We start from the raw sequence: 144179 nt of genomic DNA on the forward strand, positions 1-144179 counted from the left end.
TTTATAATGAAATGGAAAATTTCATGAAGTGTAACTGCAGTGAGATAACATATGCATGACTCTAATTTTGATACCTAGTTTGAATTGAAATTTACTCTGCAATAAGATACATTAAAGTCCTAACACCCATGCATGTGATCCTAGGTAGAAGGAGGATCTTTGCAGATATCATGAGGCCTAGCTGGAGTGGGTGGGCAATATAGCTGGCATCCTTAAAAGGAAATCAAATTTGGACAAAGAAAGAGAAAGGAGAACAAACTGCACACTGGAAACAGACATGACATTGTGTAATGAATTGTCACTGCCAGAATCTGAGAGACCTCAGAAAATGCATGGCTCTGCCAACTCCTTGATATGGATTTCTGGTGTCTGAAACTTTGTATTAAGTCACCCAATAAATTTCTGGAATATAAGCAAGTTTGTGGTATCTTCTTAGGCTAGCCCCAGGTAACTAAGGAAACACCTACAGCTAGATGAACAAAATTTTATATGAATTAATCTTTCATTGACCAATATATGAGAATATTCATTACCCTCCTTGAATAATTAACATTTTCCAGTAGCTTAAATTTGAAGTATGTTTCAATTTGCACTTTATCAATGATGATAAACTTCTTAAATGTATAATTCCAAATTTAAAAATTGCATTTTGAACTTTGCTACTCTTTATGAGTGTGAATGTATTAGACACATAAAATTTTTAACTTTTTGTTTGCTATTACAAAGATTATATTTATTATTTGTGGCTACATAAAAAAAAATTGACTAAAGTACCAGGATAGATTTTAATAAGGTGTGCAGGATATGGTTTCATGGTTTATCTTCAAATATGGACAGTAGATAATAAAAGTAGTTTTTCATCCAGAGGAAAGATATTTGAGATCAAAAGAGCATGTGGTTATTCTCTCTGTATAATATTTAACTATAAGGGAATGGAGAAAATAGTTAAGTCCAATGTGAGATGTGCTGATTTTTGTCTTTTACAGTTAATCTGCTAAGTGAACACAGAAGAATATATATATCCTTAAGCAGGGGTGTATATGTATATATAGCTACAAATGTTTACTAATATTAAATTGTACTATTGTTTAATCACATGCCTGAAAAATTTCAGGCAAGATAACATATCTGAAATATTTCTTCAATTTAGTATCTATCTCCCTGAAAACTATTTTGTTCCATTTAGATTCTAGAATCTTATTGCTAATTCATCATTCTTCCTCCTAAATTTAATATTGATGCATCTGCTTTCTTTATTGTTTATTTTTGTGGAATTAAAGGCTATCAATTAAGCTACATTAGGGTAGTGTCCCATTTATTTTTACTATTGTTTTCAATTAATTACCTATTTATTATTATGCAACCATACTATTAAATGCTAGTATTCTTTTTAGAGAATTTATAAAAAGATTTAAAATAATTTTATATGATGACATTTTGATTCATTAAAATGCTATTCAGAAGGAAAATTTTGTCTTCATTCTGCCTATTTGCTTAGTTTGTTACATTATAGAAAAAGACTGTTAAAATAACGTGTTGAGGATCATCTGGTGCTGATGAAAATCAATTTTGTGAATATTTCTGAGATGTTGGGATATAAAATACATTTCTCAAACTTACAGTTTCTTCATCCAGTTTGTTCACCCAGCAGGTGAGCACCTTTGAAATTATCTTTCCAATCTCTAAAACAACAAAAATGGTGAACAATCAGAAAAACAAGTCTTATATCTATGACAGAATTGAAGTCACAGGGAAAACCACTGCCCTGTGACAGAATAGAGGAAGCTAATGTGAATGACAGCGACCAGGAGAAGGATGGAAACAGAAGACCTCTGCTGGGGCCGGTACAAGTGGGAATGCTTGAAACTCATTAACAAATCTGTGGATGCACAGTCTGGACAGTCTTGAGAGTCATAGACTCCAGGAGACCAGACAAACTGGAGAGGGCACAGGTTTTACTGAGATTTATTTACAAATAGCCATACTATTTTCCTACTGTGAACTCAGGAAAATTACCCCTTTCCAGTAGAAAGAGGGAAAAATAAGCATGTTGAAATATGCATACACTGATATGTTATCTTAAAAAGGAATGCTTAACTATTTTATAAAGCATAACAAACTTTGGTTTTCTCAGCATGTAAATAATATAGGAGAAAAGAAATACTGAATGGCAACCACTTTTACACTTCCATGTTGTGGAAGGAAAATACAGAAATCAGACCCCATCTAGCTTTAGAGGTATGGGAAGGAAAATATACCAAAGCAGCCTGTTTCACATTTCTTTTCTCATATGGATCAGGGAAACTTTACAATGCTGAGAAACATCGAAGCTCACAGTCCAGGGACATGCTAACTAAAATGTAGGGAGCCAATCATAAGAAAATAGAAAGCTTTCCCTTCTCCCATACCTCAAAGGACATTGATAAAGCTCCTATGTAATAAAAGTGGATTACAACAGAAATAATTTTAAGCCTTGGGCCTTATTTAAGAAGTCTTTAGGAAAACCTAAGAATATAGGGAAGAAAAAACAAGGAAATTAGTGGAAATACTAGCCCCTAATAACTTACAGCTTCAGCAAACTGGAAACATAACCTAATTCCTAGCTATGCACACAAAACCTCACACATGTGGTGGGTTTAATTTTTTATCTTCCAGGGTGGTGGTTGTTAATTTTATTCCATTACTGTGTATGTGACCTATGATAAATACATTCTTTTGAAGATGTAATTTTTTTATTAAAGAGGGACCCAACTTAATGAGGTTGGACATTAATCTTATTTCCAGACACTTTATGAAGAAAAAGATATGTAGCAGAGCCAGAAACAGGAAGATAACAGAACCCAGAAGAGAAAAGATAGTACATCACAATATGGAAAGAAAGCTAAGTAGCCCATCGATTTCCAGACAAACAGAACACTGCTGACCTATTAGGAAGTTAACATTCTAGAGTTCATGATGCAATAAATTCCTGTTGTTAAGAAAACCCATAGCATATCTGTGTTGTACATAGAAGCTGGGACTCTAAGACTGCTTTTGGTATTGGGCAGTTGGATGAAGCTGATAGAAAATCATGGAAGTGTGGAAGTTGCCTTGGAGTTGGGGAATGGGTAAAAACTGGAAGAATATGAGGCACTTGAAAGCAAAAGTCTACACTGAATTGCAGCGACCTTTCATCAAATTATGGGCATAAAATTTACCTTTGATGAGACTGAAGAGGGAAGTGATGAATGTGTTATTGTAAACTGAGGGGGGAGATTATCCTTGTTATAAGGTAGCTGGCAACTTGGTGAAATTGTGTCTGAATGTTGGATTGAACCTGGAACTTGTAAGCAATGAACTTGGATATTTAGCTGAAGAAATTTCCAACTTAAATGTGGAAGGTGTGACCTAGTTACTCATTGCAGCATATACATATATAACTATATATATGATTGTACATGACTACAGGAAATTATAAAGCTAAAAATTAAACTATTAAGCACTAATAAAGCAAAACAATTTTTTAAAAAATACTCAGCCTATGCAGATAAGCACTCTGAGAGTAAGGACAGAAAGATCTCTGTCAAGGACATCACTGAGCTTTCAGGAAGCAGCTTCCCAGAGAATTGTGTTACATGTCAAGGTTTAAGTTAAAACCTCTTTGTTAAAGGAGGCAAGACTGAATATGGATCTAGAAATGCATTTCAGTTCAAAACAGGTTTCAAAATGAAGTTATGCAGGAAGGAGTTGTGGAAAGTCTTTTCATCTGACCTTTTGACAACCTTGAACTGCACAAAAGTCAACAAGGCTTTTGCAAGATTTTTATGAACAGAAGTAATACCTACCTGGATTGAAAGGGACAGAGAAGGACAACTTGAAGGCAAATGGACATCAAGCACAGAAATATTGATACAGAGGTCTGAACCCAAATTAGTCTCTGCTGCCAAGAGGCTCACTCATGTGTGTGAAAGTAGCTTGTCCATTCTTATTCTTGATGGGACACCCAACCTACCCCAACACTAAGATGTCAGGTGTTTTGAATCCCAATTTTTAGGGAGAATGTCATCACCCCAGTTCTCTGACTATTCCATTGCATGCAGGCAGAGTATGGGTCCCATTGTAATGATCAGAAAGTTTGCAGCCTGTGCTCTTGTGTTCTGGGCTTTATGGACACTGCACAAGCATTTTCAATCATGAATTTTCTGTCCCATGAGATGCAGAGGAGAAAGCATTTCTGCAGACAACTCTCAGACCTTGAAATCTAATAGATCCTGCTATATTTCAGACTTGTTTAGGAAAGGTTGTTTTCTTCCCAATTCCTCCTCTTCTAAAATGGGGATGTTTATCTTATGTCTGCCTCCCAATTGTATTTTTGAAGTAAATAACTTGTTTTCTAGGTTCTAGAGGTCCATCAGATGAAGAAGAATTTTTTCCATTACAATGCATGCCCCTAACTGATTTTCATTAGACTTTGGATTGAAAGCATTTTGTATGTGGGAAAAATATGTGCTTCTGGAGTCCAAAATATGGACCATGATACTACTAATTGGGTACCCCAGAGGGACCAAAAAAAAGTAAACTAAAGTAAAATATTAAATTGAGTGCATACAAAGAACCATTTTGAGATATTATTTTTAGCTATGTTGTGGTCTACTGGAATGAGACTTCATACAGAGAAAACCATTTAGAGGAGTGATTCTGGCACAATGAGAAGCAGAAACAGAATCAACATGAGAGATATTTTAACACTGTTGGATCAGGAATTTAAATACCTAAGATTAGTGTGCTAAGAGTTCTGATGAAAATTGGACACTATAAAGGAACTGATGAGTATTGTAAAAAGAGTGCCAAATACTCTAAACATATATCTCATTACTTTATGGAAACTGTTTTCTAATTTATTTTGTGTATTACTTAAACCAGGTTTATAAATTTGAGTATTGTATTATTTTCCACGTTGTCTTCATTTTCATTCAGTAAAAATTTTGGATAACTCATTGTGTATTAGTTTTTTTTTTTCAAATATGGAACGCTTTACGAATTTGCGTGTCATCCTTGCGCAGGGGCCATGCTAATCTTCCCTGTATCGTTCCAATTTTAGTATATGTGCTGCGGAAGCGAGCACTCATTGTGTACTAGATTTAATAAAGGGTTTTTGTTTAAGCATTTTAGATATTTCGTTATTTACTATTAAGTAAAAATTTCTATTCATGTAATATTCTAAGTGGATAAAAGTAGAATACCCAATATCCATCAATCCACATAAAAATGATATGCTTTTTAACAAGTCTCAAATTTTTCATCATTCTTTCTTGATCAAAATCCTCCTCTTCCCCATAGATGTGATGTCATCTGAATTTTTGTCATTTTAATTTTATTTCTTTTCTCAACCATGCTATTTTCTTTTACTTTTATTAATTATATTTATTTACACTCATATACAAAAAATGAATATACTATCTTCCCCTCAGCCCGTAAACCATGGCAACCTCTAAACTACTTCCTGTATATGTGAATTTGTTATTTCTGGGTTTTTCATATATTGATATCATACAAATTTTGTCCTTATTTATCTCATTCATTTATCTGACCATAACATTTTTCAAATTTCTCTCAAGACGGATCATGGCTCAGTCCTTCATTCTTAATGCTGAATAATATTACATTTTGTATATGTATTACAATTTGTTTTAGATTCATTTAATGGTGAACGTGGGTCTTTTTGCATTTTTTTCTCACTGTGCTTACTCATTGTTTTTGTCCATTTTGCACTTGCATTGTTTTTCTTTCTTTTATCACATTGTAATCATTTTTGTGTATTTTGGATTTTGAGCCTTTCTGTTATAAAATGTGCAACTGCTTTCTACCATTCTACAGTTCCTTTACTTTCTTGATAATGACTTTGATGTACAAAAATGTTTAAATTTGATGAAGGTGAATTATTCTGTTGTTTCTTTTGTTGATTGTGTTTTTGGTGTCATATGTAACAATCCATTTACCTAATTTCTGTTCAAGAATATTTTGCCCTTTGTTATTTTCTATATATTTAGCTCTTACTTGGATTATGGGCTATTTTGTTTCAATTTTTATATGAGATGTGAGGTAAGGATTTCACTTAATTCATTTTCAGGTGAATGTCCAGTTGTCTAACACCATTTCTTGAGGAGAGTATTCTATTTCTATTGAATGTACAATGCTCTGTAGTCAAAATCAACTGGGTCTATTTATGGATTTTTAATTTTATTATATTGGTCTATGTGGATCTTTGTGCCAGTACCATAGTATATTTATTTTAGATATGCAGTGCAGGCATAATTGGGAAATGTGAATCCTCTATTTTTTAAAAATTGTTTTTAACTTTTCTGTGCCCTTATGCATTTCTATACTATCCTGGGGATGTGTAGTTTCTTTATTGCACAATAAGTTCCTGTAATTCCTTAGGGTTTGTTTAGGATTTTAGACCACATTGATAATACTGACATCTTAATATCATTAGGTTTTCCAACCCATGATATGATAGGTCATGATGCTTATTTGGGTCTTTAATTACTTATGAAAGTATTTTGCAGTTTCCAGTGCACATTTTTTTCATACTCAGTTAAAATGTTGTGGTAAAGACTGATTTCTTAATATGCCTGTGATAAGTTTGCCCATTGTTAGTATTTAGAATTGCAGTTGGCCTTTGAGTGCTAATCTTGTACCCAGCCACTTTGCTAATATCCGTATAAGCTCTAGTGGTTTTCTTGTTCATCTTTGGATTTTCTATATATAGCATCAAGTCATCTATGAATACAGATAGCTTAAATTTCCTTTCTGATTTTTACATATTTTCCTTAAATATTCTTCCTAATTTATTTTTCTAGAACTTCTAGGACATTATTGAATAGCAGTACTGACAGTGGATAAAATTCACTTGTTTGTGATGAAAGGGAAAGACTTTTAGCTTTTTACCATAGAGCATGATGTTATCTGACTGTGTTTCCTAAAAGTTTTATATCATGTTGGATAATTTCCCTCATACTCCTAATGTACATGGATTATTCTTTAGGAGAGAGCCTTTGTTAGGACACAAAAGAAGTCTTGATTAATTAAAGAATATTAAAATTATTTAAAATAACCCTTTCAACCACAATGGAAGAAAGATATAAATAACAGAAAGAAAGAAAGATATAAATAACAGAAAGAAAGAAAGATATAAATAACAGAAAGTAATATGGAAAATTATGAATATTTGGAAATTAAGTGACACATTGTGAAATATCAATTTTTTAACAAAGAAATCACAAGAGAAATTAGAAAGTCCATAGGCAGGGACTAATGAAATAAAAGAAACAGAAGTACCAAATTTAAGAAATGTAGCAAAGGCAGTGTCAAAGGGAAATTCATAGCTATGAATGCCTATACTAAAAAGGAGAAATGTCTCCAATTAATTTCCTAAATCATATATTGGTAAACAGAGAAAACAACAACAGAGTAAACTCAAAGATAGCAGAAGGAAGGAAATATGATTAGAGTGGAGATAAATGAAATAGAGAAGGGAAAACAATTCAGGGAATTGATGAAATAAGAACACGCTTCCTTGAAAAATGTCAATAAAATTGACAAATCCTTAGGTAGACTGATAAAGAAAATAAGAATAAATATAAAAATAAAAACATTAAAAATGTGTATGGTGATATTACTACCACCTTAGATGAATAAAAAGGTATACAATAGAATATTAAGAACAAGTGTATCCAGCAAATTAAAATAACTAGATAAAATTGAAAACCTATAAAACAAATAAACCACTTAATTGACTCAAGTAGAAATAGAAAACCTCAAAAACCCTTTAACAAGTACAAAGATAGAAACTGTGTAAAAAAGAACTTGCACAAGCAAAAGTCCATGGCAAGATTATTTCACTGGTGAATTAACACCAACCAGTTTTAAGCAGGCTTGTTCACAATTTCCAAAAGGTAGAAGTAACCCACATGTCAAAAACAGTTTGATTGGGTAGGCCACGGTGGCTCAGTGGCAAGAACGCTTGCCTGCCTTACCAGAGGACCCAGGTTCGATTCCTGGTGCCTGCCCATGTAAAAGAAAAAAAAAGGCGTTTAATGAACAGATAAATAAAATGTGGTATGCATGCATAATGGACTATCATTAATCCATAAAAGGGAATTGAGCCCTGATACATGTAACACATGGATGAACCTTGAAGACAACATGTTGAGTGAAATAAATCAAACACAAAAGAAATATTGTATGATCCCACTGATTTGAAATAACTACAAAAAGCAAACTCATAGATAGGTTCTTGTATTCTCATTTTACCTTTTCCAGCACAGAACAAACAACCTAGAAGCAATCATATTTTAAAAAGATCCGGAATCGTGATCTCCTCTGCCTTGGATAGATCATTTACCTTATTGTATAAGAATGTACACCTTGGTTTCTTTATTAGAGATGTTGTGGGTTCACAGAACAAGCATGCAATACAAGATTCCTATATACCAAGTGTTATTAAACCCTGTTTTAGCTAGTGACAGATAGGGCACATTTGTTACAATAGATGATAGCATGTTTTTTATAAATTGTACTCTTAACTATGGTGCATGGTTTAACTTAGAAAAGTAAAGTCCAACTGTGTATTAAATTAGTTGTATTAAATATCTTGTAAATGAGTTGTGGCTTTTTCTTGTTTATCCTGGGTTAATAATGAGGTTTTGTCAATATTCAAGCTTTAACTATTTGTATATGATTTCAGTATTCTCATTAAATTATTTCATTTGTACTTTTTATTTTGAATGAATTCAGTGTTTACTCATTGATTTTTAGAAGTTCTTTATGGAGTCTGTATACCCATCCTATTATAGTTGCAAATGTGACAAAATATTTCTCCCTCTCTGGGCTGGATTGTCATCCTCTTAAATTTGATATTTATGAAGATTTATCATTAGCAACAATGTGGTCATAGATGCAGAATCTCAATTCCAGGGCAGGACCAACAAGAATCCAACTGAAAATCAATGACTTTACTTGGATTCACAAGAGAATTTTGGCTTTGGGGCAAAGTGCCACCCCAATTTAAAGAGGAACATAAAAATAAAGAGGATCATACCTAATATTTGTTATCTAGAACAGGAGCTAAGAAGCCAAAAGCTTCTTGGAATACTTACATGGTAATTTTATAAAACTGCTGAAGCTGAATGTGGGATAGCTAGTTACAGATAGGGGATGACATCTTTAGGGTTTTCATCACTACTCTGGGTATTAGATCCAAGAACCTGAACATGATACCACAGTGAATATTTGAGAACCATTGTGAAATATACCCATCTCTTTTACCATAATGAAGTTCTATTCTTGAGAAAAACAAAATAAAGCAAAACAAATTATTAACTTCACTAGAAAATATTCCACATAGTGAAGTAGGCTTTGTTCAATTCCAATAACCTTCTTGTCTTACTTAAGTCATGATAAACTCTAAACACCAGTGAAAATTGAGATTTAAAGATGAAATTGTGGGATGCTTCCCTCCCTTTTCTATTCCTAAAAACTAATCAGCAGCACTTCAGTACAGTATGGTAGATTATTATGGTAATATCTGCAAGAAACAGATTCTTTCTCACATGTTCTTAGGAACCCCAACAGCAACCTGGAGATGATAACAAGAGAATTATAGTAATTTGCATCCTGTTGAATAAATGCAGCCAATTTCCTAAGGAGATCACCATAAAATTTCACAGTAGAGGTCTACTATAGTAGTTATTACCCAGTACATCATGATTAGATCTTTTTTTTAAACTTTCCAGAGCTGCTGTGACAATACTACAAAATGAGTTGGTTTGAAAACAAGAATTTATTGGCTCACAATTTTAGGTGCCAGAAGTATAAAACCAAGGGGTTCATCATGGCTATGCTTCCTCTCAGAGACCACAGTATTCTGGTGCTAGTTCACTGCAATTCCTGTTATTTTTGGCTTACCTCTCCCCATCCTGACCCATGGCTCTCTATCATTATATCTTTGTGTCTGTTCTTCTGTTTTCTGCTGAATACCACATTTTTTAAAGGAATCTAGTAGTACGGATAAAGACCCACACTCATTCATTCAGGCATAACCAAACAGGAGGATGGAAGATATTATTCAAAAAGACTCCAGACCATTCCTCAATTTAACCTATTAAAATTACTATTTACAAATGGATTTATAAGGACAGAAACAGAGATTAAGATACCTATTTTGTTGGCATGTATGACTCAATCTACCACAGTTTGACCCCTGGATTCCCTCCAAAATGCTTTTTTTTCCAACATACAAAATACTTTCACCACCTCTGCAATAGCAAATTCTTAAAGCACTTGAGTAACAACTCTGAGTCAAAGACTTAACAAAATCAAATATGGGTGTGATGTGTCCTGGGGCAAAATATCTCTCCATGTGTGAATCTCTGAAACCATAAAACTTAGTAAAAAAATTACCTTTGCTCAGAAATGTAATAGTGGGGCAGGCATAGAATTGGTTTTTTCTTCACAGATAGATGATAGTGGAAGGAAATTAGGGGTCATTGGTCCCACACAACTCTGAAATCCAGAAGCAAAATTCTGTAATATTCTAACGTCTGAAAGTTATCTGTAAATTAGTGGGTTTGTCCCCTTGGCCTGGAAGGCTCAGCATTACCAAGAATGGCATATGGACAAGCTCTTCCTGAAACTCAGAGCACAGGCTATGCTTTCTCTCAGAACCAGGTTGGCAGTGAAGGCCTCTTAAAAACTGGGATCATGAGCCCCACTGTTTCTGGTTCCCAAACAAATTGAAATTTTTTTTTCAATTTTATAGAGATATATTCACAAACCACAAAAACAATAAAAAATATAAAATCAGTGGCTCATAGTATTATCACATACATCCCCATGATGGATTTTCAAATATTTTTATTACTTTAGAATCAAAATAAGAATAAAAAAATAAAATCCAAATCCTCCCATAGCCCTTTTCCCTCCATTGTTGACACAGAGTATTGGTGTAATAAATTTGTTACTGTTGATTAAAAATACTAAACTATTACTGTTAACTACAGACCAGTTTGCAATAGCTATGCTTTACCCATATACCTCTACATTTTATTTTTCATTCATAATGGTTCATGCAGAAGCTTATTTAGATACTTTAAGCAACCACGTTCAATCAAATTCACCTACTGTACATTACTATTATTTATAATCATAATAATGAGCTACCATCACTCTACCCATTCCAAAACGTTTATGATCAACCTCATTAACAATTTTTTAAATCTACTCATCCATTAATGGGCACTTGGATTGTTTCCATCTTTTAGCAATTGTGAGTAAAACTGCTATGAACATCAATTTGCAAACATCTGCTCATATCCTTGCTTTCAAATTATACTGAGTAGTGGAATTGCCAGTTCATAGTAAAGGCCCTCATTTTGCACAAAGGAATCCCCTCCTGATCTGACCTCTGCTTCCTTTGTTCTGCACTGGCAGTCATTTTTCCTTCACTTGTCCCATTCAGTTCAGGTTGGCAATACTTAATCTCATTAAAATTCTCAAAATCCTCATGGTTTGGGGGCAATATAAATGAGCCTAAGTCATCACACAAAAGTATCTTCCACAGATCCTGGATAAATGTATTTCCAAACCTTCCTTCCTCTGAATAGGCTGTCAGGATGCATGAGTCAAACACATAATATTCCTAGAAAATGGCTATGATTAAACCTCACTTTATGTCCCATTCTTTGTTAGCTCTCTTGCACAGGAGCTCAAGGAAAGCACGAGTCATTTCTGGCCCTTATCTCACAGCATGATACGTGGATAAGGTGAAAATTTTCAAGGTCATCGGTTGCTAGTTCATTTTGCCTTATTATCTCAGTTCTATTTATCCCTTTCATCTCTCATTTTGCTACAAGCAGAAAGAAATAACCAGGCCATGTCTTCCACTTATAATTTAGAATTCTCCTCTGCTAAATATCTAAGAACATTGCTTGCATATTTTGCTCTCTAGCTGACATCATAAAATTCTGCCAAGTTTCCTACAATTTTATAACTAGGATCACCTTTCACCTATTTTTTTTTTCATGGGCAGGCACCGGGAATCGAACCCAGGTCTCTAGCATGGCAGGTGAGAATTCTAAAACTGAGCCACTGTCTCACCACCCCATCTAGTTTTGAAATAGTACATTCATCATTTCCTTTTATTACCTTCACCAGAAGAACCTAGATGTCTATATTTCTACAAAATTTCTCACCATAAATATGTATTCCCTAAGACGACAAAGTTTTCTGTACATCTCAAAATTATTTCTCTGCCATCACAGGAAATGACCTTAAGATCCATATCTCCGTGGATATCTGCTTCACTGAAGTCTAGGCTTTTCTTATAGAGGACCTCAAAATTCATCCAGCTTCTACCCATTACCAATTCTATAGCTACTTTCAGGTATTAGGTCTTTAATAGCAGCACTCCACTTCTGGTACCAAAATCTGTCTTGGATTTCCAAAGATTCCATGGAAAACAGTGCACAATTGGTTAATATCATCAAGTTTTTATTCACACATGGATTGAAAGGCCAGAAATTCTTAACCAAGATTTGGCAAATTTACAATTTCTTTTGCTGTCTAAAATTCTGATGCTGGCCTGCCACCATCCTTGGGAGTCCTTAGTTTGCCTCTGTGCATCTGGTTGCATGGTGACCATTCTAATTGTGTCTGCTTTTTTTGTTTCTACTGCATTCTCCTTCTAGGTCTCCAGAAGTATTAATTAAGACCCTCCCTTATTTATTTGGCCACACCTGAATAAGATCTTCAAAGATCCTATTCACAAATGAATCCAAATCATACATGTTTTAACATAATAAGAGAATGATTTTTTACAAATAGGTTATAGAAGGAAACAGCACTAACATGAAATATTATTTTAGAACCATGAAATTGTCAATATTAACAAGATTTACTACAATATATGAATGAGAGGGAAGAGGTATGTTCCAAATTGGGAATGTAATAAGCCCTGTCAAATTAGTAATGTATGTAACTGAAGTTTAAGGCCCCATACTATACAGTTTGATGAAACATAAACTCTGAAAAGTCACCAGGAAGGAGGTGGAACAAAGGGGTTTAAGCAAAGGCTTTATTTCAGGGGAAAACAGAGCCACCCAGACAGCATTTCAAGAGAAAGAGAAAGATAGTTGCACCACGATAGTGGATAGGGATAGGTTTTTAAGGTTTAAGGTTTAAAAGTTGGGGACAATGGTTAGGCAAGTCCCTTTCAGCTAGTTTTCAGACATAGGGGGCTAAGTTTGGAGGTGGGAGCTTTCCATTGGTAAAGTTTAAAATTCCAACGCTGCATTAAGCATGCAGGGTTATAAATGCTGGAAGACAAATAATAAATGAGGGGAGTTCACACAAGAATTCATTTTCTGGAGAGTGGAGGCTGAATAATGAGAAATAACTGAAAGAAAGCAGATGATTGAGGTTGAAGGAGATGCTGGGCTGAGGCCATTTTGGGTAAGAGAGGCTTTCTAAAATATTTACCAGGGGTAGCTCACATCCTGGTGGAAGGGATCCTATCTTCCAGGCCTTACATTTGATGCTTGGCAAATAATATATTGCAGAGACTTAACAAATCAATTTTAATTGGGTGGGATAAACAAATACTAGTATCCAGATCCAGTAGGGGGTTGTTACAGTCAAGCCTCTCATTGCCCATCCTGGAATGATGTATGATGGATGTATTAGTTAGGGTTCTCTAGAGAAACAGAATCAACAGGGAACACTTGCAAATATAAAATTTATGAAAGTGTCTCACGTGACCACAGGACCGCAGAGTCCAAAATCCACAGGGCAGGCTGTGAAGCCGACGACTCCGATGGATGGTCTGGATGAACTCCACAGGAGAGGCTCACCAGAAGAAGAAGGAATGGGACCTGTCTCCTCTGAGTCCTCCTTAAAAGGCATCCCGTGATGAGATTTAGCATCACTCATTGTAGAAGACACTCCCCTTTGGCTCATTACAAATGGAATCAGCTGTGGATGCAGCTGACGTGATCATGACCTAATCCTAAGAAATGTCCTCATTGCAACAGACAGGCCAGCACTTGCCCAATGAGATAAACAGGTACCACAACTTGGCCAAGTTGACACATGTTCCTAACCATGACAGTCTACCCCTTGCCAACTTGTCACCTATATATATATCAACTTAAACCATACTTAATTTCCAAATGAAAACAAATAAGCACACATTTTTTTTCTTTTACCTGACAATACTCAACTGTCCTGCATATAACTGGAAACATATTAAATCTCTCCAGAATAGGGTGCAAATGCTTGGGCAACATTCATTCTTAAACTTGACATTTTACAACTTAAATAGTATAACATGAACAAAGCAGCATTACAGTCCTCATTTCTGTAATTGATCACGTGGTCGAAGTTCATATTTATCACTTCCTTCTTCCACTACCCATTCCATGTTGCCTTTACCCTCAGCAAGCACTTCAGCTGGTTGTGGTTCTTTGCCTGATGGGGTGACCCAAACCTTCATTCCTGAAGTTTCAGAGCCATTAGTAGTCCTGCCTGGATTGAGTTGTTGCAGTTTTCCATTGATTTTAATCACAGGGCATGGTAGTACTAATAGACGCCCTAGGGGATCTCCTATATTCCAAGAAAACTCTTCTTTACCTCCATTATGCAGTTGCAGTCCTACTTCCTACTGATAGCCAGGGTCAATTACCCCAGAAAATAATGTAAACCCCTGCTTGGCTTGTTGATCCAGAGGCATAAGTAGCCCAAAGTGACCAGGTGGCAATCTTAACTTTCAGTTCAGTGGTATCATTGTTGTTTCTCCTGGAGGAAGCACACCCCGTTTTGGAACTAAAACCCATAGACCAGAAGAATTCAGGGTAGAAGAGACAGGAAGCAAAAATTTTCCTAGTGGATCACTAGGGGTAATAGTGAGTGGTACCACACCCATTTCCACTCCTTTGTTCCTGGTCCCATGGATCCTGCCTATGGGAGAAACAGCACCATACAGTGGACGCTGATTCAGAGCATACACAGCTTCCTGGAGAACATTACCCCAGCCTTTCAAGTTTTTGCCACCTACTTGGCACCGTAATTGAGTTTTCAAAAGGCCATTCCACCGTTCTATCAATCCAGCTGCTTCTGGATGATGGGGAACATGGCAAGACCAGAGAATTCCATGAGCATGTGCCCATTCCCGCACTTCATTTGCTGTGAAGTGTGTTCCTTGATCCAAAGCAATGCTATGTGGAATGCCATGATGATGGATAAGATATTCTGTAAGCCCACGGATGGTAGTTTTGGCAGAAGCATTGCATGCAGGGAAAGCAAACCCATATCCAGAGTATGTGTCTATTCCAGTTAGAACAAATCGCTGCCCCTTCCATGAAGGGAGGGGCCCAATGTAATCAACCTGCTACCATGTAGCTGGCTCGTCACGTCAGGGAATGGTGCCATATCGGGGGCTGAGTGTGGGTCTCTGCTGCTGGAAAATTGGGCACTCAGCAGTGGCTGTAGCCACGCAAGCCTTGGTGAGTGGAAGTCCATGTTGCTGAGGCCGTGGGTAACCTCCATCCCTACCACCATGACCACTTTGTTCACGAGCCCATTGGGCAATGACAGGAGCTGCTGGGGAAGGAGGCTGGCTGGTATCCACAGAAGGGGTCATCTTATCCACTTGATTATTAAAATCTTCCTCTACTGAAGTCACCCTCTGGCGTGCATTCACATGGGACACAAATATCTTCATGTTTTTAGCCCATGCAAAAAGGTCTATCCACATACTTCTTCCCCAGACCTCTTTGTCACCAATTTTCCAATTATGGTCTTTCCAAGTCCCTGACCATCCAGCCAAACCATTAGCAACAGCCCATGAGCCAGTATACAAATGCACCTCTGGCCAGTTTTTCTTCCAAGGAAAATGAACAAACAGGTGCACTGCTCGAAGTTCTGCCCACTGGGAGGATTTCCCCACACCACTGTCATTCAAGGACAGCCCAGAAAGGGGTTGTAATGCTGCAGCTGTCCACTTTTGGGTTGTACCTGCATATCGTGCTGAACCATCTGTAAATCAGGGCCGAGTTTTCTCTTCCTCAGTCAATTCACTGTAAGGAACTCCTCAAGAGGCCATAGCTCTGGTCTGGGAAAGAGAAGGTAATGTAGCAGGAGTGGAAACCATGAGCATTTGTTCCACTTCTTCATGTAACCTACTTGTGCCTTCAGGACCTCCTCTGGCTCTATCTCATATATATCATTTCCATTTTACAATAGAGTGCTGTTGTGCATGCCCAGCTTTATGGCTTGGTGGATCATACAGCACCCAACTCATGATAGGCAACTCAGGTCTCATGGTAACTTGGTGGCACATGGTTAAGCGTTCAGTCTCTACTAAGGCCCAGTAGCAGGCCAAAAGCTGTTTCTCAAATGGAGAGTAGTTATCTGCAACAGATGGTAAGGCTTTGCTCAAAAATCCTAAGGGTCTGCATTGTGATTCTCCTATAGAGGCCTGCCAAAGGCTCCAGACAGCAACTCTATTTGTCACTGACACTTCCAGCACCATTGGATCTGCTGGATCATATCGTCCAAGTGGCAGAGCAGCATGTACAGCAGCCTAGACCTGTTGCAGAGCCTCCTCTTGCTCAGGTCCCCACTCAAAATTAGCAGCTTTTCTGGTCACTTGATAAATGGTCCGGAGTAGCACACCCAAATGAGGAATATGTTGTTGCCCAAATCCAAAAAGACCAACCAGGCATTGTGCCTCTTTTTTTGGTTGTGGGAGGGGCCAGATGCAGCAACTTATCCTTCACCTTAGAAGGGATATCTCGACATGTCCCACACCACTGGACACCTAGAAATTTTACAGAGGTGGAAGTCCCCTGTATTTTTGTTGGATTTATCTCCCATCCTCTGACATGCAAATGCCTTACCCATAAATATAGAGTAGTTGCTACTTCTTGCTCACTAGGTCCAATCAATATAATGGACCAGTGTGATGTCTTGTGGGAGGCAGAAATGATCAAGTTCTCTGCAAACAAGATTATGACCTAGGACTGAAGAGTTGATATACCCCAGAGGTAAGACAGTGAAAGTATATTGCTGACCTTGCCAGCTGAAAGCAAATTGTTTCTGGTGGTCCTTAGTAATAGCTATTGAGAAAAAAGCATTTGCCAGATCAATAGCTGCATACCAGGTACCAGGGGATGTATTGATTTGCTCAAGCAATGATACTATATCTGGAAGGGCAGCTGTAATTGGAGTTATGACCTGGTTGAGTTTACAATAATCCACTGTTATTGTCCAAGACTCATCTGTTTTCTGCACAGGCCAAATAGGAGAGTTGAATGGGCATGTGGCGGGAATCACCACCATTGCATCCTTCAAGTCCTTAAGAGTGGCAGTAATCTCTGCAATCCCTCCAGGAATATGGTATTGCTTTTGATTTACTATTTTGCTTGGTAGGGGCAGTTCTAGTGGCTTCGACTTGGCATTTCCCACCATAATAGTCCTCACTGCATGAGTTAGAGAGCCAGCGTGGGGATTCTGCCAGTTGCTCAGTATGTCTATGCAAACTATACGTTGGAGAAATAACTACAGGATGGGTCCAGGGTCCCACTGGACCCGCTGTGAGAAGGACCTGAGCTAAAACTCCATTGAACACCTGGGCTCCATAAGCCCCCATTCTGACTGGTGGTCCAGAGTGACATGTTGGGTCCCCTGGAATTAATGTCACTTCTGAAGCAGTGTCTAATAATCCCCAAAATATCTGATCATTTCCTTTTCCCCAATGCACAGTTACCCTGGTAAAAGGCCATCGGTCTCCTTGGGGAAGACTTGGAGGAAGATTAACAGTATAAATTTGTGGCAGTGTAACAGGTTTCTCCCCCAAAGTGGCCTGGCCTCCCCTTCATTCAAGGGGTTCTGGGTCTGTAAACTGTTTCAAGTATGGAAATTGATTAAGGGACCGTGACTCTGTGTTTTTGTAATTCAGGCTAGACTTCTGATCACTTGACCTGGAACTCTTTTGTTTATACATCTTGAACAAGAATTTAGTAGACTGCTCTTCTATTGTATCTCTTGGTACCCCATGATTTACTAGCCAATGCCACAAATCTCTACATGTCATATAATTTTGATGCCTCCTTTGAGTTTGCTGTCTATTATAATAGCCACGTCTACCCTGTCTTTGTTGATTAAGTGCTGCCACCTGGCTTCTGCCAACTTGGAATCTTGTCATCCCCATTGTGTTTAAGGATTCCAGCTCAGTGACAGCAGTTCCTACAGTAATATCTGACCTACAGAGAAGTGCAACCACAGAGCCCTTTAGGGATGATGGTGCTAATCTCACAAATTTATTTCTCACTGTTCTGGTAAAAGGTGCATCCTCTGGACATTCCTGGGGTGTAACAGCAGGCTTTGCATGATAAATACACTCTAACATTCCAATCTCCCTAAGCTTCTGGATTCCCTCATCTACATTATACCAGGGCAGTTCTCGCATTCCAACCTCAGGTAATGTTGGCCACCTTTTGATCCATGTTTCAACCAACCACCCAAACAAGCTGTTAACACCTTTTTGAACCACTCGAGCTATAACGTTGAATGCAGAATCTCTGCTTAGTGGGCCCATATCAATAAATTCAGCCTGATCCAGCCTTATATTCTTCCCACCATTATCCCACACTCTTAAAATCCATTGCCACTCATAATCCCCTGATTTATGTCTATATAAATTGGAAAACTCACACAGTTCTTTTGGAATATAATGTACCTCCTCATGTGTGATACTTTGTACCTCACCTTTAGGGGTCTGTTGGGACTTTAGTATAGTTATAGGTCTGGAAGAAATGAGGGGTGGTGTGGGTGGGTCATGAAAAGAATTAGAAATATCTCCCAAGCCATTTGCTTCAGGGCCTTCATTTGCAGTTTCATGTGGTGAAACAGGATTAATCACTCTAGGGCTAATCCCTTCAAGAGGAGGTTGGGTGGCCAATTCCTCAAGGCAGCCTGGAGGTGGCGCGGCTATGACCTCAGGGCAGACTATTACAGGGTTATCTAGAGAAGACTCAGCATGGCCTAGGGTTTCAACCCCGCCCCCAACATCATTATCAATCCGTATATCACCATCCTATTTTTCATGGTCCCACTCTTTTCCAATCAATGCCCTCACTTTAATGGCAGATACCATGCAAGACTGAGATTTCAGTTTATGTTGTAAAGTTGCTATTCTAACAATAAGATTGAGTCTGATTTTCAGAGATCTCAAGTCTACAGCTATAGGAAATAAGATTTTCCTTCAAGATACTCACAGAAACGTCTACATCTTTCAGTTGTCACTTGAGCTTCTCGTTTGAAGCCTTAAGCCCATCCCTTTCACCTCTTAATGTAGCCAGTGTATCTAACAAGAATCAATCAACATCTCTATAACTCTTATTTCTACAAAACTCTGTAAAGGTGTCAAAAAATTATCCCCCAGAGTCTGGCTTTGTGCAAGTGAAGCATTAGGAGAATTGAATGATGATATTTTTACTATCTCCTTTGCCAACTCACTCCATGGATTTTGAGTGCCATTTTGATTATGGGAATCAGAGTCCTTAGTGTCTCCGAGTTCAGTCAGAGTAGAAAACCATTCATAAAACTCATTTTAAGATTCTGTTTCTTAATAACCACTCCTGGTACCAAGATGCATTTGTTAGGGTTCTCTAGAGAAGCAGAATCAACAGGGAACACTTGCAAATATAAAATTTATGAAAGTGTCTCACAGGAACACAGAGTCCACAATCCACAGGGCAGACTGTGAAGTTGACGACTCTGATGGATGGTCTGGATGAACTCCTCAGGAGATGTTCACCAGCCGAAGCAGGAATGAGACCTGTCTCCTCTGAGTCCACCTTAAAAGGTTTCCCGTGATTAGATTTAGCATCACTAATTGCAGAAGATGCTCCCCTTTGGCTGATTACAAATGGAATCAGCTATGGATGCATGTGACATGATCATGACCTAATCCTATGAAATGTCCTCATTGCAACAAACAGGTCAGCTCTTGCCCAATCAGATAAACAGGTACCACAACTTGGTCAAGTTGACACATGTCCCTAACAGTGACAATGGACTACCCAATTTCAAGGATGAAATGTGAACATGGAATTAATTTCACAGACCTAAAGGCAGTGTAACCTCATGATAACCATCAAGGAAGCAAAAAAACATCTAGCAGGGGGTGCAACAGAAATGCAATAATAGTTCACAGAATATATGGAATGGGGCAAATCTCACTGAAAAACATCCTCTAGAAGGTTCAGGATACAAGTTCTTTCCCTATTCAATAACTCCCTCTCCAATTAACTCTTCAATAGTGCCTAAGGACTCAGCTAAAAATTAGTTTCCCAAATACAGAATAATCCCAAAATTGTCATGGCAGAAAGAACAGAAAACTCGGAGCAAACCATAAGTTTAGGGATAGGGTGCAAAAATGCAAATGCCTGGGTGGAATGGATCCTATATCCAGTCCTGAGTCTAAACAAAAGCAACTGTTATGTGTGTGCAACAGGCCATCCCACTGTTCTTGTTGTGACCTTTCCAAAGGGTATGGAGGAACCCAAAAGGAGTCCAAGTGCATGATAATTTTTCAGAATAATACTCCTGTCAAAAATTGAAGTATATTGTCTTCCCCTGTCCCTCTAATCAGAGAAGGAAAAGTCAATGTCATACTGGCTTCTTGCCTCAGTTAAGGAAATCACTCTGCCTGTCTCTCTAGATGGGAAGAGGGGCTCCAGGTCCTTGGGACCATGGTCTCATGTATCCAAGCATGGGATGTGACTGAGGACAATAATAAAATTTTCTCCAGGTTAACTACACCACAAACAGGCCTTTGGTGGTATTGTGAAAAAGGCATCACCCAACCTGTGTTTCCAAAGAAGGTGAGAAGGACCTGTGCTCTGATCCAACTGGCCATCCCATTCACCATGGCATTTAAAATGGAGGAGGATTGAGTTCATTTACAAAGTATAGGAGTTCCAAGGGAAATCTCAAATGAGTTTAAGATTAGAAATTAAGTAGCTGCAGAATTTAAAAAATCCTTATTCTGGTGCTCACCATCAACAAAAATGTAGATTAATCAAATTAATTACACCAGGTATGCAATTGAAGGAAGAGCAGAAGTGTTGTATGTTACTAGCCAAATGACATGGGAAAAATAAAATGGCCCTAAACGTAATATGAGCTGAGAAGGAAGGCATTAGCTTTATGGCCAGAGGTGGTTAAACATTTATCCCCAATAATTCAGCCCCCAAATAGAACTCTTAGCAAAGCTCTACAAGTCTGAGGGTCTTATCCAAATAATTGGCAAAAAAAATCAGGCATAGAACACCCTCTCATGGGATGTTTAGAAAAAAACAAGTCAAGGAAATGGAAAGGGGTGGCACTATCCATGTTAACTTCTTTTCATCCTAGCTGAGGTACACATAGCACTTGAATGCTGCATTATCCCATGGACCTGAGGATTAGTTCAGAGACTCTTTGAGCTGCCTTAACCAAACAAATGCCTGTTCAGCACAATTTCCTTAAAAAAGAAAATCCCTATAATGAAAAGCATAAAAATATTCCTATCAAATTTGAAGAAAAAATAAAATGTACAAACTAAAAATGTTCTAAAAGAAAGAGGGGAGATTTGTAAGAAAATTAAGTTTAGCTTTCACACAAGGTGGTGCAAGAAGGGGCTGCAGAACAACTCAGGGAGCAGGGAAGGAGAGCACCTCTGATGTAAGCCTAGAATTGTCACCAAAAAAGTAGATAGAAGTTCAAATAAATAATAGCCAGGATCATTGAAATGTAAAGAGTAATTAAAAGCAAGAACCTTCTGTAGGAAATTTGGTTAGACTATCTGCATAGACTGTAACTTCTGGATTATCTAATCAATGGAGAAATAGGAGAGGGGCCTGTGTACTAAGCTTAGGATATAAATACATGTGGCATTCTATTGTTTGGAGCACCTACCACCATTTTTTGGTGGGCATCCATTCTTGCAAGATTGTGAATAAATTGTTTTTTTTCACGATCAGGTGAGTGCTTATTCTCTTTCAAGTATCATGTACTTTCTAACACATGAGTCAGGCTCTGAGGAGTAAGCTGTGGAGAAGGGACTTCAGTCACCCCTCCTTATGACTTAAGCAGCCACCTGCTAAACTTTTTTGACCCATGTAACTCTGTGTACCCTGAGCTGGGAACATAGGATTGGGCCTGCCATGCTTCCCGGTGTCAATGAGATAATGGACTGGTCACCTAACTCGATGTCCAATAACTTCATCAACAAAACTGTGGCTATCTCTTAACTGGACAGGGAGGAAAGTTGGTGAAATGGAGGTAGGAAGGACTCTGGCTAAGTTGGGCCAGTGCAGAGAGTCCCATGGGATGTCACAGATACCTTTTGTGATGTACCAGGAGTTTTGTCCTGGACTTGTGCAGACAAGTGGGGGGTGGGGGGCAAAGGTGTGATGTGAACAGTGGTCAGGTCATAGAGGGGACTCCAGAGCTCTTGCTCTTTCTTCAGGTCCTTCTTTCTGAACCTTCAATATTGACTGTGCTGAGGAGTTCACTTCACTCAGGCTCAGTCTCTGGGCATTGAGCAGTCTGAATACAGCCTCGGTTATTTAATCATTCAGGGAGTAGGCACATTTTCACAATGAAGCAGAGCCCAAAACTTCCTGCTCTGTGGACCACCGGCCAGCAGAGGGAGGGCAAAAACACTTTTTCTGATCAAACCATGCCGGAAACACCTCCTGGCCCATTTCCCACAGTAGGCGTCACAACCACAGGAAGGACAAACAATTTCTTCCTGTGGGACCCACGGAGGAGGCGCCCATAGCTCGTGGAGTACTTGGGCCACGTGCATGTGAGTAAATAGCTTCTTGTTCATGCCTGAGACTGAGGTAGGGACTTTGTTGCAGTTCTCTGAGGTTTATTTTTAAATAACAAGCACAGAATCTTCATTTTATGCGCTCTTTTCATATAGTTCATGCTCTACTTTCTTAGCAAGAGGTATATTAGCAAAGCGTATGCTCATCGGGGGTTTTGCCCGGTCAGAAACTGGGAATATTTTATGAGATCTATACTTTGTAGTGACAATTCTAATAAAGATACACAGAGAGGGGAAATCATTCTAAAATACTGAAATTGATATGTAAAATATTTCAACCATCCAGTGGATCAGTTGAGGGACCAGCCAGTCTGGCTGAGCCACATCTCAGAGTCCGAAGTGAAAGGGGAAATGGTATATGCCTTTGTTATTTTCTTTTTTGTTTAATTTTTCCTGCAAAAATTATGTAGTTGAAAAAATGTTGAAGAGTTTACAAGTATGGGTAATACAACTCCCAATATTAATGTTACGTGTTATTTACCCCAAATTCCATCATTCATAATAATTTTATTTTCATGGCTTTAATAAAAGCAAAGTTTTGAGTAAAGATTTTAAAATATACTTTAAAAATTTTTCTGTTTTCAAGTGCGACATTTTACAATTACTTATAACTAAGTAATGATCTTAAGTTACTTTTAAGTTTAGGTTACTAAAATACTTTAGTGTGACTGATACTATATTATTTATAAAGGTAGATGGATAGAAGTGATAATTGCAAAGAATGAGAATGCCCTAAATGGCCCTGAATTGTACACTTTAAATTGCTTATTTGCCATGTGAATTTAACAAATATGCAAATTTCAAGTGTGGATATGCTTGCCTTGAGTAAAATTCATGCATGAACAGAAGTTAGTTTTTAGTACTCAAAACACTATTGTGATTTTCAATACCTAGTATTGCATACTGTTTAAATCTACTTAAGATGAAATTTGTGCAGCACTTAAATTATCAGTTTACTGAAGAGCCATGTCAGAGGCTGTTTTTTTGTTTGTTTGTTTTTGTTTTTTGCCATTCAGATGCATTCACTGAAACTAAATTTCTCCTGTAGAAAACTTATACTTACAAGAAATAGGCATATACAAAATGATGAGATTGTAGACTTACTGATTTCACCTCTCCAAGGAGATATACAAAACTAAACTAAATGCAGATTCAGTTTCACTATTTCAAAAGATTATGAATCATTTGCAATTTCTTTTCTCTTTCTCTAATTTGAAATTTGAAAATATACTTATGTCTAGTTAAGTTTTACTCTAATGATATCCACTGAAGGTGGAATAGGTCTAAGAACCATCCATCTATGTATATTGTTTGGATTTTTGTTCAAATTTATTAACTAATTTCTCTTGGTGTCATACACCATCTCAGACTAATAAGTCTCATAAATCTTTGTAATCACTTTTCAACAAGAATCAGTGCCCTAATTACATGTGTTGCCCTCCCAGCTTGGCACATAAAAGTAAACCTTCACATTTGATAGCCTGTGGCACTTCTCAACCTTGCAAATCCCTGATGTGATCAAGTCATGACCTCATTCCCCTAGTATCTACCAAAAGTCACTAATATCTATCCTGAAAGACTACTGAGGGGTGTGTGTGTGTGATGGTAGTTCAGTGGTAGAATTCTTGCCTGCTGTGTAGGAATCCTTGGTTTGATTCCTGGCAGTTGCACTTCCAAAATAAACAGACATGCAAGCAAACAAAAGGGAAACAAAACCAAACAAAAAAGTTCATCAAATGCTGCTGCTATAAAGGGATACTCACATGGGAAAAGAATGAAATGTGACCCCTGCCATACTGCATACAAGGAATTAAAAAAAGACTGCTGAAGTGGAAAGAGATAGATAATCCTGAGAAACACACAAACACAGACAGGCAAAAAAAAGCCAAGTGCAGAAATATGGCTAAAATCTGATCCACCTCCTGAAAGCAGAGTGAGCACAAAAAGTTCTGGAGTAACACATCCCTGGTTTAGAGAATGGATTTATATAATATATGGTTTTCTCCATGGCTTTCAACCTGGGTTAAAATGCAGTCAGTCTCCGAAGTATGCAGCAGGGGAAATGCGAACACCTCACTGTTTCCACAAAGAACCCAAATCATTCAGCACACAAATGACATACTTGATTATTATAATAATGACACACTTACTATGTAATAACATCTAAACTCTTAAAAGGCTGATTGCTTCAAAATTTTGGTTGAATTGCATTTAGGTAGATTTGAGTACTTTAGTGCCATGACAGTGAAATGAATATTTTATTTTCATTTCACAAAATTGCAGAATCTTTAATTTTCATATCTGCATTATATAGGAAGATAAATTACAGTTTTTTTGAAATGTTTTGCAACTCAGGCACTATGGAAAGAAATACAGTTACATATTTTGTAATAGAAAGTCCACTACTCAATATGAAGAAAGGAATAATAGCCCAGGCATCTGCTCTGGAGAAAAAATAAATGTAGGTAACTGATGACTTTTTAAAAAATAATCTTGAAATCTTCCAGTTAGAACACTTGATTTTGTAAACGATTTCTTTTTCTTTTTGCTACTAATGTCATTATTATTCAATATTGTATTGCTTCTGGTAAAGAAATGTATTAAGACTAAAAACTTTATACAATTAATATGTGTTGGTTGTATTTTGCCAATAATATATTTGTAGACATAGAAAGCACAAACTTCTAGAGCTTAAAAGGAAAATGAAAATTAATCAGACAATTGGATAAAATGGCTACATACAAAAATAATAATAGTATTTTTCCAAATTAGCAATAGACTGGAGAATGACTAGCAACAACTAGAAATGGAAGTTGAAGGAAATGGTCTATTCACAACAGCAACATAAACAATAAAATAAATTTAACAAGAAAAGTGCCATGCGAAGAAAACCATAAAATACTATTGAAAGACATAAATAGCATTCTGAATGAATGAAAATAGATACCATGTTCTCAACATTCATGTAACATTGATGCTCATTCCCCCCCAAAAGGAGTTTATAAAAGGAATGATTTCCAGTTAAGGCCCTAATAGGGTTTTGGGGGATGTTGGGAGATGGACACGGGTGTTTTTGAAGTAATTCATTTTGAAATAATATAAAAAATTACAAGAGTAGGTGCAAAGATTTCCTGATACCATTACTAAGTTTCTCCAGCTGTTACAATTTAACTATTTTTGATCATGAACAAACATTTCATAAAAATACTCCATTGTATTTATTGACAAAACAAAGGCATATTCCTAAAACACTTCAAATCAGAAATTAACTTTGATTCAGTGCTATAAACTCACTTACAGACCCCTTCAACTTTCATCCAGTGTTTTACCCTTCACAAACTGTCTAAAAATATCTATTTTTTCCAGTTAACTTCAATATGGAGCTCCTTATGAGGTTCTTTTATTTTTACATCTTCAACAAATTTGAGGAGCACATATGACCCAGCCTTAATCTGCTCAGTGTTCCCTTTTGAGATTTAGGCCCAACATTCTCAGTAGAAACCCAGCTTGAAGCTATGCTTTACTTACTGCATTCAATCAAGCATGATCTGAGATCCACTTCCTTACACATCAGTGATGTGAATTTTATAACCTGTTGAAATTTCTTAAAGTTCTTCCATATGCAAAAACATGCTTTCACCTTGTATTATGTCATTTTATGAAGATGTATTTCATAATATATCTACTACTATACTGTAGTCTCCATTCGTCCTCCACCCACAATCTTTTCAACCCAGTCAACCACCCTCTAATGGCTGCCATCCTGTCATATTTTCCATTTCCAACAGAGATCTATATTTTATTTGGCTTTCTGCCTTACAAAGGGTTTGCTTGCTCACTGGCTATGTTACAGTACTCAAACATTATGTATTCTATTTTATTCAATGTATTCTCATCTTTTCTTTTAATGCTCAATTGTACCGGATCGCACTAGTGGGATCTCCTGCAAGATGATTCAAGTGAGGCCTCAAGTAAGTCACCTCTCCTTAGTCTAAGTGGGATTCAAGAAGAGAGGATGAAATTATACTTGATTTCAATTTCCATATTCGATCCTATGATACAGATCTCATTTCTTTCATTAAGGTTTTTAGGCATCCATCTTTGGATATTTAAAATTCACCAGTGCCATTCTAAATTTTCTCTTAATATACCCCTTTAGTCCTAATGTCAATGTATCCTAAACCTAAAGGGCTTGCTTGGACACAGATATCTCATCATGCCATTTTTCTTTAAATTTGTCAGTGCATGCACTGTTCTTAGAACAAGGACTATAGGGCTTACTATTGTCCTCAGATCCTGAATTCTTCTCTCTTTCACTCTTTGCCATCCAGTCCACCCCAATTGCCTGCAGTTCATTCCACTCTCAATTTCTGCAAAGAACAGTCTACTGTTGCTGGGATTTTGTGCATTTCTCATTAAACTTGTTTGTATACCAGGCAAATTTTCTAGGACTTTGCCCAGCTCAATACTTTAAATTTCACCAAGCATATCTGTTCTTTCCAACAAGATTGTCCCATCTTAAAAATGACATCCTTTGATACTATATACATAGTTAATATTGTCATTTTTTAACTTTAAATTATCCTTTGTAAACTAAACTTAAACAGGGCAGACAATTGACTGTTTTGTTTGCCTGTATATTTGCATTGACTAACACAGCCTTGACTCAAAGAGATTATTAATTGCTTTAAAAATGTTGCATAATAACTAAGCAAGAAAGACAAAAGATAACATAAAATTATGAATAATATAAAAAGTAGAATATGTGATTACATAAAATACCTGCTTTTCAAAAATATGTACTTTTTTTAAAAAAGTGAATTTTTGAGAGTAAATATTATAAAGTGGACAAGGTGGGTTTCTAGGAACTGGCCATCTTGTCAAAGATAACTAATCTGTTGGGGCAGAAATGTTTGTAGTATTTTCTTAAAACCCATTTTATTTCTGAGGTTGTTAGAAATGTCACCACTTTTGTTATTAACTTTAATGAATTGTTTCTTCTCTCTTTTATTCTTTACCTAGCTATCAGATTTTCAAATTTGTTGATCTTTTCAAAGACCAACTTTTAGTTGTATTGATTCTATTGTTTTTCAGTTCTCTGATTTATCTGTGATCTAATCTTTATTTCCTTATACCAGATTTGGGTTTAGTTTGCTCTTCTTTTGCTATTTCCTTAAGTTGTAAATTCTGGTATTAATTTAAAATTGTTATTCTTTTTAAATACAGTTTTTTTTTTGCATAGGCAGGCACCAAGAATTGAACTGAGGGCTCCAGCATGACAGGTGAGAACTCTGCCACTATGTCATTATGCCCACCCTAAATACAGGTGTTTATGGCTAAATTTCTCTATTAGCAAGATTTTCAGTGCATCCTATAAGTTATGCTGTATATTCAATTTTGTATATCTTCTGAGTGTTTTTTCTAATATTCCTCATGATTTCATCTGTGACCCTTTGGTTGATTGGGCATATTGTTCAATTTCCACATATGTGTGGAACTTCCCACTTTCCTTTTTGTTATCAATATCTAATTTCATATCACTCAGTCAAAGAAGTTGCTTATGTGTTCAGTGTTTTTTTATGTAGGTTGTAGTGTAACATATGATCTATTCTGTGAATGTTCCACATGGACTCCAGAAGAACATATATTCTGCTGGAACTAGTTGGATGATAGTGTTGTTTAAGTCCTTTATTTCCTTATCAATCATTTGTTTAGTTTTTCTATTCATTTGTGAAATAGAAAATCGAACTGTCCAACTATTATAGTAGAACTATCTACCATAATAGAGAGTTATATGTCTATCCAAATAGACACATATTTATTTTTTCCTCCATATATTTTGGTGCTCTGCTGTTCCCTGTATATGTTTATAATTTTTACGTGTTCTTGAGAGGTTGACACTTTCATATATATATAAAATGTTCTTTTTTTAATAACTATGGTTGTTTTAATTTCTATCTTTTATTCTAGTGTGCCTATTTAATTTCTAGGTACTATTTGCTTGTAGTATCTCGGTACTGTTTTCCATTCCTTCATTTTCAACCTCTCTGGTCTTTGTATCTAAAGTGGTTCTCTTACAGGCAATAAATGGTTGCACCAAGCTCTGTTCTAATTAAGTAATTACTTTAAATGAAAATTTATTAAGATAAATGAGAACAGAGCTTGGCATAATGAATAAAATTACTTACAATGAAAGACATAAAATTTCCATTTAAATTGTTTTCTGTGTGTATTTTTTATTATTAAATCCTCCATTATTTTGTAGTGTGCCATTTCAATTCCCTTCTTGTTTCACTTTTTCCTTTAATGTTACTGAAATAATTTCTAAATTGCAGGGTTTTCTAGTTTGCTGGCTGCCAGAATGCAATATACCAGAAACATAATGGCATTTAGAAAGGGGAATTTAATAAGTTGCAATTTTACCATTCTAAGGCCATGAAAATGTTCCAATTAAAGCAAGTCTATAAAAATGTCCAAATGAAGGCACAAGAGGTTACTTTCACTTAAGAAACGTCTATGAAGTTCAAGGTTTCTCTGTCAACTGGAAAATCACATGGTGAACATGGCAATGCTGCTTGCTTTCTCTCCAGGCTTCTTATTTCATGAAGCTCTCTTGGGGGCACTTTCCTTTTTCATCTCCAAATGTCTCTGGCTTGTGGTTCTTCTGTGGTTCTGTGGCTCTTCCCTTGTTCTCCACTTTCCTCAAAATGCTTCCTCTTTTAAAGAATTCTAGTAAAATACTCAAGGCCACCTGGAATGGGTAGAGCCACATCTCTATGGAGATAATCTAACCAAGTTCCCAGCATACAGTGCTGAATAGGGCTTAAAGAAATAGCTTCCTCCACAAGATTGTGTTAGGATTGAAGCATGGCTTTTCTAGGGTACATAAATCCTTTAAAACTGGCACACAAGGCAAATGCAAAAAATAAAGAATATCAAAACCCTGCCCCTATGTCCTGATTTAGGATTTTTAAAATATTTTGCCACATTTGCTATTCCTTATTTCTTCTTTTATGTCTTTCTCCTTCCTAAACATTTGAGAGTATCCTGGACACACCATTTTCCTTGCACACAATACTTCTATGTAAATATCCTTAGACCTAGGATAATCACTAATGGTACTCCCTTATGTAGAGTTAACATGTTATACACATTAATATCATTACAAGGTATATGTCCAACAAGGTCTTTTCAAGTCTTTTCTCCAATATTAGATCCCATCTTGGGGTAAGAAAAGAGACAGTATAACATGTATGCTGTATATATGTTTCCAAAATTTAAAAAAAGAGCAACAAAAGAGACAAAGACAATTTTTAAATTCTGGAAACATATATACAGCATATATGTTACCATCTCAAACACTCCTAAGATTAACATTCACTGAGATTAGTTACATGGACAATGTTGTACTCTGCTCACCACCATTCATTTCCAGAACCTTTCCTTTACCCTAAACAGAAATTCTGTACCATTGTGCATCAATTCACTATTGCCTATCTATCCTGCACCAGATAAACTTTAATCTATTTTCTGTCTTTGAACTTGCTCATTTCAGGTATTCAAATGAGTGAAATCATACAATATGTCTGTATGTGCCTGACATTTCATTCAGTGTGATGTCTTCTAGTTCATCCATGGTAGCATGTGTCAGAACTTCATTATGCAGCTGAATAATATTCCATTGTATGTTTATATAGCACACTTTATCTCCTCTGTTTGATGCATACTTGGGTTACTTCCATCTTTTAGATATAATAAAAACATTTCTGTAAGTACTGCTCTATAATTTTATGTTTGAGTTTCCTGTTCTTTGGGGAATATATCTATAAGAAGAATCCCAGGTCAAATGATATTTTATGTTTAACTATTTGAGAAATCTCCAAATGTCCATTATCCCACTTCTTCATCATCTCAAACAGAACCTTTCTACTCATCAAACAATAACTCCTTTTCCTTCTGTACACCTCCAGACACTGGTAACAACATAATTTTGTAACACAGCAGCCATTGGTCACTATGAAATTTCCTTCTTTAGTTATTTTGTATAAACAAGTTCATACAATATTTGTCATTTTGTGTCTTGCTTATTTTATACAACATGGTCTTCATGATTCATGCATGTTATAGTATGTATCAGGTCTTCATTCACTTTTACAGCTGATTAATATTCCACTGTATGTATGTCACTTTTTTAAACAGTTTTTATTCACACAGTGTACAATTGATTCTGAGTGTACAATCAAAGGCTTTTTGTATAATCACATAGTTATGCATTCATCATCACTTTTTTTTTTAACATGGGCAGGCACTGGGAATCGAACCTGGATCCTCGGGCATGGCAGGCAAGCATTCTTACCTGCTGAGCCACTGTGGCCCGCCCTCATCATCACTTTTAATATGAGAACATTCTCACTTCTTCCAAAAGAAATACCATACCTTTTATATCCTCTTATTATTGACAGTTAGGTTTGGTTTGGTGACTTAGTTATAATTAATGAAGGAATATTACAGTGTTACTATTAACTATAGACCGTAGTTTGTAAGAGAATATTAATTTTATTTTGAATTAATTTTATACTTTTATTTTATAACATATATGCAAAGCAAAGAAAGACAAAAGCAATAGTTTTCAAAACATTTGTCAACAAGGTCTGTTACAGGACAGATCCCAGAGTTTGTCTTGGGCTACCATATCACCATTTCAGATTTTGTCTTCTAGCTGCTCCAAAACATTTGTACACCACTTTTTGTTTACTCATTCATCTATTAATGGACATGGGTTGCTTCCACTTTTTATCTCCTTTGAACAATGCTGCTGTAAACATTGGTATACCATATTATCTGTGTCCCTACCTTTTGAGTTTATACCAAGAAATTGGATTGTTAGGTTATATGGGAATTCCATTTTCAACTCTCTGTAAAACTGCTAAATTGCTCTCCATAATGATTGTACCATTTTACAATGCTACTAGCAATAATATCAGGATCCCTCTTTCCCTGTATCTTCATCAAAATTTATCATTCTTGACTTGGTTAGCAATTGCCATGTTGAGAGTGGAAAGTAGTATTTCATTTTTATTTTGATTTGCATTCCTCTGATAACCTATGATGTTGAATATTTTTTCAGGTACTATTGGCTATTTGTATTTTCTTTGGAGAATTCTACTTAAATCAGTAACGAAGCTATATTGTCCTAGATTTTGCTGCATTGGGAGGTTTTTGATAACTGATGTAATACTTAATTGTTCTTGGTCTTTTTGAGATTATATTTCTCATTGAGTCAGTTTAGTCAATTTGTGTGTCTCTGGGAATTTGTCCATTTAATGTATCTAATTTATTAGCATAAGTCATTCTTAATATCTTACAATCCCTTTTATTTCACTATATCCCCTTTCAGTTCAAATGATTTTTGTTATTTGTATCCTTTCTTTTTGTTTCTTTATCAATCATCTAATCTTTGTCACAAGTCTGGATATTTTCTATTTTCCTTTTCATTCATCTTAAGCTATTTCCAAATTTCCTGGTGATTTTTTCTTTGCTACTTTGGTTTCTTATGAGTGATTGTTTAATTTCCACATATTTGTAAATTCTTATGTTCTCTTGTTACTGGTAATTAGATTCATTTCATTTTGCTCAATTAGATTCATTTCAAATTAGATACATTAAATGGACAAATTCCCAGAGACACACAAATTGACTAAACTGACTCAATGAGAAATATAATCTCAAAAAGACCAAGAACAATTAAGTATTACATCAGTTATCAAAAACCTCCCAATGCAGCAAAATCTAGGACAATATAGCTTCGTTACTGATTTAAGTAGAATTTCTCCAAAGAAAATAAAACACTGTAATATTCCTTCATTAATTATAACTAAGTCACCAAACCAAACCTAGCTGTCAATAATAAGAGGATATAAAAGGTATGGTATTTCTTTTGGAAGAAGTGAGAATGTTCTCATATTAAAAGTGATGATGAGGGTGGGCCACAGTGGCTCAGCAGGTAAGAATGCTTGCCTGGCATGCCCAAGGACCCAGGTTCGATTCCCGGTGCCTGCCCATGTTAAAAAAAAAAGTGATGATGAATGCATAACTATGTGAGCTCCTTTATATGATTTCAATCTTCTAAAATTTGTTGACACTTGTATTCCAATATGTTTGTGATATAATATACAGTTTGTCCTAGGGAATGATCCTTCTTCACTTCAGAAAAATATTTACTCTATTGTTTTCAAACTATTTGTGTTGCCTATTTCTCACACTCTCCCTCTCTATGTATGTTATATGCAACTATATATGTCTGTTGCATCTACTTGATAGATATTATTCAAATCCCCTTTTTCTTTTGGTCTTCAGTGTGGATGTGCTAGCCATTATTTAAAATGATTTTTTGAAGTCCTCTACTATTAACATGGAATCATCTATTTCTCCCATCAATCTGTGAATGTTTGCTTCATATATTTCAGGCCTCATAATTTTTATTTACATGTGTTTTCATCCTCAAATTTTATTGTGATATATTGACATATCATATATGTATACAATGTCTCACAATAGCATCCCCTCATTGTGCAGTCATCATCACAATCAGTTACAGACCATTTTCATTGCTCCAGAAAGAAAAATGACACATATATGTATAAAACAGAAAAACCAAATCATCCCATATCCCTTATCTCCTCTATTGTTGACTTCTAGTATTGGTGTGGTATGCCTGTCACTGTTGATGAAATAATGAGGTATTACGGTTAACTCTAGTCCATACTGACAAAGGTATTTTCCCCATATATCACTTATATTAACTCTTTATACAAGCAGTATATGTTTGTACTAGTTCGTACAAGATATTTGTAGGGTTAATTGGTGACTTACTATTTCTCTATCAGTCCCTTTCAACCAAATTCACCTACAGTAGAAAACTGTTACTTATAATCCCAATAACAAGTTGCCCTCACCTCTATATTTCCAAACATTTAAGTTCAACCTTGTTGAAAATTCTCTGTGTAATAAGTAATAGTCCCCCTTTCTCTAACTTCTGGCTATTTCTATGCACCCTATATTCTATGATTTAAGACTAGTTTATATATTCTATTTATGTTTGTAATTGATACTTTTATCTATATATAGGGTCTTTCTTTGTTCCTCCTAAGATTATTTGACTTTTAGTCTGTTTTTTCTGCTGATTATTTAACCATCACTACTCTGTTTTGGTTACAATATTCATGGGATACTTTTTCATCCTTTCACTTTTGACTAATTTGTGTCTTTGAATTTAAGGTGTGTCACTTGTAAGTAGAATAGAGTACTCCCTTCTACATCACAGGGGTTAGGGAGCAAGTAGTGCCCCCACAATGAATAAAATCTGCCTCCCACAATATATAAAATCTGCATGCAATTTTTTGGTCCTCTACTCATACCAGAGAAGAAGCCTGAATTTTTTTTCTCTTTACAATAACTTATTGGCATTGAAAGATAACATGTATTGATATTATATAATACTATACATAAATTTTATGCATTTCTGAGTTCCTAGACAGTTTCTATGTTGTCTACTGGCCTTCATGTGTCAGCTGCAGCTTCTGCATAACTCCACTAAGGTCCCATTTAATTTGTTATGCTAACCTGTGATATATTGAATACATGATGGAGAAAGTCATGATGTATGTGGGATAACTTGAATATTTAAGACATTTACTTTTTTTAAAACATGGCCAGGCACTGGGAAATGAACTCAGAACCCTTGCATGGCAGGCAAGAATGCTGCCACTGAGCCTTTGCAGCCTGCCCTAAGACAGTTACTTTTTAAATAACTCCTGGTAATTCAACACTTCTGAAAATTTTGGTTTTTGGTTTTTGTAAGTCATAATTTTTTGTACATCAATTATTTCATTACTTCCTCCTTTTTAATTTAGTTGATCTTTTTTAATGAACCACTATAGAAATACTTCTCATTTCCTTTTTTGCATATTTTTCTGGTATTTTCTTTATGATTACCATGGAGTCTAATTTAACATCCTGTATCTAATAATATTTTTAGATTTTGATACCAGCTTAACTTCAAGATCATCCACAAACTTTGTCCCTGGATTTCTCCATTCACCCTTCTTTATAAAGTTCTTGTCCCAAATTATGTGTTTATTCATTTTGAATTTGAAGCCATGCATTTTTCATTACTTTAATGCATTTGGCTGCTATATTCTGCATGTGGAGTTGCATACCAAAAATACAATAAAATAGTACTGAAATTTAAAATTACCAACATAATTACTTTACTGGAGATCTTTTCATGCTTCTTTGATCATCTATCTTGTGTCCTTTCCTTTTAGTCTTAAGAACTCACTTTGGTTTTGCTGATAGGGCAGATCAAATGATGCATACTCAGCTTTTGTTTATCTGAGAATATCTTAGTCTTTCCCTCAGTTTTGAAAAATAGCTTCTCTAGATATAAACAGTGTTGCTTTATAATTTTTTTATGTACTTTATAAGTTTTTTTCCAGTGCCTAATGGTGTCCAAGGTTTATTTCTTTTGCTTTTAAAGAACTTTTATGGAGATATATTCACACACCATATTGGTGTATATTCACATACCATACAATCCATCCAAAGTATATAATCAATGGCTCTCACAGAATAATCAACAAGAATTGTGCATTCATCATCACAGGCAATTTTAAAATACTTTCATTCCTCCCAAAAGAAAATCTTATACACCTTATAGCCCTTTATTATTGAAACAGCATTGGTGTGATGTCTATTTTACAGTTGATAAAAGAATATTAAAATACTATTATTAACTGTAATCCATAGTTTGTTTTAGGTATAGTTCTTCCCAACTATCACCCTATTAGCTTCTTGTGAAAATGACATACATTTGTACTAGTTCATAAAAGAATATTCTTATATTTTTGCTACTAACCACCATCATCATCTATTTTATCTAGCTTTCCTCCTAGTGACACACATGACACTAAATTTCTCCTTTTAACCACAATCACATAATTCAGCAGTGCTAATTAGAGCCACAATAATATAGTACCATCATTACTGTTTATCCATTTCAAATTATTATGAATCAATGGAATAAAAAGTTCTACCAAAAATATGCATCAGCTCCCCATTTTCTACCCTCCTGTGTCCTGGTTCCTTATATTCTAGATTATGACTGTGATTTTGTTTATTGTTAGTTCATATTAGTGAGATCATCAAGTATTTGTCTTTTTGTGTCTGGCTTACTTCACTCAGCATAATGTACTCAAGGTTCATGTGTGTTGTTACAGGCATCAGGAATTCATTCCTTCTTACAGCTGAATGGTATTCAATCCTGTTTATTGTTTATCCCTCATCAGTTGATAAGCATGAGTTGTTTCCATCGTTTGGCAATTGTGACTAGTCCTGCTATTAGCATCAGTGTGCAAATGTCTGTTCATGTCCCTGTTTTCAGTTCTCCTGGGTATATACACAGTAATGGTATCACTGCATCACATGACAGTTCTATATTTAGCTTCCTTAGAAATGGCAAAACTGTCTTCCACAGTAGCTGCACCATTCTACATCCCCACCAGCAGTAAGTGAGTGTTCCTATTTCTTCATTTCCTCTCCAACATTTGTATTTTTCTTGTTTTATTTAAATATTGGCCATTCTAGTAGGTGTGAAATGATAGCTCATAATTTTGATTTACATTTCCCTAATAGGTAGTAATGCTGAACATGCCTTTGTGTGCATTTTAGCCATTAATATTTCCTCTTTTGAAAAATGTCCACTGAAGTCTTTTGCTCATTTTTTTAATTGGATTTGACATTTTATCATTGAGTTGTATGATTTCTTTGTATGATCTGGATCATAAATTCTTACTGGATTTGTGATTTCCAAATATTTTTTTCCATTGAGCAGGCTGACTTTTCACATTCTTGGCAAAGTCCCTGGAAGCACAAAAGTATTCAATTTTAAGGAGGTTCCATTTATGTATTCTTTCTTTCATTGCTTGTGGTTTTGGGTGTAAGGTCTAATAAACCTTTATCTACCACAAGTTCTGCTTACATTTTCTTCCAGGAACTTTATGGTCCTATCACTTTCATTTTGGTCTTTTATCTATTTTGAAGTAATTTTTGTATCAGTTGTGAGATAGTAGTCCTCTTTCTTTATTTGGATATAGATGTCTCCAAGTTTTTCCAACATTTGTTGAAGAGACTTTTCTGTCCTAGTAGAGTGGACTTGTCAGACTTGTCAGAAATCAATTGTTTAAAAATGTGCAGTCTAATTCTGAACTCTCGATTGTTTCCATTGATCAACATGTTTATCTTTATGTCAGGTCCAAGCTGTTTTCATCACTGAATTTTGTAATGAGCTTTAAAGTTAGGAAGTGTGGGTCCCCCAATTTCTTTCTTCTTTTTCAAGATGTTTTTGGCTATTCTGTGCCTCTTAATCTTCCAAATGAATTGGATAATTTCATTTTCTTCTTCAACATCAGCTGTTAATATTTTGATCAAGATTGCCTTGAATTTGTAAATCAATTTTAGTAGAAGTGACTTCTTAACAATATTTATTCTTCTAATACATGACCATGGAATGTCCCTGAATTTACTTAGTTCTTCTTTGATTCCTTTTAGCAATATTTTGTTGTTTTCCAAGTACAGGTCCTTTATATACTTAGTTAATTTATTCCATGATATTGATTCTTTTAGTTGCCATTGTAAATGGAATATTTTTAGTCTTGATTTTCCCTTCAGAATGCTCAGTACTAGTGTATAAATACACTACTGATATTTGCATGATGCTCTTGTATCTCATCACTTTGATGAACTCATTTATTAGCTCTGGTAGTTTTGTTGATTTTTTTAAAATTGATATAAATGGGATCATATTATCTGCAAAGAGTGAATGTTTTAATTCTCCCTTTACAATATGGATCTCTTTTATTTCCCAATATCTCTAGTAGAATTTTAAGCATGACGTTGAATAACAGTAGTGGATGTGGGCATCATTGCACTGTTAAAACATTAAAGAGAAACCTTTCAGTTTTTCACCATTATGTATGATGTTTATGTGGGTTTATCATATATGCCCTTTATCATGTTGAGGAGCTTTTTTATTCTTATTTTTGGAAGTATTGTACTGAAGCATGTTCGGTTTTGTCAAATGTTTTCTGTGCATCAACTGATATGGTCATGTGAATTTTTGCCTCCAAATTTTACATGTATTATATTGTTTTTCTTGTATTGAGCCAAACCCTGTATTTTTTTTCTTGGATTGAGCTGAACCTTGTATTTCTCAGATAAAACCCACTTGGTTGTGGTATCTAATTCTTTTAATATACAGTTGGATTTGACTAGAAAGTATTTTGTTGAGGATATTTGAATCTATATTCATTAGATAAATTGGTTTATAATTCTTTTTTTCTAGTAGCATCTTTACTTGGCTTTGGTCTTAGGATGATGCTCAAATAGTAGAATGAATTAGGCAGTGTTCTTCAGTTTTTTAAAGAGTTTGAACTCAATTGATACTAAATACTTCATGGAATGATTGGTTGCATCCACCTATGAAGCCATCTGGTCCTGGGCTTTACCTAGTGGGGAGGATTTTGATGATAGACTCAATCTCTTTTCTTGTAACTTGTTTGTTGAGGTATTCTGCTTCTTCTAGAGTCAGGGTAGGATTCATATAATTTTAGGAATTTGTCCATTTTATATAAGGTGACTAATTCTTTGGCATGCAGTTGTTCTAATATGCTCTTATGCTCCTTTTAATTTCTGTGGAGTCAGTAATAATGTCACCCCTCTCATTTCTGAGTTTATTTATTTGCATCTGCCCTGTTATTGATTTTTCAGTCTAATGAAGTTTGTTAATTTTAATGATCCTCTCAAAGAACCAACTTTTGCTTTCATTGAGTCTCTATTGTTTTTGGTTCTCTGTTTCATTTACTTCTGCCCTAATCTTTGTTTCTTTCCTTCTGCTTGCTTTGAGATTAATTTGCTATCATTTCTCTAGTTTATTCAAGGTATTTCATTAGGTGTTTATTTTAGTTCTTTCCTACTTTTATTGTGGGTGTTTAGAGCCACAATTTTCCTTCCTAGCACTGCCTTCACTACATTCCATAAGTTTTGATGTGTTTTGTTATCATTTTCATTTGTCTTGAAATATTTACTGATTTCTCTTGCAATTTCTTCTTTGGCCCACTTAGTTTTTATTGTTTCTAAAACAGAAGAAATTAATGTCACTAGTAAAGAAAAAGTGTACAGTGTGAAAAATAATTTTATGATTGAGCTATAGGGTTTTTTTTGTTTTTTTTTACTATTATTACTACTTTTATTTCTTTTGTCTATATTAACATTCCATATCTTTTTCTGTTGTGTTGCTAGTTCCTCTAAACCGATGCAAATGTACTAAGAAACGATGATCATGCATCTATGTGATGATGTTAAGAATTACTGATTGCATATGTAGAATGGTATGATTTCTAAATGTTGTGTTAATTTCTTTTTTTTCCATTAATCAATAAAAAAGAGATTTCATTTTAGAGTTTTGGAATGCTCACTCTAAGTGTGGATAAACAAATATAAATATAATATTTTTTAAATAAACTTCCTTCTCACTATTTATAATTTAAATACAAATATTTAGGGTTAGTACAAAAAAAGAAACAAGTCAAATAGTGGGAAAAGTTTCCCCAACTTGATGAAATACTGGAGAATGTCTACAAAACTGACAGGTAACCCAATCATGGCTCATAATATAAACACATACATTCTTTCAAAATATAACAGTAAAAGATGGACAGGAATTTTTGCATGTAGGAGCTAGCCATAGATGAATAAAAATGTAGACTGTGATGAAGACGTATATTAAGTGAAAGAAGTCAAAGTAAACACATTTCATAGTAGGCTACAGTATGGAGTCAATAGAAACTATGTGATGAGATGGAGATGAAATATATTACAAAGAACATACCTACCATCTTGACCTTGAGGAGATGTTACAAACTTTTTAATGCTTCCAAATCATTCAAGTGTCCATTCAAAAATATTTTCTACTGTTGCTTCCTGTAGAAACGGAGCTCGAAGGATATTAAGGAATGATGAGAAAGAAAGAAAGGAAGAAAGAAAGAAAGACACAGACGGGCTCAGAGGTTCTGAAGCTTGAGTTTACTTCAGACAGACTTCAGACAATTTTATTCTCAACCAGATCTTAGTTATATACCACAGGATGTCAATAGATATGCAGGCATTTCCTGAGGGAGCAAGATTTTTATCTCACAGTGTTCTTCATACTTAACATAACTGTTTGGGGTAAACATTCTCTTCCTCCCAGACTGCTCTACATAACAATCGCCACAGTCTACCGCTGCCATCCCGAGGCCAGCAGCTTGAAACGAATTCTGTAGGTCTTGCTTTAAACTCTTGGCTTCTACATTCTACAAAAAATATTATACAAATTATCAACAGAGCAAATGTAGTGATTTAAGTCCTTAGTGCCTTTAAGATGTGTGAGTGCTCTGCTCAGGCTTTCCATCTGAATCTCTTAAAGAGCCAACAAAAGTAGATGTTATACATCCTCAATGCCACTTTAATATATAAAAGCATTCATTGTCATGTGAAAGTAGGCTTGTCATTTCCCAGCTCTTCCTCTCTGTGGACAGATCTGCTTAGTGCTGCAGTTCAGTGTTAGGCATCTCTTTGTTTCTACACTAAAACATGTTACCTATAGCTCTGTTAGTAAAAAAATCAACTATAGACTCACCAGTCATTTGTCTTCCTTTTACTCAATAATGCAGTATTTTAAAGAGATGCTATTAAGTGGCTCCTCTTAAATCCCAGTAGCAGAAATGGGCTTGGTGTTGGCCCAGGTATTAAAGGGAAAAGAATGGACAATTGAACAAAAAATTCTTTCTTCCTTTCTGCTTACTTTCTAGCAAAGCATAGATAGAAAATCAAAGACAAATCCTGTAGAAAACAAAATCTCTTTAATATGAATGAAGTAATATCTCAAATTATAAATTACAAATCTACCCTCTCATATTGGATCATTGTGCCAGTTTGAAAAGATGTATGTACCCTAGAAAGGTCATGTTTTAATACTAATCTCATTTTGTAAAGGCAGCCATTTCTTCTAATCCTTATGTAGTACTTTGTGTTAGAAATTTTAATTAGATTATCTTCATAGAGATATGACTCACTCAAGAGTGGGTGTTAAACTGGATTAGGTGGAGACATGTCTCCATCCATTCCAGGTGGGTCTTGATTACTGGAACCCTATAAAAGAGGAAACATTTGGGAGAAACCTGGAAATTCAGAGAGAGAAAGAAGGATGACAGAAAGCCCCAGAACCATGAAGCAGTGTTCACTTGCCAGTGACTTTTGGAAATGAAGAAGAAAAATGCTTCCCATGGAGCTGGAGAGGAAGCTAGCAGATCATGCCATGTTCACCATGTGCCCTTCCAGACAAGAAAGAAATCCTGACTGTGTTCACCATCTGCCTTTCTGTTTGAGAAAAGAACTCTGAAGTTCATTGGCCTTCTTGAATCAAAGTATCTTTCCCAGGATGCTTTAGATTGGACATTTCTATAGACTTGTTTTAATTGGGACATTTTCTCAGCCTAAAAACTGTGAACATGCAACTTTTTATATTCTGCTTTTTAAAAGCCATTGATTTTCTGGTATATTGCTTTCTGGTAGCTAGAAAATTAGAACAATCATATATCAAAGCAAAACATTTATTGAAGTTCAACATCTGATATATCCAAAAATTCAGAAATATTAAAGATAGAATGGAATCCACAAGTATAGAAGAAATTTACACATGAAAGCAGTATATCTGAATGGTGAATAAAATTAAACCAATACTATAGGTTAATTTTTGCCTCATTTTGTGGAAAATACCAGTTAAACAATATGCATACTTACCTTATGAAGTTAAAACAAATACAATGAAAATATCATTTGAAAAAAGACATAGAAGTCAATTAAGAGAGAAGGAGAAAGTAAACTATTTTATATTTATAAAAAAAGAAAAGAAATACTAATATGCAGACAACTTGTCAAAATAGTGCTGTCTGCAGTATAGTATTCCATCCCTGCATATATCTCTGCACAATCCATTACAGAAACCGCTTCCCACATGTATATAATGAGATTTTAAAATTTGACTGGCACTATTGAGAAGCTTAAATTTTAGTTTTAATTCATTGTGTTAGCATCAATGTAAATTTAATAGCAAATTGAGACTAGTACTTATGGTACTGCACAGCACAGATCTAGACTCTTGGAGGGGACTGATAAAACTGGTGTTTCTGAGGAGCTGAACTTTAAGTTTTGTTTTATTTTTTAAAATCAATATAGATGTAACATTAATTCAAATCTAGGGCTTACAATATTGCACAGTACAGGCATAGAATCTTGGAGAGGACAGTTAAAAAAACTGAAACAGATTCAAAGCTCAAATGGTAAAAGGACTCATTAAAAATAGGAAATGTAGATAAAGAGGTAAAAGTTGCTTTGATACAGAAAATGTCTGAATATAAGCAGGGCTTATGAAAGTATAGGTGAATGTGGTATGCTCACAATTTACTGCTTGGAGAACTCAGATGGTCCTCCAAATTTTAAGACACAGGTCAACAAATTTCTCAAAAAAATTTCAGAGGAAAGCACTTTGCTCTTCTCTCTAGTTTCCACACTTTCCAGCTTATTTTCATCATACATAAACCTGTATTTTGCATTCTATTTAAAAACAGTTAATAAATCTAAGAAGGGCTATATTCCAGGGGTCACAACCTGATTACAAATATAATAAACCCAGTTATGGCTTCATTCTGTGGATGCACATTCTTCATCTTGATAGGCTTTGCCAGAAAATTACAAAATTAGAACCCCTATATGATGTTGGGGAATATGGATATAAGGCCATTTTGGAGGACAGGAAAGAGATTCATACATTCCTTAATTCTTTCATAAGTGTTTCTGACTTGATTATCATGTAAGAAATCATTTTAGTGCTGGAGATAGAGAAAGGAGACAATGACACTGACTAGATATCCTGTAGACAGCATGCCAGAATTCCTTCAAATAAATTTGGAAATATCAATAATTGGAAGATTGTGTTAGTTTGCAAGCTGCTGGAATGCAATATACCAAAAGTGGAACAGCTTTTCAAAAGGGAAACTTAATAAGTTACAAGTTTACAGTTATAATTCTATGAAAATGCCCAAATTAATGTGCTAACAAGAGTGTAGCTTTACTCAAGAAAGACCAAATTGTCTGGAACACCTGCTGGCTGGGACATCATGTGACTGGCAACTGCTGGTCCCTTGCTCCTGGGCTCTGTTGTTTTCAGTCTCTACATGCATGGGTCCCTCACTGCTTCTCTGGGGCTGGTTTTAATCTCTTGGCTTCTCTTGGCTTTCTCCAGATTCTGTCTTGCTTATCATCTCATGGCAACATCTGCTGGGTTCCAAGCATCTACAAACATTTGTCTATATTCTCTGAAGCAACTGTTCTCCAAGCATCTACATCTGCTTTCTCTGTCAGCTCTTAAGTTTCTGTCATTTCTTTCTCTCTGCAATATGTTTCCTCTTTTAAAGGACTTCAGTAAACTAATCAAAACCCACCCCAAATGATCAGCTACATTTCCATCTAATAAAAAGGTGACGCCCACAATTAGGCATGCTTCATCTCTGTGGAGATAATTTAATCAAAGCTTGTGCCCTACAGTATTGAATTATATTTGAAGAAATGGTTGCTCCCACAAGATTAGATCAGGATTAAAACATGACTTTTCTGGGATGTATAATACTTTTAAACTGGCATAAAGATGAATAAATAAAGAAATTTCAGAATGTAAAATGATGTGAACAAAATAAAACAGGTTCCTGGGATAAAGAAGGGAGGATGGATGTGGTAGGTTAAAAGCCAAATAGCACTCCCTTGATTAAGTTATGAATGTTGTTTGTTCTATCAAAATTCGATGATAATTTTATAGTTGCTTTTTGTATTTTTTGATTTTGTCTTTGTTTTTCTTTTCTTTTTGTGTTTCATTTTTTATTGTCTACAATTGTATTTGATAAGCAGAAATTAAGTGAAAATTCTAGCACACAGCCTGATTGTAGTACATAAGTTTATTGCCATTTCATTTACAAGTTTAACATTTGAAAGGAATTCTAGAACTTTTTTCTTCATTTGGTATTTTTCACTTTTTTTACTCTGCTGTGTTTTTTTGCATGATGTAAATATGACAAACAAAAGTTAATTGAAATTTTAATCTGTTAATGTTCATATTCACATGGATACATTAAAATATGTTTTATGTTTCAAAGGTAAATTGGATTTCCTTGACTTGTGATTATCCCTTTTTTTTGATGGAGCTGAATCCACATAACACCAAATGAAATATTTTGAAGTGTACAGTCAGTGGCATTTACTATATTCACAATGTTGTACATTGGCTTTATCTAGTACCAAAACATATTTGTAATCCTCACAGGAAACCCCATATCTACCACTATCAAACCCAATTAAACATTAATCTTTCTGTCTCTATGGATTTACCAACACTGACTATTGCATATAAATAGTCATTAAGATATGTGAACTTTTAGGTCTGCCTTCATTAACTTAGCATGTTTGTTTATTTGTTCATTGTTATATGATGTGATTACTTCTTTCCTATTTCTGGCTGAATGATATTCCATTGTATGGATATAATACATCTTCTATTCTGTTTTATGGAAGAGTTTGAAAAGTACTGGTGCCAGTTCTTCTTTAAATGTTTTATTGATTTCAAGAGTGAAGATGTCTTGATTTTTTCTTCATGGGGAGGTTTTTGGTTTCTGATTTAAGTTCTTTGCTTATTATGGTTCTGTTAAAATATTTTGTATTTTCTTGAGTCAATTTTTGTAATTTGTTTATTTCTAGGAATTTTTTCCATCACACTATTTTGCTTGTTGAATTACAATTATTTATAGGATCCTCATTCAACCCCCCACTTTAATTTCTCATTTTTGTTACTGGTGTTTGTCAGTTGAGGTAAAGTCTTGGCAATTTTATTGATGTTTCAAAGAATCATGTTTTGGTGTTGTTGATTTTGTCTTTTGTTTTCTCTTCTGCATTCTGTGTTTGTCCACTTTAATCTTTATTATTTTCTTCCTTCTCATAACTTTGTGCTTAGTCTGCTCTCCTTTTTTATAGATCTATACAATGCATAAAATGTAAATTTAGATACTTAATTAGGAATCATTTCTCTTTATTAAAGTTGGGATTTCAAGATACAATTTGCTTGAACACTGCTTTCTTTTCATCCCACAAAGTTAGTATGTTGTATTATCATATTCATTCATCTCAATATATTTTGTAATACCCCTTGTAATTGATTTTTCACCCACAGTTTGTTATATGGATGTATTTAATTTCCACACTTTTGTAAATTTTCTAGTTTTCCTTATGTTACTGACTTATGGTTCATTTCATTACTGTTCGGGAATATACTTTGTGTGTTTCAGTCTTTAAAAATTTTATAGACTTCTTTTGTAACTAGATATATGGTCTAATCTTGAGAATATCCCATGTGAGCTTGAAAAGAATGGATACTTGCTTCTGTTTTGTGACGTGCTCTGTATAGTTCTCCTAGATCTAGGTGGTTTATAGCATTAAGTCCTCTATTACTGATAATAGTCTTACATAGCACAATCAACCCCTCTTTATGTTATTGTCACAATTTATAATTTCATATATTTTGTTCCCAATAACATAAGCAATTGTCTCCAAGTCATATTGATAAAAAGAGGTTTCACATACAAAAAATTCATTAATATTAGCAGTCTTAGTTTACCAGAGCTGCCATAACAAATGCTGGCTTAAGCAACATGCATTTACTGTCTCACAGTTTTGAAGGCTGGAAGACTAAAATCAAAGGGTCAGCAAGTTCATGTTTTCTGTCATACTTGGTAGAATTGTGATAATGGAAATCCCCTGTCACATGGTGATCTCTCTCCCTTCTCTGGCTTCAATGTCTGGTTCTTTCCTTCCCATCTCCATGTTCAATTTTCTTTGCATATGAAGTATCTCCTATTGGGTTCAAGCCCAAATTCATTCCATTCTGCCAAAGAATATTCACAGATCCTATTCACAAATGAGTCCAGACCCTGACTTACCTTAGAATATTTGAAGATACCATTTTCAAGTGGGTTTCACCAACATGAGTGTTCACTAAGACTTGAATATGTTCTCTATGCATAGAGCATTCCATCTGAAAACACACATGTAAAACTAGACACCTTTCCCTGTCTTAGTATATTGGTTCTGTTGGAGTGTTCCCTTATGCTTAGCTAGGCCCTTTAAACAACTACCTTTGTATTCAATTCCTAATTTGCTAAAGTTTAATCATCACACTGATGTGGCATCATAGGTTCTTCTTGGTCCTTTTCTGAATGAGCACAAATGCTTTCAAAACACATGCTTGGCTTTCTTGATTCCCCTTAAAAACAAGTTTTTCTAAATATTTATTCTCTAAAATAGGCCTCTTCAGCTTTCCTAGACAGGATTTTGATGTGTTTATTATTTACTTCCCTAGGCATCTTTTGCCCAGCAGAGATTTCTCATTCTCATTCTAATGTTTTCAAGGACCATCCTCCAATTTGCCACTGTTTTTGCCAGGACAGAGTTCTAAGACCAAAGAAAGGCAACAATCTTGCATCTAACCTTCAAGAAATGTCCTGAGAAGTTAAATGAGAAAGGCACGGTTTCCTGAGATCTAAATCTCCCTGCCCCCTCTGGGGAACACTGGAACTAGATGTTGCTGTCTTCAGAACCATCCCACATTTGAGATGTGGGGTTATAGGCCTAAGTAGAAATGCTGTAAAGTCTCTCCTCATTTGTTACCTTTTTGATTCAGCCCTCAATGTGGTTGCTGTAAACCTGTGACTATTTGTTATGATAAATATGACTTTGACAGTTTATGCTTTTTATTCATTGTTTCTGAGGACAGAAGATCCATTGGAGCTTACTAATCTGATGTCTTTGTTGATATTATAAGCTACACAATTTCAAGTGAGAACATCACCCATATTAAATTATTTGCTTCTGGGCCATGGTGGCTCAGCAGGTAAGAATGCTTGCCTACCATGCCCGATGACCTGGGTTCAATTCCCAGTGCCTGCTCATGTAAAAAAAAATTATTGCTTCTAAGACAATGGATTTTAAGGCCTCTGCACGTTGACATTATTTGTCTTCCTTTTATTATGATATCAAGAATCCATTGCCAGAAATTCTGATTTAATTGTCCGTGGTTTTGAAATTGACATTTAGAATTTAAAAGATCCCAAGATTATTTGAATATGCATTAAAGTTTGAAAACCACTTCCATAAAGAAGTGGAGACCAAAACAGGACCTTGCAACTTTCAGTGTGAGGTACATATGCCCTTTGATTCACACATCTTAAGAGCATGCTAGAAAAGCAATTTCAAAGAGTCTTCCATGGACTTACTAAATCAGGAACTGAATTTTACAAGATTGCAGAGATTCATGTGATTGTTGAAGCATGAGCAGCGTTAGTTCTCAGTTGTCTTCAGCTTCCCACACCTATGCAGAAAAGTGAGGATACTGCCACTGTCTCCTCCTGTTCATGTCCAAAAGCATCTCTGCTTAGAAGAGAAAATGCAGATGGTTACCAAGAAAAGTTAACATTTGGTAGTGAACTTTTGCTGTCCAAAACTGTTTCCCTTCTTTTGGATGTTGGACCAAAATGAAATAGTCTTAGTTTGAGATACTGAATAATACAACCACCAATAGTGTAATAAACAAGAATTCCCCCATATCTTATTTCTCCACATCCTCAACCTTATTTCTAAGTATGTATTTTCAGTTATTTTAAGCCTTCTTTGTATTTTTCAGTTTTTATCCATCTTTTTGTTTTTAATTTTATCTTTACAAATTTATACTCATCTTTAGATACCTCCATATATCAAATGATGAGTATTTTCATTTACACACTCTACCTGCTCAACTCCTAGCCTGAACCATATCCCAAAATAATTATATCATGAATCTTGTTAAATGTAATTAGTGTTTATATTATTTTTGAAGAGCTATAAAACCTTTATTGCTGTTTTGCAGGGTTTTTTCCATTAAAAATTATTCTGGAATCAGCTGTTGTTTTAATGTGTCATTTTCTTCACTTTCATTGCATCTAATCAATATCATACCATATGCAAAATAATTGTAAAATTAATCCCAATCCTTTAATTTCAAGCTATAATCTATTATATCTAAATTTTTTCACCTGACAATCCTCCTTTTGGTAGCCCTCTCTATTGTTACTTCACTGCTGAGCTTTGTGGACCTGCTGGGAACTACATTCTAGTGCACAATTTCTCACGCTTTTGCATATCCTTTAGTTCTTCTTTGAATTGGTTGCCCAAATTGAGCCGTTCGTGGTCTCACCATTTTTACACTTCTTCCTTCATAGTAACTTTTTTGCAATAACTTTATCATCAGTTGTTTGTAAATAGATAGAAACTTGATTATGACCCTGGATGTCTGCCTTTTCTTATTTGATCCTCACTTTTGATCAAATTTGGGTAATTTGACTATGTTAGAAAGACAGAAAACTAACAGACTCATTTTCCACTTAGAGTTTTATAAGCTTTCTCTCATGAGGTGTGGATGCTAATATCTATGTTTACATTTATTATCTGTTTATATTTGTTATCTGCATTTCTTTTCATGTAAACCTTGAACATGCCTATATTTTTGAAATAGGGCAATGCTGAAACTGTATCCATTTTCACAATCTTCTCCTACATCTTCATTATGATACTAGTCAAGATTTTGTAACCTTTTCTTATGAGTCTGCCTAGTATATTTTCTTCACAGCAGGGTTCAGACCAGGATGCAGTGCCTCTTCAGGAGGGCAAAGTGTTTTCAGTCTCTGGTTGTTCTTGAAGAATTGGATGAGAATCTTTATAAGCATATGATGCAGTTGCTTAAATTAGGATCATGAGTCTATGTTTTTTGTAGTCTCACTCCTGCAGGGATCCACAGCATTGAGACTATTTAACAGGGAGACAGATGGTTAGTGATGTGGCAGGAAGGTAGCAGGAAGATTGGAATTTTCATGAAGCATTTTCAGTCTCAAAACCACCCATGAGCTCACATAGTTACTGAATTTAGGCCATAAGTGCTTTACTATCATGCCAGTTTACCCATAGAGAGACTTTGACTCCTTACTTTACCTGAAATGGTGGCCTTAGAGGTCATGTGGTGATATTGGAGCCATATTTATTCCCAAGCAGTTTGTGTGTACCTGATCTCAGCAGCACATGTATAACCTCACTTGTTCTGTGGGGTGGCCATAGGCTTTACTGCATTAGTGACTTGTTCACACAGTCACCTATTCCTGGGATTCCTTATGACAACAATACCCTGTACGGCCTTCTTTTAGATACTCACCTAGGTTTTAATTGCTTGAATATTGAAACCAAACCTTGTTACCTATCAAGAGCCTGATACAACCTCTGTGATTTCACCAAAGTATGCACCACTAGTAATACATATTTCTTAACTCTCTTGACCCAAATGTACTCCAGAAGGGCAGGTATCAATTCTGCTTATCTCAGGATTGTATATCACATGTGGCATGTGAAACGTCTCAGAAACTCTGTTGAAAAAATGACAGATATTTTGATTTAGGCATTTGTTCTTTATTAATGCCCATGTTTTGGAAATCATGTTGAGGGAAACCACTTGTAAGCATTTGAGGAACTCTGAAGATGTCAGTTCCCAGTCAAGAAATGCCAGCAATTAGTTGGGCAGTGGCTGGAAGCCTCCGGATGTAGTTTCATTGGTGATTAAACAAAAGCCATCAGTGTTCACTGTCACAAACTGAACTGGTATAGCCAAGGATGGGACAAAAAAAGAGAATTGCTTGACCCCACTTGTTTGAATTTGTCAGGACTTCAGACTATTTTCAGGTTAAAAATCTTTTAGGACATAATCTAAGCCATAGCAATGACAGTGAATTTTCATAAATAATTATACAAAGCATATTTTTGTCCCATGCTCTTTGGGGACCCATTAAATGAGTTCAAAGATTTTCCATTAAAAAAAATTATTTCCAGGTTTCATATCTAAAATAATTAAGAATATTGTTTGATTACTTAGTTTAAACTGTGACTTCTATTGTGATTATCCCTTTTTAGCTATTTTAATAAACTGTTCAGATTTTTCAATATTGTAGAATTTATCAGGATAATATTGACATTTTCTGAATTCATCATATGAGGTTTTTAGTCTTGTTGGAATTATTCTTTCAAGGAATTGACTTGAAGACCTTTGATAATATTTCAAAGTTTTGAAAAATTATGAATTTTCCTTTTCCTCTTTAAGGATTGTTCTGTTGCCTATGATTGGTATATTTTAATCAGGATTCACACATTTCCACATAATTCTGTTCAAACTGAATTCAGTGTTTTCTAATTTGATGCAATATGTTAGACCTAAACTTCATACTTCTCATAAATAGGGCCTGACTGATCATTCCCTGAACTCAGAAAAAATTATTTGTCTAAAACTTAAATAATAATTCATTGCTATTATAAATAAACATATTAATTGAATATCTTTATTGAGCTTACCTGAAAGCACTCTGCATCAACTATTTATTTTACCATTCAGAATAAGAAGTTGGTTAAAATGCCACCTTCGTTTTTCAGATGAACAAATTAGTTTTCCTTGGCACAAATAGGTCATATTTAGTGTTGCTTGAATTTATCCTGTGGCTGTACAAGCATGAGTTGCATTTGGCCACAGGGATCATTATATTCAGTCCTGGCCTTCAGATACACCCAGTCTTAAAGTTCCTTTACTGTTTAGTAGCATGCTTATTTCTGGTGTATCTTAGCATTAGGTGTCTACCACCCCCTGTAATAACTGCCAATAATTGAGACCCCCTAAGTGGCATATTGAAGGTTTCCAAGCTGCAATGGCCCTCAGAAACAATTTTTACTGCAGAGATAAGCCCTTCTAGATTGAAGTTTCTGGTTCCCAGAAGGAAACTCTTTAATAAGTTACATTGTAATTATTCCCCTGTATATGAGGCTGTGACACCAGGTTATCTGGAGCATTCCTCAAAAATTTCAAACAATCCCATTAGGTCTTTCAGGTCAATTCCATTCCCCAGGCTTAATAAATACTCTTTTACACCCTTGTCATGTTCATGAATCTCCACATTCTTGCCATTCCACTCAAATTCAGCAATTCATTTGAAATCTATTTGAGAAACAAAACAAGTACTTTTGGAGGTAGATATTTTGAGGCATTAAATTTGAAAATATTCTTCTTCTGGCATCTCGTCATAGAAGGTGAGCTATCATCTTTTATCCCAGTTGACTTCTTTACTTCTGACTTTGTGTTTGATTCCCATCCCTTGCTAAAGTATCATGAATTTTATATTGTTATTTATAAATAATATATTTTATCTTAGAATCTACTTCATTTAAAATCTGATCCAGGCTCTTTGAATTTCAACAGGTTCTAAAGTCTTCCATTCTGAAACTTGATGAGCAGTTAAAACATTTTTGAACTTTTATTTACAGCTGCTGACCTCTAATGTACTTTTAAGTGCAAGTTGAGAGCAGAGTCCATACATCAGATTCTCTCCTCATCCCACCCTTCTCACCCTCTCCAATCTGAGTCTTTATTCCCATTAATTCATGGACATCAGTTTTGATGATAGTAATATTTTCATCAATATAGCAGTTTCATGAGATTTTTCAGTCCTCATCTTATTTCATCCTCAGCAGAATTTGAGTAATTACTGCTTATGAAATCTTTTTTCTCCAGACAATTTTGACTATTCTCACAGGTTAGATCCCCAGAACTAATGTGTAGGATATTTGTTTGGAAGTGCTGTTGTGATAAATGTGGTGGAAAGGAGAGGAGAGAAAGAAATCCTGGGCAGAGGGAAAATTGAATCTGCAAAGCAACCTTATTACTGATATGGCCCAGTATATAAGCCATAAACTAGAATGTCAATAACTACATACCCCCAGGCCTCTCTTCCTGAAGGAATCTGCAAGAGAAAGTATATTTACACATAATGCTACCATGTCTTCAGGTGTTCTTGGGGCCAATCAGTATCCTTCTACCTTGTACATTCTAGATTTCCCTCACCACTACATGGTACCTTTTTCAGTCTTAGGTCTTACCCTTGATAGGTCAGATCTCTTTGTCACAATACCTTGCTCAGGTAGGGTTTGTTAATTTTCCATTTATTAACAAAGTTTGACAGGAGAATATAGAGAGGTACCTAAGTAAATCATGTAGGTGTCAATCATATTCTTCCTTGCTTGTGTAATATAACAGCATACCTTCTTCCCCCTGATCAAATTAATCACTCTTACCAAGATAGGGATCCCTATTCTTGACGGTCAGGCCCTGATCATAAACAGCAAGAAGTACACAGCTGGGACTAAAGCAAAAAGTTCAGTGGTAGCATTCTTGACCTTATGTCTTTCAAATAAATAATAGAATCAGTTTATCAATGTTGTCAGTGTATTAGGTGTGAATTTTGGGCAGAATTTAATCATATTAATTTGCACACAACATATTAATTTATTGAAACATATTCTTCATGCTTGTAGAACTATATAATTTTTTTAAACTTTTTTTATTAATTAAAAAAATTAAACAAAACATTTAAATATCATTCCATTCTACACATACAATTAGTAATTCTTAATATCATCACATAGTTGCATATTCATCATTTCTTACTACATTTGCATCGATTTAGAAAAAGAAATAAAAAGACAACAGAAAAAAATAAAATGATAATAGAGAAAAAAAAACTATACGTAACATACCCCTTTCCCCTCGCTTTCATTTACCACTATTTCAAACTGAATTTATTTTAACATTTGTTCCCCCTATTATCTATTTTTATTCCATATGTTCTACTCTTCTGTTGATATAGTAGCTAAAAGGAGCATCAGACATAGGGTTTTCACATTCACAGAGTCTCATTGTGAAAGCTATATCATTGTTCAATCATCATTAAGAAACATGGCTACTGGAACACAGCACTACATTTTCAGGCAATTCCCTCCAGCCTCTCCACAACATCTTGAACAACAAGGTGATATCTACTTAATGCATAAGAACAACCTCCAGGATAACCTCTCGACTCTGTTTGGAATCTCTCAGCCATTGACACTTTCTCTCATTTTACTCTTCCCCCTTTTGGTGGAGAAGGTTCTCTCCATCCCTTGATGTTAATTCTTAGCTCATTCTAGGGTTTTTCTCAGTCCTTTGATGCTGAGTCTCACTGAGCTGCTTAATTTTTATTACCTTTTTATTGGTATGTTAATTTTTTAAAATAAAATCAATACATGAGCAAGTTTAGAAACCTGAACAAACACACAACAGTATAAAAAAAATATCCCTTGCCTCCTCCTCAGTGTCCATGCCCAGTTCCTCCCAGAGGCATGACTGATGTTAAAGCCTACTCAGTTTTGTAAAAATGTGATCTTTATATTGCAGTATCCTAAGAATTTGAGCTTTCTACTTTCTAATCCTTATATAGATTGATATCATTAAAAAGGCCTTGAGTTTCCCTTAAGAGCCTTTGCTCTCACATTTGCCTTGACCACTCACTCTCTACATCTCAGTGAATGACAGTCTCATTCATTCATATGCTTTGGCTGAAAATGCTGGTATCATTCTTGACTTTTCTTTAAAAATTATACTCCATATTCAAGCCATCAGTAAATCTTTTCAGAGTCACTCCCAAAATATTTCCAGTACTCGACAATCTTTTAACTATATCTCTACTACCCCCGTAGAACCCACTCACCGCCCCTCTCCTTCCTGTGTCTCCTTGATTCTGCTTTTACCTCTTCAAGTCTGTGTAGATTAGATTACACCCGACACCTGCTTAAAGCCCTCCAGTAATTTTCCATCACACTGGAGTAAAATACGAAAAGGTTTTTCTTGGCCTACAAGGCCTTACATTGTCTGTACTTGGCTACTTCTCTGACTGTGTAATGAACTTCTCTCTCCCAGTTCATTTCACTCCAGCTAAACTTGCTTCCTCATTTTCCACAAAACGTGTTTAGTGCAATTTCCTTCTCAAGGTTTTTTGTGTTTGATTTTGCTTTTTTAAAACTTTTTATTCAGCCTGCAATATTCTTCCCTAAGACCGATGTGTGGCCCACATTTTTTTTATCCAATTTTTTTTATTAATTAAAAAAAAATTAACTAACACAACATTTAGAAATCATTCCATTCTACATATGCAATCAGTAATTCTTAATATCATCACATGGATGTGTGATCATCATTTCTTAGTACATATGCATCGAGTTAGAAAAAGAAATAGCAAGACAACAGAAAAAGAAATAAAATGATAATATAGAGAAAAAATAAAAATAAAAAAATACAAAAATATATAAGAAAAAAAACCCAAAAAACTATAGCTCAGATGCAGCTTCATTCAGTGTTTTAACATAATTACATTACAATTAGGTAGTATTGTGCTGTCCATTTTTCTGTTTTTTTTTTTAGAAATCATACCATTCTATATATGCAATCAGTAATTCTTAACATCATCACATAGATGCATGATCATCGTTTCTTAGTACATTTCCATCAGTTTAGAAGAACTAGCAATATAACCGAAAAAAGATACAGAATGTTAATATAGAGAAAAAAATAAAAGTAATAATAGTAAGAACAAAACAAAACAAAACAAAAACCTATAGCTCGGATGCAACTTCATTCAGTGTTTTAACATGATTACTTTACAATTAGGTATTATTGTGCTGTCCATTTTTGAGTTTTTGTATCTAGTCCTATTGCACAGTCTGTATCCCATCAGCTCCAATTACCCATTATCTTACCCTGTTTCTAACTCCTGCTGAACTCTGTTACCAATGACATATTCCAAGTTTATTCTCGAGTGTCGATTCACATCATTGGGACCATACAGTATTTGTCTTTTAGTTTTTGGCTAGACTCACTCAGCATAATGTTCTCTAGGTCCATCCATGTTATTACATGCTTTGTAAGTTTATCCTGCCTTAAAGCTGCATAATATTCCATCGTATGTATATACCACAGTTTGTTTAGCCACTCGTCTGTTGATGGACATTTTGGCTGTTTCCATCTCTTTGCAATTGTAAATAACGCTGCTATAAACATTGGTGTGCAAATGTCCGTTTGACCCTTAATTCCTTTCAGTAGATTCCCAGCAATGGTATTGATGGGTCGTATGGCAATTCTATATTCAGCTTTTTGAGGAACTGCCAAACTGCCTTCCACAGTGGTTGTACCATTTGACATTCCCAACAACAGTGGATAAGTGTGCCTCTTTCACCGCATCCTCTCCAGCACTTGTCATTTTCTGTTTTGTTGATAATGGCCATTCTGGTGGGTGTGAGATGATATCTCATTGTGGTTTTGACTTGCATTTCTCTAATGGCCAGGGACATCGAGCATCTCTTCATGTGTCTTTTGGCCATTTGTATTTCCTCCTCTGAGAGGTGTCTATTCAAGTCTTTTTCCCATTTTGTAATTGGGTTGGCTGTCTTTTTGTTGTTGAGTTGAACAATCTCTTTATAAATTCTGGATACTAGACCTTTATCTGATATGTCATTTCCAAATATTGATTCCCATTGTGTAGGCTGTCTTTCTACTTTCTTGATGAAGTTCTTTGATGCACAAAAGTGTTTAATTTTGAGGAGTTCCCATTTATTTATTTCCTTCTTCAGTGCTCTTGCTTTAGGTTTAAGGTCCATAAAACTGCCTCCAGTTGTAAGATCCATAAGATATCTCCCAACATTTTCCTCTAATTGTTTTATGGTCTTAGACCTAATGTTTAGATCTTTGATCCATTTTGAGTTAACTTTTGTGTAGGGTGTGAGAGATGGGTCTTCTTTCATTCTTTTGCATATGGATATCCAGTTCTCTAGGCACCATTTATTGAAGAGACTGTTCTGTCCCAGGTGAGTTGGCTTGACTGCCTTATCAAAGATCAAATGTCCATAGATGAGAGGGTCTATATCTGAGCACTCTATTCGATTCCATTGGTCGATATATCTATCTTTATGCCAATACCATGCTGTTTTGACCACTGTGGCTTCATAATATGCCTTAAAGTCAGGCAGTGCAAGACCTCCAGCTTCGTTTTTTTTCCTCAAGATGTTTTTAGCAATTCAGGGCACCCTGCCCTTCCAGATAAATTTCCTTATTGGTTTTTCTATTTCTGAAAAATAAGTTGTTGGAATTTTGATTGGTATTGCATTGAATCTGTAAATCAATTTAGGTAGGATTTACATCTTAACTGTATTTAGTCTTCCAATCCATGAACACGGTATGCCCTTCCATCTATTTAGGTCTTCTGTGATTTCTTTTAGCAGTTTTTTGTAGTTTTCTTTATATAGGTTTTTTGTCTCTTTAGTTAAATTTATTCCTAGGTGTTTTATTCTTTTAGTTGCAATTGTAAATGGGATTCGTTTCTTGATTTACACCTCCGCTTGTTCATTGCTAGTGTATAGAAATGCTACAGATTTTTGAATGTTGATCTTGTAACCTGCTACTTTGCTGTACTCATTTATTAGCTCTAGTAGTTTTGTTGTGGATTTTTCCGGGTTTTCGACGTATAGTATCATATCGTCTGCAAACAGTGATAGTTTTACTTCTTCCTTTCCTATTTTGATGCCTTGTATTTCTTTTTCTTGTCTAATTGCTCTGGCTAGGAACTTCCAAAACAATGTTGAATAATAGTGGTGATGGTGGACATCCTTGTCTTGTTCCTGAACTTAGGGGGAAAGTTTTCAATTTTTCCCCATTGAGGATGATATTAGCTGTGGGTTTTTCATATATTCCCTCTATCATTTTAAGGAAGTTCCCTTGTATTCCTATCCTTTGAAGTGTTTTCAACAGGAAAGGATGTTGAATCTTGTCAAATGCCTTCTCTGCATCAATTGAGATGATCATGTGATTTTTCTACTTTGATTTGTTGATATGGTGTATTACATTAATTGATTTTCTTATGTTGAACCATCCTTGCATACCTGGGATGAATCCTACTTGGTCATGATGTATAATTCTTTTAATGTGTTGTTGGATACGATTTGCTAGAATTTTATTGAGGATTTTTGCATCTATATTCATTAGAGAGATTGGCCTGTAGTTTTCTTTTTGTGTAATATCTTTGCCTTGTTTTAGTATGAGGATGATGTTGACTTCATAGAATGAATTAGGTAGTTTTCCCTCTGCTTTGATTTTTTTGAAGAGTTTGAGGAGAGTTGGTACTAATTCTTTCTGGAATGTTAGATAGAATTCAGATGTGAAGCCATCTGGTCCTGGACTTTTCTTTTTAGGAAGCTTTTGAATGACTAATTCAATTTCTTTACTTGTGATTGGTTTGTTGAGGTCATCTATGTCTTCTTGAGTCAAAGTTGGTTGTTCATGTCTTTCCAGGAACCCATCCATTTCCTCTAAATTGTTGCATTTATTACCGTAAAGTTGTTCATAGTATTCTGTTATTACCTCCTTTATTTCTGTGAGGTCAGTAGTTATGTCTCCTCTTCCATTTCTGATCTTATTTATTTGCATCCTCTCTCTTCTTCTTTTTGTCAATCTTGATAAGGGCCCATCAATCTTATTGATTTTCTCATAGAACCAACTTCTGTTCTTATTGATTTTCTCTATTGTTTTCATGTTTTCAATTTCATTTATTTCTGCTCTAATCTTTGTTATTTCTTTCCTTTTGCTTGCTTTGAGATTAGTTTGCTCTTCTTTCTCCAGTTCTTCCAAATGGATAGTTAATTCGTAAATTTTTGCCTTTTCTTCTTTTCTGATATAGGCATTTAGGGCAGTAAATTTCCCTCTTAGCACTGCCTTTGTTGCATCCCATAAGTTTTGATATGTTGTGTTTTCATTTTCATTCACCTCGAGGTATTTGCTAATTTCTCTAGCAATTTCTTCTTTGACCCACTCTTTGTTTAGGAGTGTGTTGTTGAGCCTCCACATATTTGTGAATTTTCTGGCACTCTGCCTATTATTGATTTCCAACTTCATTCCTTTATGATCCGAGAAAGTGTTGTGTATGATTTCAATCTTTTTAAATTTGTTAAGACTTGCTTTGTGACCCAGCATATGGTCTATCTTTGAGAATGATCCATGAGCACTTGAGAAAAAGGTGTTTCCTGCTGTTGTGGGATGTAATGTCCTATAAATGTCTGTTAAGTCTAGCTCATTTATAGTAATATTCAGATTCTCTATTTCTTTATTGATCCTCTGTCTAGATGTTCTGTCCATTGATGAGAATGGTGAATTGAAGTCTCCAACTATTATGCTATATGAGTCTATTTCCCTTTTCAGGAAGAGAATTTTAAACAAGAAGGAGAGTCCTCATTTATTTTCTAATTATTGAATTTGACTACAGGCATTTAAGCCCAGGCTATTTGAGGTCAGGTTAGGTTATAGTGGACAAACACTTTCTCTAGATTCAAAATTCATTAGTACTTTTCTCAGGGAAACTTGCCTAAAATCATTCAAGGAATAAATTCATGAATTTGGACTGGTAGGAAGCACAGACCAATGAACTAATACCTGAATAATGACAAATTTTATGAATGATGTGAGGGAAAGAAACTCAGTGTTTAAACCTTATCTTAGTCATCTCTGTGTGGAGCAGGGATAAGGGAGGGCATGATAAATATTGTTCTCAGTAAATATAGGTTGATGTGAGTAAGTGTAGGTTATATTGGACAGTAAACATTCAGGTGAGCCAGAAATTTTTGGGTTGTGGATTCAATTTTATGAAAGTTCTCACATTGGAGGGGAACCTGGGTATGGGGCATAACTGTGAGAACAAACTATATGAAAAGGAGATTTTCACAGTAAGGTGCATCATCTGATTATTGAAATGAGAGGTAGCATTCAGGTAATGGTGCAAGCCTTAAGGAATTTGAACTGGGCACCAAGCAGAAAAAGTTTAAACTCAGGCTGTGTCTTTTTCTAGTCATGTACTTTTCTAAGATTACAAACCTTAAAAAAGTTTCTGGTTTTCTAAGGTTTCTGAACCTCTTTTCATTTAATTCATTAAATAGGTAAATCTGCCTTAATCAATATTGTTTATTTAAAGATTAAATAAATGTAATTCTCCAAACACATTTAATACAATGTTGTTTATGTGAATTCAGGAACAAATGTGTAAGTTAATCTGACTGTTTTCAGAAAATATCATCATTTGTCCATGGAATAAATATATAATTATTAACAATGTTAATAAAAATTTAAAACATAGAAGATCTTCCACACCTATGAATGATGAAATGATAGATGTTACAACTGAAAGCTATTAATATAATATAAGATGTCAACTGCCATTTTACTAATCTCTTAGTAGTAAGGTATGGGTTTTATTCTAAATCCTAAATTCTATTTTAATTTGAGCCTCCGAAACGTATTAGGATTGTGAGATGTTATGACACATGTGCATATGTGACTTTTTGATGGAAGGGATTTTCAGGAATATATTTGTAATACAACAGCCATCCATTTATCCCTCAAAATGGAATAAGTCTTTGATAATAAAATGCATAGTTTCTTGGTTATCTCAATCCAGCAGGATGAGATCATAAGTAAGTATTGAGAGAGTGATAGTATTAGACATTTAATGTGGAAGAACCAGGAAAATTTCAGGCAAATATCCTCAGAAGGACAGCTACAAGGTAAAGTAGGACAGGGGTGAGAGTTGGGAGGACGGAGGTGGATATTTCGGAAGCCAGACATATTGATAGCTGAGAAAATCCACAGTGATTTCTCTGAATGTGGAGACCAATGTTTTGAGTCAGGAAGGGAAAGGAAAATCTCTGAAAACCATGGGCTGATGAAGATATAGAACTCAATGGTTTTCATCTTGTCTGTGCAAAGAAGTTATTCTCTTAGAGCATATTTCATGTTTCTGCTTATTGGATTGGGATTATTCCCAGGTGGAGTATTATGATTCATGAGAGTTGTGTCTGGATGTCAATGATAAGTCCATAAACTAATAGCTTCTTTCTACATTCTCAGTTTTGCTTGTCTAGTGCTTATCTTGTTGTGAGTGTAAACCCAGAGGAAGACAATTCTCAGCTGAGCTGTTGACCATGCAGCCACTGGTGAGTAAGGAATACTTCTTTTTACTGAAATTAACTCTGTATTTTCAGCAGATGGGCATAGATATTTGTGCTAGTTTGAAAGGATTTATGTGCCCTAGAAAAGCCGTGCTTCAATCCTAATCAATCTTGTAGGAGCAATGTTTTCTTCTAATCCCTATTCAGCACTATAGGTTGGAAACTTGATTAGGTTATCTTCATGCAGATGTGGTCAATCATTTGTCTGCATTACACTTGGTTACATGGAGACATGTTTCCACCCATTCTGTATACATCTTGATTAGTTTAGTGGAATCTTTTAAACAAAGAAGGATTTTGTAGAATGCTTCAGAATGACATAGTCACATGAAGCAGAAAGTCCACCAATCAGTGACCTTTGGAGATGAAGAAGAAAAATGCCTCCAAAGGAGCTTCATGAAGCAAGAGGCCTGGAGAGAAAGATAGCAGACACCACATTTGCCATGTGTCCCACCAACTGAGAGAGAAATGTTGAATGTCATCACCTTCTTGAACCAAGGTATCTTTATCTAGATGCCTTAGATTGGACATTTCTATAGACTTGCTTTAATTTAGACAATTTCACAGCCTTACAACTGTAAACTAACAATTTATTAAATTCTCCTTTTTAAAAGCTGTTCCATCTGTGGAATATTGTATTCTGGCAGCTAACAAACTAGAATAATATTCCAATCTCATTTATAAGGTATTCAAGGATCTGAGCTAAATTTATATTTGCCCTGGTCTCTGGAATGGTGATTGTACAAGTTTGCTGCTTAGATTTCCAACCTATAGTACTGAATAAGGATTGGCAGAAGCTGTTGTTCTCACAACACTGACTAGGATTAAAACATGGTTTTTGCTTTTCTAGAGCACATAAATCCTTTCAAACTGGCACATTCTACCCTCTGGACCCTAAAAAAGACATGTTTTCCACATATACAAAATACATTCATTCCATTACAATGTCAGAGAACCTTAAACCATTTCAGTAACATTGCCAATACAACACAAGGTTAAAACCAGTAAAAGTCTCATAAAAGTCAGCTACAGGCTAGGACAGTTGTAAGGCAAAATTTTCTTCTGGGTCTGTACCTGTGAAACTCAAAGAAGTATGAAACTCAAACAAGTTATCTGCTGCCAACATAGGAGAAACAGTCATAGGATATATGTACCCGTTTCCATAGGGAGGAAGGAACACATGGGTCACAGGACCCAAGCAGTCTCAAAAACCTGTAGAGCAAATTCCATTAGATTTCAAATCTGAGAGTCATTTATCTTTGAGGCTTTAGAAAGCAGCAGTCACACCCTTTCTACAGGCCAATGTTTGCCTCTCTGAATTCAACCTTGGGAGACACTGGAGAGACCACCTTTTACTCAACTCACCCTCGCTAAGCATCAGGGCCACACCCAGCCTCACTGCAAGCTTTAGGGTATACACTCAACCCCTCCATGTGGTGGCAGCCCTACTCTCCCCAATCTCCAAAGAGTGTGCTGCACCCTCTCCCAGGCCTGAGGCATCACCACTCTTCCACTGCAATGAGGTGGAAGGCCCATCCTCTTCCTTTGGGGTAAATTCACCCTCTCCACATGTTTGGATGGGTCTACTCTCCTAGCCTGAGGCTTCTTGACTTCAGACCTCAGCCTCCATGATTCTACCTTTGAAGTTATTTTTCCTCCAATGTGTCCTTTCTCTGTCCCTCTCTGTTCTGACTGCCAGTGGTTCTTTTTACATAGCTCCTGCAACACTTTCATTGGCTTTCTATAAAATAGTCTCAGATCATGTCCATCAGACATAAGAAGTTTCCACAGATCTGTCTTGGATAACTTCATGTCCAATCCTGGCTTTCTCTGAAATAGCTGGTGGTTTCCACATTTGGTTAAGTCTTCATGTTCAGCACTATACTCTGGGGTTCCCCTTTCCAGAAGCTCAGAATTTTCCAGAAAATCAACATCTGATTTCTGTGTACCCAAGCATTCAGTTTTCAGCTTATCCCTTTCCTATTGCATTTTGCTCTAAGCTGTGAGGAGAAACCAGGTTGCACTTCCCACATTTAATTTGGAAATCTCTTCTACTAAATTACCAAGTTCATGGGTTTTAAAATCTGCCTTCCATCCAAATTCACAGGTCAATTGTGCCATATTATCTGCCATTTTAAAACAAGGATTATTACCTTCTTTGCTGTTTGCAATAACACATATCTCATTTCTGCCTAAGGCCTTATCAGAAGTATCTTTAGAGTCCACATTTTTACCAACAGTCGCTTCAAAGCATTCTAAGCCTTCTCTATCAAGCTGCTCACAACTCTTCCCCTTATCCATTTTAAAAGCCACTCCAACATGTTTGGTATTTGTAAATTGTAGCACCCCACTTCTCTGATACCAAAATCTGTTCTACTTTGTTAGCTGACATGATGGAAAATACCAGAATCAAAAGAATGACTTTCAAAAGGGGAATTTAATTGTTGCTAGTTTACAGTTTTAAGTCTGTGAAATTGTCCATTAAAATATGTCTATAGACATATTTTATGTCCAATCTAAGACATCCAGGTAAAGATACCTTGGTTCAGGAAAGCTGATGACATTCAGCATTTCTCTCTTAGCTGGAAGGGCATATGGCAAACATGGTGTCATCTGCTGGCTTTCTTTCCAGACCTTCTGCTTCATGAAACTTCCTGGAAGGCATTTTCCTTCTTCATCTCCAAAGGTTGCTGACTGGTAGACTCTGTGGTTCTCCCATCCTTCTGTCATGGTTCTGTAGCTCTCTTCTTGTTCTCAAAAGGGGCTCTGTCTGAAATGGCTTCTTTTATATAGGATTCCAGCAAACTAATCAAGACCTAGGTTGATTCATATAATCAAGTTTAGCATCCACTATTGATTGAGTCATGTCTCTGTAATGATAATCTAATGCTTCCAACCTATGATAATGAATAGGGATTAGAAGAAACCATTGCTCTCACAAGACTGATTATAATTAAAACATGGGTTTTCAAGGGTACATCAATCCTCTCAAACTGGCACAGTGATCATTCCTCAATAAGTAATCTTTCAAGCACAAGTTTGCTGCAGATTCCACTAAGACTCTGTATTCACTGGAAAACTGAGAGAGGTTTGTTCTCATTCAGGCCATGTCCTCTTTGGAGAAATAGTGCACTCATTGATCCTGTTAATGCCTGCAAATAGCTTATATTACAGTGATCTTAGTTGGTAGAATTGAGTAACAGCAGATATTTATAGTTGGTAGAGAGGCTGGTGTTCAACAAGTGAGTTCATCAGTACAGAGTTGCAGTTGCTAAGGTGGAGGATTTTGCATTGTTGAGAGAAATAAATGTGAGAACTAGTTAACAGAAGGAAAAGAGGAATCATTTATTTTCCTCAAACTGTAATTTCTTAAAGTTTTAATATTGTATATTTGTATGTTTTTAAAACTTTCAAAATGGATACCTAAAATTTTCCCTTTCTTTTGTTCTCATTGCTCTTTTCCCCTTATTTTAGGAATTTATTCAAATTTTGTAACTAGAAGTAATGAAAAGTATTGTTATTTCTTCAATGTTAGCTTGAGTATAGTAGATAGAGTAAATCATAGCCCTGAGAAATTTTGTGATGAATTGGAGAGACCAGAATGGCTTGAGGACCTTCTTTTATTCTTGAACATGAAGAGGAGGTGAAGATATTAAAGAGAGGATGAACATGGGTTTTGAAGATCCCAAGGAAAATTGAGTTTGAATGATCTCATATCCCTGGAATGGGCAGTTAGGATCATCTTTTGGTATAGGAGTTTCAGGAGTTTGTGAAGTGAGCCACTGATCCATACTTGTATTTTATGATGAATACCTGAAGTTACGGAAAATTTAATGAGGCAGCATACACTTTTACAACTTATCCATGATACCTATTTAGTTCTGTAGAATGCTATACTTAACTGCAAAATTTGCTGCCATTCCACTGAAAAATATAGCTATATATTATGTTCAGATGCAAAGTACTTTACACATAAGCTCATTAGATCTTTCAAAATTTCAAACTGTTTGTGAAATGATGTCATAGATGAGAGAAAACAGATCATCTGGGGCAGTAATATAACTATAGTTATGAAATTGGCAACACATGGGTATTCATTGTCCTGTGATGAGTCTGTACATTTACTTGAAATAGGCAGAAAATGTTTTTGTTCTTATAAATGCTGAAGTGCAAATTATATCTCACCATCTGCAAGTTCTAACGACCAGTTTATTGGGAAATGTCAAGATTATATTAGACCATGTGTTTTTTGAGATTTTTTAAAATTATAGAGTCAAATAAACAGTGTGTATATGTATGTGTCCATATCTGTGAAAGACAGATTGCTCAGTACTGAGAATCATCTCACTTGAAACACAAGTGCAGTTTGAGCTGTCAGCAACAGTTACCAATTCCTCAGTGCTAAGCTCCTAATCATTGTACTCTGAATATTGGCAGATGGCCCTCTCTGAACACTTGTATCTCTGATGTTTTTAGGAGTTAGTGAAATTGAAAGATGTAGTTATAGAGTTTACTCAGGCAGAGTGGGTCATGCTGGATTCATCCCAGAGAAGGCTGTTCAGAGATGTGATGCTGGAGAATATCAGCCATCTGCTCTCAGTGGGTGAGTATGAAACTTACCTATCTAATCCTCTTAAAAAGTGTCTAGAACAGCTTGTGTATATTGTCTTAGATTTTACTTTATATTCACATTCTATGTTATTTCATGACATGAAATACTATCTAAGATTTTTGTCTCTTTACTTACTACTTATGTCCAGTTTTTCCCCTAACTAAAATATAATCTTTGTGAACACAAATTCCATCTATTTCTTTTACTCAATTTTAAAGACTCAGCACGATGTTGAGAATACAATGAGTATTTTCTATACAGATAAACAAGGAGATTAAATATGCCCTAAATAATTATTGTGCTCTAGGGATTTTGTGTGGATTCAGATGGTAGTAATAACACAACAGGCATATCATTTTCCACATTAACTTAGAATGTTCCAAGGGAACTTATTGTATTACTCAGGGTTTTCCAGAGAAACAGAGCCAACAGAAGATATCTATGAATATGAGATTTTATACAAGTGTCTCACACCAACTATATGTGGATGTATGAGTCAAATTTTATAAGGTAGGCACTAGCTGGCAACTCCAATGAAGGTCATCAATGAACTCCCCAGGAGGGGCTGGATGGCTTAAGAAGGTATGGAATTTATCTCTTCTCCCTTAAAAGTCTTCAACAAATTGAATTAAATCCAACTGATTCAGTTCTCTTTTTGTGGAAGACATTCCCTCATTTGATAATAGATGTAATTAGCCATAGATACAATAAACTAAGTAATGATTTAGTAAACCAGCCTTCAATTTATTAATCAGCCATGAAATTTCTTTGAAGTAATGGTTATGCCAGTGGTTACTTGACCAGAAAACTGGGCACCCTCACATGGACAAGTTGACATATGAACTTAACCATCACAATGTTCTTGAATTCTTTGTGAAAATCATTATGGAAATCTAGAATTTTTCTTGTCTGGAAATATAGAGTGTTCTGCCATCTGTTCTTGAGCTTGGTTCAGCAACCAGAAGTTCTCACTGTATTTGGGCATAAGATCAAGATTTAAGGCATCACCACGCTTCCACTGCAATGAAGTGGAAGGCCCATCCTCTTCCTTTGGGGTAAATTCACCCTCTCCACATGTTTGGATGGATCTACTCTCCTAGCCTGAGGCTTCTTGACTTCAGACCTCAGCCTCCATGATTCTACCCTGAAGTTATTTTTCCTCCAATGTGTCCTTTCTCTGTCCCTCTCTGTTCTGACTGCCAGTGGTTCTTTTTACATAGCTCCTGCAACACTTTCATTGGCTTTCTATAAAACAGTCTCAGATCATGTCCATCAGACATAAGAAGTTTCCACAGATCTGTCTTGGATAACTTCATGTCCAATCCTGGCTTTGATGGTGAAAAATGGCCAATATTCTATGTTCCAGGTAATTTTCCCCAGGCTGACCTTCAACAGTTATATTCTTTTTAAGTCATGATAGTGGTTTGAAGCTGTATGTACTGCAAAAAAAAGAATATTCTTAAATCTAATCCATTCCTTCACCTGTGAACAATTGTTTGTATTAAATTTGATGAGGTTACTTTAGTTAAGTTGTGTCCTTTCTTCAGCAGGATGGATTTTCATCTATTACTGGAGTCTTTTATACGAGAATAAAATTCAGAGAGAGAGAGGAAAAAAAAGCCATAGGCATAAAATTCTGAAGTTGATGAAACCTTGAAGAAAAGAAAGAAATCAGGAAACAGCATCATGCGTCTTGACATATGGCAAGCTAAGGAACAATGGTTTCCAGTTGTGAGTCTCAGAAAGCCACAGTCTTGGGGAGAAAATTTTGCCTTGATGATGCATGGATTTGGACATTTTCCAAGGCTCAAAATGATAAACTAATAAATTTCCATTTTTAAACCAGCCCATTATATGCTATTTGCTTAAGTAGCCTAGGAAACTTAAGACAGAGTTTGGCCTAGGCATTTGACGTGCTTTTGTTGCATATACCACAAATGGCAATACAGCTTCAGAATGGGGTAATTGTTTGAGGCTGGAAGGATTATGAGGTCATTTATAGGAATGGGTTAGATATCTTTGAAGAGAGCATTCAAAGGCATATGAATGTGAAAGGTATTTCCAGTAATGCCCTAGAAGGAAATGATGATGTATTATGGAGACAGGAGGAAAGATGATTCCTGTCACTATTGAGTTTTGATATTATAGAAGACAGATCTTCATTTATGAACATGGATATTTAAGTAAGGCAATTTCCAAGATAAGCATGGGAAGTTCAGAATTCTAATCACCACTTATGTTAAAATGTGAGAGAAATGTGATAAGCTAGGAACTGAAACCATGGGCTTAAAGAAACCAGATATTGTTAATTTAGAGAACCTGAAGCTTCTGGAAAGTGAGCCCCCAGAGAATAGCCCTTCATGTGAGGGTTTAATTAAACATGAGAAAAATCAGCAGTTCTGTTCTACTCAAGATTGGAGATGCAGTTATCCAGGAAAGATTTGTGTAATGTTGTTCTGTCTGATGGTTTGGACCTCTGTGTACAATATTCACAACTGAAAAGTTGTTTGCAAAATCTACCTGAGCAATCACTGGCAGCCTTGATGAAAAGGGACAGATTGTAGGAAAAATCACTTCAAGGGTAGAGCCATTGAAGCTGAGGTCTGGACCAAAGACATCTCAGGCAAGAAGGTGGGCCTGGCAATATATGTAGAAAGTGTGTGTCTTTTTCACAGCTTGGAGTGTGTTGGCCTCACCCCATGTTGAGTATCACTCCACTCTTTCAGATGGTGGAATCAGAACCCATTAGGATTGTAGAATTTGTCTCTGCCACCACACTGTTCTGAGAGGTTTGTGACTACTTCCCAAAGGTTTCAGAGTCAGACCACAACCCCAAAGTCCTGAGAAGTTGGAGATTTCACTCCTGTGTTTATAGAGAGCATGGGTGTTGCACAAGCACTTGGGAGGGCTGAAATTGCCACTTCATCAGTCTTGGAGGACAAAATTTCATTATATATGTGATTCTCATAACTTGAAATGTAGCAGAGGATGCCATGCAGGGTTTGAAACCATAAACTGTGTTTTCCTTTCACCTACCAATCAAATGGAAGTGTTTATTTTATGCTTGCCACTCCATTGTACATTCTTCTCTAGATTTCACAGGTACACAAGCAGAGGGTTTGTGCTACAGGACAGACCACACCCATAGCCAATTTTGATTAGACTTTGTACTAAGCTTTGCTTCTGTAATGCCTCAAATTTGGGGAGGATATTTTAATGGAATGAAAGTATATTGCCTATAGAAAGAACAGGCCTTTCTGGGTTGCAAATTGTGGAGTGTGGTTGTTTGAAATTGTATGTACCCAGAAAACATTTTGTTAACTAAAATCCATACCTGTGTTTTTTTTAATAGCTGTGCTTTTATACCAATTTATGACCTTTTGGTGAGTTCCTTCAGTTAAAGAGTGTACCACCCAAAAGAGGATGTGTTTTAATCCTATTAGTGACATACTTTATCAGAATTTTATTAAGAGAATAAAATTCATATAGAAAGAGAAAGCTATCTGAAATAAGCTGAAATTATGAAACCCAGAACAGAAGAAGGAGACCCAGTGATCCTGTTTGTGTCTTGACATATGAAAGGCTAAGGAAACAGGATCAACAGATGTCAGCTTCAGAATGCCACAGTGTTGGAGAACAAGCATTGTCTCAACTGTACTTTGATTTGGACATTTTCCTGGCTTCAAAACCATGAGCAAATAAATTTCCAGTTTTAAGCCAACCACTTTCATGGTGTTTGTTAAAGCAGCATAAGAAGCTTGAACATCACTGTGCCCATTTGAAAATATTATGTACTCCAGAAAAGCCATATTTTAACCATGACCCAATCTTGTGGAAGCATCTGTTTCTTGGAATCTGACAATAGTGTAGGTTGGAAATTTTTATTAGATCATCTTCTTGGAGATGTGACTCAACCCATTCCAGATGGGACTTGATTAGTTTACTGGAATCCTTTAAAAGAGAGAATCAGAGAATCAGGAATGACAGAAACATCAGAACCAACAGAAACGTCACAGTAGAGCTGACAGCTGCAGGCATATGGAGAATAGGGACAAGATGTTAAGAAAGGCAGAACCTGGAGAGAATCAAGGGAAGTCAAAAGATGAAAGCCAGACCTGGAGAAGTAAAGTGAAGAACACTCACTGGATCAGAGGCTGAAAACAATGGAACCTGGAGCAAGGGACCAGCAGATGCCAGCCACATGATTACCCAGCTGACAAAGGTGTTCCAGACACCTCTGAATTGAAGAAATGATGTGCATGTCATTCCAAAGTGGAAGGAAATCATTCTTTGTAGATGGGAGGCAGAATTTGAAAGTGATGAAATTGGATATTTAGCAGAAGAAATTTCCAAATTAAATATGGAAAATGCAGCATGCATGGCTCTTCCTTGAAGGTTATAGTAAAATGTGAGGGAAAAGAGATAAGTTGAGAATGGACTCTTGGGTACAAAGGAAATGAAATTGGTGTCTTGGAAAGGTTTTGGTTTCCACAAAATGAGACCACTGTTAATTGGGTCATACATGAGAATTTATCCAAGCATGGAAGTAACTCAGACATTACAGGAGAAGCAAGGATTGGAGAGAGTACCCAAAAAGGACTTGTGATAGATCCTTTTGTCTGATCACTTGATCCCAGTATATTTCAGAGAAAATGAAAAAAGTACTGTGGAATCTGTATAATTGGAACCATTGCCTGTCTGGTATAAAGGGAATAATGTAGAGGGAAAATGTCTTCAGAGGCAGAACCATGGAAGCTAAAGTCTGGAGACAGGAAAACTTGGGTCAGGAAAGTGGGCCCATCCATACATGTGGAGAGCATGTATTTGACCTGGAAGCAGAGGGCAGACCTTCTGCTTCATTGTTCAGGAAGAGTTGTGCCACTTCAGGCCTTAGAATGGGTGGAGTCCATTAACTAGTGATTGGCAGGAGCCCAGCTGACACACCATTGTTCTGGAGGGGTTGACCATGTGCCACCAAGATGGCAGATATCCTGGGTTCTGGTCTAAGTATGGAGAAGGTGGAGCTGAGAAAAAGATGTTGCTCCTAAAGAACTTCAGTTTTGCAAGAAACCCAGCATTTGGAGAGAGAACAGGGCCACTTCATAGGCCCTTGGAAAGGGTGGGAATGCTGCTTTCTAAAACCCAAAGGATATATGCCTCTCAGAATTTTAAATCTAATGGAGAATGCATATGGGTTTCCAGAACTGTATGAATACAGTGACCCCATTTTATTTTTATATATCTATATAAATACATATATTTATATATATAGCAGTGGAAACATGTATCCTATGACTGTCCTGATTTTGTATATTGGCAGCAGATAAATTGCTCTAAATTTCACAGGTCCAGAGCAGGAGTGGAATTTTTACCTTAGAGCAGACCATTTCTATAATTGACTTCATTGAGAATTTTTACTGGCTTTAACATCTTACTGTATTTGAATTATTACTGCAATGGTTTAAGGCTTTTGTGATATTGTGATGGAGTGAATGTGTTTTATATATTGAAAATACATGTCTTTTGGGGGGCCCAGAGTTTGTAATGTGCCAGTTTGACAATGTTATGTACCCTAGAAAAGCTGTGTTTTAACCCTGATCAAATCTTGTGGGAGCAGCTATTTTAATCCTGATTCAAGAAGTCTAGGTTGGAAATTTTGATTAGATCATCTCCACAGAGCTGGGGCATGCACAATTGTGGGTTTGAATTTGATTAGATGGAGATATGACTTAACCCATTCCAGGTAGGTCTTGATTAGTTTACTGTAACCTTTTAAAAGAGGGAATATTATGGAGAGAATCAGAAATGACAGAAACATCAAAGCCAACATAAATTTCACAGCAGGTCTAACCCAGAGGCAGACACATGGAGAATAGGGACACAGATATTTGGAGATGCTTGGAGCCCAGTAGATGTTGCCATAAGATGGTAAGCAAGGCAGAGCCTGGGTAGGGCAAAAGGAAGCCAAGAGATGAAAGTGAGCCCTAAAGAAGCAAAGTGAATAGTATCCACAAGAACAGAGGCTGAGAGCAATTGAGCCCAGGAGTAAGTGAGCAGCAGATGCCAGCCATGTGCCTACCCAGCTGACAGGTGTTTCTGACACATTGGCCTTTCTTGAGCAAAGGTAATCTTTTGTTAATACCTTAAGTTGGACACTTTCATGTCCTTAGAGCTGTAAACTTGTAAATTATTAAATTCACCTTCATAAAAATATTCCAGTTCTAGTATATTGCATTCCAACAGCTTTCAAACTACACAATCACCTTTAATAGACTTCATGATAATATATTGCTAACTGCACAGAACTCAAAGTTTCTTGTATTTTCCCCCATAAACAGGATATCAAGTCTGTAAACCAGATGTAGCTTTAAAATTGGTTCAAGGGGAAGAACTGTGTGAAGAAGGAATTGGATTTTTTCAAAACCAAAATTCAGGTGAGCACTTCCTTGGAACATGTATTTAGGACAAGGAGGAACCTTGTCAATGAGTGACTCAAATATCACCTGTAGATTTCTGCAAGTTATATTTTCTGAAATGTACATGTACATATTGGAGAAATTTCCTCAGTTCAAAGTATCAAATATTTATCACTCTGTATTCAAATGTTACTGGCTTTGGCAAAATAGATGTCTATGGACAATTGGATTTAAACTTTCACTTATGGCCCTTTACTCATCCTTAGCTTCAATGCTTTTCCCTCTCTTTATCTCCCCAACATATTTTTGAAATAATTTTTCTTATAATTAAATCTTGAAAATATTTTCTAATTGATAGTGTCATATGAGGGTTTCTACTACCTCAAGTAATCCTTAATTTGATATTCTTTTTCAGATAACTGTCATTTTAGAAATAATTATATTGCTATGTCTGCTACTTCAATATATTCATCTTCCTAATGCTGGCCTAGAAATTATTGGTTTTTCAGTTCTTTCAGGCAGGGAAGATAGTGTTAAAGAACAAGAAATGCTATCTGTGCATCATATCTGCAAAAAAGACATATCTACCATCATATCATTGGTAAGCATTATGGCTGTAACCCTGGTATTCCAAATAGATACCGGGAAATGGAATAAATTAAAAATTCAGTACAATCACTTAACTGTAAGTTGGTTTGAGTGTGAATTCAGGAAATGTCTGTGATAATTTGAATATAGAAAACATTTAATTTGAGCACAATAATATAACCTTCCTTATATATAAAAAGATAATTCTATAAATACAGCTCATCTACTGAATCTCTGAAACATTATAAAGTCTTCAAGACTGATTAGAAAGTTCTGCAGTTGAGAAGCTGCAAAAGAGTAGATCTCTGTACATGCAGAAGAATAAAATGATTCATAAATAACATGGGAAATATTTTAATTGGAGATTGTCACTGATTGGTTACTTTAGAATTCAGATGTATATGGGTTGATATCTATGGACAAACCTCTTCATTTTCTCCTCTGTTTCCTAGAAGCAGAATTCTCATACTCAAAAGAATGGTATTATATGTAGTAAATTACCAGAAGATTGTACTCATAGTTCCAGAATGTTTCAACATGTATTAACCCACAAAGGAATGAAATCCTACTTCAGCAATCTATTTGGAAAATCCCTCAATGATCTATCATCTTTTAATCAACAACAGTATTTTCACCCTGGAAGTAAGTCATATGCATGTCATCTAATTGAGAAATCCTTTGTTCAAAACTCTGGCCATACACATTACAATGGAACTCATGTTGGAGTGGAACCCTGTGAATATCATCTATGTGGAAAAACCTTTACTAAATATTCTGAGTTGAGACAACATGAGAGAACTCACACTGGAGAAAAACCATACAAATGCCATCCATGTGGGAAAACCTTCACCCGTTATTCTACCCTTAAACAACATGAGAAGACTCATACTGGATAAAAACCCTATAAATGTCATCTATGTGGGAAAGCCTTCACTCATTCTTCTATCCTTAAAAAACATAATAGAACTCACACTGCAGAGAAACCATATGAATGCTGTATATGTGGGAAAGCCTACGCTAGTTCTTATGGCCTTAAACAACATGATAGAACCCACACTGGAGACAAACCATATGAATGCCATCTATGTGGGAAAGCCTTCACCCGTAATTCTATCCTTAAACAACATGAGAAGACTCATACTGGAGAAAAACCCTATAAATGTCACCTATGTGGGAAAGCCTTTGCTCATTCCTCTAGCCTTAAAGAACATGATAGAACTCACACTGGAGAGAAACCATATGAATGCCATCTATGTGGGAAAGCCTTCACCTGTTATTCTACCCTTAAACAACATGAGAAGACTCATACTGGAGAAAAACCCTATAAATGTCACCTATGTGGGAAAGCCTTCAATCAATCTTCTAGCCTTAAACAATATCATAGAACTCACACTGGAGAGAAACCCTGTGAATGCCATCAATGTGGGAAAGCATTCAGTTTATCTTCTTAGAGTACATGAGAGAATTCACACTGGAGAGAAACCATATCACTATCATTTATGTGGTAAAATCTTCATCCATTATTCTGTCATCTATGTGGGAAAGCCTTCACTCATTCTTCTAGCCTTAAACAACATGATAGATCTCACACTGGAGAGAAACCATATGAATGCCATCTATGTGGGAAAACCTTCACCCGTTATTCTACCCTTAAACAACATGAGAAGACTCATACTGGAGAAAAACCCTATAAATGTCATCTATGGGGGAAAGCCTTCACTCATTCTTCTATCCTTAAAAAACATAATAGAACTCACACTGAAGAGAAACCATATGAATGCTGTATATGTGGGAAAGCCTATGCTAGTTCTTATGGCCTTAAACAACATGATAGAACCCACACTGGAGAGAAACCATATGAATGCCATCTATCTGGGGAAGCCTTCACCTGTAATTCTATCCTTAAACAACATGAGAAGACTCATACTGGAGAAAAACCCTATAAATGTCACCTATGTGGGAAAGCCTTTGCTCATTCTTCTAGCCTGAAAGAACATGATAGAACTCACACTGGAGAGAAACCATATGAATGCCATCTATGTGGGAAAGCCTTTACTCTTAGGTCTGATCTTAGAGTACATGAGAGAATTCACACTGGAGAGAAACCATATGAATGCCATCTGTGTGGGAAAGCCTTCAGCCAATATTTTAACCTTATACAACATGAGAACACTCATACTGGAGAGAAATCCTATGAATGTCATTTATGTCACAAAGTCTTTGCCCATTATTCTAACCTTGGAAAAAATAAGAGAAGTCATGCTGTAATGAAACCTTAGGAATGTCATCTTTGTGGGAAAGACTTTACTCAGTATTTTAACTAGAGACAAGTACCTTTCTCCTTAGCATTCAGCCTTGCCTGAAAGACAATCAGTTTTCAGAGTTCCCAGGTGAAGGAGCGCATGTGCAAAAATTGAATCCAAATATAATACTGTTTCCATAGTATCACAACATTGTTTATAACACTGAATACAAAGTGGCCATTGATTTAATATTCACTCACTACCTCCTTAACTAAATTCAGACTAAGTATCACAACTTTGACTGATGTGGATTTATCACATTTAGTCTCTATAATGGGATTTAAACTTGTTCTCCCTTAATGGCATTGTATTGACAAGGTAATTAAGCAGATTTTGAAATAATTATTGAATTGTAGATTTTATATATAAAATTGGAATAACAATGTAAAGAATGCCTGGTCTGTTCAAAATCCCAATGGTTATACCTTCATCACATTTACCCCTTAACAAAAAATACACTAGTGCATGTTTCCTCAAAATAGGAACACTCCTATTAGCCACACAAACCCAAATCAGAAAATGAAAAGATCCAAGCCACAGCTCATTTTTTAATTTTACCAATTGTCACTAGATTGGGAAAAGGTTTCCTTGTCCATTTCAGCTCATGCTTTTCAAATTGGAATTGTTCCTAGACATTCTCTTGTGTACTTGACACATTGGCAAGCACATATGATGTTAACTCAAGTCTTCCCATGGCTTCCTCCTGAACACACACAGGCCTAAATTCAATGGCAAACCCCAGACTGATGCTGTCCTCTCCTCAGTTCATCCCATCCAAAAGGACCTGAAATCCACCTACTCCAACCCTAGTGATGTCAACTTGATAACTGGATGAACTTTTCCATACACATGGAAAAATTGTTTTCTCATATAATGAAAATGAAATTTATGGGGCTGTATCCTGAAAGCATCTATGCCATCATCCACACCCAATAATATGACACTAAAGATTCCTGATAATCCATATAACTCTACTATTTTCTCACAAAAGATACATTGTCTTTAGGAAACATGAAGATTCATAAAGTCCAATTAGAAGGTATATGAAATAAATAGTTTAGGATAAGTCATCAAATATAAAACTTTTCACTAGTCCCTAATTTTGCCATTTCTCCTTAATCATTCACAAATCTCCCCCCTCCATTGAGACCGTATAGAGCATAATGAAAGAGAATGTTCATATATGCTGACTGTCACATTGCATATTTTGTATTAACTTCTTTGTTTATGCAATTTTTGTAATTAACATAGAATTTTTTTTGTATTTTAAGGATGCTGAGAAACCCTAAATATCTTTCAAATGATCTTGAATGGATATTCTAGATCTTACTTTTCCATTTGCTGCATTCTCCTCCCATACTAATCCTAAGACATTCCTTGATTGAATTTACATCATATGAAAAGTCATAAAATTATGTCTTTTTGCAGGAAGAAGGAAAATTTGAGGCATGTAAAAAGATAAAGCTGCAAACACAGCAATAAAGAGATTGGTAGACAGTGCTCATAATGGAATGCCAAGAATCAGATTTTTGGCAGCGGTAATTTTTCTACAACTGTGTTATACCATTTCCTAGACTCCACTGTTCAAACATCAAGAGCTCCTTCAGGCAAATCTTTACTTACTCATGTATCCAGGAGTCAGGTCTCACTTTGAATATTGTCATGGGATTCACCAGATCAACCTTGCTGACATGGGGAAGTTCATATAATTACAGGTATATCAAGCAGTTTTCAGACAGAGACAAGTCTACAGAATCCTATAAGCTGAAATTAAATGGAATAATGGTGGTCCTATCAGCTTGCAATAAAAATCTCTAAAGTGGAAGATGGTGGAATTAATAAGTGCAGAATTTCCATTAGTAAAAACACCTAGAAGACACCTAAAAATTGTCCTAAGTTGCCATTCTGGGCTCAAAAGATCAGTGGAGTATCATGCTGGAGGAAGAGAAAGAGAAATTGTGATGGAGAAATTATAGTGAGAAACTCACTTGGCTGTGCCTATTTGCACTTACTCCCTACCCTTGAGTCTAGTGGTTTCTGGTCAGCCCAGTTCCTCTATGTCAGAATGCTGTGGAATGGAATTTGTGAAGTCTCTTGCCACATTGGGAACAGGGTGACATGGCACAGTTCTGATACATTTGTTGCTCAACAAAATTGGAAATCTTGATCCCGCAGCCTTGCCCCATTCCACACAGGAATCCATGGTGCCTGGAAGACCATTGTTTACTCAAATAGAGAAGCTACCATGAATGACTCAATAGGCCATGTCTCATGGTGCCCATCCCCAAGCCCCAAGACAAAAACCTTCTGATAGGCCTACTTCCTGTCTAGTGGGCTATAGCAGACTGAAAGAATTGGGGAAGTTCTCTCTGCCAAGAATACAGGTAGATGCAGCAGAGCCTGGCCCACGAGTTGATCTGCAAAATTAAATTTCTAGGTCTTTCTCTTTTTGGTCCTACCCAGGCAGATTCCTGAAATGCCATTATTTCTAACTGCCATAGAAACAGAACAGACTGAGTGCTAAAATATCTTGCCTTTGTTGTTTCCAAATTATGCCATCTGTGAAGGCTTGGAATGTGCCATCTTGGGAAGTTGTCTTCCTGGTCCTCTCTCCAAATCCCTTTGGAATTCTTCTGCAACCCCTGCATGTGACCTTGGCCCTGTTTTGACTAGGAAATACAAACACAGTGCCATATAAGAGCTGTAACAGAACCCTGTCAACAACAAAATCTTAGATGAGAGTGAAACCAGTCTTCAGAATCTCAATAACTTAATGGCCCAAATAACAAGCACAAAAGTACAAGCTATACAAATAAACAAGAATATGGCCAGGCAAAGGAAGAAATTAAAAAGAGATGTAAAAACTGGAACAACCACTCACAGATATTCAAGCAAATCTAAACCAATTCAGAGATGAAGGAAAATGTATATTAAAGAATATTAAGAAGACACTGGGTGAGCATGTAAGAAGAAGTTGAAAGCCTGGAATAAAACTAACAGAAAGGCACAATAGATGAGATTAAACATGTTAGAGGCAAATAGCAGCAGTTTTGAAAGAATTAGTAAGAAGAAAGAACTAGTAAGAATTAGTTGTATAAGGCAGGGCATCTGAAATAAAAATGAGAAAGGTGTACATAGAGGTAAGAATGGAAAAATTTGAACAGCATCTCTTGGAATTGAATGATAACATGGAACTCACAAACATACATGAAATGGGTTGCCCAGAAGGAAAAGAGAAGGGAAAAGTGGCAGAAAGTATTTTCAGGGAAATAATGACAAAAATTATTCCCAAGTCTTATCAAAGACATAAAGATACAAATGCATTGGAATCCAAACAGAATAAACCCTACTAAACCCACTCTGAGACACATACTAATCAGAATGTCAACTTCCAAAGATAGAGGATTTTGAAAGCATTAAGAGAAAAGCAATTCGTTACATACAACAAAATTGGAATTAAATTAAATGCCAACAACTCTGCAAATGAACCCACTACTGTCCCCCATCCATGAGACATGACTTCCAATGGTATAAGCCTCTGTAGCACTGTGGGACATGATAGCCAGGGATGATCCTTGCCTTGTCCACATGAGTTGAGAGTTACTAAAAGCAGAGAAAGAAATGAATTAAAATAAAGTTTCAGTGGCTAAATCATTCAAGTTTGGTTGAGAAGTCATTCTGGAGGTTATCATATGCAAGTTGTAACCAGATATTTCATGCTACCAGAATATGCCATAGCACAAACAACACTATTCCTGAAAAGTCTAGGGAATGACCTTATGCTCTATCTAAGTCTATGTAAAAGTTTCCTTAGTAAGTTCATTTTCTCAGAAAATTAAATCCTCCAGTTTGATCATAGGCAACATAAGTCCTGAAACCCATAAGTACCAGTCACTCCAGGAAAATAACCAGATTAATTCATCTATCCCAGAAATCCAGTACCATTTTCCAGCATGAAAAAACTAAAATGGCCCTTTCTCAGGTAGCTCTGAAGGATGAAAATAAATGAGAAAAAGAGATATAACTGAGAAGTTAGAATTCTGTAAATTACTGTAATTACTGACTCATTATTTAGACATTTCTTTATAGCATATAACATTTTAGAATAACCAAAAGAAAGTACCTGAAGCTGTGGAACTGAAATCCAGTAGCTCTGATCTCTGATAATGATTGATAAGTATATTGCAAAGAAATAGTTGTCTGTGTGTATGAATCTACTTCAGGATGTTTTCTGTTGTTCAACTGACTCTCTTACTATAATCTGTCAATACAACACTGTCTTAGTTAGCCTACCTCAATTGTAAGTCTTAAAATTGTATAGATTGCAATACTAGTGGTGAGTAAGAGTGAGAGATAATATGTATGAGATGTTTGGAATTTTCTTTTTCCTTTTAATTTCATTTTCTGGAGTAATGCAAATGTATTAAATATGATCCTGCTGGTGAATACACATCTGTGTGATGATACTGTGAACCATCTATTTTATACTTTGAATGGCCTTTATGGTTTGTGCATCTATCTCAGTAAAAATATAAGAAAAAAATTAAGTGTCAATTTCTTTTCAGAAACCATGGAGTTGAGATGGTACTGGAATGATATATTTAAACTACTGAAAGAGAAAATATGCCACCAAAGAATTCTTCAACTGGCAAAAGTCTTCAAAAATGAGGGAGAATATTTAAATATTCATTTAAAAACAGAGGCAGGGAGAATTCATTAACAAGATTCCTGACCTGCAAGAAATATTAAAGGGCATTTATGCCCATGCCCGTTGAATAGAAAAGACAGGGGAGAGAGAATTGGACGAGAGTGAGACATGAACTTTATCAGTATGGGCCCTTAGAGGACCAAAAAAGAGGCAATAAGACATATAAAAGCCAAAGGATAATATAGTTGAAGTACTATCTAAAGAGTAAGAACATTGTGTGTTAATGTATTAAACTCTCCAATTAAAATGCACAGATTGGTGAAATGGATAAATGAATGATATGTCCATATTCTATCTGTAATATACTCACCTTAGACTGAAGGTTACAAGTAGATGAAAGACTGGAAAAGTTATCCCATTCAGGCAGTAACCAAGAAAGAGCTAATGTATCTATACAATATTAGGCAAGATAAAATTTCAGTACAAAAAGTTTATGAGACAAAGAAGAACATTATATATTAACGAAAGGGGCAATTCACCAAAAAAAGAACAAACAATCAGTGAATGTTATGTGCCTGTATTAGGTTTCTGTAGAGAAACAGAATCAACAGGGAACACTCCCAAATATAAAATATATAAAAGTGTCTTACATGACCAAGGAAACACAGAGTCCAAAATCCACAGGGCAGGCTGTGAAGCCAACAATTCCAATGGAAGATCTGGATGAACTCCACAGGAGAGGCTCACCAGCTAAAGCAGGAAGAGAGACTATCTCTTCTGAATCCTCCTTAAAAGGCTCCCAGTGATTACATTAAGCATCACTCACTGCAGAATACACTCTCCCTTGGATGATTACAAATCAGCTGTGGATGAAGCTGACATGATCATTATTTAATTCTATGAAATGTCCTCATCTCAACAGACCAGCACTTGCCCAACCAGACAAACAGGTACCACCACTTGGCTAAGTTGACATATGAACCTGACCATGATAGTCCACCCCTTGTCAACTTGGCTAGGTGAACTCGCTTAGTTCTATTGCTGTGGACATAAGCCAATGACATGTGAACCTCATCTGTTGTTGATTATATCCACAGTCTGCTAGCAGGTGTGCATGCTGCAGTGAATGATATTTGATTTAATTAGCTGGTGCTTAAAAGAGATTCAACAAAGCACAACACAAGCAGCTCAGTATACCTCATCTCAGCCCTTACAGCTTAGCCCAGGCCTTTAAGATGTAGAAAGAAATCGTCCCAGGGAAAGTTGTTGGAACACAGAGGTTTGGAGAGAAGGCCAGCAGAGATCACCCTGTGCCTTTCCACATAAGAAAGAACCTCAGTTGAAAGTTAGCTGCTTTTCCTCTGAGGAACTAATGAAATTAATTCCCTTTTATTGAAAGTTAATCCATCTTTGGTGTGTTGCATTCTGGCAGCTAGCAAATTAGAACAGAATTTGGTACTGGAGAGTGGGGTGCTGCTGCAGTTTGCAAGTACCAGATATGTTGGAACGGTTTTTTGGATGGCTAAGGGGAAGGTTTTGGAGGAACCGTAAGAGAACAATGGAGAAGTAATGAAGTGCTTGAAAAACCTCTTGGTGTAAACAGAACCACTGCCAATCTGGACAAAGGGGGCCACAAAAGGGACCCAATTGGAATTTGCAGAGTGAGAACCATGTAAGCTCAGGTATGAAGCCGAGAAACATTGGCCAGGAGAGTTGACACACCCATATACATGGAGAGGGTGAGTTTATCCTGAAGGACAAAGATGAGTCTCCCACCTTGTTGCAGTGGAAGAGTCGTGCAACCTCAGGCCTTGGAGAAGGCATAGCATGCTCCTTGGGGGACTAGGGAGAGCCTGGCTGCACCACCACATGGAGGGATTGAGCATGTGCCCCAGAAATGGTGGAGAACCCAGGAGTGGCCCTGATGCCTGGAAATTGGAGCTGAGAAAAAGGTGGTTTCCTCCGTGTTCCCAGAGTTTGAGTCAGAAAGAGGCAGGCCACTGCATAGGCCCTTGGAAAGGGTGGGGCTGCCATTTTCTAAAGCTGAATGATAAATGACTTTCAGACTTTGAAATCCGGTGGTGTTTGCCCTGCAGGTTTTCCTTCCAATTTCTCCCTAAGGATCCTGTGACTGTCACTCCTTTGCATATTGACACCAGATAGCCTGTTTTGAGATTAATAGGTCCACAGCCAGAAGAGAATTTGTGCCACTTTGATATAATTTACAGTGATGTGTATAGTTGCCAAGTTGACAAGTGGTGGACATGTTGTAGTTAGATTCAGTTGTCAGCTTGGCTAGGTGAAGGTGCTTAGTTCTATTGCTGAGGACATGAGCCAATAGAATGTGAACCTCATCCAGTTCTTAGCTTCTAACATCTTAAGACTTTCTGTCCACTTTGAGTTTTCATGTCCCTTGGCTCTCCCAATAGTGAAAGCTTCATTTATCCCCATGTGTCAAAAGGAAACATCTATATCTATCCAGCACAATGAGGCTACAATGTACACATTTATCTGGGTAACTTCAGAAGGCCTCTTATTTTCCCTATGATAATACTACCAATAGTGATATCTAAAGATATTTATTGAACCCTAGAAAATGCTAAGGACTTTAAGCATATTATTTGGCATTATTAATCCAATCTGTTAGATGAAAAGAAAAACGTACTTCATATGTAAGTATTTTATTGAAGGTCATGAAATTGGGAAGATTCAGAGCCAAAATTTGAAACCAGGAATCTTAAATCGAGATCAAGTACATTTTCTATTACTCCAAAGCTACTTTTATGGGTGTTTACAAGGCTATCTGCATGGATAATTGCCCATTTCTATTTGTTGATAATTAAGCATGTGTAGAAGAGAGAGGTATTTACAAAATTTTCTGTTTCTGAGTCGCAATGTACTTATCAACAATGGTGGGTTCTCTGCTCAATGCACTCAAATGATCAGTGCTTGAGACACTACCATTTCAGAAAAATAAAGGATTTATTACTAACCACAAAGAAGATCAGATGGCCTATTGACTTAAAATCACTTTCCAAAATGATAGTAACTCTGTCAGATTTATAGTATCCAGAAAACGTGCAGATTTTAGGACAAGAAGCACAATGGACTGAGATATGAAGGTTGGACATGATTTAATTATTAAGCCAGGACAGACTGATGACATGTTTAGTCACAGAACACATGTAAGAAAATGGCAGTCTTAATATGATGAAAGGTGTTTGAAAATGTTATGTATATTGGAAGCAGATAACTTGTTTTAAGTTTCCGTAGCCAGAGGAAAATTATTTACCAGCCCAGTCTATGTTATAACCTTTTTCTATTAGTCTTTGTGCTTAATACCATTACTGAAATTATTTAAGGCTTTTGTGATATTGTGGTGGAATGAATGATTTTGTATATGGAAATAAATGTCTTTTTGGGGACCAGATGGTTCAGTGTGCTGTTTTGAAGTTATACCCAAGAGAATGCAATGTTCTTTTTATCCATTCTCATAGGTACAGACATACTGTATGTGGGACCTTTATGTCAGTTTATTTCAAATAAGATGTGACCCAACACTTTCAAGGTGGGTGTTACAGTTTGCTAAAGCTGCTAGAGTGCAATATACCAGAAATGAGTTGTCTTTTGCAAAGGGATTTATTATCAAAGTTTACAATTCTAAGGCCATGAAAATACCCAAAATAAGGAGCCAAAAAGATGACACCTACTCAGAATAAAGGCAGCTGGCACTGGGGTTCCTCTGCAACATGAGAAAATGCATGATCATGTCTTCAGTCCTCTCCTGGCTTCTGGTATCAAATAGCTCTTTCAGCTCCTGAGGGTCTGTCTTGCTTCTGCCTGGGGTATTTTCTGTCCTATATTTTTCTCAGTGTATGAGATGTCTTAAAGGATTCCAGTAAAGTAAAACTGAATGGGCAGTAAATAAGCAGGGTCACATCCCCATAGAAACAACCTAAACAAATGGTTCTACTCACCATAAGTCGTATTCACAAAATTGGATTGAAAGATCATGGTTTCTCTTGGGTGACTAGCAGTTTCAAACCACCACGGTGGAACTTAATCCTTTTATCTGTGTCTTTGTGAGTAGATAAAAGACAGAAAAAAAGCTCAGATAGCTCAGTCAGCAACACCTGGAGAACTTTTTAAAGAGCTGGCAGAAAAATCCCCAGGAGAAACTTCTAGAGAAAAATCCTAGGTATGCTAATAAATAACCCACAGAAGCTGAGAGAGGAGGTTACTTTAATGATGAGCTGAAAGCAATGAAACCCAGAAGTGAAGGATCAGCAGACACTGGTCATGTGCCTTCCTACCTGACAGGAAACACAGATGCCAGTGGCCTTTCTTCAGAGAACATATTTTACTGTAGATGCCTTAATTTGGATTGTTCAGTCTTAGGACTGTAAATTTGCAAACTAACATATCCCCATTTTGAAAGCTAACCCATTTCTGATACGTTGAATTTCAGCAGCTTTATCAAACTGAAAAGCAGTCACTTGTGGTTTAAAGTTTAAACCACATACATCAGGCGGGGCAATTGTGCTTAGATCCAGCTCTGTCTAACAAAATAGTTTTAGAATTGCAATGGATTGGTTCTGGGGCTGGCTCACTAATAAACTTTAGGGACTGTGTTTAAGGCCCAAATGTAAAAGAGGATAAAGGGTACAAGTAAGTGTCAGTCACAAAGTTTTACAACCACAAGACAAAGGCAAAATAGTTATATAGACATTATACAAGATCAAGTTAGCTGCATCTTTATTCAGTAATTTCAGGTACTTGCCTCTGGCTATTCCAATATACTAGAAAGCAAAATGTATCTATATAAGGATTAAGAAATCATAATTGTTAAATTTTAACTTCTCATATACAGCCTCTCTCTCTCATTTGATCATTATCACAATTTTGAAGGTTATCTTGTAGATCAAATTTCTACCTTCTTAAAGCTGAAAAGACGAATTGATATTATGGGGTAGAAGAATTAAACTGGATGCTTTTGTTAGAGAGTATGGTACCTCAGTTTCAGGGCTTATCTGGTATATGGGCAATCAGGAGTTTATATCTCAAAAAATAAACTTAATGAATACAACATTTAGAAAGTCTTAAATAGAGCCTTTTGCATTCTTTAGGGTTTTCAGTAACCCTGGTGGTTGGGGCTTGGCATTCTGTGACAGTTTGCAATATCTGGCTGAATTACTTGGTTACTTGCATAAAAGTAACCCTGAGAATTATCTCTCAACTCTATTTGAAGTCTCTTAGCCATTGAAACTTTGATTCCTTTCCCCCTTTTATTCAAGAAAGTATTATCAATTCCATTATTCCAGTGCTCATTCCTGGGAGTACACATTGCTGGGAGACTTACACCACTGCAAGTAATGTCCCATGTTGGGGAGAAAGGTACTGAGTTTACTTGCTAGATACCACATCTGAGCCACAAAAGAGGTTCTGTGGTGGTGACTCTTAGGCACTAAGTAAATATAAGCTTAGCTTCACAAATACATAAATAGCTTTCATAAATGCAAGCCTCAAGATTGAGGGCTTGGTTTATTAAATTGGAACCTCTATTGCTTAAGGGAATAGGTGGAATTCCCCAGGTGGGAATGTTTAATAATTCCATGCTTTTCCTCCAGTCCCTCAGGAACTTGCCAACTCTTTCTTCGTTTTCTGCCCAAAATGTCTCAGTTATCACAATAATGTATGCAGTACATCAAGAGTGCATGCCTTATTCTAGATTCTGTGTCAAAGAAAGCTGAATTATGTTGTATAGATAAACTGACAAAACAGGTTAAATTAGATTATGTGTTTGTGTAAGTTAAAATTTTGGTCAAAATATATACCGCTTCTTTGGTCTCACACAAAACTTAAAGTTTTAATATACTCTCTATATAATCCTTTACCTTTCATTCTGGTGTACTTTAGTCCTAATCTGATAAGCTTCATTCACATCACTAATGAAGTCATATCTCCTTTCCATCTTCTTTCACAGTTGCTGTATGTTGGAGTGTTGAATTTCAGGGCTAGAGCATTGTAACTCTGTGTCTCAGGTGCCACACATCTACCCAAAGTTCCAGGGAACTACCAGGTTATAGACAAATAGCAAACCATCTCAGGATTTAGAAATAACAAAGCTCAGGAATAAATGTGTTTGCAGTATGCAATTACATTTTAGGCCATAATTTTATCCTTAGTATTTTTAAATGAATCTCTTTCAGATATTTAAAAAAAGTTGAGAGTTGTCTTATATTGAGACCATCAAAAACAAAATATCACAGAAGTTTTGTCTTGTCTCATATTAACCCATTTATCAGGGTTTTGTTAAGTAGAATTAAGAACATGATGTATACACTTACTTTGCTTCTCTTTTAAAGTCTTTTTATGATGAACATGAAGTTTTGACTTGCAGCTGACCATGTATACTTTTAAAGAAGCATTAGAAAAAATGTAGTGTATCTAACAAATAAATTTGCTTGTTTCTGTTAATGATATGTAAACTTTTTTCTAAGAATAAATAAAACCATGACTAACAACATTGTACTGTTTAACATCATGCAGGTCAGTATCAGAATATAGCATGGACAGAGAGAACATTGTTCAGTCTTTAGGAATTTTATACAATCTCTAAATATATAAATGGCATTTCATGCATATAAATTTAGTAACAAAAGTATATTAGCTAGGGTTCCCTAGGGTAACAGAACCAACAGAAGTTATCTGTAAATATACCATTTTATACAAGTGCCTCAGGTAACTATAGGGATGCAAAAGTCCACACTCCCTAGGTACGCAGTGAACCGGCAACTCCAATGAAAGTGCTCCATGAACTCCCCAGAAGGGGCTGACCAAGTGAAGGGGAGATGAACATTCTCTTCTCTATGTGTGCTGAAGTCACCACTTCTCCATAAAATGTCCTCAAATGATTGGATTAATTCTAGCTGTTTGGCCATTCTGATAGTGGAAAATACTACATCAGTCAGCCATAGATACCATCAACCATAGATGTAAACAAGTGATTGATGATTCAATAAGCCAGCCTTCTGGCTTATTAACCAGCCATAAAATGTCTCTGCATTAAGGGAAAGTTCAGTACTTGTTTGAACAGACAACTTTGCTCCAACACCTAATCAAATTGACACATGGACTAAGTATAACCATCCCACATTGGTTAACTTGGCAGCTATACACACCACACACCACTTTAAACCATACTTAAGTTCTGAATAGGACACAATAATAGACATATTCTTCACCTAACAGTTCCAACTCTTATGTGCAATCAGAAAGGAAATATATCTTTCCAGAAAAGGGCACAGGTTCTTGGCTAACATTCACTCCTAGAACATCGATACTACAACAAGAACAATGCAACTTATGTCATATGATAAGGGGATAAAGTAGAGAAGGAAACAAAGATATTTGACTTATTTACAAATGCAAACATACAACAAAGCAAGGAAGAAATATTCATACCATTACAGTCCTCATTTCTGTAACTAGTCACACCAATAGAGAAGGTTCATATTTATAACTAACTTCATCTACTACAAACTCCATTCTCCCTTTACCCTCAGCAATCACTTCAGCTGGCCATGGTTCTTTACTTCGTGTGGTGACCCAAACTTTCATTCCTGAAGTTTCTGGGATGTTGGTATTCCTGGATAGGGTTCTTGCATTTTTCCACTGACTTTAATCACAGGGCATGGTAATAATGAAAAAGGTAACCTACCTGATTGCCTGATCCAAGGAAAACGTGTATTTACTTCCCTTGTGCAGTTGAGCCCTATTTCCTCAGGATAAGATCAATCACCCGAAACAATACAGTAATACCCTTCTTGTTCTGTGGATTCAGAGGGATGAGAAGCCCAAAGGGAGTCCAGATGAGAGTCTTAAAATCAAGTTCAATGGAATCATTGTTGTGTCTCCTGGTAGTAACACTCCTCTTTTTGGAACTAGACTTGGAGAGCTGCAAAGCTTGATGTTGGGGGGAAAGGAATAAAAATTTATCTAGTGGCCCACTATGGGTGACAGTGAGTGGTGCCACTCCTGTTTCCACCCACTGATTCCTGGGCCTGTGAATCCTTGCTGTGGAGGAAAAACAAAATGTAGTGAATGCTGATTCAGAGCATACCCAGCCTTGTAGAGAACACTGCCCCAGATTTGCAAGGTTTTTGCACATAGTTAGTGCTATAATTGAATCTTTGAAGACCATCCCTCCATTCTATCAACCCAGCTGCCTCTAGATGATGGAGAACATTGTATGACCACAGATTTCCATTAGCATGTGTCCATTCTTGCACTTCATTTGCTGTGAGGTGGGTACCTTGATCACAAGTAATGCTGTATGGAACAACATGACAATAAATAAAGCATTCCTTAAGTTGACAGATGGTGGTTTTGGCAAAAACATTGTATGCAGGGAAGGCAGTCCCATATCCAGAGTATGTGTCGATTCCAGTTAGAACAAATTGCTGTACGTTTCATGATGGAAGTGGTCCAATATAATCAGCCTGCCACCAGGTAGCAGACTGATCACCTCAGGGAAATGGTGTTATATCAGGGGACTAAGTGTTGATCTCTGCTGCAAGCAGACTGGGAACTCAGCAGTGGTGGTAGCCAGGTTTTCCTTGGTGAGGGGAAGTCTATGTAGTTGAGCCCCCACATAACCTCCATCACAACACCATGACCACTTTGCTCATGAGCCCTTTGAGCAATGACAGGAGTGATGGGGAAAAATGGATGACTGGTATCCACATAATGGGTTATTTTAACCACTTGATTACTAAAACCTTCCTTTGCCCCTCTGGTGAACATTCACAAGGGACACAAATATCTTCATATTTCTTCTTACCCAGAAAGTTCTATCCTCATATCACTTCCCCACATGTCTTTGTCATCAATTCCCAGTGATTCTCCTTCCAAGTCCCTGACAATCCAGCCAAACCAATAGAAAGAGCCCGTGGGTCAATGCACAAGTACATCTTCCAAGTTCTCCTTTCACAAAAACTGAAAATGAGGTGCACTGCTTAATGTACCAATCACAGAGAAGATTTCCACTCAACTCTGTCCTTCAGGGATATCCCAGCAAGGTACTGCAGTGCTACAGATGTCCAATTTTCAGCACTACGGGCATATAATGCATCTGTAAACCAGGTCCAAGTTTTCCTTTTTTTTTAAAGATTTTTTTTGTACTGATACATTCACATCTTTTATTTATAAAAAAATTTACAGCACTTATAAAGAGCCAGCAGAAAACAGCACACTCGTTCATTTCCTCTCTTTTGGCCAGCCCAGTGAGTTCCCCATGTACTCTTTGCCAGGTGACACTCAGTTGGTGGCCCTGAAGCCAGACCTGTCAGACTGTCTTTCCTCCTCTCTGAAAACAAAGCATTTTGATGAGACACTGAGTACCCACTATTCAAGTCGTTCGAACACTGAACATGTTAAGACATCTGGATCTGTACCTCGGGTATATAATCAGGTTTCATTTTCCCTTTTCATTTACTATGAACACTGTAAAACAGGAGGCCACTTATTACTATTAATTAAAATTAAGTTATCTTAGATTTTTAAAAGTCAACCCATAACCTTTGACATTTTCCATCTAATTTTGTTTTCTGTATTTTATGAGGTTAGCTATCTTATTGTATTTTTAAATGAAGCAAATAAATATGAATGCAAAAAAGAGAACAATAAAAGTATGAAAATTACAATTAAGTCTTTTACAAGAATAAAAATTAAAAAGCCAGCCTTTGTACACACACATCCCCTAACACTTTTGAAGGAGAAGCAGGGTGGGGGTAAGTCATGGAAAAAAGATTTAAAAAAAATAAATAAGTAATATGTATTGTTTAGTGCTTAAGCTAATTTTTAAAAATTTAATAATCTGGTAAGGAAACTGTATTAAATATGGAGGTTAAGATGTTGCATTGTCCACAAAGGTTTCAAAACATTTTGGTAATAATTCAGGTTTTAGTGGACGACTATGTTGGAATATTACTTCTATTAAGTTTCTACTGAGATGCTAATTCGACTTTCAATGCCACTTTACTTCTAGATAAAACCAGTTATCCTCCACTCCTAAATGCAAGAGGGATAGCTCTGTGACTGCTTGAGTGTATACTGCCATTCCAGGGCTCCTGGGTGAGCCATAAAGACACTATTTCACGAATGCATATTTATTATAAGTTTGAGAGTAAGCAATCCCATTTTTTGTACTATACTCAACATTCACTCTTTAGCTCCATTAAATAAGACACTGCAAGGGGAAAGACATAGCTTGCACAATGGCTTTCAAGTTCAAGTTGAACTATATTATAATTATACTGTGGCACAGAGGGAGCTTGTGGGCACTTCTTGTTAAAACAGCACAATGTTATCGACTTCTGGCAAGACTCTTAATATAGCCTTGAGCACCAACCTAAAATTAATGAGCCAAGAACCTCACTTATTTCCTACAACTACAGTTGAGTCTTTCCAGAATAACAAATGTACATGAGGTACAACTCATCACAGCTTCTTTCTCATATCCATCTTGTGAGTAAAAATTCTCTTTTTAAAATTACAATTTAAAAGTTATTTAACATTTTCTATCATATTAAATTAGCAACATAAAACATTAGACTTTATCTCTAAAGTTCTACTCTGGTTTCCTAGAGATTATATACATGTTTTCACTTCTAATTTGCAAGAAAATTCCTAGTTGATACATGGTAACACAGCATTAAAGAGATACTATACACATGTGTCATATATATATATATATATATGTATAGACAAAATACACTTCAAAAAGAAGCCAACACACTTTAGCAAAAGTCTAAGCTTGCATAGTTTAAAAAAAGAATTATGAATACAATTTTTGTTAAAATAGAAAATGGGGAAGAAAAGTTATTGAATGGATATGAAGAGAGATCTTTTCCAAACTTTTATTTGTGCACATTCAATTGAAAAAGATAACTTTTACAGGTTCTTTGGTGCCCATATTCACCATACAAAAACGGAAAATACTATTCACAAATAAAACAAGTTAGCTCAAACCAGAAAAAAATCAACAACGACAACAACAAAACAATTTAAGGTAGTGTGCACTGTGACAGCTCTGCTTAGAGGACATGAGAATTACTGCAGAAATAAATAGAATGTCCTTTTGTAAAAGCAGCAATGTCATGTCTTGTAAACTTCCTTTTATATTACAGCAAGGTTTGAAATAAAACCCAAAGGGACTGGAGCTTATACTGCAGTCGTGACTGAGTAAGAGTCCACTACCTCCACTACTGTTGGTCCAGTTTCCTTTTGTTTTGAGTCCAATGTGCAGCAGGCTTTAAAAGGTGCTCAGGTAGGGCTTCTAACCAATGAAGTGATCAATTATAAAATTTCTTTTCTGCTTTCAAACACAAATGGGTAAATCTGTTCCACACCAGTAGCGACAGCCTTGACGTTGTTCCCTGTTACTGTGATATTTCCTGTTGAAAAAATCTGTAATGTAGCTCTTAGAGATTTTATTCTATAGCACACTGCAGGATGAAGTTCAGGTTTGTAACTGGCATGAGGTCTATTGTTGTTTGTGAACTCTGGCAAACGGATTTCAAATGGCATGTTACACACTGCCAAAACGTTAACAAATTTAAAATCTGTAAATATTACCTGAAAACCTAGTTTTTGCAGACTGCGTGCTAATCGTCTGGCACCAAATTTAGCCTCTTCTTCACTTGTTGCTCCAGTGCAAATAATTTTTCCTGAGGACCAAATTGCAGCTGTAATTCTAGGTTTTCTAAGCTTCATTAACACTTTTCCAACATCACGCTTATGAATTACATTTACTCCCTCCAAAGCAATCTTCCGTAAATTCAAATGGCATCTTGTTCTAAAAACACAGACTACATTTGTAATCAGAATGTCCAATGCAATATCGCTGTCTGCATCCATTGGAGTAGTTTAAAAACTTAACGTCCGGACTTCTGGAGAAGATGGCGGCTCAGTAAGACGCACGGATCTTAGTTTCTCCTCCAGGACAGTTACTAGGGGAGTAGAAACGATACAGAACAGCTCCCAAAGCCATGACAGAGATAAAAAAGACAGCATACCCCATCCTGGAATGGCTGGCTGGCTGAGAGAACCCGCTCTGGTGAGATTGCCGAGGGGCACGGGCTTCACCGGGGGGGGGCGGCAAGCGGCTGGAGTCACTCCCTTCCCCCTTCCTGGGCCGGCTGGGAGAATTGGACAGGTGGTCCCCTGAAACCAAGGTGGCTGGTGCCCACACCACGGGCGGCCCCCCGGACCAACTGAGAGAATTGGATCGGAAATCCCCAGGCTGCAGAGAACGGTGACGGGTGGGGGAGGCCCCTTCCAAACCCGTGACTCCTGGGGAACGTGCACTCTCCCGGGCGGGCCGCTGCCGCTGGCACCCTCCCGCCACACTTGTCGCCCAGGAGCGACTAGGAAATTCAGATGGGCTCTTTCCCGGGCTGTGGCAGCCAGCAAACCTCCCTGAGTTCGGACCCCGGGCCGGCTCAAGCCGCTTCAGCTAGTGAACCTCCCAGACGGCGAGAGTTTTCCAAAGTTTAAGGTCCCACAGCACGTTTTACTGGTGGGACCCGCAGACAAACGTGTGCCACGAGTGCCACCTACTGGGCAGGATAAGAAAAACAGAACCCAGAGATTTCACAGAAAAATCTTCCAAACTTTTGGATCCAATACCCAGGGAAATCTGTCTAAATGCGCAGACGCCAACAGAAGATAACGGATCACGCTCAAATAATTGAAAATATGGCCCAGTCAAAGGAACAAACCAATAGTTCAAATGAGATACAGGAGCTGAGACAACTAATGCTGAATATACGAACAGAAATGGAAAACCTCTTCAAAAACGAAATCGATAAATTGAGGGAGGACATGAAGAAGACATGGGCTGAACATAAAGAAGAAATAGAAAAACTGAGAAAACAAATCACAGAACTTATGGAAGTGAAGGACAAAGTAGAAAAGATAGAAAAAACAATGGATACCTACAATGATAGACTCAAAGAGACAGAAGATAGAATTAGTGATTTGGAGGATGGAACATCTGAATTCCAAAAACAAACAGAAACTATTGGGAAAAGAATGGAAAAATTTGAACAGGGTATCAGGGAACTCAAGGACAATAGGAAGCGCAAAAATATACGGGTTGTGGGTGTCCCAGAAGGAGAAGAGAAGGGAAAAGGAGGAGAAAAACTAATGGAAGAAATTTTCACTGAAAATTTCTCAACTATTATGAAAGACCTAAAATTACAGATCCAAGAAGTGCAGCGCACCCCAAAGAGATTAGACCCAAATAGGCGTTCTCCAAGACACTTACTAGTTAGAATGTCAGAGGTCAAAGAGAAAGAGAGGATCTTGAAAGCAGCAAGAGAAAAACAATCCATCACATACAAGGGAAAGCCAATAAGACTATGTGTAGATATCTCAGCAGAAACCATGGAGGCTAGAAAACAGTGGGATGATATATTTAAATTACTAAAAGAGAAAAACTGCCAACCAAGACTCCTATATCCAGCAAAATTATCCTTCAAAAATGAGGGAGAAATTAAAACATTCTCAGACAAAAAGTCATTGAGAGAATTTGTGACCAAGAGACCAGCTCTGCAAGAAATACTAAAGGGAGCACTAGAGTCAGAACCGAAAAGACAGAAGAGAGAGGTATGGAGAAGAGTGTAGAAAGAAGGAAAGTCAGATATGATATATATAATACAAAAGGCAAAATGGCAGAGGAAAATATTATCCAAACAGTAATAACACTAAATGTTAATGGACTGAATTCCCCAATCAAAAGACATAGAATGGCAAAATGGATTAAAAAACAGGATCCTTCTATATGCTGTCTAGAGGAAACACATCTTAGACCCAAAGATAAACATAGGTTGAAAGTGAAAGGTTGGGAAAAGATATTTCATGCAAATAACAACCAGAAAATAGCAGGAGTGCCTATACTAATATCCAACAAGTTAGACTTCAAATATAAAACAGTTAAAAGAGACAAAGAAGGACACTATATACTAATAAAAGGAACAATTAAACAAGAAGACACAACAATCATAAATATTTATGCACCGAACCAGAATGCCCCAAAACACGTGAGGAATACACTGCAAACACTGAAAAGGGAAATAGACACAAATACCATAATAGTTGGAGACTTCAATTCCCCACTCTCATCAATGGACAGAACATCTAGACAGAGGATCAATAAAGAAATAGAGAATCTGAATACTACTATAAAGGAGCGAGACTTAACAGACATTTATAGGACATTACATCCCACAACAGCAGGATACACCTTTTTCTCAAGTGCTCATGGATCATTCTCAAAGATAGACCATATGCTGGGTCACAAAGCAAGTCTTAACAAATTTAAAAAGATTGAAATCATACACAACACTTTCTCGGATCATAAAGGAATGAAGTTGGAAATCAATAATAGGCGGAATGCCAGAAAATTCACAAATACCTGGAGGCTCAACAACACAATCTTAAACAACGAGTGGGTCAAAGAAGAAATTGCAAGAGAAATTAGTAAATACCTCGAGGCAAATGAAAATGAAAACACAACATATCAAAACTTGGGGGATGCAGCAAAGGCAGTGCTAAGAGGGAAATTTATTGCCCTAAATGCCTATATCAGAAAAGAAGAAAAGGCAAAAATGCAGGAATTAACTGTTCACTTGGAAGAACTGGAGAAAGAACAGCAAATTAATCCCAAAGCAAGCAAAAGGAAAGAAATAACAAAGATCAGAGCAGAAATAAATGAAATTGAAAATATGAAAACAGTAGAGAAAATCAATAAGACCAGAAGTTGGTTCTATGAGAAAATCAATAAGATTGATGGGCCCTTATCAAGATTGACAAAAAGAAGAAGAGAGAGGATGCAAATAAATAAGATCAGAAATGGAAGAGGAGACATAACTACTGACCTCACAGAAATAAAGGAGGTAATAACAGGATACTATGAACAACTTTACGCTAATAAATACAACAATTTAGATGAAATGGACGGGTTCCTGGAAAGACATGAACAACCAACTTTGACTCAAGAAGACATAGATGACCTCAACAAACCAATCACAAGTAAAGAAATTGAATTAGTCATTCAAAAGCTTCCTAAAAAGAAAAGTCCAGGACCAGATGGCTTCACATGTGAATTCTACCAAACGTTCCAGAAAGAATTAGTACCAATTCTCCTCAAACTCTTCAAAAAAATCGAAGTGGAGGGAAAACTGCCTAATTCATTCTATGAAGCCAACATCACCCTCATACCAAAACCAGGCAAAGATATTACACAAAAAGAAAACTACAGGCCAATCTCTCTAATGAATATAGATGCAAAAATCCTCAATAAAATTCTAGCAAATCGTATCCAACAACACATTAAAAGAATTATACATCATGACCAAGTAGGATTCATCCCAGGTATGCAAGGATGGTTCAACATAAGAAAATCAATTAATGTAATACACCATATCAACAAATCAAAGCAGAAAAATCACATGATCATCTCAATTGATGTAGAGAAGGCATTTGACAAGATTCAACATCCTTTCCTGTTGAAAACACTTCAAAAGATAGGAATACAAGGGAACTTCCTTAAAATGATAGAGGGAATATATGAAAAACCCACAGCTAATATCATCCTCAATGGGGAAAAATTGAAAACTTTCCCCCTAAGATCAGGAACAAGACAAGGATGTCCACTATCACCACTACTATTCAACATTGTGTTGGAGGTTCTAGCCATAGCAATTAGACAAGAAAAAGAAATACAAGGCATCAAAATTGGAAAGGAAGAAGTAAAACTATCACTGTTTGCAGACGATATGATACTATACGTCGAAAACCCGGAAAAATCCACAACAAAACTACTAGAGCTAATAAATGAGTACAGCAAAGTAGCAGGTTACAAGATCAACATTCAAAAATCTGTAGCATTTCTATACACTAGTAATGAACAAGCTGAGGGGGAAATCAAGAAACGAATCCCATTTACAATTGCAACTAAAAGAATAAAATACCTAGGAATAAATTTAACTAAAGAGACAAAAAACCTATATAAAGAAAACTACAAAAAACTGCTAAAAGAAATCACAGAAGACCTAAATAGATGGAAGGGCATACCGTGTTCATGGATTGGAAGACTAAATATAGTTAAGATGTAAATCCTACCTAAATTGATTTACAGATTCAATGCAATACCAATCAAAATCCCAACAACTTATTTTTCAGAAATAGAAAAACCAATAAGCAAATTTATCTGGAAGGGCAGGGTGCCCTGAATTGCTAAAAACATCTTGAGGAAAAAAAACGAAGCTGGAGGTCTCGCGCTGCCTGACATTAAGGCATATTATGAAGCCACAGTGGTCAAAACAGCATGGTATTGGCATAAAGATAGATATATCGACCAATGGAATCAAATAGAGTGCTCAGATATAGACCCTCTCATCTATGGACATTTGATCTTTGATAAGGCAGTCAAGCCAACTCACCTGGGACAGAGCAGTCTCTTCAATAAATGGTGCCTAGAGAACTGGATATCCATATGCAAAAGAATGAAAGAAGACCCATCTCTCACACCCTATACAAAAGTTAACTCAAAATGGATCAAAGATCTAAACATTAGGTCTAAGACCATAAAACAGTTAGAGGAAAATGTTGGGAGATATCTTATGGATCTTACAACTGGAGGCGGTTTTATGGACCTTAAACCTAAAGCAAGAGCACTGAAGAAGGAAATAAATAAATGGGAACTGCTCAAAATTAAACACTTTTGTGCATCAAAGAACTTCATCAAGAAAGTAGAAAGACAGCCTTCACAATGGGAGACAATATTTGGAAATGATATATCAGATAAAGGTCTAGTATCCAGAATTTATAAAGAGATTTTACATCTCACCACAAAAAGACAGCCAACCCAATTACAAAATGGGAAAAAGACTTGAACGGACACCTATCAGAAGAGGAAATACAAATGGCCAAATGGCACATGAAGAGATGCTCAATGTCCCTGGCCATTAGAGAAATGCAAATCAAAACCACAATGAGATATCATCTCACACCCACCAGAATGGCCATTATCACCAAAACAGAAAATAACAAGTGCTGGAGAGGATGCGGAGAAAGAGGCACACTTATCCACTGTTGGTGGGAATGTCAAACGGTGCAACCACTGTGGAAGGCAGTTTGGCGGTTCCTCAAAAAGCTGAATATAGAATTGCCATACGACCCAGCAATACCATTGCTGGGTATCTACTCAAAGGACTTTAGGGCAAAGACACAAACGGACATTTGCACACCAATGTTTATAGCAGCGTTATTTACAATTGCAAAGAGATGGAAACAGCCGAAATCTCCATCAACAGAAGAGTGGCTAAACAAACTGTGGTATATACATATGATGGAATACTATGCAGCTTTAAGACAGGATAAACTTATGAAGCATGTAATAACATGGATGGACCTAGAGAACATTATGCTGAGTGAGTCTAGCCAAAAACTAAAGGACAAATACTGTATGGTCCCACTGATGTGAACAGACATTCGAGAATAAATTTGGAATATGTCCTTGATAACAGAGTCCAGCAGGAGGTAGAAACAGAGTAAGAAAATGGCCAATTGGAGTTGAAGGGATACAGACGGTGTAACAGGACTAGATACAAAAACTCAAAAATGGACAGCACAATAATACCTAATTGTAAAGTAATCATGTTAAAATACTGAATGAAGCTGCATCTGAGCTATAGGTTTTTGTTTTGTTTTGTTTTGTTTTGTTTTGATTTTACTATTATTACTTTTATTTTTTTCTCTATATTAACATTCTATATCTTTTTCGGTTATGTTGCTAGTTCTTCTAAACCAATGCAAATGTACTAAGAAATGATGATCATGCATCTATGTGATGATGTTAAGAATTAATGATTGTATATGTAGAATGGTATGATCTCTAAATGTTGGGTTAATTTCTTTTTTTCCGTTAATTAAAAAAAAAAAAAGAGAAGGGATAATTGGAGATGAAGGGATACAGATTGTACAACGGGACTGGATATAAAAACTCAGAAATGGACAGCACAATACTACCCAATTGTAATGCAATTATGTTAAAACACTGAATGAAGCTGCATGTGAGGTATAGGTTTTTTGTTTTTGTTTTTTTTTCTTTCTATTATTGTTTCAATTCTTATTCTGTTGTCTTTTTATTTCTTTTTCTAAATCGATGCAAATATACTAAGAAATGATGAATATTCAACTATGTGATGTTATTAAGAATTACTGATTGTACATGTAGATTGGAATGATTTCTAGTTGTTTTGTTAATTCTTTTTTTAATTAATAAAAAAAAACCACAATGAGATATCATCTCACACCCACCAGAATGGCCGTTATCAACAAAACAGAAAGTGACAAGTGCTGGAGAGGATGCGGTGAAAGAGGCACACTTATCCACTGTTGGTGGGAATGTCAAATGGTGCAACCACTGTGGAAGGCAGTTTGGCGGTTCCTCAAAAAGCTGAATATAGAATTGCCATACGACCCAGCAATACCATTGCTGGGAATATACTCAAAGGAATTAAGGGCAAAAACTCAAACAGACATTTGCACACCAATGTTTATAGCAGCGTTATTTACAATTGCAAAGAGATGGAAACAGCCAAAATGTCCATCAACAGACGAGTGGCTAAACAAACTGTGGTATATACATACGATGGAATATTATGCAGCTTTAAGGCAGGATAAACTTACAAAGCATGTAATAACATGGATGGACCTAGAGAACATTATGCTGAGTGAGTCTAGCCAAAAACTAAAAGACAAATACTGTATGGTCCCAATGATGTGAATCGACACTCGAGAATAAACTTGGAATATGTCATTGGTAACAGAGACTATCAGGAGTTATAAACAGGGTAAGATAATGGGTAATTGGAGCTGATGGGATACAGACTGTGCAATAGGACTAGATACAAAAACTCAAAAACGGACAGCACAATAATACGTAATTGTAAAGTAATCATGTTAAAACACTGAATGAAGTTGCATCCGAGCTATAGGTTTTTGTTTTGTTTTGTTTTATTTTGTTCTTACTATTATTACTTTTATTTTTTTTCTCTATATTAGCATTCTATCTCTTTTTCGGTTATATTGCTAGTTCTTCTAAACCGATGCAAATGTACTAAGAAATGATGATCATGCATCTATGTGATGATGTTAAGAATTACTGATTGCATATATAGAATTGTATGATTTCTAGGGAAAAAAAATGGACAGCACAATACTACCTAATTGTAATGTAATTATGTTAAAACACTGAATGAAGCTGCAGCTGAGCTATAGTTTTCTGGGGTTTTTTTCTTATGTATTTTTGTATTTTTAATTTTAATTTTAATTTTTTCTCTATATTATCATTTTATTTCTTTTTCTGTTGTCTTGCTATTTCTTTTTCTAAATCGATGCATATGTACTAAGAAATGATGATCATACATCTATGTGATGATATTAAGAATTACTGATTGCATATGTAGATCGGAATGATTTCTAAATGTTGTGTTAGTTAATTTTTTTAATTTAAAAAAACAAAAAAACCTTAACGTCCCACCACGAAGATCACATCCGTGGGAAGAGGGGGCGGCGGCAGAGGACGCGGCGGCAGCACTGCTGCCAGTGGCGGCGGACGCGAAGGATCAGCTGGAGGACAAGGGTGATGATGAGGCGGGCGCGCTCCCCAGTCTGCATGAAACTCCCACCCCACCTTTTGCTAGGAGCCCCCGGTGCGCCAGCTCAGGCTTTGGCGCTTTATTGTTCCTAGTCTGGGCTTTTAAAAAGATTTTTAAGTCAAGCAATTGTAAGGAAGTCCCCAAGAGGCCATAACTCTGGGATGGGAAAGAGAATGAATGTGGCAGCAGTATGGGCAATGGCATTTTGACAATGTCCTTCTGTAACTAACTTGTGCTTTTAGGACCTCCTCAAGCCTTTTTTCACATACACTATTCCCATGTTATGATGGAGTGCTGCTCTTTATGTTATGGCTTGGTAGGTCAGACAACACATGATAGGCACCTCAGGTCTCATTGTTAATTGATGATCATGTTAAGCACACAGTCCTTACAAAGACCCAGTAACAGGCTGTAACTGTTTCTCAAAAGGAGAGTAGTTATCTGCAGGAAGTGTACCATGTGACCTATATATGACATTCTTCCTTTTGGAGATGAAAAATCACTTTGCCTTAATAATATCCCAAGATTATGAACAACAACAAATCATATAGGCTATCGAGACTTAGGCAATATATACAATTGTCTACTTTGAACAAGCATAACCCAGGAATACTTTTTTGTAATTCTAATGCACATTTTATTTAATTATAAATTTTGTCAAGTAGATTTCATTGTTAGTCCTATCCCAAGGCTATTTATATTTCAATAATGATTTGTTCACTATGCTTACCAGTGCAAAGTTAATATTAGAAAAAAATTGTGAATTGGGGAATTATTTCAGAGCAAGCATGGCCTTTTCCACAGCATTTTCTTATTACCTACAATTTCTAATCTCCATGCCAAGTAGAGAGTATTCTAAACCAATGTCACTCTCCTCCATCTTTCTGCAGCAAATCTTGCCTCATAGCTACCTTTGTTGTTTAGGCCCTGAGAACAGGAAATGGTGAGACAGAATGAATCAATCCTTGTCTGTTTAACATGTGTTATAGCTTATTTATATACACACACACACACACACACATATATATATATACACAAACTATATATATATATGCACCCACAAATATATATATATACATTTGTCTGTGCATAAGCAGGCACCAGGAATCAAACCTGGGTCTCTGACATGGCAAGCAAGAATTCTGCCACTGAGATACAATTACACTGCCCTAGTTTATGTTTTTAAAAATGCAATTTTTGTGGTATACATTTTATATTCACATACTATGTGTGCTGGTTTGAAGCTATTATGTAACCAAGAATAAAACATGTTTTAATCTTGATCCAATCTTATGAGGGCAAACATTTCTATTAATCCTGATTCAATACTTTAGAGCAGAATGTTTTTATTAGATTATATCCACGGAGAGTTGATGTCTAATTTTGCATGTCACCTTTTGATTAGATGCAGATGTGAATCTGCCCATTTGTGGTGGGTCTGAACATTTCTTGGAGTCCTTTAAAAGATACTGTGGTACCATAGATACCACAGAGCAGATGAGATGCTTGGAGATAAGTTGCTTCAGAGCTAACAGAGCCAACATGAGACCCAGATGTTTGGAGGGAGATGCAGTTCCAAGCTGATGTCATGATGTGCCTTCCTACAAGAAACTAAGGAAGCCAAAACACAGAACAAAGTTCTGAAGGAACTAAGTGAAGGACCACTGATGCCAAGTGAGGAACCCACACAGGAAACAGAGGCTGGAAGCAGTGGAACACATGAGTAATATATCAGCACTTACCAGCAATGTGCCTTCCCAGCTGAAGTGTTCTGGATGGCATTAGCCTATCTTGAATGAAGTAAGCTCTTATTCAATTTCCTTTGTAAAAGCCATTCCGTTTCTGGTTTATTGAATTCCAGCAGCTTAAACTAAAACACCATGCAATCATACAAAGTGTATAACAAGCGATTCACAGTATTAATGTACATCTGTGCATTCCTCAAAATTGCGTTTTGAGCATTTTCATTACTCCATGAGAAAATAAAAGTGAAAAATAACATTCAAAACAAACAATACCTGATATTCCCTGTTGTTTATTTAGTGTTTATTGCTCACTTTTTCTTATCTGTCCATATGCTAGATAAAGGGATTCAGTCACAAGGTTCTCACAATCACATGATCACATATTAAAATTCTATAGTTATGCAATCATCTTCAGAAATCAAAGCTATTTTATTACAGCTCAACACTTTCAGGGATTTCCCTCTAGCAACTAAAATCCATGAAAAACTGCAAAGGGATAACTATACACAGCATAAGAATAGGTTCTGCCAAAATCTCCAAGCCACTGAAACTTTATTTGGTTTCATTTCTCCTCCCCCTTTTGGTCAAGAAAGATTTCACATTTTCATGAAGATGAGGTCAAGCTGATCTCCTGGACTCTTGTTCACATTGCTAGGGAGATTTACACGATTGGGAGATTTATACCTCATTTAAGGGTGAAGGCAGTGAGTTAGACTGTGGATTTGGTTTTGAGAGAGGCCGCAAATGAGGATCTCTGGGGTGAACCTTTAGCATAATGATAAGTAGGTTTTTCTTCTCCTTTGCAAAAATAAGTTTCGTATGGCCAAACTCCAAGATCAAGGGAATGTCCCACCAAATTGGCAGTCACCAGAGATTGTGAGAATATTGGGTCCTCCTCAGGTGGGTGAACTTTAATATTTCTATTTTTTTCCTCAGTCACTCAAAGGGAATTTGCAAATATATATTTAAAATTTCTTATTGTGAAATATAGCATATACAAAAAGCAATAAATTTCAAAGTACATTGAAACAAGTAGGTATAGAAGATATTTCATAGTTTGGTATGGGTCACAGTTCCAGAATTTTAGGTTTTACCTACTAGTTGCTCCAAGATACTGTAGAGTAAAAGAAATACCAGTATAATGATTCCAAAGTCATACTCATTTATTAATCCTGTTTGTTCTGTTATAACTCCTCCTTCTCATTTCATCCTCCTCCCTAATTTAGGGGTATTTAGGAAATACCCATTCTAATGTTTTCATGTTGGGAAGGGCTGTTGACAACATGGTATAGTTGAATGCAACTTGTTGACCTCATCAGAAAGACTGGCCACTCTGGAATCAAAGAAGCATCTGGCCTAGGAACTCCTTTGGAATTTGTAGGGCTCTGGAAAGTAATCATAGTGCATGAAGAATTTATAGAATCTCAGATAGAGCCTCAGATGTTCTTTAGCATTGACAGAAATAGTTTTGGCTGGGATGTGACAAACCATGGTAAGTAGCAATATCTAGGTGAGGCTTGCATAAGAGTAGCCTCCAGAATAATCTTTCGATTCTGTTGAACACCCTTAACCATTGATATAGTATTTTGTTGTAATTATTTCCCCCGTTTTCATCAAGAAGATATTGTTGACCCAATAGCTCCAGGGCCAGGCTTATCCTGGGATTCATGTTCTTTGTTGTCAGGCAGAATTTCACCCCTGGATGTTTTGTCCCATGTGGGGGGAGGGTAAAATTTTTACTTGCAGAGCTCAGCCTAGAGAGAGGGTGGCCACAGTTTAGCAACAGAAGAGGCCATCTGGAGGAAACTCTTCAGCCCAACTATAGTTAGGCTTAAGTTCTCTGCTGCATAAATATGTTTCAGAAGAACAAGGCTCAAGACCAAGCACATCACCTTTTGACTTGGTGGTCCCTATTATTTGAGACAGAATCAGGTGTTTTCCTCATAAAAACTTTAACAGTTTCATATTTTTTCCTCCCATCCTTCAAGGGACTTTCCCAATGCTTTTGAATTATCTGTTCAATATAGTCTTGGATACATACAGATATTATGTTAAGCTGTACAGAATTACCAACCCTTATTCCCATTCTGGTCTCCATGTCTTTGGGTTCTTTAAATGATCTATCCAGATAGGTTGAGTTGGATTATGTACTACAGGAAATTTAGATTTTGCACAAGAGAAACATCTCTACCTTTGATCTCATACAGTAAGTGAAGTTCTAAAATATGACAGTGTCCTAGTTAACCCTGTATTCTGACTTACCTCAGTCCCTATCAAATTGACTTTGTTCTTATCTCTAGTTGAATGCTGATCTCTTTTTTTTATTCTTTAATAACTGTTGTATGTGGCAATGCTGAATTTCAAAGATGCAGAACTCCTACTCTGTGTCCCAGGTGTAACACACTCTTAGTAGAAAATAAAAGGAAAGTTATTCAAAACTTAGAAATAGGAGGTAACTTCATAAAATTTACACCCAAACCACAGGCAACCCAAAGCTCCAGGCAAATACCAGGTCATGCATATAGAGCACAATATCTCAAAATGTAAAAATAATAATTTTAACTCTGGACTAGATGTAACTGATATAAAAGCCCACAATCTAGGTCCCAGTTCATTCACATGGTTGCATACTTTACAACTTTTTTCCTTTCTGTAATTTGATCATATGTATACACCACAGTTCCCCATTCTGCTTCTCAATCAATGTAACTTCCATCTATTGGACATTATGTGTTATGTACATTGCCAACAATCCATGTCTGACATTATCCTCACTTAGTTGTACAATCATCAGCACTCTCAAGTTTTGAACAATTTTGAATGATACAAAGAGAAAAATGCACATTCACCTAATATAAAATAAAAAACCTCCCCTATATTTTGTCCTTCACCCCTAATTATTTACCCCTGGTATTGCTGTTGTACTGTTGATATCTTCCTGTGAAATATAGAACATAGCATGCAATAGTAGTTTTCCAACTACATCTATCTATATATTTTTACTCTTTGTACCATATTCAATCCCTTCAAGCAGTTCATTCAAGAACTTATTTACATTTGTAGTGTTAATTAATGATCTACATGGCATTATAAAACCCCTTTAATCACATTCACATTCAATATGGCAACTATGCTAACAGACCCCCTAATAAACTGCTTTCACTTCTATCTATTTCCTTACATTTAAGTTCAACCTCTCTAGCTAACCATTCATCTATCCCTGGTTTCTATGTAGCTCTATAATCCTCTGAGTTTACATTTACCATGGTCATAATAAAAAAATCATACAGTATCTAGCCTTTGGTGTTTGACTTATTTCACTCAGCTCTATGTCCTGAAGGTTCATCCATGTTGTCATGATTCAGGACCTCATTTCATCTTACTTGGATTGTTTCCATCTTTTTGTTATTGTGAATTATGCTTCCATGAACAAAAGTATTCAAATATTTGTCTTTCTCATTGTTTTCATCTCTTCTGAGTGTATACCAAGTAGTGGTATTGCAAAGTCATAGGGCAACTTGATATTTAGTTTTCTAAGGGTCCACCAAACTGTCTTCCATATTATCTGTATAATTATACATTCCCATCAGCAGTGCATAGGTGTTCCAATTTCTCCACATCTTCTCAAACATTTGTAGTCCTTTGTTCCTTTACTACCAGCTATCCCTATAGGGATGAGGTGGAATCACATTGTAGTTTTGATCAGCATTTCCCTTATAGCTAAAGAAAATGACAATCTCTCCATGTGCATTACAGCATGTGTATTTTCTTTTTGGAAAACATGTCAGCTCATATCCTTAGCTTATTTTATAATTGGTGTTCTAGTTTGCTAGCTGCCAGAATGCAATATACCAGAAACAGAATGGCTTTTAGAAAGGGGAATTTAATAAGTTGCTATTTTACACTTTTAAGACCGAGAAAAGGTCCCAATTAAAACAAGTCTATAGAAATGTCCAATCTAAGGCATCCAGGGATAGATACCTTGGTTCAAGAAGGCTTATGAAGTTCAAGTTTTCTCTCTCAAGTGAGAAGACACATGGTGAACACAGTCAGAGTTTCTCTCTCATCTGGAAAGGCACATGGTGAGCACAGTCAGGGTTCCTCTCTCATCTGGAAGGGCACTTGATAAGCACAGCACCATCTGTCTCCTTCTTCTCTTGTTTCATGAAGCTCCCTGGGAAACATTTTCCTTCTTCATCACCAAAGGTCGCTGGCTGGTGGACTCTGCTTCTCATGGCTATGTCATTCTGCTCTGCTCTCTCTGAATTTGCCTTCATTCTCCAAAATGTTTCCTCTTTTGTAGGACTCCAGAAACATAAAGATCGACCCAAGTGGGTGGAGACATGTCATCACCTAATCCAGCTTAACAACCACTCTTGACTAAATCACCTCTCCAGGGAAATGATTGCAGTTGAAAACATATAGTATTGAATAGAGATCATTATGCCTTTATGAAATGGAATTTAGTTTAACATGGCTTTTCTAGGGGACGTGCATCCTTTCAAACCAGCACAATTAGGTTGTTTGTTTTGTTGAATTGTATGATTTCTTTATGTATGCAGGATATCAAACCATTACAGAATTCATGATTTCCAAATATTTTATCCCATGGTGTTGGCACCCTCTTGACCTTTTAGGCAAAAACTTTTGAGGTACAAAAGCATTTGCTTTTGATGTTCCCATTTACATTTATTTTCTTTCTTTGCACTTTGGGCATAAAGTTTTGGAAGTTATCTCCTATTACAGGGTCTTGAAGATGTTTCCATTTATTTTCTTCTAGGAGTTTAATGGTACTGGTTCTTATATTTATATCTTTCATCCACTTTGAATTAACTTTTTCTTTTTTTTTTGCATGGGAAGTCACTGGGAATTGAATATGGGCCTCTGACATAGCATGCAGGTATTCTGCCACTGAGCCACCATCACACCATCCTGAGTTAACTTTTCTAAAGGCTGTAATGTAAGGTTCTTCTTCACTCTTTTGACTATTGATATCCAGTTATTCTACACCAATTTATTGAAAATAATATTCTGTCCCAGTTAACCTTATTTGGGTACATTGTTCAAGAGAAGCTAACCATAAATTTGGTGGTCTTTTTCTACACTCTCAATTATTTTCCATTTGCCAATACTTCTACCTTTATGCAAGTACCATGCTGATTTGACCATTGAGTCTTGATAATAAGCATTAAAATCAGGAAATGTTAATCCTCCTACTTCTTTTTTTTTGTGGGATATTTTAGCTGATGAAGATCTCTTTCCCTTCCAATTTGTATTTGACGATTAGCTTTTCCAAGTCTTCCAAACAGGTTGTTGGAGTTGTTCTTGTTATTTCATTGAAGCTGTAGATCAGTTTGGGTAGAATTGACATCTTAACTACATTTAACCTTCCTATCTATCAATAGTGAATGTCTTTCAACTGATTTAAATCCTTACTAATTTCCTTTAGCAATATTAAGTAGTTTTCTGTGTACAGGTCTTTTCAATATAGAGTTAAGTTTATTCCTAGGTACTTGACTATTTTAGTTCCTATTTAGAATGAATTTTTTTCCTTAATTGCCTCCTCAGTTGGTCAAGACTTGTGTACAGAAACATGTCTGATTTTTGCGTATTAATGTTGCATCTTGCCACTTTTCTGAATTTATTTATTAGCTCAAGAAGCATTGACATAGATTTCTCAGGATTTTCCAAATATGACATCATGTCATCTGAAAATAATGAAAGGTTTGCTTCACCCTTTCTCACTTGGATAGCTTTTATTTATGTTTCCTGCCTAATTGCTCTAAATAGAACTTCTAGTACAATGTTGAATAATGGTGCAGTGGGCATCTTTGTCTTATTCCCAATCTTAGGAAGAAGGATTTCAGTCTTTTACCTTTGAATATGATTCTGTCTGTGGGTTTTTTATATGTGCCCTTTTTTTTTTCCATGGGCAGGCACTAGGAATCAAACCCAGGTCTCTGGCATGGCAGGCTGTGTGTGCCCTTTATCTTATTGAGGAAGTTTTATTTAATTCTTAACTTTTGAAATGTTATCAAAAAAAATGGGGAATTCTGTCCAATGATTCTTCAGCATCAGTCTGGATGATTAAGTAAGTTTTACCTTTCAATTTGTTGATATGCTGTTTTACATTGATTGATTTTCTTGTGTTGACCCAAACTCACAGTCTGGTATAATTCTCACCTGATTGAGGTGTATAATTCTTTAAATGCGTCACTGGATTCAATTTGCTACTATTTGCTGGGCATATTGCATGTGTATTCTTTATGGAGATTGGTCTCTAATTTTCCTTTCATATAGCATCTTTAAACAGTTTTTTTATTAGAGTGATGTTATCTTCATTGTTTTGGAAGAGTTTGAGCAGGATTTGTTTTTGTCCTTTTTGTAATATTTGATAAAATTCCTCTGTGATGCCTTCTGGCCTTGGGATTTTCTTTGTAAGATTTTTGGTGACTGATTTAATCTCTTTAATTATTGTTTGTTTGCTAAGATCTTCTATTTTTTCTCAATCACTGTAACTTGTTCATGTGCATCTAGGAATTTAATCATTTGTTCTAAGTTGTCTAATTTGTTGGCTATTTGTTCATAGTATCCTCATGATTTTTGTTTACTTCTTCAGGGCCCATTGTAAAAACCCTACATCATCTCTGATTTTGTTTATTTGCCTCCCCCTTTTCTCTTTGTCAGTCTAGCTAAGAGCCCATTGATTTTATTGATTTTGTCAAAGGACCAATTTTTTGTTTCATTGATTCTTTGTATTCTGTTTTTTCTCTCTCCAATTCATTTAATTCTTCTTCAATCTTTGTTACTTCTATTCCTCTATTTGTTTGGGGGTTGGTTTGCTGTTTTTTTCTCTAGTTCCTCCAGTTGAGCTGTTAGACCATTGAATTCCCTCTTTCTTTTTAAATATGGGCATTTATTGCAAACAGTTTCCCTCTCAGCACTACATTTGCCATGCCCCATATGCTCTGAGCTGTCGTATTCTATTTACATTCATCTCCAGGTATTTGTCAATTTTTCTAGTGTTTTCTTCTTTGACCCACTAATTATTTGAATGTACATTATTTAGTCTCACGTATTCGTGAAAGTTCTGCTTCTTTAGTGGTTATTGATATCCTGCTTCACCCCATTTTAATCAGAGAAATAATTTCAATCTTTCTGAATTTTAAACATTTGTCTTGTGTCCAGCATATTATCTATCATAGAGAAGATCCCCAAAATATTTTCTGCTGTTTTGCCATGTAATGAGCTATATGTGTTTCTTAGGTCTAATTATTTTATCAACATGTTAAAATCCATGATTTTCTGGCTGATCCTATGTCTGATTGTTCTTTCTATAAAGGAGAGTACTGTACTGACTTTTCCCACTAGTATTCTTGAAAAGTCCGTTACTCCCTTCAGCTTTTCCAATGTTTGCTTTGTGTACATTAGAGTTGCATAACTGACAACATAAACATTTATGATTGCTATTTCTTCTTGTTGAATTAGTCCTTTTTAAATATGTAGTGTCCTTTTTTTGTGTCTTATGATGTCTTTGTATTTAAAGTCTATTTGGTCTGATAGTAGTAAAAATTCTCCTGCTTTCTTTGGCCTACAACTTCCATGGAAAGCTTTTTCCATCCTTTCACTTCATTCTGTTTGCTTCCTTGGGTCTAAGATGAATCTCTTGTAAACAGCATATAGATGGGTCATATTCTTAATCCATTCTGCTAATCTATACCTTATAATTGGTGAATTTAATCTGTCAATATTCAAAGTTGTTACTCTAAAGGTTCTTCTTCAATCTATCATCTTATTCTTTGATTTATATTGGTTAAATCTTTATATTCTTTTCCCTCTTTCTCTTTTCATCCTTTAAGTTACCCTTATTGAAATTATAGAAATTATCAGTTCTGTGCCCCCTCCAGTCCTCCAAACCTATCTTTATTTTCACCTAATGAACCCCTTTAGTATTTCTTCTAGGGCCATCTCTTATCAAGAATTTCTCTCAGACTTTGTCATTGAAAATTTTGGTCCCTCCCTTACTTTTTTCAAAGACAATTTGACTGGTTACAGAATTCTGTGGTGGAAGTCTTTCTCTTTGCAGATGTTGAATATATCAAAGACCCATCTTCTCACCTCCCTGTTTATTGTTAAATAGTCCACACTCAGTCTTTTCTGATTTCCCTTTTATGTGGTGAGTTGCTTCCTTCTTGCTCCTTTTGGCATTTTCTCCTCTTCTTCATCATTTGACAGATTGATTAGTATGTGTCTGAGAGTAGGCCCATTTGGATTTATTCTATTTAGGTTCTATTAATTTTCTTTGATTTGCATACTTATGTCTTTTATAAGGGTTGGGAATATTTCCCCCATTATTTCTGCAATCTTCTTAGCTCTTACTCTTCTATTCTTCTTTTGTGACACTGATGATTCTATTATTTGTGTTGTACATGTTCTTTATTTCTCTGGGATCCAATTCAAGTTGCCCTTCTGCTTTGCCGTTTTTCTTTTGTACATTTAGATTCAATTTCTCTGTCCTCTAGTTCTCTTATTCTTTCTTCTACCTCTTCAAATCTGCTGTTGTGCACCTCTAGTATATTTTTTATTTGATCTACCAACTCTTTAGTTTCTGTGGTATCTGCTGTTTTTTCTAATCATTCTTTTTCTTTATACCCTTCTAGTTTCCTCTTGTAGTTTCCTCTTGGTATCCTATATGCCAGTACCCAACCCACTGTATTCCTTTAGGAGAGTTGTATGAGCATCATTATTAGTTGTTCCAAAGTCTGTGTCTCCTATGATATTTCAATTTTTTCACTGGAAAATATCTGTCTGTATCTTCATAAGCTTGGGGAGTTTCTGTTGATTTTGAGTCATTTAATTGTCTTGTTAGAGTTATCATGGAAGTTGATTTCACTCAGTGGTATGAGGTTTTACATTTGCTTGAATTTGTGTGGAAATTCTCCTTTAGCTTTTGGTTTATTAGTATTTCCTGGCCAAATCAAGTCCCAAAACTCAGGCAGGGGATGCTCCTCAACTTGTGGATCTCTTAATCTAGACAGTGTGGCAGTTTGCATTTTCTGTTTCTTACCAGTGGATGGTGGTCTTAGGCCTCACCTTCCCCACAGGACTGCCTTTCTCTAATTACAGCATCCCTATGAGACAGATGGAGACCCGGTTCAATTCTAGCCAAGTCCCTTCATCCTGGTGTGAGCATTAAGTTACCAACCCCATAGCTGGTGGTGAGGCAGTGTGCACTTCATTGGAGATATTTCTTGTGGGCCTGATTAGGCTGGTGTTCCCCAGATCCCTCCTTGGAATTACCTGGGTTCATGGAACTGGTTATTGCAGCTGCTAGGGTACACAGTCAAGCGGAAATGCATATTGGCTAGGCTTGTCAATGACACAAAGTTTCTGGCCCAGTGGGCAGGAAATGGAGGCACAGGGACTTGGGCTGTGGTTTAGTTGTGACATAAGGCAGAATGTGCAAGTGTGGGTGTGAGGGTCATGGAACAATGTGGCATGAGTGGGGTGCAATGCATGGTTTGTGGGGGTGTGGTTCATGGGTCAGAGTTTGGGTGGGCATATGGTGGTGTGCAGTACATGGGGTGGGGTCCAGCTACAGGATGTGACCTAGGGCTATGCATGGTGAGGGTTGGTGTACAGGTGTCTGGGTGTATGGGATGTTGACCAAAGAGTCAGGGGTGGTTGGATGAAGTGCATACAGGGCTCAGGGATTGTGGGCAGTGTGTGGCATGTTGGATGTAGGGGAAGGCGTTGCAGGAGATAGGCTGCAGGGGCAGCATATATATTTGGGAGTATGTGGAAACGGGGTGGGTCAGACTTGAGTGTGTTGGTCACAGGAGGACACGATTCAGATGTGCAGTCATGCATATGCTACAGTGTGCACTGGTGTAGGCATAGGCAGTGTGCTCATTTGAAAGCTGCTGGAATACACTATACCAAGAATGGAATGTGTTTTTCAAAGAGGAATTTAATAAATTACATGTTTACAGTTCTAAGAAAGTAAAAGTGACCAAATTAAGGCACAAACAAGAAGTTACCTTCACTCAAGAAAGCTAATGTGTCTAGAACATCTCTGTCAGCTGGGAAGTCATGTGACTGGCATCTGCTGATCCCTTGCTTTTGTGCTCTGTTGTTTTAGCCTCTGTTCCTTTGGGGGTTCCTCACTTTTCTTCTCTGGGGCTGGTTTTCCTCTCTTGGCTTCCCTCAGTTCTCTTCAGTGCTGGCTTGCTTAACATCATATGGTGATGTGTGCTGGGCTTAATATATGTCCAAACATCTATGTCTCTGTTCTCCAAATGTCTGCTTCTGTGTGAGTTCTGCTCTGAAGTTTCTGTTGGCTCTCCCTCTGAAGGCTCTTACTCTCTACAAAATGTTTACTCTTTTACAGGAGTCCAGTAAACTAATCAAGATCCACCTGAAATAGGTGGAGTTAAATCTCTAATCAAAAAGTTATACCACACTACTTACCTAACCACAGAGAATCAATCTATCTCTCTCTCCAAATGTTCTCCAGCACTTGTATCTCTCAGTTCATTTTTCAGCAGTTTTATTCACACAACATAGAACACAAACTAAGATTGAATCAGGATTAGAACATGGATTTTCTGGGGTAAATAATTCCTTCAAACTAGCAGAGGTGTGTTGAGTGCATTGGTGGTGGAGTGTGGGGGTTGGGGTGCAGGACATGGGCTGTCATTTTGGGCCATCTCCATCCATTACAAAACATAAACATTGCCATGATAAACAACAACGTGCAAATGTCCACTCATGTCCATGCTCTTAGGTCCTCAAAGTATACATCTAAATACAGGGTTGCTGGTATGGCAACTCACACCTAGCTTCCTGTGGAGTCACTTTTCTCTAGATTGGTTGCACCACATTACATTCCTAACCACAGGAAATAAGTCCATCTCTCTCTCCAAATTTTTTCCAGCATTTGCATCTCTTAGTTCATTTTTAACCAGTTTTATTCATGCATCATACAACACAACCTAAGTAAAATTCAATGGTTCTGTTATAATCACAGGGCCTTGGTCTTACCAGCACAATCCCAGAGTTTCCATTTCCTTTGCAAAGTATACTATACCCCTCCCTCATATCCCCTGGTTATTGACGTTTTGCTTTGTCATATTGCTGTTGTTACATTCAATGGATGGATATTATAATTTTACTGTTAACTAGAGGATTCATTTCAACTGACTGTATTTTTCACCACATGCCATCCCATTTTCAATACCTTGCAATATGGACCTTCATTTGTTATCCTACATATTCGCATATCTGTCCATTTAATCACCATCATTGCCCACTCTAGGCAATGGTAGACTATACTTTCCCAGTCCTTACCCCTCTATAATTTCTTCTAGTGTCATATATGACAACAGCCCTCCTCCCTCAACCATACTCCCACTCAGTTTTGTTCAGAGTACTTACAATATTGTGCTACCACCAAATAGTAGTGTGCTATCAATTTCTGGATTTTTACAATCAGTTCTGTTGAACATTCTGTATTCCTTCCTGCTGAATATTCTGTACTCCTTCCTCATCAAATGCCAAATCTCTACACTCTTTTTTTCTCCTGATACTTGTGTTCTAAAATGTATCCCTCAAAGTAAACGCATTAATATTAATTCCTGATGATAAGACAATACAGAATTTGTCTTTTTGTGTATGGCTAGATTCACTTAGCATATGTCATTGAGGTTCATCCACATTGCTGCAGTTTCATGACTCCAGTCTGTACTTTAGTGGCGTAAAATATCCATCATATGTATGTACAAGTTTGTTTAGCCACTTGCCCACTGATGGTCATTTGGGCTGTTTCCATCTCCTGACAACCATGAATAATGTCACTACCAACATTGGTGTGAAAATGTGGAATGGGATTGCTGGATCATATAACAATTCTATACTTTGCTTCCTTAGGAACAGCCAATGTGCTTTTGAGTGTTTACAGCATTCAATGTTCCCACCCACATGAATAAGTGTGCTTTTTTCTCCACATTCACTCCAGCACTTGCAGTTTTTTTGTTTTTTTTGATACCATTCATTCTATTAGGTGTGAGGTTATACGGTTTGGATGTGCATTTTCCTAATAGTGAGTGAGGTTGAGCATGTTTTTATGTTCTTAAGCAATTTGTATTTACCCTTCTGAAAAAAATGTCTGTCCATGTTTTTGTCCATTTTTAAATAGATTCCTTTGTTTGTTGTTGTTGTTGTTGAGTTGTAAGGTTTAATTTTGAAGAAATTCCATTTAGCTATTTCTTTTTTCATTGCTCATGACTTTGGGCAAAAGTTCTACAAAACCACCTCCTATAACAAAATCTGTAAGATATTTCCCTACATTTTTTTCTAAACATTTTATGGTCTTTGCTCTAATTTTTAGAGCTTTGATACTTAGTTTTTGTATAAGGTGCAAGATAGGGAGTCCTCGTTCATTTTTTGTTTATGGATATCCATTTTTCCAAGGACCATTTAATGAAGTGGCTGCTCTGTTCCATTTGAGTTGGCTTGATAGCCTCATGAAAGATCAATTATATACAGATGATAGGGTCTATTTCTGAATACTCAATTCAATTCCATTGGTTAGTATTTCTACATGCAAGTGTCATACTGTTTTGACCACTGTACCTAGTAGTATGCTTAAAAGTCAGGTAGTATGAAACCCCCCACTTCATTCCTCTTTTCAAGATACTGTCCCTTATAAATAAATTTGGTTTAAGATTTTTATATTTCAGGAAAGTATGTTGTTGTGATTTTAATTGGTACTGCATTGAAAGTATAAATTAATTAGGGTAGAATTTATATCTTAACTATATTTAGTCTTCCAACCCGTGAACACAGTGTGGTCTTCCATTTATTTTGTTTTTTTTTCTGATTTATTTTAGAAATTTCTTTTCGTTTTCCATTGTTTAGGTCTTTGGGGGACTTAGTCAAATTTCTTTGTAAATATTTTATTGGTTTTTTTGGTATTGTTAATGGAATTTTTTTCTTGATTCATCTTAAGATTGCTTACTACAAATGTATAGAAACACTACCGATTTTGGGGTGTTGATCTTGTTCCCTGCTACTTTGGTGCATTCATTTAGTAACTCTAATATCTTTGCTGTAGATTTTTCAGGATTTTGACATATGTTATCATGACATCTACAAACAGTGAAAGCTTTACTTCTTCCTTTCCAATTTGTATATATTTTGCTTATTTTTCTTTTCTAACTGCTGTAGGCAGAATTTCCAGCACAATTTTGAATAACAGTGGTGAAAGTAGACATCCTTATCTTGTTATTGGTCTCAGAGGGAAAACTTTCAGCGTTTCCTAATTGAGTGTGATGCTAGCTGGGGTTTTTCATATTTTCCCTTTATCATGTTTCAAAAGTTCTCTTTTATTTGTATCCTTTGAACCATTTTTCTGAAGAAAGTATATTGAATTTAATCAAATGCGGGTTTTACATCAATCAAGATGATTATATGCTTTTTATGCACAGAATTTTTTGATGTGCTATATTACATTAATTGTTTTTCTTCTGTTGGATTACTCTTACATATCTGCAATAAATCCCACTTGCTCATGGAGTATAATTATTTTAATGTTCTGCTGGATTTGATTTGTGAGTATTTTTGTTGATGATTTTTGAATCTACATATATTAAATAAATTGATCTTTAATTTTCTCTTCTTGTAGTGTCATTTTGTGGCTTTGGTATGGGTGATGCTGTCTTCATAGAACAAGATACTTAGTTTGTCCTCCTCTTCAAATTTTTAAAGCGTTTTAACAGAACTAGCACTAATTCTTTCTTGAATACTTGGCAGAATTCACATGTGAAGCCAACTGGTCCTGGACTTTTTTTTCTGGAGTGTGTTCTAGTTTCCAAGCTGTTGGAATGCAATATATCAGAAATGGAATGACTCTTAAAAATGGGAATTTATTAAGTTGCAAGTTTGCAGTTCTAAAACAGTGAAAATGTCCAATTAAAAGTAAGGCTATAGAAATGTGCAATCTAAAGTATCCAGTAAAAGACACTTTGTTTCAAGAAGGCCAATGATATTTTGTTTCTTTCTCAAGTGGAAAGGCACATGTTAAACACGGTGACATCTGCTTTCTCTCAAGATTTCTTGTTTCATGAAGCTCTGCCAGGGGCATTTTTCTTCTTCATCTCCAAAAGCTGCATGGAATCTCCTGGCTCTCATGGCTCTTAAGCTTTTTCCAAGATGGTTCCCTCATATCTTAAACGATTGGTCTGCAATCACAAAATTGGATTAAGAATAAAAGGACATGGCTTTTCTGGGGTACATAACAGTTTCAAACTAGTAAACCAGCTAAAGCTCCAACAATTCTTTTTTTATTTTCTCAAAGGACGAACTTCTGGTTTAGTTGATTCTCACAATTCTTTTCATGTTCCTAACTCCTTTTATTTCTCTCTACTGTTTGTTCTTTCTTTCCTTCTGTTTGCTTTGGGGTTAGTTTCTGTTCTTTTTATAATTTCTCCAGGTAAGCATTTAATTACTTAATTTTTGCTCTTTCTTCTTTTCAATATATGCTTTTAGGACATTATATTTCCCTCTCAGCACTGACTTTGTTGCATCTTATGAGTTTTGAAATACTGTGTTTTAATTTTCCCTTTCCTCGAGATATTTACTGACTTCTCATGTAATTTTTTTCCATGACCCACTTGTTGTTTAATAATATGGTGTTTAGCCTTCATATATTTATGAATGTCCAGGACTTCCACCTGTTAATGATTTTCAACTTCATTCCATTATCATCTGAGAAGGTGTTTTGTATAATTTCAATCTTTTGAAACTTATTGAAACTTATTTTAAGACCTAACATGTGATCCAGCTTGAAGAATGATCCACGAGCAACTGAGAGAAATGTATCCTTCTGTTGTGAGGTGTAATGCTCTGTGAATGTTTCTTATTTAGGTCATTTACTGTATTATTCAAAATCACTGTTTCCTTGTTTTCAGACTAGGTATTCAACCCATTCTTGAGAGCAGTGTATTGAAAATTCCAACTATTTTCTAAAGGGGCTTACTTCTCCCTTCAATGTCATCAGTGCATGCCTCATGTATTTGACATCACTCTGGTTCAGTGCATAGATATTTAGTTTTTATCATGAATTACTGATGAACTGTTCTATAATTAATACACCGTGTCTTTCTTTGCCCCTTTAAGTTGTTTTTCATTTGAAGACAATATATCATGTATTAAAATAGTTAGCTCTTCTCTTTACTGGTTTTTGATTGGGTGATATATCTTTTTTCATTCTTTCACTTTCTATCTATTTCTGTCCTTGGGTCTAAACTGATTCCCTTGTAGACAGCATATAGTTTGGTCCTGTTTTGCAATCCATTCTTACAGTCTATATCTTTTGACTGGGGACTTTAATCCATGCACATTTAATGTTATTAGTGTAAAGCTAGTACTTTCTGCTAACATATTGTCTTTGGGATTTTAGAGGCCATAATTTTTTTCTCTTTTTACCCTTGCTGATAGATTTCATTCTACACTCTTCTCCTGACATGTCTCTCCTGTGTTTTCCTAACTGCTTGTAATGCTACATTCACTATTTCTCATAGCTCTGGTCCTTTAGCCACAACCTCTTTAAGTAGCTACTTGTTTGAAACTATTTTAATTCTTCAGCAATTTTGAACGACAGTTTTGTTTGGAATGGAATTCTAGTTGGCAGTTTTTCTGTTTTGTAATCTTGAATAGATCATATCATTGCCATCTTATCTGCATGGCTTCTACTGACATATCTGAACATAATCTCATCATGCTTACCCTGTACATGATGGATCAATTTTCTCTTCCTACTTTTAGATTCTCTGTTTGTACTTTACATTTGACAATCTAATTAGTAAGTGTCTTTGTGGAGATTTAAGTGGATATATTTTTTAGGATACGCTGCCTTCTTGGATCTGTAATTTCATGTTTTTCGTAAGTCATTGAAGTTTTCAATAAGTATTTCATCCATTAGTCTTTCTGTCCCTTTTATTTCTTTTCTCCTTCTGAGACACCCCTAAGACATATATTCCTGTGCTTCATGGTGTCATTTAATTGACAATGAAATTACATGCAATGATTAGTGATTAAAGAGTAAATAAACATTTATTATACCTATATCACACACCAATTAACAGGTACTCAGGCTTTATAAACTTAATTTCATTAAATTATTAAAATTAGTTTAACTTAATAAAAATTTTTGGATTACATATTTTTTAGAAGTGTAATCAAAAGACAAATTGAAGTCCTGGCCTTGAACCACATCCATATCAGTACACAAAAACAGAAAGGTATAGAGGTCATACCAAAAGCAAGGTAATTTTTAAAGCTGGATCCATGTCTCATTCCCAGCTCCAGGGGAGTCAAAATTCTATTCTGACTTCCTGATCTAATTTTACTGGATAACCCACTCAGCCCATCTGACTTCCAGACTTAGAACTGGAAACATTTTCTCCATATGTATCTTATTAAGGCACCGAAGTTGTTTGTGGACAGAGAAAAGTTTGGTTGCATAGCTACTAGACTAAAACAGTGGAGCAGCTACAAGAGGCTTGATTACAATGCTCATGCAACATAGTGGTGTTCCAGAACTTTGAGCATTTAGACGCCCCCTCCTCTTAGGAACTTTCTGGGTTGCCAAATTAATATCAATGAAATTGTTGAGTTCACTGCCTAATTTGTTGAAATGGCCAAACACTTCCTGAGATGGGCAGTATTTCATAAGAGAAAGAACTTATTGACAGGCAAGTAACAGGATATCAGATGATGTACAAGTCTAAGAATACATCTCCCTGAACTTAAATACTTCAGATAACCGTATAGCACTAAATCATGTGCTAGTTTTATGATAGTGAGCAAATGTATCAAGATGTCAAGTTTAGTGGTAGCACCAGAGCCTGCCCGGGGTTCCCTGAACCTCAGTGGCCATGACAGCACTGTCAGCTTGGCGGCTGGCCAGTGGGCGGGGCCTACTGCTCAACTCCTCCTGCCCCAGACCCTACCTCAGGCTGACCGCTACAGACCTTTGTGATGGAGGGGCTGAGGCCCCTGTGAGTTTTTCTTTGGTTTTTCCTGTTTCATTTTCTCGTTTGAAATACCAAAAATCACAAAACAATGCAAACATTCCTATTTCGATCATTCCGTTCTGTGGATACAATGTGGGATTCAGAAGATCATCACGTGGTTGCATATTGATCATCATGATCATGTCTTGGAACATTTGAATCTTATCAGAAAAAGAAATTAAAAGATAACAGAAATAATTTATCCATTCCAGACCCCTTATCCCTCCCTTTCATTGATCACTAGCATTTCCAAATAAAACTGATGTTTGAAAAAATTTATCTATTTTTTCATTGAAAAAAATGAAGCAACAAACACACGGAAACATTAACATGTGATCATTTCGTTCTACGTATATAATCAGCAATTCTCAATATCTTCACTTAGTTGCATATTCATCATTTCTGAGAACACTTGCCTCAATTCAGAAAAAGAATTTAAAAAGAAACAAATAGAGAACAGAAAAAAGAATAAAAGCAAAACAGAAAAAAGATTATTATGCATAGCATACACCTTGCCCTTCTCTTTCATTGATCACTAACATTTCAAGATGAATTTACTTTAAGATTTGTTTCCCTTATTATTTATTTTTATTGTGTATGTTCAACGTGTCTGTTGACAAGGTAGAAGGAAGGAGAATCCGACACAATGTGTTCACACTCACAGAGTCCTATTGTGAAAGCTATACCATTATACAATCATCTTCAAGACACGCGGCTGCAGGAACACAGCCCAGCATTTTCAGGTACTTCCCTCCAGCCTCTCCAGCATATATTGCCAGTCCTATTGTTTTGTGGCCCACAGGGCATGCCCTCCCTCTGCCAACTCAGCAGGTCATCTCACTGCACCCCCCAGCCATGGAGGGCCTACCCCAAGAGGTGCACATCTTCCTGGAGACATGGGACAGATCTCAGGGGACAGGCTGTTACCCAGCACCAAGGAAACAAGAAAGCCTGCTTGACCCAAAGAGGAAGTGATACATGAACAAAACCAGGATTCAGTGGCCAAAGATTAAAAGCAGTCCACATGTTATCCTGCTGCATTCTTGGTTCATCCAATATTCATTTATGGTGGAGTGGTGTGGCAGGAGGGAATTACCTGAAACTGTTGAGCCCTGTTCCCCAAGCCTTGACTCTTGAAGATGATCATTGAAAGATTTAACTTTGACAATGGGACTGTGGTCTTGGGAAATCCGTTTATTTTGCTGCTCCTTTCCTCCCAGGTGTGGATCGATGTGCAAATGCGCTGTGGACAAGAATCAATAAATAATAGAGAGCAGGAAGGGTAAAGCAAATTGTGTATTCGCATATACCGTTGGTGAAGAAGAACGGAGAAATGACAATGCTTGTGTGCGATTTTTCCTTCTTAAGAATTCTTCTCATATTCTACCGAGTGATCACAGTCCTAAATCCACACCAGTGTGATGATACTGCAAGACAGTTTATTCCCACCTGGATGGAAATCACTGCTATCAACGTTTATGCAGAGAAACAATTTTCCAAAAGCCTAGAGAGAGTGCAGGTGATATATACAGATTTTTTCCAAAGCCCCACGTTCCCCGGACTGGCACCCTGAGCACACGTGTGGCCAGTTTGCGATCTTTCGATTCCTTCCCCAAGGAGGACTGTTACTGAGCTGTCTGTCACCATCAATTGAATCAAGAAATCTGAAAAAAAGATGCAAACGGCAGGCGGTCTCCCATCCAAGTCGGAACCACACCTGACCCTGCTTAGTGTCCCTACTCAATGACGAGCATGCGCAGTGAAACAATTTAGGAACTTGGCGCCGAGGTCCACCGCCGGCAGTCCCAAGAGCCAAGGCTGGGGAGGACTGTGCAGGCCCTCCCCAACTTGCTGTCTGGCTCCCGATCTCAGGGCCCTGCTGGCTGCCAGCCCTCTATCAGCGTCTCCCTCGGTCGTCCTACTGCCCGCATCCAGCCACATCAGGCATGGTCAGTTCGCTGCACCTTTCCAACCTGCATGCAGCCCAACTCTCTGGTTTCCCTTCCAGCAACCTACCTCTCCTGCCAGATAGATCTCCGATGCTCTCGCCACCCTGCACATCCCACCCACACAGCGCTGCCATGGTGCAGCTTCTCCCCACCACCACTCCAAAATGCCCAATACCCCCAGCCGCTTTGACCCCTGGGTGGCCGGAGCACCCTCCGGAGCCAGGCTCCAACCTGGGACCTGTAAAGCGCCTCTGCAGTAAACCTATCGGTGAAGAGTGGACTGCCACCCCGCCAAGACACCAGGCATCCTTTCAAAAACACCTCTGACTTTGGCCGGGCGCCTCCGGTCCTCTCAGGATTCAGTGAGACCTCGCAGCTCTGCTTCGCTCAGTCTGCAGGAAAGCACAGTCTGTGACCCAGGTGTCCTCTCACCGGTTGCACTCTGGGTTTTGAGGGTCGCACAGGACGTCCAGCGGCATCGTTCACTGTCATCAAAGATCGATGCCTTCATACTGGACATGCCGATATGCCTCCGTCTGCCAGAAACATGGGAGCGTTGGAGCGGTTGGACACCAGACCCTCCTTGGGGATCCCTGACCCACATTTGCCATCACCGCCGCCTGCACAGAGGGCTGGGCAGTGGACTTGGCCTCCTGCTCAGCTCCACCTTCCTGACTCCTCCTCCCACTGACTGCCATAGACATTTGTGACGCAGAGGCTGTGGTCCCTGAGATTTTTTCTTTTAATTTCTTGTTTTATTTTCTATTCAAATACCAGAAGACACCAAATAAAAGGCAACAATCCTATTTTGATTATTCCATTCTGTGTATATAATGAGTAATTCAGAATTTCATCACATACTTGCATATTCATCATCATGATCATTTCTTGAACCTTTTCATCTATTCAGAAAGAGAAATAAGAAACAGAAAAAACTGTGCACATGCCGTAGCCCTTATCCTTCCCTTTCTTTGATCGCTAGCATTTCCAGCTAAATTGATTTTAACATTTGTTCCCTCTATTACTCATTTGTATTCCATACGTTCTACCTCTCTGTTAACAAGGTAGATAAAAAGAGCATCAGACACAAGGATTGGCCTCTGCCTGTCAGAAGCCCGGGCCCGTTGGTGCGCCTGGGCACCAGAGTTTCCCTGGGGTTCCCTGACCTGCAGTTGCCTCAACTGCCCAGTCGGCCTGGCAGCTGGGAACTGGGTGGGCCTCCTGCTCAACTCCACCTCCTCCGGACCCTCCACCCAGGTGACTGCTCTAGACCTTTGTGACAGAGGGGCTGAAGCCCCTGTGAGTTTTTCTTTTGTTTTTCCTGTTTCATTTCCTTGTTTTAAATACCAGAAATCACCAAGCAGATGCAAACATTCCTTTTTCGATCATTCCGTTCTGTGGATGCAATGAGGAATTCACAAGATCATCACGTGGTTGCATATTGATCATCATGATCATGTCTTCGAACATTTGCATCTGTTCAGAAGAAATAAAAAGAAAACAGGAAAGAATTCATGCATTCCGGACCCCTTATCCCTCCCTGTCATGGATCACAAGCATTTCCACGTAAAATTAATTAAAAAAAAATCTATTTGTTTTTTCATTGAAAAAAATGAAACAGCAAACATACTAAGACATTAACATGTGATCATTCCATTCTACATATATAATCAGTAATACAATATCTTCACTTAGTTGCATATTCATCATCTCTGAGAACATTTACCTCAATTCATAAATAGAAATCCAAAAACAACAAATAGACATATTGTGCGACATTCATGTCCCTGATCCTTAGTCTGAACTTGTACTAACCCTTTCCTTCTACTCGGTAGACTCTAAGAAATCAACCTATCTAGATGGTGCTTAAGCAATTCCTCAGATGGGGCAAAAGATAGGAAAGGAAGTTACAAGATGTTCTACTTCCTCCATCTCTCTTTCCTAAGCAACACTGTACAAGGGATCTGTCTGAAGAACAGATTTAAGTATGTTTCTATTATCATAGCTCTTTATGAATAATGACCAGAATACATAATATGCTAGAAAAAGAATATTGAAATATGATGGAGCCAGTCCATAGATAATAAGTAAAGCTTTTATTCAATTATTTTCTGATAATAAGGCAATATATTTTCTTTGTGGAAAATGGATCATAAAATTGATTTTTAAAGACAGCATAAAATTGTTTATAATCCTTTGTTCAAGTAGATACTATTAGTTTTAGTGTCTTCTGTAGAGATATGTCTATTTTATATGTCATTTTAGACCATTGAGATTAAAAGGGCCATTTTATATTTACATTTTTTACCTATGATATTATACTGAAACCATGTTTCACATCCACAAATTTTTTTACAAATAACTTTATTGTCCAGCTGACATCTCAAAACTACACATTGTAATTCATTTTACTGTTTGCCTTTTTGTGGACAGTATGGTTTTCTTTATATTGTTAACATTATGAAAAAAATATTGAGAAATACAAACTTATTTGCTTAAGGTTTCCCAATATTCCTTATTACTGAGAATAAGGAGTACTGGGGCAAGGAAGATAACCAATTTTGAAGTTCATTCCCGAATAGGTAATTCCAACTCATGCTCACCATCAATGCATAATATATTATATTTGACTTACTTGCAGAGAAGTAAACCATCTCTTCTATGGGGCATGATTCAGGCCTTTGCAATGCATTTCCTTGGGGTAGTTGAGGTCATCCTGCTCATGGTGATAGCCTATGACTGCTGTGTGGCCACCTGCAGGCCTCTGCACTGACAATCACAACGAGCCAGCAGATGTGTGGTCTCCTGGTGGCCAGGGCATTTCTTCATGGTCTGATTCAAATTCTTTTTATGCTGTGGTTGCACTTCTGTGGACCCAATGTCATTGACCACTTCTGTGATCTCTACCTTCTGCTGAAAGTCTCCTGCCCTGATACACACATCTTTGGACCATTTTTTGCTGCTAATAGTGGGTTTCTGGGCATGCTCAGCTTTTCTACTCTTATCACCTCCTATGTCCTCATCCTTTGCTCCCTGAGGTCTCACAGCTCTGAAGGACAACAGAAGGCACTCTCCACGTGTTCCTCACAGGTTGCTGTGTTTGTCTTATTCTTTGTGCTCTGCACGTTTGTATACCTTCAGCTCATGACCCCGTTCTTTATTGATAAAGCAGTGGCTGTATTTCATACTATGATAACACCCTTGTTAAAACTTTTAATCAACACACTCAGAAATGCAGAGGTGAAAACGGCAATGAGGAGGCTCTGAAGAAAAAGGATTATTGTGGGTAAAAATTCATGAAAATAAAGAAGAAAATGGTTCATACTTTTAGCTTAAAAATGTGGTAATTCAGAAGATAGTGGTCTTATAGTCAAAATATGCAATATTATACTCACTTATCCCCTTCTTGTGTGGAATCTTGTGTGATTCCCCTTTTGTAAACTATCAACTTTAATTAAAAGGTGAATAAAGTCCCTTCCAATGAGAAACTTCTGTACATGTACAAATTATTAATCAATGAGACATTGTTAACTGATATAAAACTTTGACAATTTGGAAAATCTGTTTCATTATATATTCCACAGAAAATATTTTTGCAAATCTTCAAATATAACTCATGCAACAAATAACGCAAGTACTTAAAATATACAAAAATAATTTATGGGTAGGAATTTTGTTGAGAATGAATTAACTTAATCATAGTATAGCTGTATTATTGTGGAAGTAAGGCATCAACCAGAAATGTATTTTGGATGAATGAGAGAAAGTTAAGGCAGGTGTCACCCCCCAAATTCCTACTGCTGTCTTGCTCAACCCATACAGCACCTTTGCCTTGTTACTTGGACTCTGCCCAGAATAAATCACTTTTCCTGCACTAAGCTAAGGATTCATATTATATTATCCCAGGGACAGCCATAGAGCAAAGTTGTACATGATATTCTCAGACAGAACATATATGTGGAACAGTTTCTCTATCAAAAACATCCACACAATACTCCATCTCCAAAATATCTTTTAGTGGATGGGCATGAGATTTGAATAATCAGAACAAAAATAACTAGTACAAAATAAAGTTTATGATGTCTCAGTAATCAAGGTAGAAAGCTGCACATTCAAAGTGAATAGAAAATTGTAGACCATTTACATTCCACTTGAGATGTAGTCACTACAGTATAATTCTTAGAGAAAGAATGTAAACAAAAGAGAAACAAGATTAGAATCGGGACAAATACCCTGCTTATCAAAGCCATGTCCCTTTTATCTTTAAAAGAACTATATTCACACAAATTACTCCAAAACCATAAATTATCCTCATTCCCTGTATATTAATATGCAAGATTCAGCAAAGAACTCATTCCAATTGAGAGGTCCATTTTTCTCTATAAATCCAATCCATTTGTTCATCACCAAACACCCAAGTTGTGCAAACATATATTCTGCCTCCTTGTGTTTAAGAAAGAGGATATTATTAGCTTGCAGAAGTGTAATGTTTCACACTTACTGAAACATTTAGCAATGAGTGTGCTACTTTCCAGCTTTCTTTTACTTTATTGCATCAAGCCAGGGGAAAACACATTAAAATGTCAATGCTAAGAGAAAGCAACCTGTATAATTGAGCAACTATACAGGTTTATTACACAGATTCTGTATGTACACCCAACCCACCATGGATTTTGTCTCTACAAAATAAATTTGTACATGTTAAGTTACAGAGACTTCAGGATTCTTTTGTTCCAACAGAAAATGCAGCTTATCGTGAGTAATGCATTGATTATCTTCATAAAGATTTGTCTATTAAAAAGAAAATAAATTAACATAATTTTGTTACTATCTAGATTCTCAAGAAGTGTGGAATGAATAAATAACAATACTTACAAATAAAATCAAAATAAACCCTTTTGTCCTGCTGTGAAACACTCTACACTTATTGAGTTACTGAAATCATACATTTTGGCACTATCTTTTTCTCTTTGCCTAATTGTTAGGCAATGCTAAAGGAAATTACACAATCATACCCTTGAGTGTTACTACAACAATTATAACCTCAAATGTGACCTACTTCCCAATGTTCCTTGTGCAAATTTTCTGTCTATTCTAGCCAATCACTCTCCTACACATTCTTCTTAGCACATGTTCTGGCTTGCACCAATATTTTTATAATCCTTGTCCCAGAAATTTTCCTTTCAACTCAGAAGAAAACCTTACCTTGTACTTGTCAGAAAAATAGGAATAATCTCAACATTAGGCATAATCATCACTAATTGTTTCTATAAAACTTTTTGCTTTTATGTTTTTCTGCACAAGCAATGAAAATATGTGGAGACTCCCATTTATTTATTTATTTATTTTCATGTGCAGGCACTGGGAATCAAACCCAGGTCTTCAGCAAGGCAGATGAGAACTCTGCCTACTAAGCCACTGTGGCCTGCTCCCTTTTAATTTTAATACATCTACTTGTGTTCTGCATGTAATGGTTTCTTGTCTCCCCAGAAATATCAGTTCTAGCTCCCGAGGTAAAGCATCCCCAAACTGTTTACACATCCTGGCTGACCCACTGAAGCTTTTGGCCATGGAAGACAAAAATCACATGGGAGGGAATAACAAAATCAGTTCCATTCTTTTCTGTATGGAATCAATGATCAAGCTAGTTGAGAATTCCAGGACATTCACTGTAGGTATCAGTCCTCTCCTGTCTTTGATGACATCCTCTTATTGGGGTATAACTCATACCAAGCAGACAGATTGATGGAAACCATGGCCTACATAAGTGGATAAGTGTTTCACTGCACCCCCAAGGACTCTTACTTTTGACAGAAAGAAAGCCCTCAATGGTGAATCTTTCTGTGGGTAGAGACAATTCCATCCCTCCACTCATCAGCTCCTTAAGTATGGAAAAGACCAGAACTCAAAGTACCATGTGAACTGCATGATCCCAGGTGATCCTAGTAGTAGTTGCAACTAGCAACACAGCAGAAGCTTAGATAAAGGAAATGGAAGTGGAGCCCTCCTCTACACAGTTTCTTTTTCTCCTTCTCTAGCTTTCTGTTACAAAGAGATGGGGCTGGGTGGGATTTCCTCAAGGGCTTGCACATATAGGCATGGCACTTACTTCTATGTCTGCAAGATTCTCCTTCTCTAGGATGTAAGATGAGCCTGCACTCTTTTGCCAAATAGATTATGATATACTGACTCCAAGACATTCATAAAAAAAAATTGTATCCTCCATTTTATATCACTTATTCAGAGGATGAGAAATGCTCTGAAATTCCTTTCTCCTAAATCCTCCTATTTAATCATAAGTTTGACATAGTCTGCAGGTTATATAGGAGGAGTTTATTTTACTTTTAACTGTGAAAATGTTATACGTTAAGTGACATGAGAAAAATCTTATATATTTATGTGTGTAGTTACTATTTTGAGTAGTCTTCATTCCTTTGTGTAGATCCATATTTTCATCTAGTATTACTTTCCCTCTAGTTGAAAGACTTCTTTTATTATGTCTTGAAATTCAAGCCTTCTGCTGATAGATCATTTTAGCTTTTATTTCTCTGAAATCATTTTTAATCCATGTATTTTTAAAAAATAATCCTCCTGAAAAATTTCTGGCAACAACAACCTAAATATTTCTCCATCAGAAAATGGGCAAGAAAGCTGTCGTGCAATCACAAATTGGAGTGTCACTTAGCAGTAAAAAGTAATGAACTACTTATATACACAACAAGGACATATTTCAAATGCATTATGTAAAGGGAAAGGATCCAAGCTTAAAAGACAAATACATAAAATTTACATGACATTTTGAAAAAGGCAAAAATATAGGAACCAATCAAGATTAGCAAGGGCCTGGAAGTAGATGGAGGGTTTGACTACAAACAGGCACAAACAGTCTTCAGGTGAAGAATCAATCTGTATTAGAACTTTGGTTATTTTAATCAGTGGGGGTTACAAGTTGTATATTTGAAAATTTCATTGAACTGTACAATTAAAAAGATGATTTTTTTCACATAACAAATATATTCAATTTTTTAAATGCGTAGGTTCATGGTCTTTAGACAAAATATCTTTGGAAAAAAATACCTTTGAAAAATATAATAGAAGGTCAGTTCCTTCTATTTAATAAAATATCAAGAGCAACAAGAATATCCAAAACACTAAATTTATAAGGAAAAGTGCTAAATCTATATGTTTTAGTTTGCTAGCTTCAAGAATGCAATATACCAAAATATAATAGATTTTAAAAGAAGTGTATTAAGTTGCAAGTTTACACTTCTAAAGCCATGAAAATATTCAAATAAGGCACCAAGAGAGGTTTACCTTCACTCAAGAAAGGATGATGCTGTCTGGAACATCTCTGTCACCTGGGAAGTCATGTGGTTGGTTTCTGCTGAGGTTTTTGGTTTTGAGCACCTCTCAGCTGGGAAGGCACATGGTGACCTCTGCTACATTTCTCCTGTCATCTGAAAAGGCTTCCCTGGGGATGCCTTCCTTCTGTATCTCCAAAGATCCCTGGCCATGGGTTATCAAATCTCTAAAGTTTTTTCCAAAAATGATTCTCACTTAAAGGGCTCCAGTAAGCAACCCCACTTTGAATGGATGAAAGTATATTTCCATGGTAACAAATTAATCAAAAGGTCCCACCCACAATTGGATGGATCACATCTCCATGGAAACAATAAAGTGATCCCACCCAGCAATATCGAAAGAGAATTAAAGAAATGGCTGCTCCCACAAGATTGCATCAGAATTAAAGCATAACTTTTCTGGATTACATAACAGCTTCTAACTGACACATTATATGAAGAAAATGTAAAGTACTTCTAAAAGTATAAAAGAGTACTTCACTAATTGAAATAAGGAATAGGAATTCTCAATTCTGTAAAAACATAAACTCTTCCTAAATCAATTTTATGGAAATCACTAACTGTACTTTGTTTTGTTCTTAGAAAAGTTCATTTTAAATTTAAAGTGAATAATAAATATGCAAGAGTTGGAATATCTGTAGGAAAGGATCATAATGAAAGAATATCAGACTTAGTTATTAAACAGTATTATAGATTAAGTGCAATTATATAATGTATTAAATGGCCCATGAATAAAGAGATCTTTGAAACAGAACAGAACACTGAAATTGATTCAAACACATATGAGAATTTAGAATGCAATTAAATTGTGATTTAAGAAATGGTGAAAGATAAAGTAATAATCAACCATCTAGGTAAATAATTGAAATTCATTTTCTGTTTAATTTTCTATCTCAAAATAAATTTCCAACTGGATCAAACATTTTAAATATGAAATATAAAACCAAAAAGTTGTTTTAAAAATTAAATGCAAAAAGTGTGGAAGAATATTTAGGCAAGCATAAAGCCAAAAATTATTTCTAAGTAAGCTATAAAAATAGAGAGCAATTTGTCTATGAAAGTGTTTTAAAAATTCAACTATGGAAAAATATGTATAGAAGAAAAATGTCAAAAGAATCACAGGATGGGAAAATAACAATCATATAAATAATCATGAAAGGCAGAATATCTTAGTATATCATTTTCTTAGTTTCAAAGCTTTATGTATACCGGATAGGATCATGTTCTTTTAATCCATTCCTGTGTGCTGACTTATTGTGGTGTGAGCTTTTGATTACCTTATTTCAACTGACATGTGATCCATCTCATTCAAGGTGGAATCTTTATAATAGGATAAAGGACACACAGAAAAACACACAGAAGCTGAGAGATGATATTAAGAGAAGCTCAGAGAAAAAGCCCCAGAGAAGCTTCACTGGTAACCAGTCTTCAGAGAAGGTCTCATCATGTTGATGTCTTATTTGGGATGTTTTCATGGCCTTAAAACTGTAATTTTTAAATTAAGCAAGTGCCATTGTTAAAAGCCTGTCCAGACAAAAATCCAGGAACATGGTGGAATAGGAAAGGCATGAGTTTGCCCCTGTTCTAAGGAGTAGCTAGAGAAGGGATGGGAAGGCAATTGAGAAGGCAATTCCAAGATGTGAGGGACCCAGGATGGTCTTCTCCACCAGATAGGAGGCCCTGGTTGCAAAAGCTGAAGAATTGAGAAGCAGAGAAACAGAGACCCTCTGGCTGGTGAAAGTAGCATAGAGTGCCCCTTTCCAAATGGTAGCCTGGCATCCTCAGGAGTGCACAGATAGGGAGATGGGGAGTAGGAAGTAAACCAAGCTGTGTTGTTTGAATGCACTACCCTCAACAGCAGAACCCCGTGACATGTGACTCACCCCCATATCTGAATGCAATCACCTGCCCCTTCACTCAAATCACATCCACCGCATTGCCCCATCACTTGTGACCCACCCCAACCACCCACCCTAAGCACATGCATGCCTGCCCAAGCCCAACCCACCTCTCCTGAACACAGTCTCACTCAACACTCCAGAGACCCACCTAATCCTCCCTGACTGCTGCATCACCACTTATAGGTTGCAACACTTATCTTCACACCTAAGGTACACCCACCTCCAGGCCATATAGTCACACAGCCACACACCTGAGTTCTGTTCACGTATATATCAGTTTATAGATACCCAAATCTGCACATGTGCATGATCTCCCAGTCATGGCCTCATTCTCTGGGGAAGTGCTGACATGCACATCCGGGATACACCTGCCCCAAGCCCACACAGACACAATCCCCACTAGCTGCCTGTGAGCTCTACACATGCACACAGAGGGCCTTGTGTCTTAGACCAGCACACACAAGGGTTCTGTTCCCCAGACCACAGCCACATCCTCCCTGCTGCTGGGCACCCACACATTCCTGCTCTGACATCTTGACCACTGCACTCCAACACCTTGCCGCACAAACCTGTACACTTTCCCCCCTCCAAGAACAAGTGCCCTGCTCCCACACCTGGCAGGTACTTATGAGTGAATTTGTGTTACATAGTCTCCAGCTTGCATACACATGCACACCACGTTCCCACCTCTACCACACCTGCACACCCATGCCAGAGCACCACTCACCCAATGCCATGCCCCCTCTGACCCATGTTCCACAATCGTGATGACTTTTGCTTGACCCTACACACTCCAGGGCACTCTGGACCTCTCCCATTGCACAAGGAAACACCTTCACCCTCTCCTCCCATGCCCCAACTTCTGTAATACCTACCCTACACCCTAATACCCATGACCCCCATACTTCCCATGCCCACCCACATTCTACCTGCACAGAAACACCTGTGCCTCCACACCACCTCTTCATCTGCCTCCCGCCATGCTGTACCCCTTGTGTCCAACACAAAGCACCTTGATCCTGTTCTCCAGGTTCTGCCTGAGCTGCACCCCAGACCCTCAGGCCCCACATCACACCTCTGCAACCCTGAGACAAGAATCCCATGCTTAGAGGCACCAGCATAGTGTCCCCAACCTGTGCCTATATCTGAGATGCAACACATAGCACATTGTTGTTCCCATCACCACATCTTACATCTTGCTCTGCATCCATCCCATAAAAACAAAGCTTTAGACTACTGAAGGAACATTTCAAAGTAAACCTAACAATATATTTAGAAGCCATGAAGACAATGAAAGATCACTATGCATAGAAGAATGCAGACAGATATAGTCAAATGATCAAATTAAAACACTGGAGGAGACATAGACTTTGGAATAACTAAACAAAGATGTTCAAATAACTCTCCTAAGTAAAATAAATGAGGTGGTTAATGACATAAAGGAGATAAAGAAGACAATATAAGAGCAAAAGAGGAATTTAAAAGAATAAATAGGAATGTTAGTAGTGTAAATTTACGAACAAAAAGATATAGATTAACAGAGTGGATTAAGAAATATAATCCAGTGATATGCTACTCACAAAAGACTCATCTTTGACACACAGGTAAAAATAGACAGAATGTGAAACGATGGGAAAAGTGTGTTTCATGAAAGTTGTAAGCAAAAGAAAGCAGGAGTACCTATACTAACAACAGACAAAATAGTGTTGAAGTATAAAAACATCATAAGGGACAAAGAAAGACCCTATATATTAATAAAAGGGTTAATTCACTAAAAAGAAATATCAGTCATACATATTTATGTTCCAAATCAAGTAGCTCCAAAGTACATGAGAGAGTATTGGCAAAACTGAAGGGAGTGATAGACATTTCAACAATAATAGTAGGAGACTTCAAGATAACACCCTCCTCTATAGAGAGAAGTAGACAGAAGATCAACAAGGAAATAGTGAAGTTAACTTGATCAATGAGTTACAGCTAACGACATTAGGTGTAATACAAGTCATTACATCCAAAATACCAAGATATATATTCTTCTCTGGTGCTGTATTAGATAGAGAAACAGAATCAACCAGAAGTATTCTAAAATATAAAATGTATATATGCGTTTCACATAACAGTGAGAACACAGAGTCCAAAATCTGTACGGCAAGTTATGAAGCTGATGATTCTGATAAGGCTTCCAGTAATTAGATTAAGCATCACTCATTAAAGAAGACACTCCCCTTGGCTGATTACAAATGGAATCAGCTGTGGATGTAGCCCACGTGATCATGCTTTAATTCTATGAAATGTTCTCATAGCAAAAGACAGGTGAGTCAGACGAACAGGTACCACCACCTGGCCAAGTTGATATGTGAACCTGACCATGACAGGTGCGCATGAAACATTTTACAGGAAAGACCATATTCTGGGGCATAAGACAGGTCTTTATGCATTTAAAAACATTGCAATTATTGATAGCACTTTCTCTGATCACAACGGTATGAAGCTGGATATAATAACCACCAAAAAAACTAGAACTTTCACACATGTATGGAAGATTAAATAACACTTTTAAACAACCAGTGGGTCAAAGAAGAAATTGCTAGAAAAACCAACTATCTGAAGATGAGTAAAATGAGAATACAACATCTCAGAACTTATGTGATGCAGCAAAAGATTTCCTGAGAGGGAAACTTATTGCTTTAAATGCCTATATTAAAAAAAAGGAAGACACAAAATCAAGGACTTTACTGCTCACCATGAGGAACTTGAGAAAGAACAGCAAACTAAGCCCAAAATAAATGGAAGAAGAGAAATAACAAACATTAAAACAGAGTTAAAAAAATGTGAGAACAAAAGAGCAATAGAAAGAATCAATAAAACCAAAACATGGTTCTTTGAGAAAATCAATAAAATCTATGGGCCCCTAGCAAGGATGACAAATAAAAAATGAGAAAGGATGCAAATATGTAAAATCAGAACTGAGAATGGGGTTGTTCCACAGGTCATGAAGAAATAAAAGATTTCATAAGACAATACTATGAACTGTTTTATGCCAACAAACTAAGCAACTTAGGTGAAATGTGAAAATCCCCAGAAACAAAAAAACAAGCTACACTGACTCAGGAAGAAATAGAAGATATGAACAAACCAATCACAAATAAACAGATTCAATCAGTCATCAAAAATCTTCCTACACAGAAAATTCCAGGGCCAAATGGCTTCACAGAGGAATTTTATCAAACATTCCAAAAATGACTAACATCGATCCTGCTCAAACTTTACCAAAAAATTGAGGAAAAAGGAACAGTACCTAACTGATTTTATGAAGCAAACATCATTTTAATATGAAAACTGGGTAAAGATGGTATAAGAAAGACAAACTACAGGAAAGTCCCCCTAATGAACATAGATACTCAAATTCACAACAAAACTCTGGCAGATTGAATCCAACAATACACTAAAAGATTATATGCTGCCACAACCAGATGGGGTTTATACCAGGAATACAAAGATGGTTCAATGCAAGAAAATCCATTAATGTGATAGCATATTGCATATCAAAATGAATAAATCATATGATAGTTCCTATTGACACTGATAATGCATTTGAGAAAATTCAATGGTTTTTCTGATTAAAACACTTCAAAAATTATGAATCAAAGGTAACTTCTTCAATATTATAAAGAGCATATATGAGAAGCTGATAGCCAGCATCATATTCAATAGAGAGAGAAGGATTTCCCCCTAAGATCAAGAATGAGAAAAGAATGCCCTTTGTCAACTATTATTCAAAATTGCATTAGAAGTTCTAGTTAGAGCAATCAGGCAGTAAAAAGAAATAAAAGGCATTCAAATTGGAAAGGAAGAAGTAAAACTTTCACTTTTTGCAGATGACATGATAATATACATGGAAAATCCTGAGAAACATACAACAAATTTACTTGAGCTAATAAACAAGTTCAGCAATATGGAAGAACATAAAATTAATGTGCAAAAATCAGTAATGTTTCTATACACAAGTAATGACCTAACTGAGGAGTCAATTGAAGAAAAAATTCCATTCAAAATAGCAACAAAAATAATCAAGTACCTAGGAATGAACTTAACTAGTGATGTCAAGAACTTGTACACAGAAAACTACAAAATATTGCTAAAAGAAGACCTAAATAGGTGGAAAGAAATTCCCTGCTCATTGACAGCAAGGACAAATATAGCTTAGATGTCAATTTTACCCAAATTGATCGACAGATTCAATGTAGTACCAATCAAAATTCCAGCAACCTACATTGGAGACTTGGAAAAGTTAGTTACCAAATTTATCTGGAAGGGGAAAGAGACCCCAAATAGCTAAAAGCATCCCCCCAAAAAGGACCTAAGTGCAAAGATTAACATTCCCTGATTTCAAAGCTTATTATGAAGCCACAGTGATCAAAACAGCCTAGTAGTGGCGCTAGTATTGACCAATAGAATTGAATTGAGTGCAGAAATAGACCACAAAATCTATGGTCAACTGATTTATGACAATGTCCCCAAATTCGCTGAATTGGGACAAAATAGTCTTCAATAAATGGGCATGGTAGAACTGGATTTGAATAGCTGAAAGAATGAAAGAGAACTCTTACCTTACACCCCACACAAAAATTAACTCAAAGTGGATCAAACACAAAATATAAGAACTAACACCATAAAGCTTCTAAAAGAACAGGTAGGGGGAACATCTTCAAGACCTAATAATAGGAGGTTTCTTCCTAAACTTGACACCTAAAGCACAAGAAACAAAAGGACAAATAGATAAATGGGAACTCCTCAAAATTAAATAGTTCTGCACCTCAAACGACTTTGTCAAAAAGATGAACAGGTTGCCAACTGAATGGGAGAAACTATTTGAAAATCACACATTGGACAAAGGTTTGATATCCTATATACATAAAGAAATCATACAACTCAACAGCAAAAGAAGAAACAATCCAATTATAAAATGGGCTAAATGTTTGAATAGACATTTTTCTGAAGAGCAAATATAGATGGCTAAAAAGAACATGAAGAGATGCTTATTCTCATTAGCCAAAAGGGAAATGCAAATCAAGACTACACTGAGATACCGCCTCACACCTATAAGAATGACTGCTATTAAATAAGTAGGTAACTACAAATGTTGGAGAGGATGTGGAGAAATTGGGACACTTATACACCACTGGGAGGAATGTATAGTGTTACAGTCACTAAGAAAGATAGTTTGGTGGTTCCTTAGGAAAATAAATATCGAGTTGCCCTATGGCCCAACAATAGCACTACTTGGTGTATAACCAGAAGAGATGAAACAATGACATAAACAGACATTTACACACCAATCATCATAGCAGTTTTATTCGCAATCAGTAAGAGATGGAAACAGTACAAGTACCCATCAACAGATGAGTGGATTAACAAATGTGGTATATACATATGATGGAATATTATGCAGCAGTAAGGCAAATGACATCCTGAAGCACATGACAAAATGGAGGAGCCTTGAGGACATGGTGCTGAATGAAATAAGCCAAACAGAAAAAGATAAATGCTTTATGAATCCACTTTTACATCAAAGGGGAAAGTAAAATTGGAGGCTTATAATACAGAATGTAAGGGACTTAGAGTTACATAGAACCTACAGGTGGGTGAGTGATTAGCTCATATTGTTGAACTCAAATGTATGGGAAAAGATTGTAATGAGGGTGATTTACTAGTGGGTCTGTAAGTAACATTAACATATTGAAGGTGAACATGATTGAAAGGGGTTGTGTAGACACATGTGGCCCACTGATCAATGCTATAAATATAAGTTCCTGCATAAACTACTTCAAAGTTATGATTATTTGTACAAAGAGTGTTTAAGTTCAAGGTATAGGGGGAAATTGCTATTACATGCTGTTCAATTTTTCTAGCTGCCAGAATGCAATATACTAGGAACAGAATGGCTTTTTAAAAGGGGAATTCAATAAGTTGCTAGTTTACAGTTCTAAGGCTGAAAAAAATGTCCAAAATTAAAACAAATCTACAGGAATGTCCTATCAAAGGCATCCAGAAAATGACATCTCAGTTCAAGAAGGTCGATGAAGTTCAGGGTTTCTCCCACAAGGGAGAAGGCACATGGGGAACACAGTCAGGGTTTCTTTCTCAAGTGGAAAGGCACATGGTGAACATAGTCAGGGCTTCCCTTTCAGTTGGAAGGGCACATGGCAAACATGGCATCATCTGCTAGCTTTCTCTCCTGGCTTCCTGTTTCATGAAGCTCCCCAGGAGGTGTTTTCCTTCTTCACCTCCAAAGGTCACTGGCTGATAGACTGTTCTTCATGGTGCTGCAGCATTCTCTGCTCTGTCTAAATCTCTTTCATACTTCAAAATGTTTCCTCTTTTACAGGACTCCAGAAGCTAATCAAGACCCATTCAAGTGGTGGGGACATGCCTCCACCTAATCTAGTTTAACAGCCACTCTTGATTAAATCACATCGCCAGGGAGATAATCTAATTATAACTTCAAACATACAATGCTGAATAAGGATTAGAAGAAATGGCTGCCTTTACAAAATGGAATTAGGTTTAAAAATGGCTTTTCTAGGGTACAGACATCATTTCAAACCAGCACACTTGCTATATGCTATGTTTATAGGAAAACATCAGCAATATCACAGCAACATCAAGGGTAAATAATGGGGGAAGGAACAAAAGTTAAGGGGAGGTGTTGATTTCTTATTTGTTGAGCATGTGTTTTTGGTTATCTTTCTCTTGGGAACAATGGAATTATGTAAAATTGAGAATGTTGATGGACTTCGGACATTATGCATGATGCCTAATGAAGGCAAGTGGCTGAAGGAGGCACAGACTGAGAAGTAGACTGGTGAATGATGGGTATACATATGATCAATACTGTACTGCTTCAAAAGGGAATGAAGTTGTGAGGCATGCAACATTGTGAATGAACATGTGTGACATTTGGCAAGGCAAAATAAGGCAGGAACAAAAGAGTAATTATTGTATGGTCTCTTTAGAAAATGCTTATAAGAACATAGTAAACTCTTATAGTAATCACATTTAGTATGAAGTGGTAATTATTATTTCTGGATTTTGAGAGACTGTTTTATATATGTATAACCTGGTATTTGTAGATAAGAATGAAACATATGAAAACAAGCTTGTGGTAATTCAGAACACAGGAGTAAGGAAGAAATTGTCTATATATTAGAACCTCAGCTATTCTTTGAGACCAATGGAATAAAAGTTTTTTCTTCTGGAATCTAAATTTTCTGTAACATATAATTTAATTCAACCTGGCTGGGTAGCTTATTTAAACCTTCAAAACTCAGGGAGCCCAGAATAAGCATGAAGGCTTTTATTCCTTAATAGCTGAATGCAATGCCTGGGTATATTAAGCAGATCGTCAAATGGTTTTGGAAAAATCTCTTGAGGGATAAGAGGGAAACTATGGAAATATCAAACTTTACAACCAGGGAAATCTCTGATACTGTATGAAACATTTGGGACACCCAAATCAATAGGCCAAGCCCTTGATCTTGAGACTTACTCTTGTGAATCTTATGTATATAGTGGAGAAGCTTAGCCTACCTATAGGTATGCATAAGAGTTACTTCTGGAGGACCTCTTTTATTGCTTGGATGTGGCCTCACTCTAAGCCCAACTCTGCAAGTGAAAGTCTCCTGAAGACATGTAAGAAATTACACTGGAGTGAAACCATATATATGTAAGGAATTTGGGAAAGCCTTCAGGTGTTCCTCATACTTTTGATTACATATGGGAATTCACACTGGTGAAAACACTATGAATGTAGGCAATGTGCGAGTCTTCAGTTGTGTTTCTTCCATTATGACACGTCTGAGAAACTAACACTGGAGAGAAAATCTATGAAAGTAAGCAATGTGAGGAAGTCTTCACACCATATACATCACTTACTGAACATAAGAAAATCCATGCCTTGAGAGAAATATTATGAAAGGTGTAAGATACTGCCTTGATTAATATGTCTTTCTTCAAGGGAATCCCTAGGTACTTAAACTTCAGTTCTTCTAGTATCATTATTTCAGCTGACAGTTATTCCTCTAAGCCTTTAACTATCCCAGAAATGTTTTGGTGTTTAGTGTCTCAATTATTGATTTACATAATTTGTATCTCATTTACATTAGAATTTTTTTGGAAGTTTCTGCTGATATGAAGCAGATTTTATTAGTATGCAAGTTAGTAATACTAAATAATTTTTAATTGAATTCTGTTTTCCGTTATGTCTCCAGATACAGGAGGTCATGATGATAATACACTTTGAAGGCAGTAGGATTTCCTTTATGGCAAAAACTGACCAATATCATTGACCCAATATCTATCTTTCAATTATTTCTTATTGAGCGTACCTAGATCTTTTGAGATTTTCAGTTATTATTGAAAGCTCTTTCTTTGGCCTATATTTGTAGACACTGGAAGTCATATCTCATTGTTTTATGGGAAAATGAGTAATTGTGAAAAATCTCAAAAGCTGGCACTTGCATCTTGTTATTTTGCATTTTGCCCTTTCTTCTTTTCCTAGCTTCCACCTGGAAATTTGACATGTAACTTTTGAGTTATAGAGTCCCTGTAACATGAAATAAAAGATTGAGATATAGGTGGTTCAGCTGGGTTGTGTTAAGTCAATTTGGGTCAAGAGATGACTTATGTTTTGCAGAATCTTTTCCCTTGCATGTTTCCAAGTCAGAACTGACCAGAAGCAAAATGGTCAGTGCTCTCAATTTGACAGGCAGTCAGGGATACAGTTGCAGAGGGCCATGGTGCCTTCAGCTTTCAGCTTATTTTCCTGACTCCTGGCACCACTGATGAAGATTTTTCCCAAAACAAACATCCAGATTCATTAGAGATGATTGTTTCCACTGGTGTCTGTCACCCCTTCCCTCATGAGCCCTGTTTGGTGACCAGACCCACTCAACTCCCAGATTTTCCTGCAAGGTTATCGCTGTCCAGCCAGACCACTGCTTCAGGCTGTTATAGCTAGGAGCCCTTTCAGATTTTCCAGTATCATTTCTTTCCTGATCTTTCTATAGATATGTAATTTCCACAGCGATTCGTTTGTTCTTCTAGTAGTAGCTCTGCTTTCTGACTCCACCTAAGAAAATTCAATATCTCACCCAGAAAGCATAGGAAAATTTGTTTACTGGGTGCATTGTTGATGGATGTTGTCATGGTCAGCTTCATGTGTCAACCTGACCAAGTGTTGCTATCTGTTTTTCTGGTTGGGCAAGTGCTGCACTGTCTGTTGCAATGATGACATTTCATAGAATTAGATCATGATCATGTTAGCTGCATCCGCAGCTGATTCCATTTGCAATCAGCCAAGTGGAGTGTCTTCTGCAATGAGTGATGCTCAATCTAATTACTGGAAGCCTTTTAAGGAGGATTCAGAAGAGACAGGCACTCTTCCTCCTTTGGCTGGTGAGCGTCTTCTGTGGAGTTTAACCAGACCCTCCATCAGAATCGTCAGATTCACTGCTTGCCCTGTGGATTTTGGACTCTGCATTCCCACAGTCATGTGAGACACTTTTATAAATTTCATATTTGTGAGGGTTCCTTGTTGATTCTGTTTCTCTGGAGAGCCCTAACTAATAAATCTTGCTACCAGGAGTGGTTCTTAAGAAAAAGAATCATAAAAATTGGTTTTTATGAATGGCTTTCTTCTCTGACTGGACTCAAAGGCACTAAGGACTCTGATTCCCATAATCCGAGTGACACTCCTTATCCATGAAATGAGTTGGCAAAAGAGATAGTCAAAATATCACCCTTCAATTCTCCCAATGCTTCTCTTATATGAAGCCAGGCTCTGGGGGATAACGTGTTTGACACCTTGACAGAGTTTTGTGGAAACAAGAGGTATACGGATGTTGGCTGGTTGTTGTTAGATACACTGACTACATTAAGGAGTGAAGGGGAAGGGCTTAAGGTTTCAAACAAGAGCCATCTGACAGATGTAGATGTTTCTGTGAGTATCCTGAAGGAAAATCTCATTTCCTGTAGCTGTAGACTTGAGATCTCTGGAAATCAGACTCAGAATCTTATTGTTAGAGTAGCAACTTTACAACATAAATGAAAACTCAATGCTGCATGGTGTCTGTCTTTGAAATCAGGCCATTGATTGGAAAGGATTGGGACCCTGAAAAATGGGATGGTGACATATGGATTGATAACTGAAAGCCTAGGTCATACTGAATCTTCTCTAGATAACTCTGTAATAGCTTGCCCTGAGGATGTAGATGCCCCACCTCCCGCCTGCATTGGGGAGTTGGCCACCCAGCCTCCTTCTGAAGGGATTAGCCCTAGAGTAATTAATGCTGTTTCACCAGTTGAACCTGCAAATGGATGCCCTGAAGCAAATGGCTTGGAAGATATTTCTAATTCTTTTCATGACTCACCCCCACGACCCCTCATTTCTTCCAGACCTAGAAGTAGACTAAACTCCCAACAGGCCCCTAAAGGTGAGATACAAAGTATCACACATGAGGAGGTACATTACACTCCAAAATAACTGTGTGAGTTTTCCAATTTATATAGACAGAAATCAGGGGAATGTGTATGGCAATGGATTTAAAGGATGTGGGATAATGATGGGAAGAATATAAGGCTGGATCAGGTTGAATATATTGACATGGGCCCATTAAGCAGATATTTTACATTCAGTGTTATAGTTTGAAGGGTTAGAAAAGGTATTAATAGTTTGTTTGGATGGTTGGTTGAAATATGGATCAAAAGGTGGCCAACAATACCTGAGGTAGACGTGCCGGAACTTCCCTGGTATAATGTAGATGAGGGGATCCAGAGGCTTAGAGAGATTGGAATGTGAGAGTGGATTTATCATGCAAAGCCTGCTCTTACACCCCAGGAATGTCCAGAGGATGCACCTTTTACTAGAAACAGTTTGATTTCAGCTGGCAAGGTTAACAATATACATTACCTTACCTTAGGGGTATATCAACTCTCCAGCCTTATGTCATAACCTTGTCCACTGGGATCTTAATCATTTCTCCCTCCCACAAGACATCACACTAGTCCATGATATCAATGATATCATGTTGATTGGACCTAGTGAGCAAGAATTGGCAACTACTCTAAACTTACTGGTAAGTGAGAACTGAGTTGCTTATTATGCGCTGGGTGTTGTCTGACCCAACAAGCCATAAAATTGGGTGTGCACAGAGCACTGTATTGTAAAATGGAAATGGTGTATATGAGATAGAGCCAGAGCAGGTCTTGAAGGTCAAGAAAGTTGCATCCTGGTTTACAGATGGTTCAGCATGATATGTAGGTACTACCAGAAAGTGGACAGCTACAGCATTACAACCCCTTTCTGGGGTGTCCTTGAAGGACAGTGGTGAGGGGAAATCCTCCCAGTGGGCAGAACTTCGAGCAGTTCAAGTGGTTGTTCATTTTGCTTGGAAATAGAACTGGCCAGAGGGGTGTTTGTATACTGACTGTATACTGATGGGCTGTTGCTAATGGTTTGGCTGGATGGCCAGGGACTTAGAAAGACCATGATTAGAAAATTGGTGACAAAGAAGTCTGGGGATGAAGTATGTGGATAGACTTTAATGAGAGGGCTAAAAACATGAAGATATTTTTGTCCCATGTAAATGCACACCAGAGGGTGACTTCAACAGAGGAAATTTTAAATAATCAAGTGGATAAGATGACCCATTCTGTGGACACCAGTCACCCTCTTTCCCCCAGCAACTCCTGTCATTGCCCAATGGGCTCATGAACAATGTGGTCATGGTGGTAAGAATGGAAGTTATGCATGGGCTCAGCAACATGGGCTTCCACTAACCAAGTCTGGCTTGACTACAGCCACTGCTGAGTGCCCAATCTGCCATCAGCAGAGATCCACACTCAGGCCTTGATATGGCACCATTCCCTGAGGTGATCAGCCAGCTACATGGTGGCATGTTGATTATATTGGACCACTTCCTTCATGGAAGGGGCAGTGATTTGTTCTAACTGGAATAGACACATACTCTGGATATATGTTTGCTTTCCCTGTATGCAGTACTTAGCATGGTGTCTGGCACATGGGAAAGGCTGAAAAAATGGTGGCTACCTCTCATTTGATCAGTGGTGGTTTCATTTCAGGTTAGGGATTTCTGACATCAGCCCATGGATAAGCTTCAGGGTGGCAGTAAATCCCTGAAACTGAAAGGATAGAGTTTTGGAAATGTACAGCATGTGTGTTAAGAGTATGAGATGTGTATTAGTTAGGGTTCTCTAGAGAAAGAGAATCAATAGGAAATACTCACAGATATAAAATTTATAAAAATGCCTCATGTGCCTGCGGGAATGCAGAGTCCAAATTCCACAGGGCAGGCCCTGAAGTCGACGACTCCAATGGAGTGTCTGGACGAATTCCACAGGAGGGGCTCACCAACCAAAGCAGGAATAGAGTCTATCTCTTCTGAATCCTCCTTGAAAAGCTCTCAGTGATCCGATTAAGCATTACTCATTGAAGAAGACACTCCCCTTTGGCTGATTTTAGCTGTGGATGTAGCTGACATGATCATGATTTAATTCTATGAAATGTCCTCATTGCAACAGAGAGGCCAGCACTTGCCCAACCAGAGAAACGGGTATCACAACTTGGCCAAGTTGACACCCGGACCTAACCATGACAGTCCATCCCTTGTCAACTTGGCAGCTATACATACCACCTTAAACCACACCAAATTTCTAAATAAAAAAACAATAAAATACACATTTTTTTCTTTTACTTAACAATACTCAAGTGTCCTGCATATAACTGGAAATGCATTAAATCTCTCCAGAATACAGCACAAATCCTTGGGCAACATTCATTCTTAAACTTGATATCTTACAACTTAAATAGTATAACATGAACAAAACAGCATTACAGTCCTCGTTTCTGTAGCTGATCACGTGGTCGAAGTACATATTTATCACTACCTTCTTCCATTATCCATTCCATGTTCCCTCTACTCTCAGCAAGCATTTCAGCTGGCCATGCTTCTTTGCCTGATGGGGTGACCCAAACCTACATTCTTGAAGTTTTAGAACCATTGGTAGTCCTGCCTGGATTGAGATATTGCAGTTTTCCATTGATTTTAATTACATAGCATGGCAGTACTAAAAGACACCCTTGGGGATCTCCTATATTCCAAGAAAACTCTTCTTTATCTCAATTATGTAGTTGCAGTCCTACTTCCTCCTGATAGTCAGGGTCAATCACCCCAGACAATAATGTAATCCCCCTCTTGGCTTGTTTGTCCAGTGGTATAAGTAGCCCAAAGTGACCTGGTGGCAGTCTCAACATCCAGCTGAGTGGAATCATTGTTGTTTCTCCTGGAGGAAACACTCCCCTTTTTGGAGCTAAAACCTATAGACCAGCAGTGCTCAAGATCACAGGGTCAGGAAGCAAAAATTTTCCTAGTGGATCTCTAGGGGTAATAGTGAGTGGAGCCACTCCCATTTCCATCCCTTGGTTCCTGGACCATGGATCCTGGCTATGGGAGAAACAGCACCATATAGAAGATGCTGATTCAGAGTATATACAGATTCCTGGAGAACATTATCTCAGCCTTTCAAGGTATTGCCACCTAGTTGGCACCATAATTGAGTTTTCAATAGGCCATTCCACCGTTCTATCAATCCAGGTGCTTCTGGATGATGTGGAACATGGTAAGACCAGAAAATTCCATGAGAATTTGCCCATTCCCGCACTTCATTTGCTGTGAAGTGTGTTCCTTGTTCAAAAGCAATGCTATGTGGAATACCACGATGATGGATAAGGCATTCTGTAAGCCCAAGGATGGTAGTTTTGGCAGAAGGATTACATGCAGGGAAATATGTGTGAGTATATGTGAAATTATTAATCATCTATAACCTGTAAATTATTCCATAAATCATTATTAAAATTAAATGTATTTCATCAAGAAATGATGATAATATATCATTAATAGAATTAATATACACATTTGCTCCCAAGGTATATAACAAAAACTTATATTAAATATGATTCATATTTACATATATTCACTTCTTTAATGCTCACACTGCTCCTTCTGATAATGGTTTATTTTCAAATTTAGTAAATGACATACTCAGAGATTCAGAGAGCTTTAGTAATGTAAAAATATATGACTAGGAAATGACACAGCAGAAATTAGAATTTTGCTGTTCTTACATGTCAAGCTCAAGTTTCTTGGGAATTATACACCTAGGTTTTATCTGGAATATCACCTCTCACATCAATCATGAGAGATCCCATCCTGTAATCACAATTAATTGTCCTTCTAGTTTGTTCAAATACTCCAAATGTCCAGATTCTCCTTCTACATGGGAACCTCCAGTGCACAGATGCCCTTTGCCAAATATCAATCTCTATCTCTCCATATTTTATTGTCCTATTTAATCCACGATTATTGGTAAGAACTTAAACTTATCAAGGCCAATATTTTTTTCTTACAACCCCATGATTTCTTACCAAAGTCTTCATGAAAATCCCAAGAGTAACCTAACTCCACATACTTGCATTTTTTTATGATTATACCTGATGCAGCAGGATATTGGTACTCATCTAAACACAGAGTTATAACTGCATAACTCTGTTATCTGTATATAACTGTTATAACTGGTTGTTTTCAAATACATCTGATAACACTACTATATCTTACTATGTAAGCCATAGCCACATGAAGCAGAAAGTCCACCAGCCTGTGACCTTTGGAGATGAAGATGAAAAATTCCTCCCAAGGAGCTTCATGAAGCAGGAGGCCTGGAGAGAAACCTAGTAGACACCACATTTGCCATGTGCCCCACCAACTGAGAGAGAAATGCTGAATGTCATCACCTTCTTGAACTAAGGTATCTTTATCTGGATGCCTTAGATTGGACATTTCTATAGACCTGCTTTAATTTAGGCAATTTCACAGCCTTAGAACTGTAAACTAGCAATTTATTAAATTATCCTTTTTAAAAGCTGTTCCATCTCTGGGATATTGTATTCTGGCAGCTAACAAACTAGAACAATATTTTAATCTCATTAAGAAGTTATTCAAGGATCTGAGCTAAATTTATACTTATACTGGCCTCTGGAACGATGATTGTTCAAGTTCACTGAATAAGGATTAGAAGAAGCTGTTGTTCTCACAACACTGACTAGGATTAAAACATGTTTTTGCTTTTCTAGGGCACATAAATTCTTTCAAACTGGAACATTTCACCCTCTGGACCCTAAAAAAGACATGTTTTCCCCATATACAATATATATTCATTCCATTACAATGTCAGAGAACCTTAAACCATTTCAGTAACATTACAAATACGATATAAGGTTAAAACCAGTAAAAGACTCATAAAAGTCAGCTACAGGCTTGGACAGTTGTAAGGCAAAATTTTCTTCTGGGTCTGGACCTGTGAAACTCAAGCAAGTGTGAAACAAACAAGTTATCTGCTGCCAACATACAAAGGAGAAACAGTCATAGGATATATGTACCCATTTCCATAGGAAGGAAGGAACACATGGGTCACAGGACCCAAGCAGTCTCAAAAACCTGTAGGGAAAATTCCATTAGATTTCAAATCTGAGGGTCATTTATCTTTGAGGCTTTAGAAAACAGCAGTCCCACCCTTTCTACAGGCCTATGCTTGCCTCTCTGAATTCAACCTTGGGAGACACTGGAGAGACCACCTTCTACTCAGCTCAACCCTCTCTAAGCAGCAGGGCTACACCCAGCCTCACTGCAAGCTT

At 36.7% G+C, this 144179-nt stretch overlaps 1 protein-coding gene, 1 non-coding gene and 1 pseudogene across 3 annotated transcripts; 1 reads left to right on the forward strand and 2 right to left on the reverse strand.

Moving 5' to 3' along the window:
- Nucleotides 1–4997: 4997 nt before the first annotated feature.
- Nucleotides 4998–5104, reverse strand: LOC143673264 (U6 spliceosomal RNA). The gene has a single exon (XR_013170278.1). It is a non-coding gene; the product is annotated as a U6 spliceosomal RNA (small nuclear RNA).
- A 17744-nt stretch (nucleotides 5105–22848) lies between these two features.
- LOC143673256 (uncharacterized) lies at nucleotides 22849–74022 on the forward strand. Its single transcript, XM_077147560.1, is given in 8 exon segments — nucleotides 22849–22894; nucleotides 59982–60067; nucleotides 64559–64685; nucleotides 71033–71128; nucleotides 71620–71711; nucleotides 72151–73142; nucleotides 73144–73220; nucleotides 73223–74022. Coding segments are annotated over 7 exon segments (2196 nt in total). The 5' UTR covers nucleotides 22849–22894; nucleotides 59982–60055.
- Nucleotides 74023–89754: 15732 nt separating this feature from the next.
- Nucleotides 89755–98316, reverse strand: LOC143673259 (TATA box-binding protein-like 1 pseudogene; annotated as a pseudogene). Its single transcript, XR_013170276.1, has 2 exons — nucleotides 98249–98316; nucleotides 89755–90584 (listed from the first exon to the last, which is right to left on the reverse strand). The product of XR_013170276.1 is annotated as a TATA box-binding protein-like 1 pseudogene (transcript).
- Between the last annotated feature and the right edge of the window lie 45863 nt (nucleotides 98317–144179).

The sequence above is a fragment of the Tamandua tetradactyla genome, unplaced genomic scaffold (assembly GCF_023851605.1).
Source record: "Tamandua tetradactyla isolate mTamTet1 unplaced genomic scaffold, mTamTet1.pri scaffold_65a, whole genome shotgun sequence".
Taxonomy (NCBI): domain Eukaryota; kingdom Metazoa; phylum Chordata; class Mammalia; order Pilosa; family Myrmecophagidae; genus Tamandua; species Tamandua tetradactyla.